At 45.9% G+C, this 144,179-nt stretch overlaps 1 protein-coding gene across 1 annotated transcript; it reads left to right on the top strand.

Moving 5' to 3' along the window:
* The first annotated feature begins 28,397 nt into the window (after positions 1 to 28,397).
* Positions 28,398 to 140,094, top strand: C8HXorf38 (chromosome 8 CXorf38 homolog). The gene is made up of 7 exons (XM_078658288.1): positions 28,398 to 28,837; positions 58,138 to 58,272; positions 70,154 to 70,276; positions 93,268 to 93,417; positions 113,623 to 113,787; positions 128,934 to 129,102; positions 139,617 to 140,094. Exons 1-7 carry the CDS (start codon positions 28,625 to 28,627, stop codon positions 139,676 to 139,678), a joined length of 1,017 nt encoding a protein of 338 aa, XP_078514414.1. The 5' UTR covers positions 28,398 to 28,624; the 3' UTR covers positions 139,679 to 140,094.
* Positions 140,095 to 144,179: the final 4,085 nt, after the last annotated feature.

Below are 144,179 nucleotides of genomic sequence, written 5' to 3'. Positions count from 1 at the left end.
TTTTCGATTTAATGTGCAATAAAATTCAGATACCTCCCCCTCTGCAGGTAATTAAATCTCCCAAATTAGTTTGCTATAAGACACTATTATGGTTCTTTAAAAAACGTTGACCCCGTGAATGCAACAACTTTGCTGGTATTGGGTATTACACAAGGGTCAGATTTAGCTGAGAATTGGGCCGGGGTAGGTTTTGTTAAAGTTATAGATTTTTTGAGAAATGGATTATGGAGAACCCCAATAGAAATGGTACATTTGACCCATAGGAATTTTATGTTGTCAGGGTCTTACTATATGGTTTATAAATTTTTGGTGCAATTGGTGCAACTGGACATTACACAGGTGAACCAAGCAAGTCAAGTTATTAATGATCTTCTCGTGAATAAGCTCGATAGAAAACCTGGGGACTGGAAGCGATGTTTAGCGCAGAGTAAGGAGATGGATTTAAGTCAAAAAGCCATCAAAAAATGGAAGGAGCAGGAAAATAATTTATTGTCTTTGAATACCTGTACAACTATCAATAAATTCAACTTTAGCACGCTTCGGGGTGCCAATTGGCATAGAATGTTATTTTTTGGTAAATGGCTGCTGTATCGGACACCCGCTGCCATTTCTAAAATGTACGCTAATTATCCAGCAAATTGTTTTAGGTGTTTACATCACTCTCCGGCTAATTGGTCTCACGTAATGGCTCATTGTGCACGAATTGGGGTATTCTGGGATGAAATATTTGCTTTTTTTAGGACTCATTATAATATTATGATTTCTGTGAACGTAAAATGGATGCTTTATGGTTTTGATCTCGACCTTAAGCTCTCCGAGCAGCTAGCTAAATTAGTTTATATTGCAATGGCAGTGGCCAGATCTCTGTTATTACAGCAATGGCGATCAGAACAGATCCCATCCATGCATGAATGGTTACTGAAAATGAGGAGAGTTAAGAAAAGTGAACAAACGTAAGCTCTGCGAGTAGGGGGGTTAAGAAGATTTAACAAAATTTGGGGTTCTTATTTTGATTGAAATTTGGGAGGGATACCGAGAAGGGTACTTATCTGTTATTAATTACTGTATTTGAATGTCTGATTACGTTTCTTCTTCTTTTGTATTTTTCTTGATGAATTCATTACGCGATGTCAATCAGAAATGTTACTAAAGGACTTCAATAAAAACTTATATAAAAAAAAAAAGAAGAAACCTGCATTGGATGTCCATGGAAAAGAGTGCTGGTGTTAAATGTTTTTGGACAGTGGACTAAGTATTTTAAAGTCTTGACCAACCTGAGCTCGCCACCTACTTAACCTCCTATGTTCAACAATGTCAATTTGCCAACGTGCCAGGGGTAGCAGAAGTAACAACACACACCCCTGAAAATCCGGCTAACAGAGCTGCAAGAGACATCATAGTATGTGATATCACATGGTCCTTTGACCTTGTTCGTATCATAGAAAGGGACATAACTCAGCTAGAAATCGAGACAATAAGGGTAAGATTAATAAAAAGGCAAACATGTTCCCAAAGCAGATAAAAGTAAATGTTAGCTGCCACTCATATTTATAATTTGGAAGCTGACATGGTATGCCATAGAGACAGCATCAAAAGGCCTGTGTACTGTAATCATATGCCTAATATAACCTCATATGCACAGTTGAATCCACAAATGCCAAGTTGCAGTCTTGAATGCCTAACAGAGCCACCATTTCTTCTTGAATAATTCCAAATGCCCAGCCCAGCCACGGCGTCCAAGCCCAACCATCATGTACCCAGGCATAGCCTTGAATGTTACATTGCAACTCCACATACCCAGGCACAAGCTGAAGTTTCCAAACCCAATTACTATGTACTCGGACAAAGCCACTTACCCCGAGAAATAGTCCCCACTACTCAGGCTCAAGCAGTGAATGTCCAGACACAGCCTCCAAACCCCGAGGCAATATGGGTATAACGCAGAGATCATATGCTCAGGCTTTATAGAACAGAAGTATCTCAGGTTACAGAAATCCTGCAGGTTGAACAGCCGAGCTATTCCTCAAGTTACACATATTTAACAGGCCCGGGGCCCGGACAGCAGAGCTTTCCTTAAACCTTAAGTAGATCGCACATACTTTGACTTCCGACAACCGAGCTATCTCTTAAGTGAAACTGATGTTACAAGTTGAGCTTTGGACAGCAAATCTAGTGCTCGTGTTTTGCAAACCTTATGGTCTTATATTTATCTCCAGGGTTAAACAGAACTCCGAGAGGCGACTGAGATTGGAGACAACAGAGCTGTCCCTGAGATTTTCCTGAGTTTACAAACTGGAGGCTCGGCCAGCAAAGCTAACTTTGCGTTGCATGGATCTTAGAGATTCAAGCTTCAGGCACTAAAGCTAGCCACCAGGTGCTAAGGCTTTGGACAGCAGACTGTTATAAAACAAGGGGTAACCCAATTGTAGTCAAAGGACCTGGGTATCAAGTATTATAGTCAACAGTTGGTCCTAGACATCAAATCAGCATATACAATATAATGATATAGTTCGATTAGTCACTTTTGTCATTACTAGATTAAATCCATTATGGTTCATATAGAACATAACATGACAGATACAGTAGTCCAAAATATTAGTTGATACTAGAAAAAATACACATAAAACCAAGCAAATACGTCTCACCAGAGTCAGAGAGACTTACTCATTTAATATATATATTTGAAAATAGCAAATATAAAATACAAATATTTACAAATGGGGTTCACTGTCAATAAGTGTGCACAGAAAAGAGTGAAAGTAAGTGCTCGTGTAAAGTGACCAAGATGGTCAGTGAAGAAAAAATAGAATTTTTTAAAATGACAAACGTAGGTGGGCCTGTCCTAAAATAATAGCTCGCAAAAAATGTGATTCTTTCTTGCTGGCATGTGGTTGGATAGTCCTCCGTATTCCTAGATTGGCACAGGAGACAACGGGAAAGGGAGGAAGGGGGAGGGGACAGGAAAACGTTGGTACAGGCTCCAAAGGAAGGGAATTGTCGACGTTTCGACCCAAAACAAAATACTGGGTGACTAGGTTCCTCAGGGGCGGGTCTTCATGAGAAAAAATATGTATTAAATGAGTAAGTCTCTCTGACGAGACATATTTGCTTGGTTTTATGTGTATTTTTTCTTGTATCAACTGATATTTTGGACTACTGTATCTGTCATGTTCTGTTCTATATGAACCATAATGGATTTAATCTAGTAATGACAAAAGTGACTAATCGAACTATATCATTATATTGTATATGCTGATTTGATGTCTAGGACCAACTGTTGGACAGCAGACAGCAGACTGTACTCATTTTACACAGCTATTAGGCGCTCATGTCCCAGAACTATCCATAAGGTTAATAGAGCTTTACTTCACTGCCCTTGCACAGCAGCGTTGTTGCTCGGGTTGCCCGTATCTTACAGAATAGGTACTCAGACAGTAAAGCAGTCCCCAAGTTTACGCAGATGTGAGATGATCATGCTCAAACAGCAGAGCTTTCCATAAGTTTGCACCGACCTTACAGGCCCAAGTTTTAGACAGTTGAGCTATCTCTAGTCACACAGAAGCAGGCTCAAGACAGCAGAATTATCCCTCAGGTAGTACATGGTTGTAGATGTGCATTCATTTATCAGACATGAGTAATACCCTCGTTAAAGGAAAGAACCAATATCGTTTAACGGTTTGTGAATACTACAATTCAGACACACACAACATGTGTAGTTATCAACCAGCCTCATATCATGTGTGACGCATTCAGCCAGTTCTTGTCTGTTATCCAGCACGATTTGCAATGTAGGACTTTTAATTACTTGCCTATACAAAATTAAATTACTACTCCCACAATGCAAAGTACAGTTAGCTAAAGGGCAAATCTATCTTAAATGTTTCACAACCTATAAGGGGTTGGTACAGGTCTGTATAATGGGGTTTGGGGGGGGGGGACGCAGGCAACAAAGGAGCCTTGTCCCCTGGGGTTTTTGGGCGAGTGAAGCAAGCCAAGGGATCCCTGGCCAGCTATTGGTAATTTTAAGGTGGGGGCGGAGTTTTAAGTAGGTTAAGAGGGTTGTCCATTAGGCAGGTGTCCCCTCTCTTGGTTAGGCACGCCGGCCACCAGGTATCTAGGCAGTTGAGCAGAAATTTATAGGTAGTAAGGATTAGATTTAGTGAGCATGAACTTCAGGGCAAATGGCGAATACAGAATTGTTGCAGGCGCTGCAAACTCTAAAAGAGGCATGTCGCACAGACCTACTCAAGCCGGGTATTCTGGAACAAACATGGGTCCCCAGGAACCACCAGCCCATGGCGACGGGGTGGTGGCCATGGGGCTCGCCCCCCAAAGCGAAGGTTAGGAGATCTGGTGGAGGAGGTTCCCAGAGTAAGGGTATGGTGGCATAGAGGATTGTTGAAAGAGGGAAACTGCAGGTGTGTTCAGGGAGCCCTGGGCTGGTGGTGGTACAGGACAGTCTGGTGTGGCTCAATAATCCTGGGGAGAAGTGAAGGCAGGGTCTAGTGTGGCCGGCACGAAAGCGACATGGACTTAATTGAAATTTCTCATGTAAGTTCAAGGGCGGCCTCAATGCTGCAAACAACTTGGACATCCCAGGATTGTTGGTTACAGGATGTGGGGGGTTGTGGTGAGATTCTGAGTACCAGCGGTGGGACAGTGGTATTGACACTATGGAGAACACAGGAAGGCAAGGATGCGCTGTTGGATTATGAAGGGAAACTGAGGATGTTGAAGTGAAGAGTGTCGTTATTTTGTTTTTAATTGAGCTTTTTGAACTTTTACAACCAACAACCCAGTTACATAGCAATCCAACATTACATTTTATAATTCAACAATCATATTCACAGTGACCTGGCAGAACATTTGCATTTTGTGAAGTGTGTGTCTTGCTTGCAACTCATGACGACAAAGCAGGGTAGATGGTTGCTATTGATGAAGAGGAGAGGGATGCGGAATGGAGGTGGTCGATGGAGGATGTGATGAAGCTGCAGAGGTCCCAGGGGACGTAATGAGTGAAAGGCAGTTGGTGTGTTGCTGGCCGGCTGGCAGGTCAGCAGAAAGAGAGAAGCACAGATGTCAGAGCACGGCCACGGCTGGACAGGCCGCTTCAGAGCAGGTCCCAATCCTACAGCCAGGGAAGACTGATGAAAAGGATGGAGTACACAGGACTAAACACTACATTGGTGTGGGTGATGACACGGACATGGAAGAAGGAGTTGCATATTTATGTATAGGGATGTGAGGACAAAGGCATTGGAACAGAGGGAGAGGTGACTACCAATGATGGTAAAAGTAAGAATGACAGAGACGGCAGAGAAAGCTGTAGAAGACAAAGACGACAAAGAAAGCAAGGAAATTAAGCATGAGAAATTGCTGTATATGGCCTTTACTAAGTCTTTGGGACCTATCTTATGATGGCAACAAAAGATAGCATTTGGAAAGGATAATATATTGAGATTTTAAAATTAATGTGTTGGGAGGTTAGAACGAATGAAGGGTCTAAAGAAGAAGTGTATCAGCTTGTGAGAAGTAGAGTGTCTTACACCATTGAAAATGGGACAGTGGCATTTCTCATTTATGCTAGTGTGTATTTCAAGAATTACCCTGAGAAGTGCCTCGCACTCTTCAAATACATAGAAGTGATTAGAAAAGCACAAATAACATTTGGAGGGCTTGCATGGGTTCTATATCATGAGGAGTTCAGCGCTAGACTGGAAGTGGACAGAGAAGGAAAATGAGCCAAACTGTATGACCTCTGGCTGCATAATACGCCCCAGGAGACAGACACCAATAATACACACAGCTACCAAGCTGCCTTTAATATACTGTAACTTTCATGGTCAATCCACATAGGTAGCAAGGGATACGACAGGAAGGAATGCAGGAGGAGGAAAGAGGGTATCGGCGATGTGCTGGGGATTTAATCGACGTTTTTGCAATAGGGAGTTCTGTTGCTTCCGACATGAATGCTCTAAATGTAGGAACTAGCACACCAATAGTGTGGGGTGCTGGCAGCACCAATTAAGAGGGGTCTGAGAGTATCTGAAAGAGACCATGAGTTATAGATTCCTTATCTTAGAATTACCCCCAGGCGTCAGACTGGATCTGGAGAATTTTTCTGTAGCGGTACCCCTGCGCGTCGGTAGGTGGCTTCGGTCTACTCTGTGTCCATCATCATGATTGCCGGAAAGACGTCGTAGTGTCTACTTAGATGCTGCCCCTGCACACTGATGTCAGTTCTTTCTTTTTCCGCACCAGCCAGTGCAGATCCGGAGAGAGCTTGCCCCTTAGAAATTTTTTGACTAAACTGTTTTCAACTTTTGTCAACATCTTTTTTTGAGTCTATCGACTCCTGGTAGCACGAGGTATGTCCCATCGTGGGACGGGATTCAAGCCTTGTGACTCTTGTCACAAGTTGATGTCCATTACGGCTCTGCATCTCGTGTACCTTTGGTGCCTGGAGCGTGACCACAACCCAAAATTGTGCTCCAACTGCCTGGCTATGAATCTGAAGTCTTTGCGGGAGGGGTCCCGAAAGCTTTTGGAGGTCCGGCAGTCCACTCCAGGTCATTCGAGGTACTGGTCGAGGGGAAGGTCTCAAGACCGGTCGTGGAGCCACCACCACTTGTCATCAAAGTCTCTGCACTCCCCGGGTAAGTCGAAGCACAAGAAGAAGGCGAAGAAGCATCGTGGCTCTTCGCCTTCTCCCCGTCTGTCGGCCGATACGATGCTGGACCAGGAGCGTTGTCGCTCTCCGGCTCCTTTTTCGGAGCCTACTTCTGGGACGGCTCCGCACTTCCCTCCCTTTCCCAGGCTCGAGCGTCGCCTGCCCAGCTTCAAGCTTTTTACAAAGCGCTTCACAGCACCTTTGAGCAGCCCGACTCCACCGGCGCGCCTTCAGGCCCTACGCACTTGGCTGGGGACCCTGGGCCTTCGATGCTGGCAGATTTGGCTCTGGTGTTGGAGGGCCCCCGAGGATCCAGGCCTGCATCCTGATCCGCATGGTCAACGTCACGGTACCTCTGGTGCCGATTCTAGTGACGACGCCCCCGACGCTGGTTGTGGCCCCAAACGCCGTCAACACCAGCCTCCCCTCGACTTGGACATCGAGCCGGACCAACGTCGGTACCATGCCGGAGGGTACTTTTGTACCTCTGTTCATCGCTGGCGTTCCCCATCACCCTGAGTGGCAGCCAGAGGAGGGTGAGGAGGCCTGGCAGGGATTTGGAGGCCCTTTAGCCGCCCAGCTTGAGGAGCCGGACTGGAGAGAGGAACTGGGTGATCGTAATAACCCAAAAATCTGGTGGTCTGAAAAACATGCACACTAATGGAAAAATAGAGAACAGAGGAACAAACGTGGTCCTATCAAGTGTGAACTGTATCTAAAGAGACTAAGAGCTCCTAATAGAGGGAAGATGAAACAAGGAATTCCATCAACTGCCCTTCGTGGCCAGTGTCATCATTTGGAAATTCCAGCTTCCCTGTCACATCACCCTTCTTGAACCAGGGATGGAACTGGGAGTGTGGACCAGATAGCTAGGAAACCATAAGAATCAATATACAATGACTACCAGCCTCATGTTAAAAGTACACAGACCTAGTCAAAAGTGCAGTGTAAAAACAAATATATTAGTGAGAATTTAAAAAGGACATGATAGCAGACCAAACAATTTTATTATTGCCTGCTGCCATGCCTATTAAAAGAAATGCAGGTGCGGCTAACAACAAATATGCCGCAGATCTTCGATCGACTAGTTTCTGCCAAATGAGCCAATGAACCCTGGCTTTCTTCAGGACCTTCTAAATCATAGCTACTGCAATAAACGGGATTCAACGACAAAAACAAAACATGCAAAACAATATGGCACAATTTGTCACCATTTACCAATACCTCTATACAGGATGGATGATTTTCATGCCTAAGGAAGAAAACAGGCACGTTTAAATATACATGTCTCTTAAATCATAAAATCACGCATCATCCCTCCCTCTCAATTAAAATCATTTGGAAGACTGAGGCACCGACGGAGAGGTAAGCGGCCGGCAATTTACCTCAAGGTACATATTTCTGGCGCACCAAGTGTGCGATAGATATATCTTTGGTATGGGAGATGTTGTCATTTTGTCAAGGCTGTGGTCTAATTTGGAACAAGATGGGCGTCTCATTCTGGACGGGACTTCCGACAGAAGTCCTTCAACTGGCAGCAGCCTCTTTGGAGCCTCTGCTGTCTTTTAATGAAGCCCTCACTGACGTCCTTTTGGGCACTTGGTCAAAGCCCAGTACAGGGGCTCCTGTGGAAAGGATGATTGCCCCACGCCACTGCCGGGCCCTAGGCGACCCACTTTTCCTCTCCCAATACCCTACCTTGAGAGCTTGGTGGGCCAAACCTCGTCTTCTAGGGGCACATTCCCTACTGCTCCCCCAGAGAGGTAATCCAAGAAGCTGGACCACCTTGGGAAGAAGATGTTTTCTTCCATCAGCTTAGCGCTGCGGTTGGTGAACCCCGCATGCCTCTTGTGCCGTTATACCCATACGGTGTGGGATACGGTTGCGCAAGTGCTGTCACAGTGCCCCGGAGGAGGCCCAGCTAAATTCACCAGTCGGTGTGGACTGGATACTGCCAAGACTCTGGTCAGAACGGTTTCCAGCTTTGAGGCGCTACGCCTGGTTAAGGACCTCTGGTTTCTCTTGGGATGTCCAATCCACCCTTTTGGACATGCCCTTTGATGGCCGTCGCTTGTTCAGTGACATGGCAGACTCCGCGCTCTACCGCTTCAAGGATTCTAGGGCTACGACCAGATCCTTGGGCATCGCGGCAGCCTCTTACCACACGCAGTCCGCCTTTAACCCCTTTCTTAGCTCCAGAAGGGGGTGCCCCACCACTTTCCACATAATCTGGATACAGGGCCGCACAAGCTACCCAGCCTCTGCGTGGCCTCGGTCTTGGGACCCAGCGACACAGGTCTGGGGGCCAACGGGTGTGCCAGTCCACCCATACCCCCCCTGCAGCAGCCTCCATACCCTCCTAGTTCGACCTTTCAGGACAACCAGAGGCCGGTGGGCAGCAGTATTCACCACCACCTCCTCCACTGGCAAACCATCACGTCGGACAGGTGGGTTTTGCAGATAGTCCAAAAGGGTTACTCCCTCCCCTTCGAGAGTGCTGAAACTTTTCAGACACTCCGCCCCAGTCACAGATCTGGGTTGAATCCATCATCGTTCTTTAGCTCACTTCACCACCCCAGTTCAGGCACAGCTATATGCAAATCAGTCTTGACCCTGTGACTCATGGGAACAGCCCAGCCCAAACTGCCAAGCCATGTCTTCCCTGGACCAGACAAAAGCATCCTGGGCCCGGTTTGGGGTAACACCCCTCATCAGCCGGGCTAGCTTGAATCCAGTGGCAAAGTGAGCAAGGCACCCAGGTCCGGGCATACCTGCCAACTTAGGGCGAACAAAGCAAACACAAAGAGATGATGGACGGAGTGCTGAAACTTTTCAGACACTCAGCCCCAGCCAATGATCTGGGTTGAATCCATCATCGTTCTTTAGCTCACTTTGCCACCCCAGTTCAGACCAGCCACATGCAAATCAGTCTTGACCGTGAGAATACATTTTTGTCAAAATTAAAGGCTTGGTATGTGAAGAGCTGAAGAAAAATCCTACAGTAGGGCTAAATTTCATATCCCGCCCACCCACAAATAAGCAGGGTTTGGAAGGGGCGTTTATTAAAGATGATGTGTATTTGTAACAGATGTGTGTTTTTTAACACATGAATTGCTCTTTGGGGGGGAAGAGTTATTTATGAGCAGGTGTAAGCAGGGATTAGGACATAGTGATTCTCCAAAGTCACCAACCAATGCTGACTTGTGAAATGGAATGAAACCGGTAAGGGAGGGGTACGCCATCGATAGTAGCTAAAACCCACAACCATGTTCCTACAGAGCAGTGCATTGAGCAGTGCCGTGGGGGCATAGTAACAAGGAGAGCCTGGGTAGTCCATTGCTTTTCCCATGTCTGTTGGCATCTCAGCAGATACAGAGATAGACTGGGCAGGGAGGCAGCCAAAGCAGCAGTGATGGCTGCTACTTAATGGAGCTGGCAGAGGGGGGGGCAGTAAATTGAAGGAAACAAATGTAAAGCACTTACCTGCAGGCCTCCTCTCTGTCTTCTTCGGTGGACTCCAGGAAGCACACAGACTCCCCTAGCCAATCATTACACTGTGATACAGCAGCGTTGTTATTGGTCTGAGCGTTATGGTTCGGCGCTCAGAGAATCACTGGAAGGCTGTGCATGTTCTCCACCCAGGCTGTGCAATACAGCCGGTGGAGTACAGACAAAGTGCGCATGACTGTTTGGCCTGCCAAACCATTATGCGCACTTAGAGTGTGCTCATCACTCCCCCCCCCCCGGTGATTGCTCTGGCCAGCCCACCATGTACCTAAGCAGGTACGGAAAAATAAAATGATAACATTGCTTTATTATCATTTTATTGTTCCTCTTTAAACTGCTCACAGAGCAGTGGGACGACACTCCTCCGCCTTAGTGGAGGAGCTTTTGCTGGTCAAATACACTGCTCATATGTGTTATGTACTTTAATACACTAAAATGTGTTTTTTCACCTGTGGAACCTCACTGCCAAGGATGCAGTCTAAGGTTAGGTCAGGACTGACAAATACCCTCCTCTGGGCAAGTTCCCACTCCCATTCTAGAGATACCAAGGTGACAGACCAGACAGAGTTTCTCTCATGGACATTATTTACCCTGCATACCTCTCCTGGCAAATACTGATCTGAGGAAACCAGCCTTTCCAGCATCATGGTCTGGCTCCACTTACCAACTAAAGGCTATTAAGGCATCCTCTCGAAAATTGTCCCTCAAAGCTATACTAGTCACTCCACTGGAGTGCCCACTAGGGCTAGCTTTTGGGCTGGGACAGGAGGCACCCCCTCTCAGTGCCCTGGCTGACAGTAGTCAAAGCGCTTGCCCTTTTCAAAGGGTTTCATTCCCCTGCGTTCCCACTTTCCCTGCTTGTTAGACATGGTATGGGACCCTGTTCCCTGACCAGAATTTTGGGGCCTTAAGGAGTTTTCTTTTGAGACTTGTTTCTCCCCTCCTTTACCTTGGGATCTTCCTCATGGCTTTTTTGGGCACATGTGTGCTCACCCACTCATCAGCTGTATTACCCATTTTTCTGGAGCTAGAAAACTCATAATCCACTAGATGCTGGTGTGACACCTTCAAAGAACAGTTACTTAAAATGTCCTCCTCGACAATCAAATGATTTAGCCCATCATAGGTCAGAACCACATTACCTTTTAGCCAGCCTTCTAAAAAGAAGGCTCCGTCAACCGTCCAATGGCATCTGTTTTGTGTTGGAAATCATACAAGTGTAGTCCCATAGTCTTATATGTTTTTTTTTAGTTTCTTATAGTTTTCGTTTGATTTTTCACACTTTCTAACTGTATATTGCAGAGAAGCACACCTAATAAACAGGGGTGCGCCAACAACCCAGATATAAAGTGCTCTTTATTTTTTCATTTTATAGAAATGCTTTTTTTTTGTTTTGTTTTTTAAACAAACTTCATATGCTATATCTGAAAGAGACACGTTAGTGATAGATTCCTTACCTTAGAATATCCCCAGGCGTCAGACTGGATGCGGAAACTTTTGCGTAGCAATACCCCTGCACGTCGGTAGGCGTCGTCCACGGCTCCGCGTCCGTCGTCGGCGTCGTTAGTGCCGGAACGACGTCGCCGGAGTACTTAGACGCCGCCCTCGTGCGCTGACGTCAGTTCTTCTTTTTTCCGCGCCAGCTAGCGCAGATCCGGAGAAGCTCTACCCCTTAGTCACTTTTTGACTAAACTTTTTTGATCTTTTGATCTGTTTTTCTCGAGTCGCTACGACTCCTACGGTGCCGCTTGGGATGCCCGGGTTCAAACCCTGCTCCAAGTGTGGCCGAATGATGTCGGTTACCGACCCCCATCGCCGGTGTCTTCAGTGTCTAGGCCTCGACCACCACGACTGAACCTGCTCCGACTGCCGGGCCCTGACGTCTAAGGCTAGGCGGGAGTGGTCCCACAAGCGGCTTGAGCTCCGGCAGTCGGCCCCGCGCCGTTCGAGGTCCCGGTCCCACAGGAGGTCGAGGGACCGATCGCGGGGTCGGAGCCCTTGTAGCTCCGAGAGTCGGCATCGGTCTTCAGGATCCAGGTCCTCGGTAAGAGGCATGAGTAGTCGGAAAGGCGTCATCGTTCTTCCGACGCTCACGCGACACCACCCACGTGGCTCAGATGGTGTCGCGGGCGTCGCAACCTGCCCCATACCTTCCGGTCCCTGGGCACGATGCGACGCCAGAGGAGATCGAGCGGTACCTCATGGCCATGAGGTCTCTCCCTCCTCCGCCGGGCTCCGTGGCGCCTCCGGGCCCAGCAGACCCGGCTGGAGTGCCTAGCGCGTCGGGTGCTTCGGCTCGGATGCCGTCCGGTGCTTCGGCCCCGGCGCCGGCGGCGACTTCGGTCCCGGCGCCGCAGGCCCTCACTGGATCCGGATCCGGGTCGTCGCCGGTCGACCTCAGGACCTCACCTGCGCCGGCCCCTAGGGTGTCGCTGCGGGCGACGCCGTCCCCGATCCTGCCCTTGATTCGGTTCTGGCGCCGCTCTCGACGTCGTATGGAGACTTTTACTTCCACGAATCGGCCCCATCCGTTGAACCTGAATTTGAGGTGATGGGTGACGAGGGAGATTGGGAGGGGTCTGTGGACCCTCTGGCACAGGAGTGCCAGTCTCAACAGGACCAGACATATGAGCTTGGGGATGCCAGTGGAGTGGACACTTCGCCAGACACTGGTTTTGACTCCCCTCCAACCGTGGCATCGGAGGAGGGGTCTGCCTACAGTGTAGTGTTGACGCGGGCAGCCAGGGCATTGGGCCTAGAGCTCCCCATTGCGGCCGTGAGGACTAACCTCCTCACTGAGGTCCTTAAACCGCACGCAAGCTCGGCTGAGCCTCTGCTGCCGTTTAATGAGGCCTTGTGTGACGTTCTTTTGGGCACTTGGTCCAAGCCCGCTACAGGTCAGCCTGTAGATAGGAGCGTGGCCAGACGCTAGCGCCCGGCTCCAGGCGACCCTTGCTTCTTGTCCACCCACCCCACTACCGAGAGCCTGGTCATCCAGGCCTCTACTTCCCAGACCGCATTCCCAACGGCTCCGCCTGATCGGGAATCCAAGAGGTACGAACAGTTCGGTAAGGAGGTGTTCTCGACCACGCCAGCAAACGGGTGCCTTTCGCTCCTTTCATGGCCAAGGAAGGGGCGCTCCCACACGTGCTGCCAGCCACGCACCGCAGGCTAATACACAGTGCAGTGGCGGCCGTGGAAACCGCCGTGGCGGCGGTCGGGGACAACGGCGAGGCCAGTCCACACCTTCCCCTGCAGCATTCACCTCAAAACCCTCCTAGTCCGTGCTTTCAGGCCCATGTGACGCCAGTGGGGGGCAGGGTTCGCCATCACTACTTCCACTGGTGCACTGTCACGTCGGACATTTGGGTGCTGCAAATCGTCCGAAGGGGCTACTCCCTCCCCTTCGAGGAGACCCCTCCAGCCATTGCACCGCAATACCACCGCGTGTCGGGGGATCACTTGCAACTTCTGCAAGAGGAAGTTACGGCCCTCTTGGCCAAGTGAGCCATCGAGCGCGTTCCTGGGCCAGAAGTAGGGTGTGGTTGTTACTCCTACTACTTTCTGGACGCCCTATCTTGGACCTACGGAACGTCAACGGCTTCCTCCGGAAGGAGAAGTTCAAGATGCTGACTTTGGCTTAGGTCCTAGCTGCCCTAGACCCAGGAGACTGGATGGTAGCGTTGGACTTGCAGGACGCCTATTTCCACATCCCTGTCCTACCGGCCCACCGGCGTCACCTGCGGTTCACGGTAGGCCACGAGCACTTTCAGTTTACCGTGCTCCCCTTCGGCCTTACCAGTGCCCCACGGGTGTTCACGAAAGTGATGGCGGTGGTCACAGCTCATCTGCGTAGGTTAGGGGTTTCAGTCTTCCCCTACCTCGACAACTGGTTGTTGAAGGCGGGCTCGCCCCAGACAGTCGTCAGCCACCTCCAGACTACAGCCGACCTCCTGCACCTGCTGGGGTTCTCCATCAATGTGCCGAAGTCTCACCTGTGACCCTCTCAGAAGCTCCTCTTCATCGGAGCGGTTCTAGACTCGGCGCAGTTTCGGGTTTATCCTCCCTAACAGCGGGTTCGGGATATTCAGGCTCTGATTCCGATCTTTCAGCCTTTATCCCGAGTCTCGTTCAGGTTGACGCTGCGGCTTCTGGGGCTGATGGCCTCCAGCATCCTTCTGGTGCATCACACCAGGTGGTGGATGCGGGCTCTGCAGTGTTACTTGAAGTTTCAGTGGGCCCAGCATCAGGGCAACTTGTCCGACCATGTCATGATCTCGGAGGGCGCTGCAAGACAGTTGCAGTGGTGGTTCACGGACCCCGATTGGGTCAGCGGCAGATCCCTCTCCCTACCCCAACTGGAGCACATAGTTGTGACAGACGCGTCCCTCCAGGGCTGGGGGGGCCACATGGGAGAGGCAGAGATCAGAGGCCTCTGGTCTCCGGGGGAGTCCCAACTCCACATCAACCTTCTGGAACTGCCGGCGATCCGACTTGCACTGAAGGCATTCCTCCCCTCTGTCCGGGGGAGTGTAGTGCAGGTGTTCACGGACAACACCACCGCCATGTGGTACTGCAACAAACAGGGCGGGGTGTGGTCATGGACCCTCTGCCAGGAGGCTCTGCGCCTCTGGCAGTGGCTGGAACACCAGGGCGTGACCCTGGTGGTTCAACACCTGGCAGGTTCTCTGAACGCCAGGGCGGACAAACTCAGCCATCGGTGCATGATGGATCACGAATTGCGTCTGAACTCGGATGTGGCGCAAGGCCTCTTTCAGCAGTGGGGAGAGCCTTGGTTAGATCTATTCGCCACAGAAGAGAACGCGCATCAGTTCTGCGTGTTGGAATTTCCAAGGCGGCACTCGCTCGGAGACGCTTTTCGTCGCGAGTGGAGTTGCGGTCTGTTGTATGCCTTTCCGCCTATATCACTTCTGCCCAGAGTGCTGAAGAAGATCAGGCGTGACCAGGCCCAGGTTATCCTTGTGGCTCCGGACTGGGCACGAAGATATTGGTATCCAGAGCTACTCAGCATGTCTGTCGATCCCCCGATTCGTCTGCCTCTTCAGGAGGACCTTCTGTCGCAGCAGCAGGGGACGGTCCTCCACCCGAACCTGTCCAGTCTCCACCTCCAAGCTTGGAGATTGAGGGGCGACAGTTGAGGCCATTTGACTTGCCTCCTGAAGTCTGTAATGTCATTCTGGCAGCCAGGCGTCCCTCCACAAAGTCGGTATACACCTGCAGGTGGTACAGATTTGTGGCATGGTGCACAGCAAAGGCTGTGGATCCACTCTCTGCCCCCCTTTCTGAGGTTCTCCTCTTCCTTCTTTCTCTGGCCCAGCAGGGCTCTGCTCTGGGCACTATCAAGGGCTACCTTTCTGCCCTTTCCGCCTTCTTAAGGCTACCTGATCAGCCATCTTTGTTCAAGTCCCCTATTGTAAATAGGTTTTTGAAGGGCATCACACACATGTTCCCTTCTGTTCCTTTCGTGATGCCTCAGTGGGACTTGAACCTTGTACTTACTTTTCTGATGTGGGCTCCCTTTGAGCCACTTCATAACTGTCCTCTTCGCCTTCTTACTCTGAAGACTGCATTCCTGGTTGCCATCACCTCTGCCAGGAGAGTGAGTGAGCTCCAGGCTCTTTCTTCCAAACCTCCTTTCCTTTCTGTCCATCCGGACAAGGTTGTGTTGCGGACAAGGCCCTCTTTACTGCCCAAGGTAGTCACAGCCTTTCACATCGGGCAGTCCATCACCTTGCCCACCTTCTTTCCGCCTCCGCATCCCTCGAAAGAAGAAGAGAGGCTCCACCGTCTGGACCCAAAACGTGCGCTCTCTTACTATCTGGATCGCACACGCCAGTTCCGGGTGGATGACCGACTCTTTGTTGGTTATGTGGGCGCTAAGAAAGGACGGGCGGTGCACAAGCGGACCATCTCTCGGGGGATCGTATTGTGCATTCAGGCGTGTTACTCTTTGGCTAAAAAGAAACCTCCTGTTAGGCTGAGGGCCCACTCCACTCGGGCCACGGCGATTACTACTGCCCTGGGCCGAGGAGTCCCCTTGCAGGACATTTGTCAGGCAGCTACGTGGGCCTCGCTGCACGCGTTTGCGAGACACTACTGCCTGGACAGCCAAGTCCGGAGGAATGGCTTCTTTGGCCGTCCCGTCCTCCAGGACTTTCTGGTGTGTTTATTGGTTCGCAGACCCTCCACCGGGGTTGATATTGCTGGGGTATCTATTCTAAGGTAAGGAATCTATCACTAACGTGTCTCTTTCAGATGCACAAGTTACTACTTGTGTAACGATATATCTGTAAGAGACATTAGTTAGTGATAGATTCCTTACCGACCCACCCATCCTCTCCGTTCTGCGAACCGATATCTAGGGTTAAGGTCATCCCCTTTCAGGGCCCTAGTTTCATGGCACCAGTGTTGGTTCTATCACGGCTCTGCGTATCTGGCGCGGAAAAGCTGTGTATCAGAACTGACGTCAGTGCGCGAGGGCGGCGTCTAAGTACTCCGGGGACGTCGTTCTGGCGCTAACGCGGACGACGGACGCGGAGCCGCGGACGACGCCTACTGACGCGCAGGGGTATTGCTACGCAAAAGTTTCCGGATCCAGTCTGACGCCTGGGGATATTCTAAGGTAAGGAATCTATCACTAACTAATGTCTCTTACAGATATATCGTTACACAAGTAGTAACTTGTGCATCACTGCCATAAAAGGACGCATGTAACTAGCGTCTACTGCAATAACCAAATGGTCTGTGTTCTCAGCTGGTGCCAGTGCATCATAAGAGACAACGGAGGCAATGTAACTACTTTGTGCACGAATACAACTTCTGTCCACTTAAATGCTATCCAGGAAACCAACATGTGAGCGAATCCAAAGCCCCACTTTCAGTGGTCCTTTTTTCTGGTGATCACGTAAGGTCCGCAGGCAGATGCACTGTCAAGCCATAACCTGAAAAGAACAAGCTTTGCAAAGCCAATAGGTTTCACCTATGTAAGAGCTATTGGTTTTTACTGTGCCCTTTTGTCATGTTGTACATCAGCGTGGCTGCTGTCCAGCATGGCTAAAAGTTAGTGGTATGGCATAGAGGAGAGTGGAGTTGAATGGTGTAGAGTGGATTGGCATTGAGTGGAGTGGAGTGGTGTAGAGTAGAGAGTCAAAGAGTGGCGTGGAGTGGACTGGAGTGCCGTAGAGTGGAGACACATAGAATGCCTTGAAGTGGTATAGAGTAGCATGGTGTAAAGTAGAATGGAGTGGCATAGAGTTGCATTGTGTGGAGTGGAGTGGCGTAGAATAGAGTGGCATAGAGTAAAATGGTTACCTTTAGAATAGAGTGGAGTAGTGTAGAGTAGTACAGTTGTGAGTGTAAGTAAGTAAAGCATCACGAAACACACCAGATAGGGTGAATGCAACATAAATAAAAAAGTGTATGCCTGTGTTAAATGTTAGAAAGCACATTTCATGTCCAGGAATAATACAGAAAGGATTATTAAATAAAGAAAATACTGCGTTGCCAAAAGACGAGGAAGAATATTTGTACTTGGTCCATGCGACAGAGAGGACCTAACACGAGAAAGAAATGGAAGTCTATGGGTGCGAAACAATAGAAAGATTGCAGATGAGAGTGACAATGAAAACAACTAATGGTGTGCTGTGGGTGGGTTGAAATCTCAAAGCACAGCACATGCGCTATGTGGGCCAGACCTAGAAAGGCTACGTAGGGGGCATGTGTTTGCAATTAACAATAGGTAACGATTTTAAAATAGCAGTGATTTGCAATCTTTGTCGGGGAGTGAAGTCACGCATAGGTGATTCTAGAGGTAATAGTTAGCAAGGTGACCAGGCAAGTTAATTGCCAGGCTACTTAAAGAAATAAACTGTGGTCACAGGACATGGCTGTAATTGGAGGCACGGAGGGATACAGGAGAAAAGCAAGATTACAGGATAACAAGGTTTTTTCAAAGTAAGAGATGCACTAGTCTATGGCTAGGGGCCTCCTGGTAGTTTATGGAAAGCCCTTCGGCTGATACTTGTAGATTGCTCTTAACAACAGTCATACAGCAAAGTCATAGTTTGGAACTGCTGTCATACAGACTCTCCTACTCGGGGCAAGGTGGACCGAGGACAACAACAGCGAGACAGGTAAGACTCCAAGGACCTAGGCACAACAACAGAAGTGTTCCCCTTCCCTTATTAGAATGGCAACTCCAAGCCAGAGGTCACACGTTAAATGCATTTGGGACTGCAACAGATAGTGGACCATGTAGGAAGGTGGATATCTGACTATGGTTACCTCCAAACTTTTTGCCTGGTGTTTAGCTGGTTTTTGACATAGTTGGCCTGGGATCCTGCTATTCAGGGCCCCAGGCTAATTGCTCTCTCCTTAAAATGGACTCCATGTACCTTAGGTACATACACAATTGGAACTGGTTCACCTTATTGGCCCCTGTAACAGTGTACCCAGGTACCCAGGGCATAGGTGCTTTCAAGGCCTACCAGGGGCTGCAGCATGTATTGTGCCACCCCTGGCCTGGCCTCCATATTTGACACAACTGGCTGATCACTCAGCTGGGGTAAGTCGGTGTAACCACCCCTTACTTAGGTGTAGTATGCCTATACCTAACCTAAAATGGACACATATGTTCCTATCAGTCACTCCTATGGAAGGCCTCATCAATCCTGGAGGCAGAGTGCTTGGAAATATGTGAGATGGTGCTCTGGCATGAGCTGAGCCTGTCTGCAGCTTTCGGAACCATGTACTTTAGCTGTTTCATGATATTGCCATACCATATACTCTTAAGTGCATTATGAACCTCGCGGTTAAATGCTATCTTGGGTTTGGCTTTATCAAAATATGTCGAGTAAGGTGTCATACGAATTGGAATACTACCCCCTCGCCAGTTCTGGCGACGGGGGTAGCATTCCACCCTTCTAGAGGGACACGACATGTACCTAGCCTGAACCCCGGTTAAAGTTAAACAGAGCCTCAGCATCACAAAATGGATGCTGCCACCACAGACACAAGTCTGACCTCCTGCTGCTGGGAGTCCTTCCAGCGAGGGCAGCTTGGACAAAGGGTTTCCTGCCTGGGGAGGTGCTAGCACCACCCCAGACAGGATTTTGTGTATTGGGTAGGACAGGGCTGAATAGAATCAGACATGCCTGGGGCACACAAGGTGTCCCTGTGCATAGGCCAGTTCAAACTGGTGCTGGGGCTTTCCAGCCCCAGTCCTGGCGCGAAACTGGACAAAGGAAAGGGGGTGTAACCACCCCCCTTCCTGGTTCCACCCAGAGGAGGGACCTAGTAGGTGATCCGGCCCCCCAGATTCGAATAAGAGTGGGAGCTGTGTCCTGAGACTTCAGATCATCCTGAATCAACTTGAAATACAGAAGAAGACTGGACTTCGACATTCTGCTGCTCAGAAGACGGAAGAGAATCTCCCTTGTGGCCAAGGAGTGACCACCCTGTGAATACAGGCACCAACCAGCAACTCGACGTCTGCTTTGCCGCCGCCTCCCGCCGGAGCCCGAGCCCAGAGCCTGACAAGACCCAGACTCCCAGACTTCTCACAGCCCGATCCACAGTCCCTGCAAAGAAGGGACCCGTGGAGGCACCGAGAGACGTGGGACTGGACCTCTTGGAAGACCCCCGAAACGCTGACTGCGCAGCATCAGAGGCACCCTCGACGCTGTGCTTTGGGGTTTGAGAAGCCCCAACCTCGAGCAGCCCTTGCACCGAAGATCAGCCCCCCAGCATCCCCACGATCTGCGTGGGGCCCTTTTGCACTGTGCCACTCGACGCGCCATCCCGTCCACTTGCCACGTGGCTAGCGGCCATCTTGGCGACGAAACCTTCAACTTACACTGCGGGTCTGGTTGCTCCAGACTTGCCCTTGCTCCTGTAAAAAGGAGCCCCTGCTCTGACCTTGCTGGTCCGAGTAACAAACCTTTTTTGATTCCTGCCTGGCTTGAATTAGCCAAGGCCTGTTTGCTCCAATCAAGTTGCCGACACCGCCAACAGCGAGAAGCCTGCGTGGGACAGCTCGTGACCGACTTCTGGACGTCTTCGACCCCTCGTGTCCACGTGGCTGCAGAGAGAAGCTACACCTTGACGCCTGTTTGCACCCGACATCGCCTGGTTCCAATCTGGTTCCACGGTAGTCACTGGCTAGTGACTTTGAACATTGTCCCCTCTGCTTTCAGGTCTTCACCTCTTCAGATCCACCCTTGGATCCACCGGAACTCTTCACATCGAGCCGCCTGCAGCATCTTCAGCTCCAAGCACCATCGACCTGCGTGACGAAACCCGACACTACTTCGACCCTGTGCACCCGCTCCCTGTGGGTGAGGTAACTCAGCAACGCCGGTGTTCCCACACTGGTATACACCTCTAGTATCTGTGTCTAAAGTTTCATCCTTCTAGGTCACTCGGAAGGTTCCTTAATAACTAACTTTGTAACGTTTACGCACCATTGACATTGTATTGGTAAAGCGTGCACTTTCCGCACTGCACCCGAGTCCCGCGGGCCTTTCCCGACTTCTTCACTGCTAGTGCCGAACAGCTCCAGCGATTCCCCAGGCCCTAGGCCTCTTCACTTTCCCCATAGTGGTTCTTATACCACTATTTTAGTATATGGTTTAGGTGGCCCCTAGGGCTCATCCATAATTGTGCAACTTTTGTGTATTTAAACTGTGTTTTGTTTTAACGCATTTGCTTCTGTGCTCATAAAGAGTATCAGGGATATTTGTAGATATAAATCTATATATATTTTCAATATATATCTGTGTGGTGTCCTTTCATTTGGTATTCAAGGGATTGTGTATGGTAAAACAGCTTGCTTCACATGCCTTTACAGAGTTTAGCCTAAGACTGCTTAGTCCATGCTACCCCTAGGATAGCTTGTCTATAAGGTTGACTTTACAACCTGCACCATAAGGGTTGCTTGGCATGGTACAAGGTGATCACTAGAACTAGTGAGCATCATATACCAGGCCAACTTTTCACAGACCAAATTTGGAATGGAGCAGAAAAACATAATGAAAATAATAACTAGAAAACAGCATAGACCAGGTTCAAGAGCAGGAAATGAGAAACTATAAACTAACAAGAGACTGAAACTAGAAACTACACTAGCACAGAGAATAATAGAGATGAAAAGGATTCAGAGAGAAAACCAACACAAGGAATTATGGGATCAAGCACCCCAAAAGCCATGCCTACTATGGTAAGCTGTGAGATTCCATGTAACAAATTGATGTCTACAGAACACAGTGAAAAAATCCACACTTAAAGCACTATTTGCTTTGACAAATGCTTCTCACAATAAATAGCCCAGGCCTACTGCCTTTTTGGTAGATTTGCATAATAAACGTATCTGACTTAACATACCCCAATAAACGAATCAGGCCTTTAGCCTTCATCATTGTCTTGTCACTCTTTAAAGAAATCAGTTTCTCAAGAAATCAGCCATCAGAAATATATAGATTTAATATTACAGTCACATATAATATTGCAATTAGAAAAAAATATACAACCTCTCCTAAACGGGCCTAACAAAACTATCACTGTGAAAATCAGCTATACCTGGGGATGTCGTAGCAGAAAAACAACACAAAATGTCTTGCTTTCTACAGTAATCTCTATTCCCTGTGACAAAATATCTACAGACTTTAAAATGTTTACTATCTATAACTCTTAAGGACCTATTGTCTTTTACACATGATTTTCACATATAATAAGATGGGCCTACATTCATGCCCTTTCATAATAAGCAAATAAGACATATTGCATGGAATATCTTTCCCATCCCAATAATCAAATGGCTTATAGCCATTGTCAATGGCTTGTCAAAATAACCATCCCCGGCCTACTCAATTGAGCACAAGATTTCCCACAAGGCAACAGTCATAAAATTACAAATATGTACAACATTTAATCCGGCAAAACAATGTACAAGTCCTTCTAATACAGTCTAACAGGGATTACCACAATCCACATATTCTACCTTCAGGATTTATCAGAGTAGGTAGCCAACATCAAAATCTTTGCCTACTACAATAAACTGTGATATCCTATCAAACAAAACACCTGGTTACAGGCTTTAACATAGTGTAATAACAATCCTACCTTTAAGGCCTATTGGCTTCAACATGTATTTTCCCCCTATAAATAGCCTTCCCTATAACCTTTGTCATAGCTTTTCATTAAAAAAAATACATATCAGGCCTATGGAATCTGATAAATGACATAATTGCCTTGTCGCAGTAAACATTTCAGGCCTAATGAACAGAACATAGGTTTTCAGGTTTTCCCACAAGGTAATAATTTGCATCATGTAGTCATTAAATCACAAATTTGTAGAAAAGTAAATTTTGCAACACAATATAAACCTTCTCCTAATAGGGCCAAACGAGGATTATCTATATACAGTGTCGGACTGTGAGAGAAAAATAGGTACCAAAATTAAAGTGGCTCCCAGTAGCGAAGCCGATAGCTAAAAAGTGTTAATACCATGAACATCAACAGTGAAAAACTGCCCAACTGTCATTAACCTGACCCACAACTGCTACAAAACCGTCCCACAAACTGATCTGTCAGACCAGCCCATGGCGCACTGCCCGATTGCCCTATAGGCCAGCCGGACCCTGCCTATATACTAGTATACATGTTTCACTACAGTTTAGTTACATTTAGGGCTCCCGGTTTTATGGTATTTTTTTTTACTTTTCCGTCTGTATTTATCCATTTTTTTTTTTTTGCAGAGTTTTATATAGCGCGAATTAGAACCGAATCAGTTATCAGAGCGCTTTACATAGCACCAGTTACATTACATGAGGACACACTTAATATTAATTAAATATTACACACTCCATATTAATCTTTTGCTAATTTTATCTGTATTTATCTCTATTTATTTTGGGTTTGTGAAAGAAAAGGAGCTTCATTAACTGATAAATGTGCACTCATGCTTAAATGCCTGAGAGGTTTAAATAGATTAAAACCCACAGATGATAAATAAATCCACTTATATGTAAACATACACATTTTAGTATCAAACTTGTGCATATCTACTGCGGTTTAAGCCTCTTAACTAAAATCCCTTTTTTTTTAACCCCCTTGCCTGTCAATCCACATAGCTATTTGCTTGTAGAATTAGGGCTGTTTTACTATCCTCCCATTATTAAAAGGGGACCAGTGAATGCTTGCTGTGCCAGTGTTGCTTTAGGCCTGGAGCAAAGCCCATTGGAGGGGAAAATTCAAGCAGATGAGATACCTTGGTTTGGGCATCAGAGAGATAGGAAAGAGAGGGATAGAGGAGACAGCATCCTTTGCAAGACAGTAGCTATCATTAGTAAAGCAGGTGCAGTGGCACTGGTGTGCAGGGGTCTAAGGAACCCATTCAATCAATTATTCATTTCTTAAGCATCCTACATACACACGAGGGTCTAAAGGCGCTGGGGGGGGGGAGGGGGGGGGGGGCGCTACTGATCGAACAGCCAGGTCTTTAGTGTCCTCCTGGAGGTCAGCAGGTCTTGGGTCTGTCGTAGGCTCAGTGGGAGGGTGTTCCATGTCTTGGCGGCAAGGTGGGAGAAGGATCTCCCGCCGGGGGTTGTTCTTCGGATACGCGGGACGGTGGCGGGTGAGAGGTCGGCGGAGCATAGCTGGCGGTTGGGGGTGTAGAAAGAGAGCCGTCTGTTGAGGTAGGCTGGGCCGGTCTTGTGGAGTGCCTTGTGTGTGTGGATGAGGAGATTGAAGGATATCCTCTTGTTGACCGGGAGCCAGTGCAGGTTTCTCAGGTGGGGGGTGATGTGGCCGTGTCGTGGTACATCGAGGATCAGTCGTGCCGAGGCGTTTTGGATGCGTTGTAGTTGATTGATGAGCTTCGTCGGGGCTCCCGCATAGAGGGCGTTTCCGTAGTCGAGTCTGCTGCTGACAAGGGCCTGGGTGACTGTCTTTCTCATATCTGTCAGGATCCATCTATAGATCTTGCGGAGCATGCGGAGGGTGTTGAAGCAGGAGGAGGAGACGGCGTTGACTTGCTTGATCATTGAGAGCGTTGAGTCGAGGATGATTCCCAGGTTGCGTGCATGGTCGGTGGGGGTCGGGGCTGCCCTCAGTGCCGTTGGCCACCAGGAGTCACCCCAGGCTGACGGGTTGGAGGCGAGGATGAGGACCTTCGTCTTGTCCGAGTTCAGCTTCAGACGGCTGATCTTCATCCAGTCAGCGATGGCCTTCATTCCTTCATGGAGGTTGGCTTTGGCGTGATGGGGTCCTTGATGAGGAAGAGGATCAGTTGAGTGTCGTCGGCGTAGGAGATTATGTTGAGGTCGTGCTGTCGGGCAACGTTGGCAAGCGGGGCCATGTAAATGTTGCACAGTGTCGGGCTGAGGGAGGATCCTTGGGGTACGCCGCAGATGATCTCGGAGGCTTCGGAACGGAATGGGGGGAGGCAGACGCTCTGGGTTCTGCCGGAGAGGAAGGAGGTGGCCCATTCCAGAGCCTTGTCTCGGATCCCTACGGCATGGAGGCGTGTGCAGTGGCTGATGGTGTCGAAGGCGGCGGAGAGGTCTAGGAGGATGAGTGCTGCAGTCTCCCCGTTGTCTAGCAGGGTCCTGATGTCGTCGGTGGCGGCGATGAGGGTGGTCTCGGTGCTGTGGTTGCTGCGGAACCCTGACTGGGAAGGGTCCAGGATTCTGTTCTCTTCGAGGTATCGGGTTAGCTGTCTGTTAACGATTTTCTCGATGACCTTGGCAGGGAAGGGGAGCAGAGATGGGTTGGACGTTCTTGATGTCTCTAGGGTCTGCCTTGGGTTTTTTGAGTAGGGCGTTGATCTCGGCGTGTTTCCAGCTCTCTGGGAAGGTCACGGTCTCAAGGGAGAGATTGATGACTTTGCGTAGGTGGGGTGCGATGGAGCTGCTTGCTTTGTTGAAGACGTGGTGCGGGAATGGGTCTGACGGAGAGCCGGAGTGGATTGTGCTCATGGTCTTGATAGTGTCATCGACGCTCAAGCTGGTCCAGCATAGCAAGGGGACGTGGTCGATGGTGTGTGGAGGGTCTGTTGTGTTGCTGTCTGGGTGTTGAAGCTGTCGTGGATGTCTGCTATCTTGCGGTGGAAGAAGGTGGCGAGGGAGTCGCACAGGACTTGCGACTGCGGGGGATGTCTTTGGTGTTGGAGCTGAGGTTGGAGAGTTCCTTCACGATGTTGAAGAGCTCCTTGCTGTAGTGTGCGTTGTTGTCGAGGGGGTCTTTGAAGGAAATCTTCTTGGCAGCCCTGATGAGGTGGTGGTGGTTGCGGATGGCGTCCTTGTGTGCTGCATGGCTGTCCGGAGTTTGTTCACTGTGCCATTTCTTCTCTAGTTTCCGGCAGGCTTGCTTGGAATCTAGGAGTTCTGCGGTGAACCAGCTGGCCCTCTTGCTGGTGTCTCTGTGGGGGGATTTCTTCAGCGGGCGAGGGTGTTGGTACAGTCCTCGATCCAGCGTCTGAGGTTGTGGCCAGCGATGTCAGTGTTGGAGGGTTCGGTGGGTGGGCTGAGAGCGAGGTTTGCATGTAGTTGGTCTTCGGTGATTTTGCTCCGGCGGGGGATCTGTTGGGTGCGGTGGTGTGTGGTGGGTTTCTGGAAGGTGAAGTGGATGCAGCGGTGGTCAGTCCAGAGGAGTTCGATGGTGTGGCTGACGGAGATGTGCGGGCTTGAGGAGAAGATGGGGTCGAGCGTGTGGCCAGCCGAGTGGGTGGGCATTGTGACGAGGTGTCTCAGTCCGAGGTTGGCGAGGTTATCAATCAGGGTTGTGGAGTTGTTGTCATTGTTGTTCTCAAGGTAAAAGTTCAGGTCTCTGAGGAGGATGTAGTTGGTGGAGGTCAGGGCATGCGTGCTGATGAAGTCGGGGTCCGGGGGTCGGTAGACGAGGGTGCCTCTGAGGGTGGAGTTGGGGTCTGTGTGGATCTGGAAATGCATGTGTTCGGCGGTGCTGAGCGTGTCGTCAGTGCTAGTTGATGCTGTTCTTGTGGACGATGGCGATTCTTCCTCCGACTCCATTGGTGCGGTCTCTGCGGGTGATCTTGTAGCCGTCTGGGATGGCTATGGCGATGTCGGGTGGGGAGGAGTTGTTCAACCAGGTCTCTGTCAGGAAGGCGACGTCCGGGGAGGTTGTGTTGAACAGGTCCCAGAGCTCGACGGCGTGTTTGCGTGCGGAGCGGGTGTTCAGTGGTATGCATCGGAGGTGATTGAGGTCTTTCTTGGCAGGTGGTTCGTCGGCTCTGTGGCTGGTGTAGCTGCAGTTCTGACAGGTGAAGGGACCGTGTGTGCGTTTTGGGGCGGCCTTGAAGCAGTTGTGGGTCCGTCCGGGGTTGAGAGCGTGCACAGTACTGGTGCCGTAGTGGCGGCGGTCGTCACAGCGGGTGCGTGGGCCAGGGGTTCTGGTGCGGTCCAGGAGCAGACGGGCACCAATGGGCTTGCCGCACGCCAGCGGCGCAAAAGGGCAGCTGCCGGCATGTATGGGGAGGTGGGAGTGAGGAGCAGCTGGGAGGCGGAAGGCAGGGGCAGCGAATGGGCAGTCAGGGGTGCGGAGCCGCAGGGGACACAGCGACGGGGGCGGTGAGGGGCGACGAAGGAACAGAAGGCAAAAGGGCACAACAATTGAGGGGGAAACGAGTGGCACAGAGGGCAAAAACGTCGCAAAAAGGGCAAAAAGGTCACAAGAGTACAGGGGGTAATGAGTGGCACAGAAGATAAAAGGTCACAAGAAGGGCAAAAAGATCACAGAAAAACGGGGGAAACGAGTGGCACAGAAGGCAGAAAGGTCACAGAAATGCAGGGGCAGCTAAGCAACAGAAGGCAAAAATGGGCAGAGAGACACGGGGCCGCAAGGGGAGCAGAAGGAAAAACTGGGCAGAGAGACACGGTGGCAGCGAGGGGAGCAGAAGTGAAACCGGGCAGAGAGACACGGGGGCAGCGAGAGGAACAGAGGGAGAGAATGGGCACAGACCACGTACAGGCAGCGGGGGAGACAGACAACAGCAGTCACAGACACAACAATGAAAATGCAGTCACTGCAACGGGAGCAATGAAAGAAAATACAGGCAATACAATGGAGGATGAGCAAACCTACGGTCTACCACTGGCCACCAGGGATGAGGCGCAGGTGGTAGTCTGCGGGTGGAGGAGGGCCTCAAACTTCCTCAGCAGCGGCAGCTGGGCAGGGAGGCACAGACGGTGCTGTGCGGAGTGGGAGCAACCTACCTGGAAGGGTCAAGGGTCGCTCATTCATAACTGCATCACAGTTATGAATTTCTTACTATTGTAATGAGACTTCAGGAAGCTGAGGTGTATATTATAAAAGATGATTTATTAGTCTCAGTCGCAGATAAGTATATTCATAGTAGGTTCTCATCCTAGTCCTTTAGGCAGCCCAACCATGAGCAGCCTCCCTGCTGCTTAGCCCATTCTCCAACTTACCCTCCCCACCTCGCAGGCACCCAAGAATTCCATTGCATCACCACACACTCCAGCATTCCACACAGCACATTCACAATGGCTGAACAACAAGGACCAGAGCACCAGGGAATATGCATAGTAAAGTATAAAAGATATAACACTTCCTTTACAAAGAGACATGGGGGCTCATTTTCCTTGCTAACATTATGGCAGAGGACACCTTTGCTGCAAAAGGGGGGGGGGCACGTGTGTGTGCTCATTTCTTCTCAGAAAGGGACACACACATACATGCGGATAGACCCGGTTCAGGTGGAAGACTCCTGATTTTTTAAGCCAAAATGGCTTTATTTTGGCTGTCCCCGCCTGAAATTGCCTTTGTTTCAATTGAATTCATTGTGGGAAATACATTCTCTTGATTGTTTGTTAATAATCTCCCACTTTCCTCTTCTAAAATATTGGCATGTATGTAGAAAGCCTGTTTCAAGATTGAAGTGATGGTCTGGCATGATGTGAAAGGTGTGAAAGAAGAACAGGAGATAGATTGCATCTCAGGGTCACATCTATCATTAATGCAGCAGCCGCAGTTACATGCGAGCCCAGGAGTGCAAGCATTCTAATTATGAGGAGTAGTGTTTTTGGTCAATTCTGTTTATTTTGTTTTTTACTGTTCGTAATACCTAATTGCATTTCATAGTCTTTACATTTCTGTAGCCTTTTTTGTCATTATGTAGGTTGGGTTTGTTTTGGGGTTCTTTTATTTTCGATTGGGCTTTTTCATAGGTGCCCAATTACAGTAAAGACAGGAAGTTATTGGGACGTTTCTGCTGTCTATAGGGCATTTGACAAGGAGTCGCTTCAGCTGGATTTTTATTGTTCAGACTCTATCCTCTCACTACGGCCAGTTATAGCTGCATTTTGTTCATTTAATTTTTCCACCTGCACCTGAGCTGCTGCTCTCTGCGCCTGGTTGTAATCGGTGCGCACCGGGAAGGCGCCGCGGGGGATGGTGCTGTCTGAGCTGGCCGTGCGGCTGAACAATGCCGACTACAAGAACTGGGTGAAGGCCGGCCACTGCCTGCTGCTGCTCAAGAGCTCCCTGGAGGGCTTCGTGGGCTCCCAGATGAAGAGCTTCCACCAGCGCCTCCTCACCGAGAGCCCCGTGCTGGGCCGAGGCAGGCAGCGCTGCACGGGGCACTGCCGGGCGCAGGGCAGGCAGGTGAGTGCAGCGCGAGGACTGAGTGTTCACGTCACACGCAGGTGCGGGAGCCACGCCATTCCTTTGGGATAATAGCGACAGATACAGCGCCTAGACGCACTAAGCTCTGGCATCTGGGACCCTTCTGTGTCGCCCTCTACGGGCAAATTACTTCTCAGAAATTTAGTGTTAATAACAGGGTGACCACCTGACACGGAGGCAAATTCTGGCCAGGACTGTTTCAATTCTAGAGAAAGAGTCAGAATTCAGGACAAATAGTCACTTTTAAAGACACAATAGAGGCAATGGACATTCCCTATCCTTTATCAGTGTATTTATTTATTATTTTGTATATTGTGTTATTTATTCACTCTCAGCTACATATATAAGTTCCTCTAGGCATGTTCCATTCATGTGGCCTGCATTATGTTGTTGTTCAATAGTAAATTGATGCCCTTGAGCACAATGTCAAGGGCATATATGCCGAATATTTTTGAAGAGGAAAGTGGGAGATTTAAAAAATAATGATAAAAAAGGAGAATGTATTTCTGCCATTCACGGCTGTTGAAGCAGAGGCAGTTTCATGCGAGAGACAGCCAAAATGAAGTCATTTTTGGCTTCAAAAGCCGGAAGTCTCCCTCCTGAATTGGGTCTATTGGCATGTGTGCAAGGGCACAGCCCCTATCAGAATTTACCCAAACTTGAAAAGAAAGTCCAAGTAACATTTTGATTACGTTTGTAAACATTTCAAACCCCATGGTGAACAGTTTTGGAAATATTAGGGGAAAGCGACTTTATCACCATTTGTTAGTTAAGATAAGTTGAATAAAAACATCTGGTTCACTTCACCTTCCATCAGACATCAAACCCAAAAAAAACAAGCATTGGCATAGCCAATAGGTCTCGCCTTTGGGACCTTATAAGTGTTTAGCCATGCAACGGTTGATATTGTTGCACCAAGGATATTGTGCTGCATAACTAAATACTTATTAGGTCCCAAAAGCGAGACCTATTGGCTATGCCAATGCTTGTTAATGTATAGTTAATGAATAAACAACTGTTGTTTTACGAATGTCTAAATTAGGAAGACAGTGCCACTATGTGGCCGACTGTCATAAGTGTGGGTGTTGATAATTAAGTGCTGGTGCCGAGCACCAGAAATGACCAACTCAAATTAAGCACTGGGCCCACAAAAATGGGTGCCAGTGCCCACACTTATAACCACTGGCAGAAATAAAACTTCAGACATGGTTACTGTCTTGCGGATCAAGCAAGGCTACTTTGAATCTGTTCCCCTCTACAAGTGACAACTACAAATCCGTCATGGCAGCTGAGCTTGCTCTTAGAGTCTTCCTACAAGAGCAACTGCATACCTTCTAGTTTTCAAGCTAGTTTAATGTTGGCTCTTTATAATGATGATCAGCAGTCGATAAGATGAAATGAATTTAGTTTATTTTAATTCATAAACCACAGACCCACCAGAGCAGCAGGGCAGACATCCCAACTCTCCAGAAACCAACCGCCTTCTCTCACAAGCACAGTACCAACATTCTAAGGTTGCATCACACAGTTCCACAGATGACATAAGCATATTCTAAAAGTGATCTAATAAAAACATACAATAACAAACACAAAAGACAGAATAAGACCTACTACCACATGTATCTTTTTACAAAAATAAATAAAAATAAAAACTAAACATCCAAAATATAATCGTCAAATTTCTTGGGAATTTTAGAAATTCTTTTATGAGGAACAAAATTAACCTGAGGAGAGGATTCCACTGACTCTTGTAGGTCAGAAGCAGAAGATTCGATTGACTCCTGTAGATTAGAAGCAGGAACATAAGAAGCTTCAGAACAACCCTCAAGATCATCATGACAATCAGAAGAAACAAAATTTTCAGCACTATCAACATGTGCAGAAACATCAGTAAGCACGTCAGAAGCAAGAAATTCCTTTTCTTGTACAAGATCATTCCAAATGCAACCACCATCCTCATCTTTAGCAAAGAAACGTTCTTGCCCAGGTTTTAGAAGAATAACTGAACCCTTGCTCCACCAACTCTTCTCAGCAAGAAAAACAGCAGAATCAGTTACTCTTTCGACCTGAAAAGGATTGGAAAGCTTGGAAGAACCTTTGCCAGAAAAGGTGGGCTTCAAAACACGTACCCAATCGCCAACCTTGATGAACTTATCTTTGGACTTCATGGAGGCGTCATGATAAATTTTGCCTGCAGTACGAGACTCCTGAATGTTCTGTTTAACTTCATCAATGATACCTTTCATGTTGACATCCTGCCTAACACTCTTAACAAAGTTAGGTCTTAAAACAGATCTTGCTTGTCTGCCCCTCATAAGTAAATACGGTGAAAAACCAGTAGAAGAATTCAGAGTAATGTGGTAACTCCACAATTTCTCCTTCAAAAATTGTAAAACATCCAACTTGCTATCTAAGGCAGCCTGAATGCCCTCCTTAATAAATCTATTGGCCCTCTCCACTTGGCCATTGGCCCTAGGACAATATAAAGGAGTGGTTTCAGACTTAACGCCAAATTTTTCCAAAAACCCTTTCATTTTCCTGGAAACAAATTGCACCCCGTTATCGGATAAAATGAGATTAGGAGCGCCTTCCAAACTGAACACAAAATCCAAAAAATCAATAACAGCATCAGTATTGGGATGTTCCACAAAGGTGTAATAGATCCACTTAGAAAAATTATCAATAACCACAGTGGAAAATCTCTTGTCCCTACCTAAGCACTCAAAGGGACCAGAAAAGTCAATAGAAATTCTATCCCAAGGACCAACAGCTCCTTCTCTGAGAGACAAAGGTTGAGACGAAACATTCCAGTGCTTATCAGCCCTGACGCAGACAGGACAATCATCAATCACTTTCTCAATACCTGCGTCCATGCCCGGCCACCAGTAATGGTCCTTAAGAATCCTTTTCGTACCAGAGATACCAGGATGACCAGCGTGAGCAAGCTTGATGAGTTTATTCCTTAAACCAACAGGAGGAATAAATAAATGTTGACGCAATAAAATATTCCCCTCAATGCTAAGCTCATCAGCAATCTGAGCAAAACTTCTCAAACAATCATTTAAATTCCTAATGGGAGGCCAACCCACACCAACAAAATTCTTGACTTTATTAAGCACCAAATCACTGTCCATAGCCTCAATCCACTCTTCCTCTGAAATGCTCAACTCAAAAGAACTCACAGCATCAACCAGAGCCACAACACATTCTTGTTCATCCAAAATATCATTATTATCTTCTTCACAGGGAGGTAGCCTAGATAAACAATCAGCAGTGAAGTTTTCCCCACCCGGAATATGTTGCGTCTCAAAATTGTATTCTTGTAGTCTGGCAACCTAACAAGTCTAGATGACGCCTTGCCACTCCTGACACCATCCATCATGAATACAAGCGGTTTATGATCAGTGACAAGAACAAAAGGCCTGCCCCACAAGAAACTTTTGAACTTTTCAACGGCCCAAACACAGGCTAAGGCCTCCTTCTCAATAGTACTGTAGTGCTTTTCAGCACCCCGAATTGCTCAAGAAATGAAAGATATAACTCTTTCCCTACCATCAAAAATTTGAGAAAAAACAGCACCAAGACCAATAGTACTTGCATCCACGGTGACAAAGGATTTACCCTGAGGATCGAAAGTCTTAAGACCAGGTGCTTTAGAAATAAGCTTTTTAACATTGACAAATGCTTCATCATGAATCTTGCTCCAAATAAACTGAACACCCTTCCTAAGTAACTGCCTGAGAGGTTCCACTACTAACGCATACCCTTTCACAAACCTTGAATAGTACTCTCCCAGACCTAAGAAAGAGCGCAAAGAATCTTTGTCCTTGGGTGTACAGATATTATCCAAAGTGTTGACCAAATCTTCTTTGGGAAAAATGCCATCAGCCGTAATTCTATGTCCTAAATAATTTAGCTCTTCAACCAAAAATTTGCACTTTTCCTTGCTGACAGTCATGCCTTTAGTACCAAGAATGCCCAGAACCTTATTGAGAAAAACATTGTGTTGTTCACTTGTTTCAGCAAAAATTAATATATCATCCTGGAATGACTGAACACCAGTAATACCGTGAAACAAGTTCTCTGAAACACACTGGCTGCTGAAGCAAGACCAAATGGCATTCTTAAAAATCTATACAATCCAAAAGGCGTAATAAAGGTGGTAAGATCCTTAGAAGAATCATCCAGAAGCACCTGATGATAGGCAGATTTGAGGTCTATAATAGAAAAATATTTGGCACCATTAACAGCTGACAACATATCCTGAATGCGGGGTAAAGGATGCGTGTCAACGACAATGTTTTTATTAAGGGACCTCAAATCTACACATAGCCTCAAATCTTGATTCTTTTTGAGTGCCAAAACAGTAGCTGACACCCATTCAGAACTATCAGTTGGCTCAATGATACCTTCTGAGCATAAAGTATCAAGATGGACCTTCAATTTCTCCCGCATACCAAGTGGAACCATGCGTACTTTATGTTGAATGGGAATTGCATTCTTCTTTAACTTAATTTTATGCAAATAGCCTTTGACTTGACCCACAACATTTTTAAACACATTTGAATGTTTCTTAAGAATCATTTCTAAACTATATTTTTCCATGTAAATATTGTTAACATCAAATTCTCTAAGTTGCAGAGGACGTTCAGAACCAGGACACAAGATTACACCCAGCCTACCTAAATCAAACCACCCAACTATATTCTTCCCATCAATGGCAACATAAATTTTAGTAAAAATCTTCCTAGACTCAAATTCTAACGAATCTTCAAAGTAACCTAACATGGTTATATCAAAGTTACCGAAAGCTTTTGGATTAATGTCGGATTTATGGAGAATAACATTTTTCAAATTTTCCTTGAAAAACACATCAGACAAAATAGTGATCGGTGAGCCAGAATCAGCCATGGCTTGAAAAGAAATATCACCAACCAACACAATGCCTAACGGTGCTTTAAAAGGCAAATTGATATTGTTCACAGAATAATCAAAAACATTGTCGTAGATGGTTAATAACATGTTCTACAAATCTTCTTCAACAACCTCAACATTATTAGTTTAGGACGCCCCCGCGCCGCACGGCCACCAGCTGCTGCGAGTGCCTCCCCGCCTGCCTCTCTGCTCGGCCAGCCGCCGCGCTCGCCTCGTGCTCGCCTCCTGCCTTGCCTCTGTTTGTTTTGGTGTTTTAACTGTTGGTGCATTTCTCTTTTGTATTCTGTATTTTTACTTGGTTCCCCTCTTTTTGCCTGTTTTTCCCCCGTCTCTTCCCTCCCCGCTTCCCGCCACCGCCGCTAAACCCCGCCCCTTTTTCATTCTGTACCCTCCCCGCTCCCGCCTCCCAGCTGCTCCGCCCTCCCTCGCACTTGGCCATATATGGCGACCGTGCGACGCAGGTGAGTGTGTCCTAGTTTAGGACGCCCCCGCGCCGCACGGCCACCAGCTGCTGCGAGTGCCTCCCCGCCTGCCTCTCTGCTCGGCCAGCCGCCGCGCTCGCCTCGTGCTCGCCTCCTGCCTTGCCTCTGTTTGTTTTGGTGTTTTAACTGTTGGTGCATTTCTCTTTTGTATTCTGTATTTTTACTTGGTTCCCCTCTTTTTGCCTGTTTTTCCCCCGTCTCTTCTCTTCCCGCTCCCCGCTTCCCGCCACCGCCGCTAAACCCCGCCCCTTTTTCATTCTGTACCCTCCCCGCTCCCGCCTCCCAGCTGCTCCGCCCTCCCTCGCACTTGGCCATATATGGCGACCGTGCGACGCAGGTGAGTGTGTCCTAGTTTAGGACGCCCCCGCGCCGCACGGCCACCAGCTGCTGCGAGTGCCTCCCCGCCTGCCTCTCTGCTCGGCCAGCCGCCGCGCTCGCCTCGTGCTCGCCTCCTGCCTTGCCTCTGTTTGTTTTGGTGTTTTAACTGTTGGTGCATTTCTCTTTTGTATTCTGTATTTTTACTTGGTTCCCCTCTTTTTGCCTGGTTTTCCCCGTCTCTTCCCTCCCCGCTCCCCGCTTCCCGCCACCGCCGCTAAACCCCGCCCCTTTTTCATTCTGTACCCTCCCCGCTCCCGCCTCCCAGCTGCTCCGCCCTCCCTCGCACTTGGCCATATATGGCGACCGTGCGACGCAGGTGAGTGTGTCCTAGTTTAGGACGCCCCCGCGCCGCACGGCCACCAGCTGCTGCGAGTGCCTCCCCGCCTGCCTCTCTGCTCGGCCAGCCGCCGCGCTCGCCTCGTGCTCGCCTCCTGCCTTGCCTCTGTTTGTTTTGGTGTTTTAACTGTTGGTGCATTTCTCTTTTGTATTCTGTATTTTTACTTGGTTCCCCTCTTTTTGCCTGTTTTTCCCCCTGTCTCTTCCCTCCCCGCTCCCCGCTTCCCGCCACAGCCGCTAAACCCCGCCCCTTTTTCATTCTGTACCCTCCCCTCTCCCGCCTCCCAGCTGCTCCGCCCTCCCTCGCACTTCGCCATATATGGCGACCGTGCGAACGCGCAGCGGTGACGCGCAGCGGGCGCGCCGATTGTGCGCCGAAGGCGCGCCAAAGGTAAGCCCGTCTGCGCCCGTCCGCGCCTGGACCGCGCCCAGTGCCAGGACCCCTGGCCCCCACCGACCCCAGCCCACCCGCCGGACGTACGACGCCACCACCCTCAACGCACTCAACGCCGGCCGAACCCCTGTATGCTACCAAGCCACCCCGAGACGCACCCACGGACCCTTCAGCTGCTGCTCCTGCAAGTTCACCTGCATCCGGACCTGCACCACACCCGCACCCACCAAGACCAAGACGAGCAACAACAGCAGCCACCTGAAGTGCATCCTGCTCAACACCCGCTCCATCCACAGACACGCCGTCGAGCTCTGGAACCTGCTCGACACCACAGACCCAGACGTCGCCTTCCTCACGGAAACCTGGATGAACGCCTCCTCAGCGCCCGACATCGCCATCGCCATCCCCGACGGCTACAAGATCATCCGGAGAGACCGCGTCAACCAGACAGGAGGAGGCATCGCCATCATCCACAGGAACACCATCCGCATCACGACCAACACCGACGACACCATCGCACCCGCCGAACACCTGCACTTCCAGATCCACGTCAACCCCAAGACCACCCTCAGAGGCACCCTCATCTACAGACCCCCGGGACCACGCACACAATTCAGCGAGGACATCGGCGACTTCATCAGCCCGCTCGCCCTCCCCTCAGCCGACTACATCCTCCTCGGGGACCTCAACTTCCACCTGGAGAACATCGACGACCGCAACACCACCACCCTGCTGGAAAACCTCGCAAACCTGGGACTCAAGCAGCTGGTGACCACCCCCACCCACCTCGCCGGACACACACTCGACGCCGTCTTCTCATCCAGCAAAGACATCGCCTTCAGCCACGCCACTGGACTCCACTGGACGGACCACAGCTGCGTCCACTTCACCTTCAGAAGAACGACGACCCACCACCACCAGCAACAGGTTGCCCGAAGAAGCTGGAACAAGATCACAGCCGACCAGCTCGCCGCTTCCCTGGGTCAGCACCCTCCCGCCAGCTCAGCGAACCCCAGCCAGGCCGCCGACAACCTCACGAAGTGGATCAGCAACTGCGCGGACGAACTCGCCCCGCTGAGGACCCCGCCCAGCAGACCCGGCAGCAAGAAAACCCCATGGTTCACAGACGAACTCAAGACCTCCAAGAAGGACTGCCGAGCCCTCGAGAAAGTCTGGAGAAGGGAACCAACACCGGACAACATGACCACCCTCAAGCTTGCCACCCGGAAGCACCACCAACTGATCCGCGCCACCAAGAAAACTGCATTCCAGGACCGGCTGGACAACAACACACACAACTGCAAGGAACTCTTCAACATCGTGAAAGAGCTCTCCAACCCCAGCGCCGGAAACAACGACATCACCCCATCGCAAGACCTCTGCAACTCCCTCGCCTCCTACTTCCACAACAAGATCACGGACATTCACAACAGCTTCAGCATTCAACCATCGCACACAACGACCGCAGCACCGCCGCCCACCACCACCCTCCGCGCCTGGACTCCGATCAGCACCGATGACACCGTCCGCATGATGAACTCCATCCACTCCGGATCTCCGAACGACCCCTGCCCTCACCACGTCTTCAACAAGGCCGACGCTGTCATCGCACCCCACCTGCGGGACATCATCAACACCTCCTTCGACACCGCCACCTTCCCGGAGGGCTGGAAGCACGCCGAGCTCAGCGCTCTACTTAAGAAACCCACTACGGACCCCACCGAACTCAAGAATTACCGCCCTATCTCGCTCCTCCCGTTCCCAGCCAAAGTCATCGAGAAGACCGTCAACAAACAGCTGGCCGCCTTCCTCGAGACTAATGGATCCCTCGACCCCTCACAGTCCGGCTTCCGTGCCAACCACAGCACCGAGACCGCCCTCATCGCTGCCACCGATGACATCCGAGCCCTGATGGACAACGGAGAAACAGCGGCCCTCATCCTCCTAGACCTCTCCGCGGCTTTCGACACTGTCTGCCACCGCACCCTAGTGCAGCGCCTCAGCAACATCGGAATTCAGGGGAAGGCACTGGAATGGATCGTCTCCTTCCTCGACGGAAGAACACAGAGAGTCCGTCTACCACCGTACAAGTCAGAGGCCACCGGAGTCATCTGCGGCGTCCCTCAAGGATCCTCCCTGAGCCCCACCCTCTTCAACGTCCACATGAGCCCCCTCGCGACCATCGCACGCCAACACAACCTGAACATCATCTCCTACGCCGATGACACCCAGCTGATCCTCTCCCTGACCAACGACCCCGCCGCCGCCAGAGCCAACCTTCACGAAGGGATGAAAGATGTAGCCGAGTGGATGACGACCAGCCGCCTGAAACTGACCTCAGACAAGACGGAAGTCCTCATCCTGGGTTCCTCGCCCTCCGCCTGGGACGACTCCTGGTGGCCCCCCGCCTTGGGCACCGCACCCAAACCGACAGACCACGCACGCAACCTGGGCTTCATCCTGGACTCCTCCCTCTCCATGACCAGACAAGTCAACGCCGTCTCCTCGTCATGCTTCAACATCCTGCGCATGCTACGGAAGATCTTCCGGTGGATCCCCACCGAAACCAGGAAGACGGTCACCCAGGCCCTCGTCACCAGCCGACTGGACTACGGCAACGCCCTCTACGCCGGAACCACCGCCAAGCTCCAGAAGAGACTCCAGCGGATCCAGAACGCCTCAGCCAGACTCATCCTCGACATCCCCCGACGCAGCCACATCTCCGGACATCTGAGAGACCTGCACTGGCTCCCCGTCAACAAGAGAATCACCTTCCGTCTCCTCACCCACGCACACAAAGCCCTGCACGACCAAGGCCCGAGCTACCTCAACAACCGCATCAACTTCTACACTCCTAAACGCCACCTCCGATCAGCCAGTCACGCCCTCGCCGCCGTCCCCCGCATCCGAAGAACGACAACAGGAGGAAGGTCCTTCTCCTACCTGGCCGCCAAGACCTGGAACTCCCTCCCGACCGACCTGCGCCTGACCCAAGACCACCTCTCCTTCAGGAAGAAGCTCAAGACCTGGCTGTTCGAGCAGTAGCAGCACCCCCCCCTCCCAAGCGCCTTGAGACCCTCCGGGTGAGTAGTGCGCTCTACAGATGTCACTGATTGATTGATTGATTGATTGATTAACACTCGAATTAGAAGAACTAGAATTTTTTTTAGGTGCATGGCAAACAGAAGAAAAATGGCCAACTTTACCACAATTAACACATTTTCTCTTAATGGCAGGACAGTTGACATTATTTGCTAAATGTGTTTTAGAACCACATCTATAACAGGATGACTTGTTATTAGGAACTTGTTTAAAACCAGACCTTCCTTTGTTAGAAAATTGTACTGCACAGACAGATGAAGTAGAAGATGAGTTGAAAGATTTAGAACTTTCAGCAGAAATGACTCTAGAAGATAAAATGGATCTCTCAATCCCTTTGGCCAAATCAACCGCCTCACTTAAAGTGGGATTGCGACAAGCTAAGAGCCTTTCCTGAACTTTTTTAGATTCACATTCAAAAATTAGTTGATCCCTAATGCAATAATCAACAGTTGCTCCATAGTCACAATTAGCAGCTAACACCCTTAAGGCAGCAACATATTCTTCAATGGTCTCATCAGGAAACTGCTTCCTTTTATGGAATGCATGCCTTTCAATAAGAACATTAGGCTCATCTTGAAATTGTTTCTCAAGCCTGGCTACCGCTTCCTTATAGCAGTTCCATCCATCACCACCACCACTAGGTGGTGGAATAGGAATTACGTTTTTGAAAATTTCAATAGCAGCAGAACCCAAAAAGCTGAATAAGATGGCCTTTAATCTTTCAGGAGAAAATTTGGATCCGTCAATAGCCACAATGTAATTCTCAAAACTTTCAAACCACTTTTTCCATTCCAACTTTGGCTTACCTGGAACTTGTAGAAAAATTGTGGGTTGATTGCAAATTTGCGCATTAGCCATGTCCAGATTCTGAATAAATTAGAGCAAAGAAGAAAAGTGAAAACAAAATAATCAAAAGTCTTCCAAGAAAAAGCAACTGAAATATATTTCTCCTTTGTGAATGAATTACCAATAAAGATTGCTTCCAAACTAAAGATCAAAGTAACAATAAGTGTGCGCACCACTGTAGATGCGCTTGCAACAGAACACTTCTAATGAAAAATGCCTTATGAAACAGAATGCTTCCAAAGAACTAAAATTGAATTAAAGTGTGCGCACCACTGGGTTTTGTGCACATATAGTAAAGTCACAAATGAAATAAATTGAAGTAATGTGTGTGCATCACAGAAATTGCGCTAGTGACATAAGGCCTTTGATGAATTAAAATTGAAGTAAATTGTGCGCACCACTGAAAATGCGCTAAAAACAGAATGTCTTCAATTAAATAATAAATATGATAGTGTGCGCATCACTGATGTTGCTCTGGCAATATTTTAAATTCGAAGTAAAGTGTGCGCACCACTGAAAATGTGCTAAAAACGGAATGCCTTCAATTAAATAATCAATAAGATAGCGTGCGCATTACTGATGTTGCTCAGGTGATATTTACTGCTTTCTTCCCAAAGATACACACAAGTGGTTGCTAGGCGTTATGAACCTACGCCAAAGATTGAACTTAAAATGTCCGCTCTCACTTGGATGCGTAGTGACGTCACTGGAACGCAGTGCAGAAACAAATGATAGACTTGAAATGGCCGCCTAAACGTAGCTCCGTTCTGATGTCACTGAAACGCAACGTGAGCAAGCAAAGAAGCGCACAGCAGGAAAAGCAGGTGACGCGAAGTAGACACAGCAGGGCTCTTTCACGCGTTGGAACTCTGACGCTCATTCAAACATAACGGATCCATCCAAGGTTTAAGAAAGCTTGAATAAGGTAAAATCGAAGTAAAATAGAGCTTACAGTACCTTGAGTTTCGTGAAATTAATCGAAGACAGGAAAAACATTTTTTTTTTAATTTTCAGAAAGAATTAGTACTGTCTTTGGTTATTTATGAGAGTGAAACGTCTCAAAATGTTAAATTTGCTGAAAGGTCCAGTGGGTCTTCTTGAAGTTTCCCTCGTCGCCAATATAATGATGATCAGCAGTCGATAAGATGAAATGAATTTAGTTTATTTTAATTCATAAACCACAGACCCACCAGAGCAGCAGGGCAGACATCCCAACTCTCCAAAAACCAACCGCCTTCTCTCACAAGCACAGTACCAACATTCTAAGGTTGCATCACACAGTTCCACAGATGACATAAGCATATTCTAAAAGTGATCTAATAAAAACATACAATAACAAACGCAAAAGACAGAATAAGACCTACTACCACACTCTTGTATTTTGTTGTGATGCCATCTTTCTTTTTTACGCCGTGTTATCTTGGGCAGCTAGACTGTGCAGAGATGGAAATGCTGGTAATACCTGTTCAGGTTCCTGCCTCTACTCAGGCCGCAGCACTGTAAGAGGCATTGCTCTCTGCTGACGTTATACACGGAGCTACGCTGTAGAAGGATAAGGAGGCTGTCCACCTGCCATGCAATCACTCCAAAGAAACCGCACTTGGCCATGGTGCCAGGTCATGCCTGTCTCATGTTAGCGCATGTGTTGTAGGATGGCCGCTTATAAGCAAAAGGAGATTCCGCCTCCCCACCTGTCAAACGTGAGTGTGGGCAAGAATGCGCCTAGGCAAGACATGTACTCCATACAACCAGCTTTGAAGTGTTATTGTATTGTGTCCTTATGTAGCGCTTCGTACCCCTGTATTGTTTTACTGGGCGCCATTTCAGCTTGCATGGCTGGAACGGTGCCAGGCTTAGTTTGGTCACATTTTAACACAACTTGTGTGACTAACTAGGACGATAAGACATGTTTCATTGATCGATGTGTTAGAGTGAGTGTCCAACGAGCATATATGAGTGAGTGACAGTTGGGTGGGTGAATGAATGATGAGTGAGAGCCTAATGTGTGGTGTGAGTACTTAAAAGTGATTATTGAGTTGTGACTGTGAGGAACAAGCATGTGTGTAAAACTGTGAACAAGTGATTGATGAGGGAGTGCACACACGTAAGACAGAGTGGCGTGTGAATGGCAAGGTATATTGACTGAGGGAGGGGTGAATGGGTGTTATAATCTGTGAGTGAATGCCAGGTTACTGGGCAAAAGGACGAGTGAGTGAGTAAACGTAAGGATGAGCACGAGTGTGCAACAGCGAATGACGAGCAAGTGTGCAAGAGTGGACGAGTACGCGTGTATGCAAGTGAGAGTGACCAGAAGATAATGAGTGTGAAAAAGTTTATGGTGATCGCATTGGAAGAAGGAGGGAGTGTGAATCGGGGTTGTCGCGCTACTGATGGCTCCTGTTGGTATGGCACGGAGGACTCACCTGATCGTTTGAGTTTTTCGTGGTGAGCTGAGGACGTCCCTGTTCATGGTTTCCATGGCGACGGAATTTACGGCGGCTGTGACCCTGTGGTCTCTAGGGGCACCGGCTGAGGACAGGAGGGCAGGGAATGCGTGGGGGGAAGAGGAGCAACACGGTGGGTGGAGGGAAGGGAAGCAAACTAACAGGGAGAGAGGAAGCTGGGGACTGCGCGTGTGCACGCGCACATGACTGCAAGCGCTAGCCCAACAGAAGCCTGGGGTAGCACTTTTAAAAGCTCACTACAAAATGTCTCGCAGAGACCTAAGCAAATGAGGGCTAGAAAGGACTCTGTAGTGAGGAGGTCCACACAGGGAGGTTGTAATCAGAGATGATTTATTCAAGCAGGTAACACTCTGAATATTTAAGAACAACAAGGAGTTAAGTTGTGAAGGAGAGCTCCACCAGGAGCAGCCTGTCTGCTGCTCAGCCCATGTCCAACTGTCACTTCACCTCTCAGTGTCCCAACATTCCGAGGCTCATCAAGACTCCGACATTCTATTGAGTACAGAGCACACACACTGGCTGAGCAGGAGGGGTAAAAAAACATAACATTACAAATACAGGATACTACAAACTCCTATTCACCAATTTGAAAAATCCCTTGAGTATTTCATGTGCACTGTGCCAGGCATATGCTAAAGAATGCACCACCATGTACTGCACAGTCTTCAGTTCATTAGGGTCATGCAAACAACAGCGACTCTCTTGTTCGCTCCAGTGATTAAACAAGGTACTTTTAATAATTGTTAACATGCTGCATGTGATACGCCCCTCTGCTTTAGCACCACATCAGCCATACTTGCCCTCCCATCTCCCTCTGATCTCCCACCACACACAAACAACCCATCTCCTTGAACAAGCAATTTTGCATCAGCATGACCGGGCAAAGCTGGGTGATTCAGGTGAGTTGGGGGGCAGGGGAGTACAAGTGTTTGTGTTCGGAGGCTAGTCACTGCTGTATTTAGCCGGGGACTGAGCAGTAAACAAAAATGGACCCACCCTGCTCCATCATTTTATTCAGCAGCAGGTAGAGTGCCACATATCTTTCCACCCAGGGACCGGCTCTGGTAGAAGACCTCCATAGTGCATCACCATCCGCAGAACAGTGTATCATCACCACTGTGTTGTGTTTGTAAGTGCTCTGATGGAGACAATTAGGGTTGGAATAGGCCAAGGTTAATGTTACAGAAGAGGGCATCCCTCCAGAATCTAGCCTCACTCTCCACACACACATTAACCTGTGATGGAGAGCAGGATCCTGTAGCTGGCTGACCCAGAAGATATTGTCAGAAAATGGCAATAATTTAAAGGTTTAAATGTGCCAAAAAGATTGCTCTGAACGGCCTCCTTCAGAGCAAAGAAAAGTACGCTCACTCCCATTGTCAACTGTGTAAATACAGCAAATATAACAAGCATTGGCATAGCCAATAGGTCGCGACTTTGGGACCTTATAAGTGTTTAGCTATGCACCTACCCTCGCAAAGTTCTTAAAAGGAACCAGGCGCCCACTCTGCCGACACCACCGTCCTGGTAGAGGGGCCGCCTGCGAGGCGGAAAAATTGTTCTACGAGAGACATTGATACTGGGCAGGGGCTGCACAAGCAACACAGGCAGGATGTAAAGCGTCAGTGACTGGTGATCACACCTGCATAGTCAGTCACACACTGGCCAGTGTGATGGTGCAGTGGGCCGAGCACCTGCGGCTGAGATCTGTGCGTAACTCGCAGACTAGTGCATTAGATTTCCACAGGGCCAACTCAGCCTTTCAATCTCCCAAGGTCGATAAAAACTATGACCTCTTTTAGCAATAGCTATGACTTAAAGTGCCAATTCATGATAAAAGTGTTGGAGTCTGTGCTTTAAGAACGGTAAGCATCGCAGCCACTGGCCAATGGGGTAGGTGTTTCTGCAAGATAGATCTATAATGGCTTCTGGAAATGTCAGGCCCCCATCCTACAGTGAGCTGTAATTTCGACAGAAATGCAAGTTACTCAAAAGCATGAGGACGGAAACATCCCGAATGAGCCAAGAGGCCCGTGCACGGCCAATAGGAAGCAAGGGAATGTCTGGACACTTCCAAGGCGGATGAGATGGTTTCGGTCCCGGATGAATGTTGGAAGGCGGGGAAGGAGGTCCTTCTAGGGACGTCAGGAGCCAGCAATCAAAGGTGGAGCATCATGGGAAAATATCTGCCATGGAAAAATGTGTCACGCCATTAAAGCCTTGCTTCGAGACCCTGTCATGGCAGGAGACCCCCTTACACCGGCAGTGTGGCCAATAATGTAGAGAATATGGAAGGAGTCCAAAAGTACAGTATAAAAGCATCCATTAAATATAATTAAATATAACTGTAAAAAAAAATCACTGTGCACTGAACTGTAAGTAGGACGAGATGTGGAAAATAAGATGGCGCTTGTTAGTGAAGAGACCATATCCATAGGACACTCGTTGTTCCAAGAGGTTAATGTTCTGATGAAAAGATGAAAAAAATGAAGTAAACAAGGGAGAAACGAGACGGGCGGGTGAGGCCAGGTAGGGGGTGGAACTAATGGGCCAGGAGTTTAGCGAGGTGAGGGGGGACGAAGAGCACAGAAAACATGTAGTGCAACACAAGAATGAAAGTTAAGCAAAGCGTGATGAAAGGCGCAGCCGCCATAATTGCAGACAAGAATAAAAGTTAAGCAAAGCGTGATGGAAGGCGCAGCCGCCATAATTACAGATAAAGCGCTGCTTGACACATCAGCGTGTGTGCGCCACAAGGAATTTAAAGAATGCAGATGGCACACTGCGGGCCGCTGCTCGCTCCAGAGACCCCTAGGCCATGGGAATGAAAGTTTTGAGGAAAGGCGGGACATGCACCCATCTTTGGCCATTTGCGCGCTTTCATTATTGAAAGCCAAATGCAAAGGCCAATGGGATGTGTGGGAGAAGGCAGACCCACACGGAGAAGTCTCTTGGAAATCTGAAGTGATTCCAAGAGGCCCTCCCCTAGGGCAGTGTATGTGTGCTGCGCTAGGCGAGACGTAAAAAAGTAGTGAGCAGCAAAGAAATGAAATTTAAAACATGTCCTTCTATTCAGGTTGGTAGACTGAGTTGTGTGCGGTAGAGAAAGGCCTCTGTAGGTCTTTGTAACAGGTATAAAACTAGACAGACTGCAAGCTTCTATCCATGGCGGTGGTATCGGGTGTCAGAACCTTTTCAGGGGGCCAAGGGAGAGACTAGAGATTTGCACCTGTTTGTCAGCCTCAGTAATACTTGCATCCAAAGGTTGCACATTACTAAACATGAAGTGGCAGCACAGTGTCATTTGTAATCAGCAGATTTTACATTGAAATGGCCGCAAAGATTCCCACTGACATGCAGCTTCACTGATAAAACTTTATAGTGTACAAACAATAATGTTTGGAAATACAGTTTCTGCAAATATGTGTGATTTGCGCATCACCAAATAAAGTGTTCTGGTTTGTCTTGCTCCTATTTAACTCTTTGTTTGCAGCACACTTCTTAAATACAAAAACATGTGCTTTTGTAATTCCTGATATATTTTGAAATATTTGTAATATTAATTTACATGCTATTTATTTAAATGTTATGTGTTAGAGGGTTTAGTCAAGTGAGCTGTCTGAAGATGCCAGTTATTTTTCTCTAACTGTAGTAAGAGAGAGAAAAATAAACCAAATTTTCCAAGGAGCAAATACTTGAAAGACAAAGTGACATTTTACCTCTTTCCTTGAACAGACAGCAAATGTGTCAAGATAAAAACAAGATTTAATTTAATCTTTATTGCTCTTAATGTCAGCTCTCTGCTAACATGATGAGCTCTGCTTGGTAATTGTCCCAGGCTTCTACTACTGGTTATGACTCTGCATCCTCGGGCCCCTCAGCAACAGGAATATTCCCTTGGGCTTGGTATCTTTTGACTAACCGAATATACTACCACTCTACCACACGCCTCCCGGGTTTGCTGATAGAACCAGACACGATAACATCGCGGAATGGCTCTGGTAATTTAAAAGGCAGGGTGCAGGCACCACCAGCGACAGACTATGATGAGGAAATTTCCCTGCCACATTAGGGACGGGGTGTAGTACCTTCATGACTACCCCCTCTCCCTGAATCGGGCAAACACTTAACATGGACGGCAACTCCCTACCTATGCGCATCTCTAGACTGCACTTCCGCCCCAGTTACTTAGGCACCACTCCGCTGCTTGTACTTCCTTTCCATAAATAAAAAATAATGTACAATGGCTGTTATCCAACTGGAAACTGCTAAGTTAGAGATATGTTCAACACATGTACCTCTCTCCATGTTAACGCTATAACCCCACGCAGTCTTCCACACATTTTTTCAGTTCCTTAAACTAACATAGTACCTGTTAGTTTTAGCCCATGATACCCGATTTGTACCTAGACCTTGAATGCTTTTTCCCTTTTCCCAATGAAGGTGTCCCTCAAATTGACTGGGACCCTTCATCCTTCCCAAGGAGCATCTTTCTGCCTCTCTCAAGTTAAGTCACGTCCATGTCAAAACGTAGATACTACCTCTACACATGTGTAAGCCCTTTTTTCTGCTTGATCACATGCATGGATTAGATGTATGTAATTATACCACCATCCAGATGTATGTAATTATACCACCATCCACATGCTACTCTACGTGTTGCTACCTAGATATATTTTTAGTGTATGTTTATTGAACTTCGATCAGTGAGCGTTGTTCACCTCACTGTATGGCTGATCAGAACCACGTCACCTATTTTAGATACATGAATGAATTCACCAATGTACCAATTGGGTAACTGAGAACTCATTTTTGAATTACCTGTCGCATGTATCTTTCCATCTTATGTCTCGCTTTCTTTTAGGTGGATCAATAGGCCTGCATACATTAAGGGGTAAGCTGGTTAACCTTGTGAGGTCATCCCTTATTAGAAGGGAGACCTGAAGCCCCAAACAGGGTCTTACTAGACTACCTTTGGTCCTGATGAAGTGCCGCCCGAACTTTGGACCCTAGAGGCACGATGTTCACCAAACCACACTAGAAGCTATCCTGGTACTTCAAGACCACATGATAGCACCACTGTTTTTATTTAGAAATGGCATCTGTTCTCTATACAAATGTGTCTATTGGATACCAGAGCCTATTTTAGCCACCACTCACTTACTCCACTAGTTACACAGTTAGTTAGCCCCCTCACTTGCACTCATCTATATGGCGCCCTCAGATCAAAAGATCTCCAACAAAGAGCCCCCAGGCCTGTCAGTCATTGCAGCGCCGGTCTGCCGAGGACCGCTCAATGATGAAGTATGACACGCTAACGGGTGTGGAGGGGACCAAGATCTGACCTTCAGGTCTTCTTGCGACAGGACTACCAGCCACTTGGGTCAAACCTTGGTGACCATTTAGGCAAAGGAGGAACTAACCCTATCTTGATATCATTATTTCTCATTGACTTTCTGAATGAACAGAACACCTGTTCCTTTCCAGCCTAAGTTTACTGCCAGGTGGGACTAGTAGGTGCTAAAAATAGCTTGACCTGATAACATTTTGTTTTTAGATTTTTTTGAGGCCAGCATAAAGGCTGCTGGTCCTGTGACCAAGGCAGGTACAATCATATCTTTGGCCAAGAGACAACATGTACCTTGCTTCTCCCATACCCCAACATTGACAATGCCCTACAATGAGCTCAGTCTGAACCCTTTCAAGCGGGTACTCCATGCCCTATCCATTGGATACTAAACATGTATCCTTGGTATCCTACATTAATTCCTGCACAAACTCCATCTTGTTAAGGTGAATGTGCTTCAGAGCATCTTGGTCCCTCTCCCAGATGTCCATAGCCACTAGTTTGAGTGCAACTGTGCCCTCCTGGGGCCCCTTGCCCATGTAAAGCATATTTGCAATCATGTTTGGTACAGGATCTTTCAACTGACAGTCTCTTTTAAGATGTCCCACCAGGTGGCACTTGTAGCAAATGGACTTGGAAGAAGTTCCCTGACCTCTCTTCTCATGATATTCCTTACTAGACACACCATTGGCAATTCCATTTTTCCTGGTCCAATAGGAAAGAGCTTTTCTCCCACTCGGGCTTATAATTGTGCTGTGCCAGCACCTGGCGCACCTGGCGCACCTTGTTAGCTAGCCACTTGTCAGCCAATGCTGCAAGCTTCCCTGGATTCTTCTCAGTCTGATCTGACAGGTAATGCCTAAGTGGGCCGAGCACTCCTCCTTGAGTCACTTTGTCACCATCAGTTGGTTAAGGGACTGAAAGTCCTTGGCCTCCATCCCTCTCACCCACTCATTCCAATCATGCAATACTCCATGAATCCATGTCTCAAAATAGACCATTTGCTTTGCCACTAGCATCCTTCCAATGATGGCTGTCCCTTCCAATAGCAAGTACCCCTTTAAGGCAGCTGCAATAGATACCTCATTCAAAGCCTGCGCCTTACAAGTGACCTCAAAGCTCATAAACCATTCTAAGATGTCTTGACCCTCCCCATACACATGCATAGGATCTCTTAGAATCTTGACCACAGCCTGGACTGATTTAGTGTTAAAGTCACTTATACCAAATGCAGCTGTCCTTGCTGCCATCCTAAGCTTCTCTCTCTCAAGGACTATCTGTTCTCATTCTTTTTCCTTCTGTTTCTTCTCTCATTCTCCCTGTTTCTCCTTAATTTCTCTCTTTTTCTCCTTTCTCTTTCCCAACTTCTCTTGGGAACATTCCTCCATCTCTCTTGCCTCTGCTCCTCTTGTTTGTGGTAAGCTTGTATCAGCTTCTCCCTCTCAAGCTCCCTGGCTTTCTACTCTTACTCCGGTTTGGCCTCTGGAGAGGCAAGTGCAAGTTCAGGGTCTCTGCTAGACGCAACCCACCCAAGGGATTTACACCTGGAATTGGTGATAGTGGTACTCAAGCTGGTGTAGACACCTGGGGGATTCTACAAACAAAAGAGGGTGAGAGTATCTGGGGGAAACTCCAGTAAGTGCATTATGGGACAAACTTGGTGTGTGTCTGTGATAGATTTGGGCAAATGGGACCTGAGAGCCTGACTCAAGAGCCCTCTTCTCATGGTTCCCTCCAGAGTCTACTGCAGCCTTTTCCCTTTCACCCAGTGGCTTAACCTGGTCCATTATGAAATCAGCCAGGACCTCACTGTCCTTACTCCTGGGAGTCTTCCACCCCCTGTCTATACATAGACAACAGACAAGGTGCTGAGTTATATTCCAAACCTTGTGTTTTCTAGTATTCAGGTGTGCCGAATGCATACGTATAACTAGACCTATTTTGTTACATGTGTAAAATAAAAATGGCCAATGCCAACATCCTGCTCTCCTAATCGTTGGCATCCTGCCGCCAGTTGTCAGAACCCCTTTCAGAGAGCCAAGGAAGTGACTAGGGGTTTGCACTTGGATGTCAGCCTCAGTGATATGTGTAAGGTTACCGAAGGGCAGGAGGCCTCCTCTTTGAGATTGTATTATCAGACCCATCTCCTTCCTCAAATGTGCCCAGGTCCCTTTGACCAGTGACCTCCTTTCAGAATCAAAGGCTATTCATGTGCACTGAAGAACCTGGCTTCTCCTTCCTCCACTCTATTTCCCACCCAGCTCTCAGGAATGCAGCTATACACAAATCGGTTTGGGGCAAACCTCTACCGCTACCTCTACCTCTACCTCTTCCTGTTCCTCCAGCAAGCCCTGTGTCTCCCAAAATAGAACATAGTGTATTCCATGTGTTGTGTCCATTGTGAGCATCCACACACACACCTCTGAGCACACACATGCAAATGCGCACACCCGCCTATGTACTGTACCCTCACATGGGCATCCACACATCCCGGCGCATCACAGAACACTGAGCTAGCTGCTACATGCGGTGTCAGCTTACAGGCCCACATATATCCCTGCGGGTGCACTTAATCACATGAGCTATGTCTTGATGCACTATACCTTCTCTGGGGCACACATGTATCCCAATGCGTTCACATAAGCTATGTCCTGTTGCACTGTACCTTCTCTCAGGCACACATGTATCCCAATGCGTTCACATAAGCTATGTCCTGTTGCACTGTACCTTCTCTCAGGCACACATGTATCCCAATGCGTTCACATAAGCTATGTCCTGTTGCACTGTACCTTCTCTCAGGCACACATGTATCCCAATGCGTTCACATAAGCTATGCCCTGTTGCACTGTACCTTCTCTCAGGCACACATGTATCCCAATGCGTTCACATAAGCTATGTCCTGTTGCACTGTACCTTCTCTCAGGCACACATGTATCCCAATGCGTTCACATAAGCTATGTCCTGTTGCACTGTACCTTCTCTCAGGCACACATGTATCCCAATGCGTTCACATAAGCTATGTCCTGTTGCACTGTACCTTCTCTCAGGCACACATGTATCCCAATGCGTTCACATAAGCTATGTCCTGTTGCACTGTACCTTCTCTCAGGCACACATGTATCCCAATGCGTTCACATAAGCTATGCCCTGTTGCACTGTACCTTCTCTCAGGCACACATGTATCCCAATGCGTTCACATAAGCTATGCCCTGTTGCACTGTACCTTCTCTCAGGCACACATGTATCCCAATGCGTTCACATAAGCTATGTCCTGTTGCACTGTACCTTCTCTCAGGCACACATGTATCACAGCGCACATACACAACCAGAAGCGCTATTGCCTGATGCACTGTACCTTTCCAGAGACACCCATGTATTCCAGCGCGCACACGCAACTATACACACTATTTCATGATGCACTGTACCCTCCCACAGGCTCACATAAATCCCAGCGCTGCACAAAATCCAATGCAATCCAACGGTGAATTAAGCACACAGCAGCAGAACTTCACCAGAGTGGGCCAAAAGGCGCCACTCTCATGAAACAGGTAAAAAGGAACTGTTCATTCACTCTACTGATCACTAAAACTTAAGACGCTGTACGCTGTCACTGCTGCTCATGTGCTACTTCACTCCTGATAACGTTTTTAGATTTTACACTGCCTCGTGGTAGCGCTTTGGGTGCCCTTCCCGATTTACGGAGACCCCAGTCCATGAGAGAGGCCTAGGTTATAGCGCATATGCATGATCCAGGTTTGCTCATGACCAAACATTGTTACCAAAGATTACCAAAGATCCAAAAATCACCACAGTTGAGGCACTTAGGGCAGCAGTACACGTGCATTACTATACCAGGGACTTTTCGTGCCAACATCAGGCAACGAACAAAACGTTGGAAATGTACTTCCATACTATTCCACTGTGGACATTGATGTTCTGGAGGTGTGATGTTGCTATGTGACACACTGGGGATGGCGATGTTGGGTGACCAGTGACTTGCTATGGGGATTTAGCTCTCGTATAGAATAAAATATTTCACTCAGAGCTTTGGTCTCATTTTCAGCAAGATAGCTCAGTAGATTTTCCCCAAGACGCATAGGTCTCTTTGTACCGTGCAGGTCAATGAAGCAAATCATGGCAGGATCAGCTTAGCCGTTTATTCTCTCCATAATGATAAAATCTGTGTAGCTGAGTTTTTTAAACAATTAGTTGTTTGTGTGCGCCAGATAAAAGGGCAGGATGATAGGGAATGCATTGTTTCCACTCTGATATTTTGGTGACAATAAACACAATTTATTTGGGGCGCATGTGCTCCTTGCATACTATACAGGAGTGTTCCCTTGCCCTGAGTGCCCTACTGTGTGTATCTGGTATCCTGCCTGTTTTACGTTTGCCCTGGCATCAAGCTGATTTAAACATGTGCGCAGAGGCCTAGGTCTGGCACTGCCCACGAGCGTTTAAGACTCAGCGCATTTGAACTGTAGGTACGAAGTCACTGCACTTGAACCTGATTCAACTTTATTGTGTCTGCTGGTTGATTGCTGAGTGACGATTCCTGAGGAGCCTGTGACTGATTGCCCTCACAACCAAGAGGGTCAAGTGCAGAAGGTATTCTAGAGTATAGTAGAATGGGCCCTGGGGCATCAATGACTGAAGATCTCAACCCCGAAAAGCAGAGTCCTAGTATTTCTTGCTTGCCATGTGGCCCTCTGAAAGGGGTCTGGAAACAGGGTTGTCAGGCAAGCTGTGTGATAATCTTGCTGTGGCAGCTTTTACCACTGTGTATTTCATAGCTGGGGCAGAAGACACCCAACAAGTGCCAATCACCTATGAAGCAGTATATATGGACATCCATATGTGTGCCACTTGCTCTAGTCAAGATAATGCAGAGAATGCATCCACGAGGAGCTTTGAGAAAGCACAGAAGCCTTAAAGGGACATATTTATCATGCCAGCCCATGATACTAGACTGTACAATAACTGCATGTGCAGAAACAAGGCCGAGCAAACGCTGTGGGGGACGGGCTCACGCCTCTTATCAGGATGTGAGGTACCCACAGCTATCCTCCCGTCTACCAGCTCTAAGAAGGCCTGACTGTTGTAAAAGAGTGTGTTTATATATCAAAGGGGGGGGGGGGTAGAAGCGTTCTGAGGACCTCAATCAGCTTCCGAATATACAGCACTAAATCAAAAAGGAGTGGAGCCAAGGGGCCTTGAAGGATCTGGCACAAATATGTAAAAGACCCTCAACAGCAACTTTCTGCCTTTGGTGTATTTTTGGCCATTGGCGTAATATTGGTTGATAGCATCATCATTGGGCCTTTTGTTGGCTTCCACCAGGAGGTGACTCCTCAAAGAATATTTAGCATCTAGTTTGTGCAAAGTTGAAAGTTTAAAATTACCTCTTTACCATTAAGTGCAATTTAGTCTAAACAATGATAAGAGTAAGATTAAAAACGGTGGATGTGAAATATGGGACATACAATGTGTCCTTCACATCACTTTGTCAACATGTTTCAGCATGCATGCTCCCTTACCGGGTTTCTATGGAGACAGAGATGCACTGGATGCTGCCAAAGTTGAGGACATTCAAGATGCCTCCCCAACCACCTTGGTGACTGAGGTGAGAAGTCTCCTGGGGATGGTTAACTATTATGGCCGTTTCATTATGTAAACTTATCAAACCATCTGCCATGTGGGAGTCTGGAGTATCATTTTAATGGGCCACACTTCGCAGGTTGTTACAGAGTGGCCAAGATTCAAACTGCAGCTCACTGAAGGGAAGAAAATAACTCACAAAGATCATTGCCTAAACAACCGATGGTGTTTATGTTGAAATCGAACCTACCATCGCAGGCTATGCAATTTGACATAAAGTAGATGGTACAACAATAAATCAGAGAAACCAAATCAGCTGTTCCTTACTGGTAATATTAATACACTAAGACAAGTATGACGCTTTCTTCTGTTGGATTTAAAAAAACTGCATAGTTTTATCTTTTGAATATATTCATCCAATTTACCCTATAGCTTGTCTGCAGTATATCTAATCCTTGATAGTAGTTTAAGGGTAAGGTTATCACATCTTCTAACATGCTTGACCCATGCACACCAGATGATGAGAAGGTGTACTGACGATGTTTTCCCTTTTTACAGCAGCACATAACTGACTTGGATGCCATTACAATTAAAAGATCCAGCGTTGATGACCTGATTCTTACTCTTACGAACCCTCGGGTCTCCTTCCCAGCGGTGCAGAAAGCCCTTTCCCTGTTTGAGCAGGCGTCCGGCCTTAAAATCAACCACACCAAGTCTTGGGCGCTTAATCTCACCATCCCCGACGAGGAGATCTCTTTTCTGCAGGGGGTCACGCCCTATCGCTGGGCGGACAGCCATATTCAATACCTGGGCCTGGACCTCACGCCCCATCTTGACTCGTGGTCCTCGAGGAATTGGGCCTCTTGCCGCAAGGAAGTTCTGGCTGACCTGCGAAAATGGAAACCCTTGATGATTTCCTGGCTGGGGCGGCTCAACGCGGTCAAGATGTCCATCCTCCCCCGCATTCTGTATGTTTTCCAGTGCCTCCCCACCCCGATCCCGATTCACTGCATCAGAAACCTCCAACGCGACCTCACGTCCTTCATATGGGGGGGCAAAAGACCCCGGTTCTCGCAGAAAGTCCTGATGGAACCGAGAGACAGAGGCGGCCTTGCCTGCCCGAATCTCCTCCACTACTATTGGGCGGCACACCTCCGGTTCGTGATCGAATGGGGTGCACGCGAAAGCGACAAACACTGGTTCCACATGGACCGATCGGTCACGGGGCGCACCATATGGGACCTGCCTTGGTTACCGCGGGTGGCACGTTCCAGAAGTGCATATCTTGCGGTCCCCACGAGGACGGTTCTTGAAGTATGGGACAGGGTGGCAGTGGCCAAGGGCCTCACCACGTTTCCCTCTCCACACACTCCCATTGCAGGTAACCCGCACTTCCCCCCAGCTGCCCGGACCCGAGCTTTTGAGAGCTGGACGCAAGGCGACTGCAGAGTTGCAGGAGACCTTTTTCTTGGCGGGTCGCCTAAAACATGGCTAGACTGCAAGGAGGAATTCAGGCTCCCTCTCACCGCTCACTTACAATACGCGCAGCTGCGCCACTGGACCTCGGGAGACGACATGTACCAGGCTGCTACTAGGGCATATACCCCCTTTGAGAAATTGGCACGATCCCTCGGGGGACTGAAACGGCTCATCTCCCAGATCTACAACATCTTGCAGCACCCCACCGCCCCACCTGTGCACCCCTATCAGAAGCAGTGGCAGTCGGCGACAGGTACTGACATCACACCCTCTCAATGGACTCGGCTCTGGAACAACATCCCCAAAACCTACCGCAGCATCCCGCAAAGAGAAAATGCGTACAAGATGCTGACGCAATGGTACTACACCCCCCTGCGACTCAGCAAAATGTTCCCCACTTCCTCGCCGCTGTGCTGGAGGTGTGGCACTGCGACTGGTGATTTCGTACACATCTGGTGGTCCTGCCCTACCCTAGCTGTCTTTTGGAAGGAGGTCCTCAGTCACATTAAGAAGGTGTTGGGTTTCCCCCTCCCTGAAGAGGTTTGCACACTCCTACTGGGCGTTCGACCCCCCACACTTAGAGCCCTCACGCGCAGCGACTAGATCCTCACCCTTCACATGTTAGGTGCTGCCAAACAGCTCATTGCCCTGTACTGGAAGCGAGCAGAGGCGCCGCCGATAGCATCCTGGTTCGTGCGCCTCTGGCAGGTCCTGACTATGGAACTACTCACGGCGCGGATACAATCCAGGGGGGTGCGCTTCAAGGCAGTGTGGGAACCCCTAGTGCGTCACCTGTGCTCCATCAGCTATGCCCGCCACATGCCTCCCAGGCTTCGTGCTTTACAATTGTTCGAGGACGCCCTCATTCCTGCTGACCCAAGTAGACTATGCTCTTAACCGCTTCCCCCAGTGCCGCTTTGTGTTTCACATTTCCTGTTTGTGGCCACGGGCACACCCCCCTGACTCCTCTTCACCTTGACACTGCTAGCTCCTTTTCCGACTTTTCTTCCTTCCTACTTGCCACTCTGGCTTCCACCCCTCTTTGGGGCAGTTAGGTCCCTGTTGGGCCTTTTGAAAATGTGACGCCATTGCTTTTCCTTACATACGCGCCTACCCCACACAACGACGCATTGCCAGTTTATGGCCACCTCTTGCTCTGCTCTCCCCTAAGCCACGCGGCCGGCCCCCCCTCCGGGGTTTGTAGGCAGGGCGCTGTGTTAATGACTCCACCTCCCCTATCTAGTTTTACCTACTGGCTTTTCTATGCGCGGCCGGCTCCAGTAAGGGGTTGTAGGCTTATCGCTGTGTTCACAATAAAAACAGATTTGAACAAAAAAGATCCAGCGTGCTTAGCAACAAGGGAGATTTGCCTGCACAGATTGCTAGATATTCACAAACAGTTTTTTTTCAGTTCCTGTGTCAAACCTATTCGTTATTTCAGAATCCTTTACATTGAGTTACTTCTTTATTGCTGTCCCTGCACATATTTTAATGTCTGAAACCCAATTTGACATTTCATGGGGAGTGCAGGGGGCATTATAATAAGAAATTATGAAATATGTACTCCTAATGAATATGGACAAGGCCCTCTATAAAAACATTTATGAATGTATGCCCAATGTGCACTCCTGTATCAGATGATTTTCTTTTAGTAGAGAAGCTCACCTTTTTCTGGGGTGTTTTCCAATGTGGTTTTATGGCTAAGCAGTATCTTATAAAATTTTTATTTAAGCTGCTATTTGGATAACAACGAAAACATCTGGGTACTTCGATAAGAGCCTCAGTTTGATCAATAAGCCTTTTAGTCTTTGGAACGGGGAATGTCTAAATTTATTAGGCCATCTTGTGCGTAAATCATTGAAAATAGCATAGAATCCATTTAATTAATTGGATCCTTAGCTAGTATAGGATCCTTCGTATCCCTGTCACCCTTTGAACTTGGGTTTTGTCTGGTTTGACTAGTTCACTCTTCCATAAAGGAAGAAAAACAGTATCCTGTATTTTCACCATAGATTTGCTTTTGATCGATCTAAGCTTATGCAGAGATTGGTTACAGCTGGGGATTGTCCCGAAACTAATATAGACAGGAAGGATCCAGACTTTAATAAGTACTTCTCAACCATGAGCCTTGGTTTATCGATGTTTGGGTTAGCTCACAACTGCCTGGAGGGGATTTAAAAGGCGGTTATATATTTGTTGAAATCAGCAAATCCTATACCATGCACATTTTTTTTTTTAAAGTTTGGATTATGGTATGTGTGGCCTTTGTTGGGCCAAATACCCTACAAGATAAACTCTTCAATATCCTTGAAAAATTATGGTGGAAATCCTAGCCGTAACATTTTTCTTGCATAAATAACGATGGGGTGAAGTATATTTTTGTTGTTCCTATCCATCTCCAATAACTTAAATAAGTAGCCAATCATTTATTTATGTTACTCTACCTTTCTGCATTATCAGTTTACCATTCAGTCTCGTGATTTCTTCCATAGTAAGACGTCAAACCCATGTATTTGGCTCCCCGTTCCATTTCAACTCTAATTGCTCAATGTTGCTCGATAATTGATTTGGAGCATAAACAATTTAGCAGCACACAATCAGATTTTGTCTTATTTGAGGAGGATCCCTGTTCAAGCTGGGAATGGTTAGGCAAAGAAATAACTATAAACATACCTATAAGGGACACTGCACTGACTCCGGCTCCCATCGTCAGTGCGAAGCAGGCAGGGCACTTGGACACCAGTGGAACAAATTTCCACTAATGTCAAGTCTAAATGTATTTAAATTAATTATTTATACAGATGTTATGTTACTCAAAGCTGTAGGACTGATTAGAAAATCATATGTTCAAGATCTCCATGGTTTGCCATGCTGTCCTGGCATGGTGGGCCAGGTGACATTGATTGCTTTTGCTTAAGCTGCTCCTACTTGTAGTCGAAAAATTACTGTCACACCAACAGCAAGCTTAGAGTATGACTGCACGGCAAAGCTTAAATGAGTCCCATAGTGTTTGAAGAATTTAAGTTGGGGCCATTTCTTTCTGTAACATTAAAAAGAGAAATTACAGTGGCTTCAATGAAGTTGTCCTTCCCAGTGGGCTTGTGTCTGATGTCTTAATTTTAGCTGTTAAGTCTTATCCTGGTGGCTTTCCTCACCTGAAACAATATTCATATTACGGTCTTTATGTGCTGACTGGGCCAAGACCCACATAGTCTGCAACAAAACGAGAAACTGTTAAGAAGCTCGATGCTCTGTGGTGGTCCAGTGGGGGCGCCTCTAGAAGAGGGCCAAACCAAGCCAACTTAAGTCTATATCATGGCATCTTGAAAACACTCTAAGCGTGTAGCCATCATGTGTTCACCAGTCTTCATCAGACATCTGTACTATATCTTTTTACCTTTAGAGTTCACATAGTTTAGAAATTATGTTTTCTTTTCTTTTATGTGTTATGTTTGCTTTTCAGGATGTTAATAAAGCGCCGGGACACTCTTTTGAGTAGCCGTGCGCTATATAAGCCACAATATAACATAACAATATAACAAGAATTATGAGATCTATTACGAGAACTAAATCAAGAAAGCAAATGTATGTAGTGACATTTATGTCTGAAAGTATTAGGACATTATTAAAGGTAGCCAGAGGGGAGGGGGAAGTTGTGGGTGGAGAGATAATTTATGTATGTTGGGGTTGTTTTCTATTCCTGAGTATTTTTTGATCTTTACAAAAATATGAAAAGTATTTGCCTTAGCTCTAAGGGGCAGCTGACAAATACGGTAATGTGCAGAACTCTTGTAAGCAATGTGATGGAAATGTCAATAAAGATTTCTTAAATAAAAAAGAAATAATTGGTAATACAACTTTTTTATTATTATTTGCATATCTGTTTATTCCATCTCTATCTTACTGCCCTGTATTAGTTTCAGCCTCGATGTTCAGTGTGCGCCGAGTGGAAAAAACAGATTTTAAATCATCACACGAACAGGAATGGAGAGGTACACTGGGGGAACTGCAAACCTTTTAATTTTTCCACCAACTACTGGGAACTAGCAAAGGTAACATAATTTTTTTATATATAGATATATATATTTATATATGTATATATATTTGTAGTATGTAACTCTACACGTGTAACCCAAATTAATTTCTTAGGAAGGTTTTGCATTAAACATTCCATAATTTTAATTGTGTACCTTGTATCTGTCTGCTCTTATTTAAATGTTTAGCATTCAATCATAACTTGTTAACAGACCTGAAGAATACGATAAAGATTCCTGAAGAATGCAGACACATCTGGATAGATCAAAGTGTGATGCACCAAGGTCTAGTGATTGAGATCAGTATGCATGCTCTCCAGTTACAAGGCGGTCTTGGAGCAGTGAATATGCAGGTGCGTTGAGGCAGAGAGTACTTGCCCTATTTAGTGAAAAACTGAGAGAAGAGCACCATAGGAGTGAGCATCAGCTGGCCCACTTGAGTACAAAGTGGTTCCGTCGGGTAGCGAGAAATTGCTTTAAGGCGTAGTTAATTCAGTTCAATCTATACATAAAGTAAACCCTCTCAGAACAATGTAATCCAAAAATATATTGTCTTTATATAAACAAAAATTCACGATATACAGGAATTACTTCATTCCGCAATAACACAAATTTCAATAAATGATAAAAACAATGCAAATTACATGTGGTGCATGTGACTATCAGTGAGCAAAGTGATCAGTGCATTTAATCCAGTGACACATTTATACAATATATACAGTGAAATTGGAAGGGGGAAAAGGCCAGTATATTCAATTCGTCCTCCAAGGAGACAGGGGTTAATTGTACAAGCTCCTGGAGTTATCTTGACCGGTGATGAGCGTCGACGTTTCGACCCTAAAGCGCCCCAGTCGGTGGTCGCGGCGGGTCTTTATCAAGACAGGGACCGTCTGAAAAAAGGGGAAAGGGTACGGAGGGTTTACAAAGGATATTTACAAGGGCGTCTTAGTAGCCAAATGTGAGAGCCCGATACTCACATATAGGGCAGATCCAGAAATCGCTGCCTGGTGGGTGGCCAAAAGGTCCGACCTAGAAAAGTAAATTAGGGGCACTATAAATGCTTGAAAAACGCACAAGCATAGGCGCTTATGTAGTAGTCACTAATGGCTGAGTGAATGCCCTCTGGCGTGTATCATATGTTACATGCACGAGTGAGCTATCGCTTGGTCATGCACCCGTCTAGTGTTAAAACGCGATGATAACAAACCATGTGCTGACATAGCAAGCGTTGTGAAACCAAGCAATTATGCTGGCATAAGAGACGCTACTATAACCCAGTTAATGAGCATCGAATCTGAGCCAAGAACAGCGCGGAGTGTGGAGTCTGGAAGTGCAACACCCGCTAAAGAATCACATGCGGTATGCCAGTGACCAGAGTTAGATTTTAAAACGGAACTTGTCGGTTACCAATCTACCAAAGTATTACAGCATGTCAAGGCACATAAGTCAGAGCAACCATGCATTATAGCCTCACCGCTTGAAACCAGTACAATGTGCAAGTGCTCAAGACGGAGCCAAACCCCCCCATCTGGGCGAGTAGTGACTTACCCCTGGGAAAAGCAAAACGCGGGGAAAGTCCGTTCGTCTGCGTGCGAGTCCTGCCAGCAATGAACGCGGCGGAACACAAAGAGCGTTATTAGAAACCCTTGTGTACGTCCATGCCGTACGTTACTAGAGGAACCTCCTAGCCTACGTGAAACGTGCAATGGCAGCGGCAAGCCAGCCGGTTGCCAGGCAACGGATGTACTCATCCTAAATACACGCATAAAGCGTGGGATAGACAGTGTCTCTGCTCGGTACATTTAGACAGGGAAACCTCGAGTTGAAAAACAATAACTAATAGGCTAGGCACATTTCAAAATTTTTTTCAAAAAACCCCCGGATTGGACATTCTCAAACGTTCCGGTTAGGCATATACATAGAACATGATACAGGTGAATTCAAATAAATAACACATTTGACAATAGATCATGGGCGATTGAATAGTTCAGACTAGGCAGTATTACCTGTCAAAAGAGCTAAACATACAAATTACAGATGTTCAATTAGCAGTTGATGTGTGTGGACAATTAGATTACTCGGCAATGAAGCCATCAAGTAACGAGACAGTTATGCATAATAGAACAGTGTCATTGAATAGTTCAGACTAGAAAACATTCACTGTCAAGAGAGCTAAACAAACACATTGTCACACAGAGGTTCATTAGCAATTGATGTGTATGGACAATTAGAATACTCGACAGGGAAAAAGACAGTCATGCATAAAAGGATAATATGTCATAAGGATTGCTAGGATTGGCCAAAAGAATTACAGTAAGCCCATTTGTTTAGAGATTTCCTCATGTTCGTTCAATCCCTGCACTACAGAGTTCAAAATATGTATCCATTTACACTCCTTTCTGTTGAGTGCTGAAGTCATAGATCCTCCTCTAGGATTGATATTGATCTTTTCAAGTATACGCCACCTAAGACTGTCTGGGTCATGATTGTAACTTACAAAATGGTCCACCATAGGGGCACCCTGAACCTTGCAACGGATTTTACTCATGTGCTGTAGTATTCGTGCTTTGGCCTTCTGCGTTGTTTGACCCACATATGGCTTATCACAAGGACAAAGAACGATGTATATTACGTTGGAAGTATTGCAGTTCGTCAATTCTGGTAATGCATATGTTCTGTTGTTATGGGACAGGGATGGTCCCTCAATACACAGAGGGCATACCTTGCAATTGCTGCATTTGAAGTGTCCTATTACAGGTGGCAAGCCTAGATGATCCCTCAACGTTAGTTGTTTAGGAGGCTCAAGGTAAGCTTTGACCACATTGTCCTTTACGTTGCGTCCTCTCTTAAATGCAAACAATGGGCTTTCATCCATCTTCAACTCAGAAGAAACCAAATTCCAATATTTATTCACAGTTTTTTTCATTATGTTGCTCCTGGAGTGAAAGGTTGTTACACATACCAGATTGTCTGTTGCTGGTTTCTTATCCTTCGGGTTGAGCAAATCTTCTCGCGGACAGTACCAAGCTCTCTTTCTAGCACGTTTGAGTAGCCCAAGAGGATAGCCACGATCACGCAGGCGTTTAGTTAGTATCTCGCTTTCCTTAAAAAAGTCAGCTTTTTTTGTGCAATTACGCCTCATTCGTAAATATTGCCCAAATGGTAGGTTATCGCGTAAGTTACGCGGATGGTGGTAATCATACTTAAGCAAAGTGTTCCTTTCAGAAGGCTTTCTATATAAATCACAGAATATCAGTCCATCTTCAGCCTGGAACAAAAGATCCAAGAAAGCGGATCTATTGCCCAAATGGTAGGTTATCGCGTAAGTTACGCGGATGGTGGGAATCATACTTAAGCAAAGTGTTCCTTTCAGAAGGCTTTCTATATAAATCACAGAATATCAGTCCATCTTCAGCCTGGAACAAAAGATCCAAGAAAGCGATCTTTTTTCTATCATAGTTCATAGTGAACTGGATATCATTACACCTGTTGTTTAACCATACGAAGATGCCTAGCTAATCTTTACATGGACCATTATGAGGAACAACATCTATACACGGATGAAAACCCGCACATCAATTCGATATCGATATGGAAACGATATATCGACGACGTGATCATGATCTGGTCAGGAACCGAGGCTGATTTGAAAGACTTCTTCGTATGGTTAAACAACAGGTGTAATGATATCCAGTTCACTATGAACTATGATAGAAAAAAGATCGCTTTCTTGGATCTTTTGTTCCAGGCTGAAGATGGACTGATATTCTGTGATTTATATAGAAAGCCTTCTGAAAGGAACACTTTGCTTAAGTATGATTCCCACCATCCGCGTAACTTACGCGATAACCTACCATTTGGGCAATATTTACGAATGAGGCGTAATTGCTCAAAAAAAGCTGACTTTTTTAAGGAAAGCGAGATACTAACTAAACGCCTGCGTGATCGTGGCTATCCTCTTGGGCTACTCAAACGTGCTAGAAAGAGAGCTTGGTACTGTCCGCGAGAAGATTTGCTCAACCCGAAGGATAAGAAACCAGCAACAGACAATCTGGTATGTGTAACAACCTTTCACTCTAGGAGCAACATAATGAAAAAAACTGTGAATAAATATTGGAATTTGGTTTCTTCTGAGTTGAAGATGGATGAAAGCCCATTGTTTGCATTTAAGAGAGGACGCAACGTAAAGGACAATGTGGTCAAAGCTTACCTTGAGCCTCCTAAACAACTAACGTTGAGGGATCATCTAGGCTTGCCACCTGTAATAGGACACTTCAAATGCAGCAATTGCAAGGTATGCCCTCTGTGTATTGAGGGACCATCCCTGTCCCATAACAACAGAGCATATGCATTACCAGAATTGACGAACTGCAATACTTCCAACGTAATATACATCGTTCTTTGTCCTTGTGATAAGCCATATGTGGGTCAAACAACGCAGAAGGCCAAAGCACGAATACTACAGCACATGAGTAAAATCCGTTGCAAGGTTCAGGGTGCCCCTATGGTGGACCATTTTGTAAGTTACAATCATGACCCAGACAGTCTTAGGTGGGGTATACTTGAAAAGATCAATATCAATCCTAGAGGAGGATCTATGACTTCAGCACTCAACAGAAAGGAGTGTAAATGGATACATATTTTGAACTCTGTAGTGCAGGGATTGAACGAACATGAGGAAATCTCTAAACAAATGGGCTTACTGTAATTCTTTTGGCCAATCCTAGCAATCCTTATGACATATTATCCTTTTATGCATGACTGTCTTTTTCCCTGTCGAGTATTCTAATTGTCCATACACATAAATTGCTAATGAACCTCTGTGTGACAATGTGTTTGTTTAGCTCTCTTGACAGTGAATGTTTTCTAGTCTGAACTATTCAATGACACTGTTCTATTATGCATAACTGTCTCGTTACTTGATGGCTTCATTGCCGAGTAATCTAATTGTCCACACACATCAACTGCTAATTGAACATCTGTAATTTGTATGTTTAGCTCTTTTGACAGGTAATACTGCCTAGTCTGAACTATTCAATCGCCCATGATCTATTGTCAAATGTGTTATTTATTTGAATTCACCTGTATCATGTTCTATGTATATGCCTAACCGGAACGTTTGAGAATGTCCAATCCGGGGGTTTTTTGAAAATTTTTTTGAAATGTGCCTAGCCTATTAGTTATTGTTTTTCAACTCGAGGTTTCCCTGTCTAAATGTACCGAGCAGAGACACTGTCTATCCCACGCTTTATGCGTGTATTTAGGATGAGTACATCCGTTGCCTGGCAACCGGCTGGCTTGCCGCTGCCATTGCACGTTTCACGTAGGCTAGGAGGTTCCTCTAGTAACGTACGGCATGGACGTACACAAGGGTTTCTAATAACGCTCTTTGTGTTCCGCCGCGTTCATTGCTGGCAGGACTCGCACGCAGACGAACGGACTTTCCCCGCGTTTTGCTTTTCCCAGGGGTAAGTCACTACTCGCCCAGATGGGGGGGTTTGGCTCCGTCTTGAGCACTTGCACATTGTACTGGTTTCAAGCGGTGAGGCTATAATGCATGGTTGCTCTGACTTATGTGCCTTAACACGCTGTAATACTTTGGTAGATTGGTAACCGACAAGTTCCGTTTTAAAATCTAACTCTGGTCACTGGCATACCGCATGTGATTCTTTAGCGGGTGTTGCACTTCCAGACTCCACACTCCGCGCTGTTCTTGGCTCAGATTCGATGCTCATTAACTGGGTTATAGTAGCGTCTCTTATGCCAGCATAATTGCTTGGTTTCACAACGCTTGCTATGTCAGCACATGGTTTGTTATCATCGCGTTTTAACACTAGACGGGTGCATGACCAAGCGATAGCTCACTCGTGCATGTAACATATGATACACGCCAGAGGGCATTCACTCAGCCATTAGTGACTACTACATAAGCGCCTATGCTTGTGCGTTTTTCAAGCATTTATAGTGCCCCTAATTTACTTTTCTAGGTCGGACCTTTTGGCCACCCACCAGGCAGCGATTTCTGGATCTGCCCTATATGTGAGTATCGGGCTCTCACATTTGGCTACTAAGACGCCCTTGTAAATATCCTTTGTAAACCCTCCGTACCCTTTCCCCTTTTTTCAGACGGTCCCTGTCTTGATAAAGACCCGCCGCGACCACCGACTGGGGCGCTTTAGGGTCGAAACGTCGACGCTCATCACCGGTCAAGATAACTCCAGGAGCTTGTACAATTAACCCCTGTCTCCTTGGAGGACGAATTGAATATACTGGCCTTTTCCCCCTTCCAATTTCACTGTATATATTGTATAAATGTGTCACTGGATTAAATGCACTGATCACTTTGCTCACTGATAGTCACATGCACCACATGTAATTTGCATTGTTTTTATCATTTATTGAAATTTGTGTTATTGCGGAATGAAGTAATTCCTGTATATCGTGAATTTTTGTTTATATAAAGACAATATATTTTTGGATTACATTGTTCTGAGAGGGTTTACTTTATGTATAGATTGAACTGAATTAACTACGCCTTAAAGCAATTTCTCGCTACCCGACGGAACCACTTTGTACTCAATCACGCTTACCCAGGTTCTGAGGGACACAGGGTCACCCCTTTTATGTAAATCAGCTGGCCCACGCTAACAGCTTTATCTATGAATCAATCATTCATACATTTTGTCCAGGTGTCTTTATTCTGGCACCTGTGTGCATTTCCCTTCTGAGCTTGGAGGCCTTTCCAAGATTGAAATGTTTTCTAAGAACAAACTGCCAGACAATATCACAAAATATTAATCCTGAATGATACCTAGCACATTCTGAGATCCTTGCATTGGCACTGTAGCTTTGTGAACTGGTGCTGGGGGGGTCGTTCTTCTCTTTCTAGTTGCGATTACTACTGCTATAGTAAAATGGGTGTATAGGCCCCATGTTAGCACCAGCTGTATTGTGTCAGAAGTGGACACGTCCCAGAATTCTCTCCTTTTCTTTGACACTCTTTGGAACAGTAGGAGTAGAACACAATATGGGATCTTTCTCTCTCAGTAATGGACAGAGACTAAATTGGCCAGAATTCTTTAGAAATTCCAAAGATGTTTGCTCATTTGTGCCTATATATGTATTGAGATCTGAAACATGACGATCCTCACAATCCTATTAATTTAGTGCCTGCACTGTGCCACACCTGTGTGTTAATGGGCAGATTCAAAGACATCATTACAGGAACATAAAGCGCACATTATGTACTACACTGGTGGGGGGAGCACATTACAAATTTAATCATTGCAGCATGATCTTACTTTTAATGTAAGAAATACACTTTTATTTCTAACAAACACATTTAAAAATAACTTATAAAGTGAAGTTTTTATCTCTATTTCGATTATGAAAGATCCACTACACATCCTTTTCTTCAAGGACACTCCTCCAAAGTCCTTCAAGACTCAGTTTATTGTAAATAATAATGTTTTCTGCCCACAATACGTTTTGCAGGATAATCCCTTCCAGATTAAGGTCTTTAATCCTAACTGAGGCATATAGAAAAAGGAAATGAATCAGTCTTGCGATCAATGCTTTGGTGTGGGCAAGCAAGCACCAAACAATCGCACCCCAATCGAAGAAGGGGAGAATCCTATAGTCGATATTATGTTTAATTCACAGGAGATCCACACCGGTGATCCACATTGAAGAAGGAGCCAACACAGGTTTTGCTGCATTTTAAGCATCATATTTGTGAGGATATGAGAACACCCTTATCTTCCATACTTCATGAGATGATTCTTAGCGTGGATGTTATGTGCAATAAAAATCTTGCCTTCATAGCCTTCATCGATCAGACACCGATTATTATTTTATTTTCTGATGCTGTATCTATGTTTGCGTTCAATTAGTAATTAAGTAGTTGGGCACCCTATTCAGCCTTCACAGGGCTTACATATTGTCTGTGCCTGAGTTGCTGCCAGCTTTGTACAGAAATGGGTCCCTTGGAGTTTAAATGTCTATTACTGCTGAGTTTGTAAACTGAAGTGGCTCTCCCATGGGGCCTCTATTACTTATTTTTTGCTTGGGGTTTGCTTGGAGTGCTTCTTCAAGGGTCTGCTGGCCTTTTTCATTCTCTGAGGGTAGCCTCTTGTATGAGACTTTCTTTGAAGGCCAGTGAGGCTGGGCATATGCGTATTCCCTGTATTGGGTTCAGCACCTGGAGCTTCTTGACGCGTACACTTAAGAATTACCTACGAGACATTGATCACCTTTGACATGGGTTGACTCCCTTGAGTTGTCTACCACTGGGCTCTGCTTGCTGGGTTTATCTTTCTTTAAAGAGTGTCATAGATGGTAACCTGGCCTTCTCTTTGAGTTTGACCCCTTTATGCCCCGTTGTACTTTATATTGGGTCGACCCTGAGTTACCTATTGACCCTACGCTTTGAAACAGCTTATGACCTGATGGCACTGCATCACGGGGTTACGGCCTGGAATGTCCCATTCTGGGGCTTTATAGCTTACATGAAGCCCCACTGAGATTGCCGGTCTCTATCAGCTGGTCAGACCTGAGACCTGTGCTCCGCAGTATTAGAAACAATGACCTACTAACGGCTTCCTTTCCCAGATATCGTTGTAGGGGATTTGCATTCCCAGCACATACGTGCATGCTCTTCTCATGTGTGACCTTGGGGTTGGATAGACACATTTTCAGTCAGAAGTGATGGGTGAAATGAATGCTTGCACAACGTCTCAGCCACTAGCACTCGTTCAAGCCACATTCCCTACCTTTGCGTTTTTTTGTTCTACAGTGCCACGCCAGAGACCTACCTTGTGCAAGGTCCTACTCCAGTAGGAACAGTCCACCTGAAACTGCCAGGTCCCCGCAAGCAATCCCAAACCAGTTTCAGCCTTTTTCATCTCATTAGTGTGGTGCAGCCTGATTGCTGTGGCACAGTGAGCATACCAGTCACAGTTAGAGCATCACACATTTGCTTGATGACTTTAGAGCCAACAATTACACACCTGAGTTGGTTTTAGCTAAAAAATGGACTCTAGCAATAATCAAGTTTCCAACACCCTCTCTTTGGTAAGCCATTAACACCAATTGCAATATCCTGCAGGGCTTCGGAGAAAGATATTTTGATATTGCAAGGAAAAGTTCCACCAGGAAGTAGGCGATTTAAGCTCAAACACGGCACATATACGTGGATAGCTCTAAAGTTCTTCATGTGATGTGTCTTCTTTGTAGCCTCAATCTTTGTTCGTAAGTGAGGATATCGCGCCCCAGCATCTTTACCCACCATAACTTCAACTCTTTCTACACCCCCAGTGCATGTCTGTACTCGTATGCAGACTTTTGAAGGGTAATTCTCATCAGCTATGCTTATGGTGTGGTTGTGGCACCTCACTTTATAATCAACTTAAAGCCCTGTCTCGGGCCCAGGCTGTGGATCCAAGCAGACAGTCTTTAACAAAGGAACTAGTGCAAAGTATTTAGAAGTACCAACACAATTGAATAAGAAAGAAAGTTAACACTAAGGAATTCCGGCTCCAATTTATGAAAATAGGTTTTATTTTTATGACTTTTTAGACACCAAAATGAACAAAATCCACTACAATGTTACTGGAGAAATGAATTTTAAATGTAAATCGTAAATAACTGCTTTTCACTCAAAAGATAAACAAGCATTGGCAACTACCGTGATAGTTTTGTAAAGTAGTGTTTGGGTATTCCTTCCTGCTTTGGGCAACCAACACCAGCAGGGAGCATGTCACAGGTGCCAGTACGGCTTAACAGCTCAGGTACCTTGCAGTCAAAGCAGTTTCCAGTCCAGTTCCAGGCTCTTTGGATGAATCACCATAGGCATTATGGGGTTTTCCTGACCTAAGGGATTCAAGATGCTGAGGAGTCTGATCTGATCGACTGGGGTTTTCCTGGGACCACTCCTCAGTCCATGCACATAGTGGAGTGACATCTGCCGTAGAGTTCGAGGTCCCTTAAAGTCCAGGTGAATGCCAGACAAAAACAAGCTGCCACTGGTCTCTGGTTACAGCGAAATCAGCAGTTCAGTGATTTCGCGACCAAACAGCCCTTTGACAACTCTCCCGGGTCCAGCAGACTGGCAGTCAGTGGTGATCAAACAATTGTGGCTACTAACATAGCCAATGTGTCTTCTTCTGCTTTTATGGCCTTAGAGCTGTCACAGGAAGTCAGCCAACTGACTCTTGAAGCTCACTTCTTCTGTCTGGTGCTCGAGGACGACTCTGGGACGGGGATAACTTTTCCTAGAGCAGGGCACCACAGGCACAATCATCCCTTTGCTAGCCCAGGAGCAGCAGGTGCAGTCCAGTCTTTAGTGCAGCATCTCCTTGCCAGATCCAGGGAACAGCAAGACAGCCGTTCTTCAGTTTTCTCTTCAGTGCAGATATGATCGGAGGTCTGGGTGCCAGAGGTGCCACTTTTATGCCCACAACGTGCCCTCTGAAGATTCGGTGACTATTAGTCAAAAGGCTACCAGGGCCCCTCCCGCCTGATGATTACTTCCTGCAAAATGTGGCATCTAACTATCCCAGAATGCAACATTCTACCCACTCCCATGATGGCAGGACCCCCCTCCCAATGTGTGGAGCTTGGGTAGAGCTTGATAGAGGTGTGGCTACCTGAGGGCTACACTCCCATGGGAAAACCGGTTTGGAAACAGTTTTTTCCTCTCTGACAATGATGCTAAACATTCTACCAGAGCAATAGTGCGGCCCATCTTGTGTGCGTCCACCATTTGCCCTTCAGAGGCAGCTTTCCCCTTTGAAACTCGTCCTTTGGGCTCACGCCCATGTGGCTTCCTACCAGGCAGAGTTAACACCTCTTCAAATGGGAGGCCTCTTTTGTGTCCTCTGCTTGGAGTCGTTCACACGTCTCCCTAGGAGGGCAGAAAGCTGTCTTGTGGCCAGCATCTGCGAACTGTCTCTGAAAAACTTGGGCAACAGGGTGGCAACTTTCTAAAGTTTCCTTTTACATAAAAGTTACATTAAATTCGACATGGGCAACAAGTCAGGTACCTTGGAAAAATTATTTAGATACCTTGAAGTACCAGTTTTAGTAGTCCCATTCAGAAGTTAGCACAGCTGCGTTGCCAGTGTGTAACCATGCACTCGCCAGCGGAGCTACTAGCCTTTCTAAATTACTAATGACAATTTTGGGGTTTTATAGTTAGGAAGTATAAAAACACATGTCCTACCTTTTCATATACAGCACACTGCCTTCGGGCTCAATAAGTCTACCTTAGCAGTGGTGTATGTGTATATTTATTTTAAATGGCAAAGTCGAGTTAGCAGTTACAAACTGCTCTACCAGTCTGCAGTGTTAGTCTGGGAGTCATGTTTTGCTTTGATGCACTCATGGTGGCTCAACAAGTGGTGCATTTTATGAGGTACATTTCAGATTATAGGCTCTGTATGCTCTGGGTACCATATACTAAGGACTCATAAGTAAGTTAACTTATGACAAATGGGTATGAGCTAATTAAATACTCCCTTTTAATGGTCACAGCAGAGTACTTGGCGCTCTTGCACAGTCGAAAAAACAGTACCTAATAGTCAAAAAGTGGGGTTGAACCTACAAAAAGCCATTTCCCCACATTTATGTCATGTCAGGTAGCAATGAGCACTGCCTCACTACAGCGATTAGACCTAAACCTATTTATTAGTTATTGAGGTGATAGTAGTAGGCTGATATAATGTCAGTATAAAGTGTCATTCCATATCCTTGAGCGAAACTTTCATATGTATTTCATGTTGTAAATAGCTATGCTTTGTTAGTGAAATCCTAAAGCAGAGAGTATGATTATACGCTAGTTATATGCATTTGGTTCCGGGTGTATAACATGCTTGACTAATATGTATTTTATTTCCGGCAGGCCTATATGCCTCGTGGCCAGACAGAGAAACAAGGACCTGACAAGTGTGATGCCGCTGCTCTCCTCAACCTCATTCAGTTCTGCTCTCAGTTTAAATATGTTGATCGAAAGAAAGTTCAAGAGGTATGGTCAAACAGTAAAAAATATCACAAGAGATTTTTAAAAATAGTGCATATGGCTGTCAAATAATGTACATCACCTTCTATCATCAGCTTTATGGTGCCACCACTTGAGTCTTTCCCACAGTGTCAGCTGGGGCGATGTAAAAGAACTGTATACATACGCCTGGCTGCTTTCCCCTATTAAAATTGGGAGTATTTCTGCCTCTTAGTGACAAATCCAGAAACTAGTTGTGTATCTAATAATACAGAGTTTTTCACTCCAATATTATGCCTACATGTGTTCATCACTGTTGTCCACAAAATGGTATATGGATCAGAGCCTTCTTCTCTGAACTAAGCCAATTCCATATATCAACCCAGTTCTGATACCATTACATCTTTTTGGGATTTTTAAATCCTTGTTTTTGTCCTCTGTTCTGTATTCCTTCACCCTGACTAGGTATACTGCAATTCTATTTTTAAGTTATGAAAATGGCATTTGAAATCGTGCTGATCCGATGCAAAAGTTGAGGGTTAGCTGGGAGAAAGACCTGGGGGACATAGACGATGATGACTGGCGGGATGCGCTGGCCTCCCCATGTGAAGTGGCCATCCCAATGCGTATACGACTCCTGCAGCTGAAGTTTCTTTACAGGGTCTACTTCGTCGCCAAACTCCTGTTTAGGATAGGTAGACGTCCCGACCCGCTCTGTCTCCGACATTGCAATCAAGTAGGCACCTTCTTCCACATAATATGGGACTGCCCACGCATACAGGACTACTGGGTGAGGATATACCCGTCAACTGGCGAGAGTCTGCGGCAAACCCCTGCCGCCATCTCCCCACCTGTGCCTACTTAATATCTGGGGTGCGACTGATCTCTCTCAGGCTTAGCAGACTTGGGCCTCGATGGGATTCGCCATCGTGAAAAGAAACATCGCACAAAAATGGGGGTGAAGGCGGTCCCTTTCCAGGGTGCATGGGCACAGGATATGGACATAGCAATGATTGCCGAAAAATCAGTCTTTAAGGGCAGTGGTTGCCCCAAGAAATGGGACCACAAATGGGGCAAGTGGAATAAATACAGGGGGGACCTCTGTATCTCCCCAACGGTGGAGCTGTGTAGGGAACAAACCGAACAGATGGCCCGGCTTATGGCGGAGGTGGAGGCTTCTCATCTGCATAATTAGTATTGTAATGGACCTCCGCTGTATTGTGTCATGTTTATTGCTTATTGGGCCTTGACATTTCTCCTGGGATGCATAAAAGCTGTTGGGGTATTTTCAATGTGGGTGTCGAGCAGAACTGTTGAATGGGGTGGGGAACTATTTAATGCTATCTCTACATGTCATGTGCTGATACCATATTGTTTGTTAGAAAACAATAAAAAGTAAAAAAAATAAAAAAAAATAAATGGCATTTGAGAGAGAGAGAGAGAGTACCATCCTCTGGAAGTAGAGAGCTGTGGTGCAAAATGAAGTGGGTGAGGCAGGACTTTCCCAAGGTTGGGGTATAATATAAGTCCTCTCGAAATACAAGAGGCAATCAAAGAAGCATACGCACAGAGAGGAAAGGGTTGCCACCAATGTACCATATTTGGAAACTCAGCCACTCTGTTCCTGCTGAGAGGTTGCCTCAATACCAGTGCTGCATCGCTCCCAGGAGTATGTGACCCCGCCACCTTCTCTTCTAGTAAGCTTCCAAGGTGAGCAAGGATTGGCACTGAATTCCCACAAGGATTGTGGACTCCATGGTTGACCAAACAGCTTCATTTGATCTTTTTCACCAGGAGCAGCGGGATCAAGAGTTACTGAACCCCTTCCAACTCTACTCAAATATGGCTGCATGTTTGCCTCAGTGCTTCCCTTTATACTCATTTCAAACTCCTTGCTGGATGTCCTGAAAGCAGATAACCCCCACCGCCAAGTCCCGTGTAGCTCCCTCCAACTCTGATTCATCCCTGTTGCAGCTTCTGCCAACTTCTGTGCAGCTCACTATACAGAAGACTAGTCCAAGGCAAAAGTTCTTCTGTCACAATCAGCACTGTCGGACACGATCCAGCGACCACTCACATCCATGCTTTCGACCATTCCAGCAGCGGCATCAGTGACTGATGACTCCTTTGTGGAGCTATGTCCATGACCACCTCTTCTCAAGAGGGCTTTGTCAAAACAAGACACTGAACAAAAGACCGCAAGGATATACATTCAACCAGGCACTAACATGCTGTCATGGGCAGACCTTTGTAAGCTTTATCCATTGAGGCTCCCATATTCCTGCCAAAGACGGTGGTATTTTATGTCTTTCTCCTTCTTTTGCTAAACCTTTTATTGAGTTTTAACCTTATAACACACCTCAGTTTGGTACAAAGCCAGCAGTAAAGTAAAACAAAATGTCCACAATTCACTTTGCAGTGCCTCAGAGTATTTTATGTCTTGATGGCTACAATAACTACCTCATCATAGATTTAGAGGAAGTCTTTCTCAGAGCTTCCAATATCAACGTCAATGTCCATAAATTACTACTACCAGGCTGTGGTGATGATTGACGCTTCTCTGAAGGGTACACAAAGCGATACCAAAGGGGATGCCCAGACGTGGGTCCCTTGCTCACATTGCCACTGGATTCAAGCTAGCCTGACTGATGACGGCTGATTAGCCAGAAACCGGTCCCAGGATGCTTGTTTCCGGTCCAGGGAAGACATGGCTTGGCAGTTCGGGCTGGACTGTTCCCATGAGGCAATGGGTCAGACTGATTTGCATATGGCCATGTCTGAACTGGGGTGGCGGAGTGAGCTAAAGAATGATGATGGATTAAACCCAGATCAGTTGACTGGGGGTGAGTGCTTGCATTGTTCAACACTCCGTCCATCATCCCCTTTGGTTTTGCTCTCTGAAGGGTAAAGCAATATTCTCTCTGATTTCTTTAGTCAAATTAGTGGCACCTCCATGGGTTTTGGGGGGCTCCAGCGTACGCTAATATCTTCATGGCAAACACATTTTTTCCAGGAAAGAATGGTGCGAACATCTGGTTCTTTATTGCAGATACATTGATGATATTTTCTTGATTTGGAGGAACACAGAGGACATTCTCCCTGAGAATATAGCTGAATTAAACACCAGAAATAATAGGATTAAATTCACTCATACCATCAGTAAGACCAGTCTTGCATTTTTGGATGTATGGATTGAAAAAAGTGGGACGTAAGTGAACACCAGCGTGTATACGAAACCAACTGATAAAAACAACGCTTTTCATTTCCAAAGCTTTCATCCTCCACAATTATTTGAAAATTTGCCATACTCGCAGATGATGAGAGTCAAAATAATATCCTTTAACATAGAAATGGGTGATTCGGCCATCGCCAAGATCAGACATAGATACGTACATTGAGGATATCCCATGACAACTGTGATTAAAGCAGAACGCATCAGGTTGAAAGAACATGAAGAATTACTAAGCAAACAATTTAAACCTGAGAAGAATCAAATGATGTTCGTCTTTAAATGTTCTACGAAATCTAAATGCATCAAAAAAGCTGTTTTAAAACGCTGAGAACTGTTACAAACAGCGCCAGAATTCAAGGAAATATTCAATCATCGACCAGTATTTGCATACAACAGAACCAAAAATATTAACAAATTGCTGTCCCAAGCAATAGAACAGTGAACTTGAGCCTGGAGGGCATGAGGGAATGCTAGAATTGTGTGCATTGTAATAATAGGGAATAACATCAAGCATCCCAGAACAGGTGAAAGAGTCATCCTCAAACATTCAGCTGATTGTAACACCATGAACGCCATTTCTTGTATCAAGAGTCCTTGCAGCCTGCTCTATATTGGGAAAACGGAAAGGAAAGTGAAGATTAGGATAACCCTACATAAAAACATGATTCACCACAAGAACACAAACTCTAACTTAGCGGCACACTGGTTAGAACTATGTTACAACATTGCTCAACTACGGTTTCTGGTACTGGAAACTGTGATGCCTAAAGTGTGGACAGACCCTAATAAGATTGTTCTACATAGAGAGATTTTCTGGATTTTAGAATTTAATACCATAACTCCCTCGAGTCTCGATAATAAGTTGGACGCGAGTTGTGATTTGATAAAACTGAGCTAGCCTTTCACCGAAATTAGCATAAGCACAGGAACACACTGATGTGCTTGGGTACTTCATACACAGACCATAGTGCACTCTAATCATATATGTTCCCATTTCACATGCTATAAGTGATGATTTTGTACACATGCATAGAAAAGTATTGATCCACATGTACCAATTTACCACTTACAATGTTTGCTATATATGTTGCGGTTATTGCTGATCTGATCTAGACATTCCTTTTCAGGGAATGTTTACATTACTTAAGATTTTTTACTGTTGTGGGTCCTGCACTAATGTCCTGTGATCATATGAGGTGGAGTGTGTGAGTTTTTAAGAATCCAATAAGCAGTTGCGATTGATTTGCATTGTGAGAATAGTTATAGATTGGCTTTGAGAGAGGAGGTTCACCGTTTTGTAAAATACCACTATAAGATGTCCGCCACACATTCACCTCGACACGTGGAAAACGCAGTTGGCACGAGGGTCAAATTTACAAGCCCCCTGTGCCACCAGTACGTCACTTTTCGTGACGTACTGGTGGCGCAGGGGGCTCCTCCATATTTACAAGGACAGGAAAAACCAGCCTACGTGACTTTTCCTCTCCTTGTAAATACGGTCCCTTCACACGCAGCACTTTGCATTGAAGGGGAGTTCCATGGTTGTTGCTATGGGTGTTCCCACGCAACACCCATGGAACAAGACATATCTCCAGATTTATGAGAAATCGTAAATCTGGAGATGCGTCTGAATGTGCTACGCCACCGTAGAAGTGGCATATCATTCGATAGGGGAGGATAAAGGTTTTAATTTCTCCTCATTTTTTCCTCTTTCAATGCGTGCTGTATTCTACAGCACTCATTGAAAGAGGAAAATGCATGTAGTGATTGTTTTTATGCAGGGAGGTACCCCTTCCTGCACAAAAACAATCTCCCCACGACGCAGGCATCCTTGCACCATGGTGCAAAGAGTGGCTGTGCCAGCGCATGGCTGCAGTTTGTGCCCTAGCGTAGGGGGATGCACAGAGATTCGACATTTTCTTGTAAATATGTTGCATCCCTGTGCTTCGGAAGTGCCGCAGCGTGGCGCAGCCAAAGGGCTTGCGGTGCCACGCTGCGGCACTTCCATTTAGATCTGCCCCAAGGTATTTAGTCATAACCAGATCGGGAGCTCATTTGTAGTCGGCACAGTCGGGCGGTTTCAACGGTGATGAGACGTTGTACATAGCAGGCATTCATGTATGCGGTGGCAGTGGGTATGAAGATTCTTGCTCATATTAATATATTGGGCATAGGTTGCTGAGGATAATTTGGTTTTCTAAACTGTGGTGCTTGGGTTGAGTCGAATAACTTTGACTTTAAAGACGCTCATGTTGAATTTCTCAGACTTGATCACCCAAGGTATGTTAATAATTTTTTAACATCCTTTACACGTGATCACTGAGTTGACATTCTGTTAGTCCTTTGAATAACAATATGGTGTTGTCATTGCAGGACACAGCAGTTTATGATTCCAAATTTTGTGCGAGTACATTTGGGCATTGTGATGCACTTTAAGAAAGTTGAGAGGTGCGGTGGTAGTGTGTAACGTCCACAGGAACTCCTCGGAATTCGGGCGATGCTCAAAGGGGTCCACCTCTTGATATCCCCAACTCTACCATAAAAGGTACCGAGTTTTGAGGCGATTAAGCGAGGGAAAAGGAATTAGGGTAGGAACAGCGGGGAAAAGGATACCTGGAAACAGAGAACACATAGGTTAATACATTACTACTTTTCCTTGCTACTCTCATACAATCTCACTAATGGGACTATTACCTATGACACAGGCTCCACCTGCCGCGATGCTCCTTCTTTAAATTCACTACCCAATAATGATACTGTTCACAACTAGAGGAGGTTACCTAAAATACAAAGTACACACATTCATCCTTCCATCGCTTCTACTAGCCGTCTCCCTTATTCATACATATCCTAGATGTCGATCTCCCAGAAAAAAAAGCATGGACAAAAAGAAAGGCCAAAAAGGAATGTCACTACCCTATTATACTGTCGTAGGTAAGAGGCAAAATCCAACTCCAAGGCCAACAAGCATTTACAATGCAACCGTCTCGCTTTCGGAAAAGTTAGAGATATTGGCATTGTAAATGACAAACTTTTTATTTATGTGTTGGTTTTGAAAACAGATAAATAAATGGCATTGTCATTTACAATCCCAATAGCCTAATCTCTCGCAAATATTAGACCTATTGCATTTGCACCCACACACAGAGAGCCACACACACACACAGAGCCACACACACACACACAGAGCCACACACACAGAGCCACACACACACACACACAGAGTCACACACAGCCACACACACACACACACTCAGAGCCACACACACACAGAGTCACACACAGAGCCATCCCTTACTACATACACCTCACCTCAAATAGAAACGAGTAAAGTCCGACAGTCATGGGCAGACTCACGACGCTGTACGAGTCAGCTTGTTGTGCCTGTTTACTTTCCCTGCGAGCTCTGCAGCAAGTGCTCGGGAGACGAAGCCATGGGGTGTGTACGGGTATCGGCCATTTTGAAAGGGTGTCAAAGGTCTATAGAAACGGTGAGGCGCACTCAAACGCATCTCCCTACCCGTCCCACGAGTGCAGAATAATGCTCTAAAGACTGGCATATTCAACCCTGTATGACTTCCCCACTGGGAGTCAAGGCTTGAAAACGTCCCGAGCACTCTAGGGATCCCAGCTGCACGGAAGACGCTTGTGTGATCTCCGGCGCACACAGCCTTTAACAAGCCATCAGCAGAGCGCTTTGCTAAGCTCCCACCATTAGCTTTGGAGACCCCGAACAGCGTCCAACTCCTGCACCGAAATGCTGCGATGTAGTTGCGGGTAAAATGGGGAATGAAGGCCAACATTACATTTCTTCTGGGCCAAAGGTGAACGTCATTAAGCCGGCGTCCATCCACTCTACACGTTTGTTTTTATTGGCCCGTGTACCCGACAGCCTTGGGATAGAGGAGAGGAAAAATGTGCTGGCTGTTTTTTCACGAAGGAAAAAAATATGCTGAGGGGATGTGAAAGAACAAGCGCTCGCCATGTCTGTAAGCCCCGTCCTTTTCAGACCGGGGCGTGTTTGTCTTTCTCCCCTCTTCTCCATTGGCTGGAATGTAAACAACGGGTGTGTTTTTGACTTGTTGTTTACCATTCCAGCCAATGAAGAAGAGGGTAGAACAAACCTAAAAAACACACCCCCCAATTTGCAAAAGACGGGGCTTAGAGCGAGAGAATGACGACACTGAGACCTCTTCTCCAATGGCTGTTCGCTGTTTAGGAGGCCAGCCAATGGAGAAGAGGGGCGGGGTTAACCCTTGCTACTCAGAGTCATTAAATTTTGTGAGCGAGACTGCGCATGTGCGCAGCCTAAGCCACGCGAGACCTAAAAAGGAATGTCACTACCCTATTTTACTGTCATAGGTAGGTAAGAGGCAAAATCCAACTCCTCGTTCCCAAGAGTACCAAATGGTTAATGCTGCCACAATTTCCACTACAGATATCAATATAACAAATAGTACAGGCAGGCGTCTTGACCACCACTCTCCATGAATTCCAACACAAAGACAACTGTCTTGAATAACAGAGCGCCTTTAAACAGTACCTTCATGGGCAACTTCTAGCTGGCCACTCGAGCCCGAGCAGCCAAATGGTTCCAACCGTCGTTGCAACCTGATCTAAGCCGGAGATGAAGCTCCCCCACTTGCCAAAGCACCAATCCAGCAGAAAGCCACTCCCCGCGATTCCTTGAGGGGGACCTGCAGACTCCGGTCTTATTTCCAAACCGCGATTCTGCAGACAATAAACGAACGGATCGTCCTGCCAGCCCGCAGGAACCGAGGGGAACAGCAACCGCAACTCCCTTCTTCTCCGAACGAGAAGACTCAAACGCCTGCAGCCGCGAGGATCGCCGTCCACAAACAGAATTACGCATGTAGGCTATCGTGCGATTTCGCCTGAAAAACGTATGGCAGGCGCACAAAGTCGATTCCTGACATAGTGTACTTACGGTGGCTATTTCAACCTTTTCTATGTTGGTACAGCAGGTAGCTCTCACACAGTGAGCACATCATTCGATTACTATGCGTGATGCACACAGGATGTTATAGGGAAGTTCACATGTTGGACTTGGCATAAGCACATCATTAAGCAGTAGCGTGTTGAATTTAATAGTGGCACTGGGTGTGGTGTTGTGTTTTTGTCCCCATGGGGACGAAGTTAGTTGAAGGATTGTTTTGAATAATTTGTCTTTTTGTTTGTTTTGGATTCATGTTAATGTAGTGGTAAATAACAATGTGGAATTTACAGATGAAGAAAAATCAGAAACCAAATATAATGTGATGATGTAAAGTTGTTTATTTGAAAAATTGATGTCACTAATGTGAATATGATTTTTTTTAGTTTGGTTTATGTGATGCAAATATGCAAATTTGTAATATACGAAATATATAATCTTTTCTTTGAAAACATTGTGAAAAAGTTGTAATTTCCGGGTACATAGAGATATTGTGGCATGTTAAATATATTCAGCAGTGCATGCAGGTTTTTCAGATAATTCTTGACTTGAAACATTTACTTGCTTATCACATATAAGGGAGACAGGCAGTTCTCTAATCCTGCGCAGCACGCAATAATTGGACTAAATTTAACAAAAACTCTGGTAAAGAGTTGAAAAAACAAGGTGTGCGCTATTCACATTATTTGTTAGATTAGGTTGCTGCTATGCTCCACATTGCTGGGATCAACATCTGGCCAGGGTTCTCTCCTTGTCTCACTACTGGTCGATTTCTCCAGGAAGCTGTTGACCCCTAACTTCTACTCTGTTTCATCTTTCTCTGAAATTATTTTCCAATACCTTTGTATATTTTTGGACACTGCAGCTTCACCCAACTCATATTAAACAGTGTAGGAGACAAATTGATAATAGACAAAAAGGATGGAAAAATATCTTGGCAAAGATGCACAACATGGTGCAAAACTCTGTGGGGAAAGAACAGATGTGTAAATTGTTCCTTATATGATACAGTGTGATAGTAGGGAATGAGAGGTTCCCAAACTGGGGAATGTTGTGTCGGGCTCATCCCTCAGCCCGACGCTGTTCAACATCTACATGGCCCCCCTCGCACAAGTGGCCCGCCAGCACGACCTCAACATCATCTCCTACGCCAACGACACCCAGCTCATCCTCTCCCTCACCAATGACCCACACACCGCCAAAATCAACCTCCACGAGGGAATGAAGGCCGTCGCCGACTGGATGAGGAGCAACTGTCTGAAGCTGAACTCGGACAAGACGGAGGTATTCATCCTCTGACCCACCCCCTCAGCCTGGGACGAATCCTGGTGGCCGACCACACTGGGAACAGCACCAACACCCACCGACCATGCACGCAACCTAGGATTCATCCTCGACTCCTCCCTCTCCATGGCTAAGCAGGTCAATGCAGTCTCCTCCTCCTGCTACAACACCCTCCGCATTCTCCGCAGGATCTACAAGTGGATCCCGACCGAAACAAGAAGAACGGTGACACAGGCCCTCGTCAGCAGCAGACTGGACTACGGCAACGCACTCTACGCAGGAATCCCAGCCAAACACCTACGACGACTACAACGCATCCAAAACGCCTCCGCCCGACTGATCGTCAACGTCCCCCGCCACAGCCACATCACCCCCCCACCTGAGATACCTACACTGGCTCCCCGTCGACAAGAGGATCACCTTCAAGCTCCTCAACCACGCACACAAAGCACTCCACAACGCCAGACCAGCTTACCTTAACAGCAGACTCAACTTTTACATCCCCACCCGCCAGGTCCGCTCCGCCAGCCTCGCCCTCGCCGCTGCCCCCCGCATCCAACGAACGACTTCTGGCGGCAGATTCTTCTCCTACCTCGCCGCCAAGACCTGGAACACCCTCCCTACCCACATAGGGCAGACCCAAGACCTACTCGCCTTCAGAAGACTCCTCAAGACCTGGCTCTTTGAGCAGTAGCAGCACCCTCTCCCCCCAGCGCCTTGAGACCCTCAGGGGTAAGTAGCACGCTCTACAAGTACTCTGATTGATTGATTGATAGTACCCTAATACAGCTAAGGGAATTTTGGAATATGATGACAACCTCAAAAAAAGTCAAACTACTTGGATTGCATACTTTTGTATTAGCGAACCTGTCTGTTGAAGGACAGTATTTTTCCATTCACACAGAAGTAGAAAGAGATAGTCCAGTTGCTGTTAGCCTGACGAGCGGGTAGTCACTCGGCTATGGTGTAACAGTACACTATGAATATTTACAGCTTGACTACAATGAGTGTAGCACCTTTGAGGCGTAGAAAAAAGAGGTGCCTATAGTGAAAGGAGATGGGCGGGGGCTTGATGCACATTAGACAGCCCGTTTAAAATTTGCTGTCTAGAGGTTAGGGAGCTAATATCAACTGTTGAAATCTAAATATACAGAAGCCTTCGTGTCACAATGTGACTGTGATTTGAGCCCATCCCATTAACTCGGCACAAGGCTCCCTTGGGGTACACTAGTGCGCTTTCATGAATAAATGTCGTTTTGGAACCTTTACGTTAACATCTTAGATTCAAATAGTTTTAGGAGATTATAGCTAACTGTTAATAAGGCATTTGTAACTTTATTGAGATTTTTAGTCTTGTTGTGCCACTGGATGAGTTGTTACTTCTTAATTGGGGGGAGATGGACGTAGGTATTTCTCTCCCTACGCCAGGGTATGAGACATTACACTAACACAAGCTGAAGACACCTCTGCTATTTTGCAACTATAGTCTCTGAGCTGTTTGATGTAAACTGAGTAGTAGAAATAAGAAGTTAAAGTGTTCATAGGCTTAAGAGTGGCTGAAGCAATTTTGAGAACAAAGGATGAGTGAAATAACAAGATTTCCACATTACACACTGCTTCAAAAGATGGGCTGGAGCCCAGCAAGGAAGCTCTTTTTTTACATAGTGTATGGGCTTGAAATGTTGACAAATATTTCCTTTTGAATGCTTAGTTGTGCCACTTTACCTCTGACCATCTTTGAGGTGCATACCTCACTGTCACACTGAATAGCTGTCTCACTTGGCTAAATTTCTTCTGGATTTAAAAATAGCTTCCCAAACTGCTTTGCAAGTCTCAGGATGAATGCATAGGACCATCTCGCTGTGACACCAATGCCCCTAAGCCGCAGACAAGGAGAGCCTTGTAGATACGGTGAATTGTCTTTAAGCGGTAAGGGAACTGAGGACTCATCACCTCAGTCTAGATGTTATCCTGGAGATACCTGCAAAATAGCCACGTGAGGCGGAGGGATTTTATCTTGAAGTGCTTTGACCAGAACACTGAAGAAACTGGATGCTGTATTGTTTTTGTGCCAGGTGTAAGATTGAGTGAACTTTGATTCGCTGGCAGAGTGTCAGTTAATTGGAAGTCATAAAAGCTCTGATATGTGTACTATGAACTGTTTAATCCAAAGTCCTCAAAAACATGGGAGATTGATTTATGGATCTAAGAAGTCTTACTAGTCCCAGCCTTTTGCAGCACCTTATCCCTCTGTTTAAGGAGTCTTCTCTGTGAGATCCCACCTAGCTGATTCAATGCTGTGACAGTATGCTGGACTCTTTTGTTTTGGGCATCTTATGGTCTTAAGTATATCTACAGAATAACTCTCTAACCTTCTTGGCAATGTTTGTTTAGAACCACTCTTATTTACATAGATTTACAGTTTTGATTGTAGATGTAAATGAGGTATTCTTTCATGGCCCCATGTGTTTTTTGTACAGAAGTGATCAAATTTGCTAGGTGTCTAATTGTTTATAGAACTTCTATCAAAGTGTCATGATTAACGGAGTGTGGCTGAGCCGACAACCAAGATGGCGAACAGATAGCTGCAACCGCCCAGTGATCCACCATCCCCCTTTCTCAGGGCGACGATCACAAGCGGCCGGGATGCCGCATTGATGGGGGCACGGATTGAGCTGCAAGCAGGCTTGATCGGCCTCAGAGAGTGGCACTGCCACGACTCGCTCTGCCCGAGGCCTGATGCGGCCCTCAGAGGCCCGAGACGATAGGGGTCTCATGTGAGCTTGAGGGCGGGGCCTCGGGTGGGCAGAGCTGCGGCGGCACAGGCCTCCCACTCTTTGGTGACTGCGAGCCGCTGAGCCTGAGTGCGGTTGTTCCACCACCGTTGTGGCCACCTACTACAAAGAAGACCCAGAATGTGCTCAGTGATTGGCCGTGGCGGTGAAGGCCAGTGAGTATGGAAGGGTAATGATATTGCTGGCATAAAAATCGCTGGGAGGCGGGGCATCGCACTAAACCCATGCCAATCCCTGGGAGCAGGCTGAAAGGTGGCACTCCTGTGTCCCCGTCAGTTTGTGTGGGGTGGTGTGTGAGACAGAGGGGAACACCTAACACACATATCCTGAGGGTGGAGTGACGGGGGCTGCTGGTCTGTCCCGCCCCTCAGGCGCGAAGCAAGACCAGGCAAACGTGCCCACATAGTCTAACATTGGCGGGCTCTACTGTAAAAACACGCGCCAAACCAGCTGATTAGACCTAATCAGCCCCCCAGTGCATGCAATTGCATTCCTGACCTTGGCTTTGCTGAGGGCGCTGTGACGCAGTGGGATACTCCTGTGCTTGATACTGCTACACGCTGATTTTTTCAGCGATAGGCAGCACGGATTCAAAACAGTGCCAGCTATCGTTTGATGGCACGAATACCCCCAGGCATGAGGCGACGATGTACCTCCGGTAGCTAAGGCCCGTCCGTTACATGGCACAGCTGCTATCATGGGGGAGCTGCGGGCTGGATTTAAGTCTATTGATGCGAGGTTGGACACGCTTTCATTCTGGCTGAAAGACATGCATGGCCGAATCGAGCAGCAGGGGACCTGTATATACAAAGCAGAACAGCACGTGTCAGACCTAGAGGATTTGCAGCCTACTACTAGCAAAAGATTGGGAGAGAGATGAACGACTTCTTAAAATGGTGGCCTCCTAGGCTATAGACTTGGAGGCACCATCACGCCGTACCAACATACGCATAGCTGGGGTGGCTGCATCCACTGGCCATATGGCCAGCTTTTTCGAGAAGGTCCTGGTTGACTTGTTTGGCAGAGAAGTCTTTTCCACAGTATTTGCTGTGGAGAGAGCGCACAGATCACTTGGGCCGCGCTCGTCACCGGGGACACCTCCAAGGTTAATTATGTAGAAACTCCTCAATTACCATGATCTGGATGTGGCGCTCTGGCTTGCTCAAGAGCATGAAACAGTTACATATGAGGGCTGGAAGCTGGCATTCTTCCCGGACTTTACACCGATGGTGCAAGAGGCATGCTGCAAATTCGGGGTCATCAAGTGTATATTACAGAAGTCAAATGTGCGCTATGCCATGCTCTACTTGGCATGGCTACGAATTCAGGTCAACAGCAAGTGCAGATTTTGGAATCACCAGAGGAAGCCCCCAAATTCTGGAAACAACACCAAGGGCCAGATGTACGACCCTTTTTTTGTACCTGCATAGGGAGATCCCTCCCGTTTGCAGCTGAAAAAAGGGTAATAGCATGTACAAATGCTATTTTGCGAGTCATTGACTCGCAAAATAGCATTTGTGACTCTTGCTATTAGGAAGGGGCATCCCTTCCTAATAGCGAGTCCACATGCTATGTACTAATGTTTTGCTTTTGCATTTGCGGCCGCAAAACACTCACAGTTTACCATCTACTTCGAGTAGGTGGTAAACCACTCGCAAAGAGGAAGGGGTCCCCAGGGGACCCCTTCCCCTTTGTGAGTATGTGCGAAAATATTTTTTAAGAGCAGGCTGTGGTCCCAGGGACCACTGCCAGTCCTTAAAAAAATTAAACTGAAAAGTTTCATTTTTCTTTTTTAAGTGCATCCCTATTTCCTTTAAGGAAAACGTGCTGCATTTAAAAAAAACCAACACTGCTTTATTAAAAATGCAGTCACAGACATGGTGGTCTGCTGACGTCAGCAGGCCACCATCCCTGTGAATGCTAGCCATTCATAAAGGGGTTGCAAATTGCTTCTGCCTCCTTAATATTAATGAGGCATGCAATTTGCAACATCCAAAACAACAAAATTAGGGAGTATAGAGGTAATGGATAGAATCCACCTCCAGTACAAAGTTTATAAACACAGAGATTCTATCCGTACGTTATATCTATATCTCTTATGATAGGTCACATGGAGTGCCTAAGTGTGGGGATGTTGATCCGGGAGATGTCCCGGAGGAACACTATGTGTTTTTCAAATACCCCTCACACACTATGAATCCCATAGTGTCATGCGACACCCAGCTGGTGGTCTCCCTTAACCAACTTGACACAAACTTGGACAATTTGAAGACCTGCTTGGAAGAAGTCTCAAACTGGATGACACAATCATACCTGAAATTGAACGGTGACAAAACTGAGTTAATGTTTTTAGGCAATCCTTCCCCACTGGCTCTCAGATCATTCTGGCCCCCTTAATTAGGGGTGCCCCCCTACCTAGGGAAAAAATTAAGAGTCTGGGCATATGGCTCGATAAAACCCTGAGCTTTAATGCCCAAGCCACCATACTCTCGGCGACCTGCTTTGCCTTCTTAGGCTAATCCGGAAGATCCTTCCCTTGCTTCCTTTTGAAGCAAGGAAAATGATGGTTCAGGGTTTAATCCTATCCAGATTGGATTTTGGGAATGCCCTGTACCTAGGTGCCCCCCAACTTACCCTTAACATTCTCCAGGTGGCGCAGAATGCTGCAGCCCGGACTCTCCTTCAAATTCCCCGGCGTCTCTCAATAAAGGCCGGTTTGCGTACTTTACACTAGCTGCCAATTAGGTGCAGAATTGAGTTCAAGGCCCTCTGCATCTCCCACCAAGCCTACTGGAAAACTTGTCCCCTCATAAACCATCCTCTGATCACCCCTTACAAACCAGCAAGACACCTCAGGTCATCTTCCTCCTCATTGGCCACAGTCCCTAGGATTAAAAAATCCAGAAGTGGAGGCCGCTCTTTTTCTTATAATGCCCCTAAACTTTGGAATTCCCTTCCTCTTAATTTACGTTCAGAAACTAATTTACTCAGTTTCCGCAAACAGTTGAAAACTGTACTATTCTCCTACCCTGACTAAACTTCCCTGTATCCAGCTTGCATAGTCTGTAGCGCTGGGACGCCTCAGGGTAACCACCGCGCTTTATACATTTTCTTTTCATTCATTCTTTTCTTTTCATCATGGGGGTCTTCCCGTCCCTCTACGTGGCGGGCGTTTGGGATAGGCTATGTGTGGTGTAGGGAAATGGGAGTGGTAGGGAATGTGCTGATTAGGAGAATTTTTTTTTTAAAGTTTCCTGGCTAGTAGAAAAATACATTTTATTAGCTTCTCCAGCTGAAAACGTTAAAATGGGATTAGGTAGGGTGTCTTTAATATGCCCTCCCTGGTCGACATGTTTCGTAAGCAGACCCCCCTGCTTTACTCATCAGGACCATATGTGATCCCTACTACACTCAAACCAATCTAAATATGTGTTATAAGCCTATTGTCCTAAAAGAGATTGCAAACATAAGCAAATCTGTTTTTCAAAAAAAGGGGTTGGTTGCCCCTTCCCAAAAATTGGCCAATGGCCATATAGGTTCTTATTTACACTTGCCCATGATCTCTCCACGTAGGGGAGGGTGTCTCCAAGGTAAACAATGACCTGGAATGCGTCCTCTCCTCGCCACTGACCTCCGTGCTGCTCCGGTGGTTGACAATTTGCAACCCCATTAGGAATTGCAAACAGTGTCTCAGACACTGTTGTGCATTCCAGTTAGCGTGTCGCAAATTGCGAGTCGCAAAAGAGACGCAATTTGCGACTCGCTAATTGGCGGGTCATACATCTGGCCCCAAGTAAAGCTGTATTCTCGAGTAGGTGGTGAAAAGGCGACGGGATCCCAATGGGAACTGGTTGGTACATAGATATTCCCTGGGCTACTGGCCTGTGCCCGATCTAGCTGGTGCTCCCGGCCCTACTGGAAATTATGAGATACCCAGAGTCTGATGGTTCTATAACAGTGTGTGATGGAGGTGGCCATACCTTGTTAATATTACATTTGTAAGGCTGTACTGAACACTTGCAGACTCACTGTTCTAATTGGTGGGCTCCCAAGAGTGTTGCCTACCCCCTAGGAATTTTCCTACATTGTTGAATTTAAGTTTCTGTTAGGGGAAAATGAAGGGATTAATTGGGTACCTGTTTATTTGTTTCCGTTGTGGGTGGGGGGGTAAAGGGTTTTTGATTGTTTAGAAATTGCATGTTTATGAATTTTATGGCACAGGACAGATCTAGCATGGTTTTACAGACATGAACATATCGCACACCCATTCAAATATCCAGGGATCACATTATCACATAAATGTCCCCACCTGACATGAAACTAGAGGGACTACTACTCAAGTGCCTGACGTGGAACGTCGAGGGCTCTCCGACCCCCAAAAAGGGCGCCAGGTTCTGGCGGCGCATTTAGCCAGGCATGCCATACAGGTGGCTTTTCTGCAAAAGATTCACTATGCCCCACTTCCCATTCATCGCGTTGCAGTGACATGGGGGGACAATCGTTTTTCCCCCAACTATAGTACCTATTCCTGGGGAGTGTGCATTTTGGTCCATAAGGTACTTCCTTTCTGAGAGCGGCAAGGGGTGGCTGATGAAGAGGGGGTTACCTCCTGGTGGCGGGTACGATGAAAGACGATGTGCTCCTTTTGATTTAAGTATATGCCCCAAATGTAGATGCTGTTGAATTCTAATGGGCATGTCTGAACTGGGGTGGTGGAGTGAGCTAAATAATAATGATGATGATTAAACCCAGATCGGTTGACTGGGGGTGAGTGTTTGATTTGCTCAAGCGCTCCGTCCATCATCCCCTTTGGTATCGCTTTGAATTCCCTAGCATAGCCGCACACATCACACTATTAGACATTGACAATATACTAATGGCGGGGGACTTCAGTCTCACCCTGGACCCCCTATGGACATAACAAGCACAGGACAGACCACTAAACCCCACGCGGTGCAGACGCTCACCTTTCTATTGCAGTCGTTTTTGTCTTAAAGACCCCTGGAGAGTGAACAACCCTGTGGCGCGGGATTACTCATTTTATTCTGCCCCACACGGCTCGTGGTCCTGAATAGACCATTGGTATCTCTCTCCCCACCTTCTGCTAGTTGTTACCACAGTTTATCAGCCACGTACGCTATCAGATCATTTACCTGTACTACTGACATTAACCGTACACAATGTTACACAGCGCGGGTGTTATGGGCTGCAAACAAGTGCCCCTGCAGAGTTCCAAAACAGGGAGACTGCAATTTTGGCGACGAGTGCTCAACACCTGTACCCACGCGTGAGCCTGCAGCGAAAATACTTAAACTATAGGCGGCACTCATTCAAGAAAAAGAAGAAGAAAATAGAGGCAGACGTATCGCGAAACAATCAGAAACTCAGGAAACTCTCGGTGAAGGAGGGGGTCCCAATTTTTTGCTCCTCCAGCGGCCCAGCCTGGACTCACTCTTATCCGAGGGACTCTGGTCTTGGACGCTGGCTGCCACGACGCACCGTCGATGGACCGGAACAGAAGAGGTAAGGACCCAGTGCCTGCAGTTCCCTGCTGCTTCCTCTGAGTCCCCGCCCGGAGCCTACTAACAGACACGGAGCGTAGGTAAGGAGACATCTGCATTTTTAACGTGCTACATTTCCTATGCTGCAGTAGGCGCACAGCGCTTTTGAATTTTAAAAATTTACAGTTTTTTGTATCTTTGTTAAAATCATTTTCCTAGCCCCTGCTTTTAATATTGTCGCCGCGCCCACAGACTTGCACCATAATTGTGCCCCCCACCGCTTGTAGAGCGGAGTTCTTCGGGCCGGTAGTATTTACTCGAGGAGACTGGCCGCCATATTGGGGGTGCTGTCTTTCCAGCGCGCCACCTGACCCAGCGCTCTAGTGCTCCGTTTGGAGACCAGGGGAGGCTGTACTTAAGGCGAGCATTCTGAGCAGCTCGACCTTCGGTAAGGAGACATCTGCATTTTTAACGTGCTACATTTCCTATGCTGCAGTAGGCGCGCAGCGCTTTTGAATTTTAAAAATTTACCGTTTTTTGTATCTTTGTTAAAATCATTTTCTTAGCCCCTGCTTTTAATATTGTCGCCGCGCCCACAGACTTGCACCATAATTGTGCCCCCCACCGCTTGTAGAGCGGAGTTCTTCGGGCCGGTAGTATTTACTCGAGGAGACTGGCCGCCATATTGGGGGTGCTGTCTTTCCAGCGCGCCACCTGACCCAGCGCTCTAGTGCTCCGTTTGGAGACCAGGGGAGGCTGTACTTAAGGCGAGCATTCTGAGCAGCTCGACCTTCGGTAAGGAGACATCTGCATTTTTAACGTGCTACATTTTCTATGCTGCAGTAGGCGCGCAGCGCTTTTGAATTTTAAAAATTTACCGTTTTTTGTATCTTTGTTAAAATCATTTTCTTAGCCCCTGCTTTTAATATTGTCGCCGCGCCCACAGACTTGCACCATAATTGTGCCCCCCACCGCTTGTAGAGCGGAGTTCTTCGGGCCGGTAGTATTTACTCGAGGAGACTGGCCGCCATATTGGGGGTGCTGTCTTTCCAGCGCGCCACCTGACCCAGCGCTCTAGTGCTCCGTTTGGAGACCAGGGGAGGCTGTACTTAAAGCTCACATCTGTTCGCGCAGCGGAGACGCGCAGCGGTGACGCCTGACTCGCGCCTGAGTCAAGCCAGAGTCCTGCCCGTCAGCGTCCCGGAGGCTCTCGGGGTGGCGGGTGGGGCTCTGGTACCAGGCATGTGTATATCTGGGCTACCCATGCTGCGATATACGTCTGAGGAGCTTCGCTCTCTCCACAATCTTGATAGCGGCTGCTGCACTGTCATTCCCGGCCGCCACAGAGGTAAGTCATGCTGCCCTTGCTGTGGTTGGCGCCCCAACCGCGCTTCATTATCATCTCCCAACAGTAACATCATTTGTGCTGGGTACCCCTGCATGCTGTTAAATACCAGATCTGCGTGCAGACATGCACAAGACATTTTTGAGCTTCTCGATACGGAGAAGCCACTCTGTCTCATGCTCACTGAGACGTGGTGGGGAGAATCTTCTAATCCGGACGTCACTATGGCAATTCCGCCTGATTATAATATCTTCAGGAAGGATAGAGCTAAGGGAAGGGGCGGCGGAGTGGCACTGGTGGTGAAGAAAGGCACGGCATGTGCTATCCTGCCAGTGGATGATATCCGCGGCTCCGAGACCCTCGCTTTTTCGATCACTCTGGCTCCTCACCAATCAGTGAAAGGATTATTAGTATACCGACCACCTGGCCCATCTGGAACGTTTTTTGAAGACCTCGATTTGGTTTTGCTGGGACTGGCCCTGAAAGCAGAACACTGTATAGTAGCCGGAGATTTCAACTTCCGGATGGATGATCCGTCGGACCCGGCCGCTGCTAAGTTATTAGAGGCCATGGCCCCGCTGGGCCTTATCCCTTACCTTCAGGGGCCCACGCATGATAAGGGGCATACTCTTGACCAGGTCTTCTCGACATCCCCTCTTGAGGTGAAAGAGATTCTCCCGGTGTTATGGTCAGACCATCGGCTTGCTAAATTCTCGATTAGAGGCACAGCTAAATTGTCTATTTCTGTGCCACAGCAGCAGGGCCGAGTATCTAGGGCTTACCATCGAGTGACCCCTGCGATGCTGGCCCAGGCCGCCCTGGATCACCCCTGCCCCCTCTCAGGCGACCTGGAGAAGGACTTGGAGTCCTTGCAAGCATGGCTTTTAGATAGGCTAAACGATCTTGCCCCGGTGTTGGCCCCCCGCTTGACATCGAAACGGGTGTCGGCTCCCTGGTTTACCGCAACACTGTCGGCTATGCGGCAGCAGTGTAAGGTAGCCGAAAGAGCATGGCGGGCACAATACGATGCTGTGGATAGGCTGACCTATAAGACGGTGGTTAAGGCCTATCACCGGGACATTCGCCTTGGAAAAAAAGCCTACCTTGCAGGGAGGATAGAAGCCGCCTCCAACTCCTGTAAGGAGATTTTCACCATAGTGAGAGAATTCATGGCCCCACGGTCCGTTACATCTGAAGAGACGCCCTCTGAATCCTGGGCTTCAGATCTTGCTAATTTTTTTACTAGCAAGATCAAACTTATACAGGACTCTTTTCCACCGAGAGCACCTGCGGGGCCGATTAACCCTGAGGCTGATATGTTCCCTCTGGCCGCGCTAGGCGCGACGTTGGCTGTGTTTCCACCTATTTCAGCCCCTGCTTCCTTAGCGCTTATGGGCAATCTCAAATCTGGGTCGCCTTTGGACCCGTGCCCGGCCAAATTTTTGGCAAAAATCGCGGAAGTGATTAATCCGCTGGCGAACCCTCTCCTGAATCTTTCGCTGAGCCAGGGAGTGGTTCCGCTGGCCTGGAAGCAGGCAATGGTCATCCCTCTGCTTAAGAAGCCTGGTCTTGATCCGAAGGCCCCAGTCAATTATAGGCCTATTTCTCTGTTGCCGGCTCTCACGAAAATTTTGGAGAAGCACGTTCAGACGGTGCTCTCCAATTTTTTAGAGACACACGAGATTCTGCACGCCACTCAGTCTGGCTTTCGTCCAAATCTCAGCACAGAGACCACGCCCCTAGAGGTTTCAGAAACCATTAAAGGGGTTCTGGATACTGGGGGCAAAGCCACGCTGGTGATGTTGGACTTGTCGGCGGCTTTCGACACCGTCCCCCATGATGGCCTTCTCGCAAGACTCTATGAGATCGGCCTACGGGGGACGGTGCTCAGCTGGTTTTCTTCCTTTCTAGCTGGCCGCCGGCAAACGGTCTGGGCCTCCCCAGATTCCGCCGTGATGCCGCCTTTGGGAGTCGGGGTTCCACAGGGCTCTATATTGAGCCCGACCCTTTTCAACATCTTTATGACCCCTTTGGCGGCATTTGGGGCCCAGATCGTATCCTACGCAGACGACACCCAGCTCCTCTTCTCTTGTAAGAGAGGAGAGGACTTTGATGGGGAGAGTATCCGGGATTGCCTTGGGGCTGTTTTTAAATGGTTCCAACTGAACAGCCTCAAGTGCAATTCCGATAAGTCCGAGGTACTCTCCTTTGGGTGCGATACGGAGCCAGACTGGCAGGCCTGGTGGCCCATTAATATGTTCCCTCCGTCTTGTTCTTCCCAAACTGCTAAGAACTTGGGGGTCAAGATGGACAAGGGGCTAACGCTGAAAGCCCAGATCCTTGGTGTGACGGGTACGTGCTTCGGCCTCCTAAAGATGCTGCGGAGGTTTTTGCCCCTTTTGTCTGAGGAGCATAGGAAGCTGACTGTGCAGGCTTTGATCGGCTCTAGGCTAGATTATTCGAACGTTCTTTACCTGGGCCTACCAGAGTATCTGCTACAGCGGCTCCAAGTCGTGCAGAACGCTGCCGCGAGGGCCATTTTTGGTCTGAACAGACGAGCCAGTGCGTCGGGTTTGTTGCAGACGTTGCACTGGCTTCCCATCCGCAAACGGATTGCCTTTAAGGCATTGACTTTGGCCTATAAGGCTCTCCATGCGGTGGGAGCGAAGTACCTCCAAAAGAGACTTGCCTTTTACCACCCGGCTCGTTCTCTGAGGTCAGAATCTCTATTCCTGGCGGCTGTCCCGCGAGTGAAGAGAGCCCGCCTGGGAGGCCGCTCCTTCGGATTGCTGGCACCACAGATGTGGAACTCATTGCCGCTCACACTCCGGGGAGCCACCAGTCTACTTATTTTTAGGAAAGGCCTCAAGACCTGGCTGTTCACCCAGTAGGCCGTCCAGTTGTTTGCTCTTTCTGTGTTCTTTTCTTCTCCTTTTTGTTACTGTGTTATGTTATTGTGTTGTAGTTCTCCTTACTTAAAGCGCCGGGACACTCTTTTTGAGTAGCCGTGCGCTATATAAAAATAAATATAACATAACATAACATAACACGTCCCTGTGTGTCCTGGCGATTTCTAGAGCAGGTCTTTCGTAGTGTGGTCAGGGAAGCCATAATTGAGTATTTCCAATTCAACACAGGAACGGTGGAGCGACAATCCACTCTCTTGAACAATCCACTCATCATGGGAGTGTATATTGCTAAACAGGCAGGAGTGCTGCAGTCCATATGTAGTGAGCTTGAGACAGTAGAGGGAAACTCTGGAATATAGTCAGCCATGCTAGGACAGCAGATCCCCCCCCCCCCCTCCGGACGTTACATGACTGAGCGGCACTTCTGATGGAATTTCAGGAACTAGCGGTGTGGGAGGTAAACTACTTGGTCAAGTGTCATGTTTAACATGTTTAAAATGTGGCATGTTTAAGTGTTTAAGAACAGTTCCATGTACTAAGGATTAATTCATTACAATGTTGACCAATATTTGCCTAATGACTGCAGGACAATATGTTAAAACATGTCACTAGGCCACAGCACTTAATGTTCTAGATATTTTACCAGCTACAAAAGCTTTGACAATGTGCTTGATGGCAAAGGAGTGTTTCTTTTTAGTTCTTAGGATTAACATGTTTTAATGTTCTGCAAGTCAGTGGCCCTCCTGTTATTGGCCCTATTGGGATTTAGACCGGTTACCTCTGGTTCACATGCTAGTAGTGTCTGAAGCAGCATTGATAACATGCTCTGTTGTTTCACCATCCACCAGTGTGCACTTCATGCTATTCACGATTATGAGCTTTTTCAGTCCATTTGGTTAGACTAAACTGAAAAGACTACAGCACCTTTAAGCAAGATACTCAATAATTCAATATTACTTTATACACAGCAAGTCCATATTGTATTTTTGTCTTTTTAGGTGATAAAGGGCCGGAATGAGTTGATGCACTCTTCAGAAATGAAGGTTTCCTCTGAGTGGTTGGAAGATTTTGGGAAGCAAATACAAAATGTCATCAGTGAACTCCGTGATGTTCCAGATATCAAGGCAATAGGTACAAGAATAGATAAGGTACACCTTGGAAATTACTGTGCACAAAACTGGTTTTAAACGTGTTGATGTGTGAATGGTGACAGCTTAGGCCAAACACAGAGGAAACTGTTGTCTTCTGACATTTAGGTCCTTTACCAAGAGGATCCTAGCAGTGCACATTACATTTCTTTTGCCGTCTTCAATATGGTCAAATGTAATCAAAATATTCTCGTACTCCGCTTTATTGGGATATGTGATGAAATCTAGCACATTTCCCATTGCTCTATTGACTAAACCCTCCTTGAACTTTAGATTTCGCCACAAAATTATTCTGCAGTTTTTACAGAGGTTTAGAGTCTTTTCTAAACCAACAGTATGTGGAGCTGTTTTTTCAAGTGATTCTAGTTTCTTTACTATTGTTTGATGTAGTGGTACGTTCAAACTTTGATGTTCAATATTATCTATACTACTAAGATTAAGAGTCTCCTGTTTTTCCAATTGAAGAATTTCTGGGTTAAACTATGCTCACTCATTCAATGTTGGCATGAGGCACACAATCTGATGGCAACGTTTCAGAAGATGTGTCATTACACAAGAAGGAGGCTCGTTGTGTGAGAAGAGAGTGCTTACCAGGCTACTAGAGAGAGCTGTCTTTACTTCTTTTCTGATTATTTCTATTCTCATGTTTTTTTGTATTTTTCACAACAAAGTGTTTTGTTGACAGACACAAAAGGCCCAGGTGACACTGTATACGTATCATGGCAATGGTAAAGATGCCAACTTTTACAATATACAACTGTCGAAACAAGGAATATGCGTAAGACTAAATTAAACGCATATAAACATTATTAACTAGAAACATCCATGTCACAAAGTCCATACGTGTATTATCATACAAAGTCACCAATCGTAACATGTGAGTTAAATAACAGTTTTCTCAATATGAATACCAAACATTTGATCTTTATGGCAGATCTTCATTGCGTAGCGCAGGGGGGATAGGTTCAAGATACAGATCCTGATAATCAGCCCACAGCTTCCATATCTTCGGTGGTTTCTGGGGACGTCCCCGTGCTTTACAAATGGGTATTTCTAACCACATGGAATAATCAAGGCCCCGTTTCCAGGCCCCTACAGATGGCGATGAAGTCGCCTTCCAAGCCTTAGCAATGTCACGCTTGGCGAGAGTAAGCCCCAGGAATAGCAAATGTCTTTTGTATTTGTTACCTCAAATGCCCTCTGTAATGTGAAGCATAGTTAGACGCGGTAACTGTGGAACGTCCCTATTGTCATGTCTTTTAATGTCTTGCCATACTCCATGTCTGCAGCCTATCTCTTTTTTTGGTTAACTGCCTACTGGAAATCTAACCATACATTTACATTGCTAATACTTCCAAAGGATTTTTTTTCCTCATAAAGCAGTTCATTAAAAACTGGTTGACTTTTCACAGGTGTCAACTGTAGAAGGTCACCAAAACGATTATGTGTTTACCACCAAAGAGAACACCATAGTAAATGCTAAGAACCTCTTGCATCCTTAGATGAATGAACGCCTCTTTAAGTTTGACACCAAGCTGCCCTCATCAATATTTAGGACCTTCTTTTTTTCAGAACCTTTGAGACTTCATGACAAGCATACCCAGATAACTTCATGTACTCCAGGTTGTTGTCATGTTCCACAGGCAACATTAATAGAAAAAGCAATGTGATTCCTTTAATATTGCGAGCAGCTAATCCAGTAGGCGCTGTAACAACACATGAAAGGTTACAATTTGTCTTTCTGTGAACAAACGCAGTTAGCTCTTTAATCAAAAAACTTTTGCCAGTGTCTCGCTGACCACAAACATACAGAAGTGTAGGCTTCAATGTAGTACATGAACATTTAGACTTATCATGTAAAAGTGCATCCTCCATTGATTTGGTTATTTGCTCAAACCTACTAGCTGTTCTTCATTAAGCTAAGCTACTAAATTTTTCTGAATCAATGCCCTTGGTTCTCACTTGGCCCATAACGTTTTTCACCTCGTTCATTGCTATGGCTGCCTCATTTTCAATGATAGGCTGGCCAAGCGGATCTTGACTATCCGTGACTGAGCTCTGGCTCCCTTGTGAACTGTCCTTTGCAACCTCTGCTGCAATTGTTTCCTCTTTAGCTGCTTTGAAAGCATGTTGTTTGCAATCATGTTCACCTAATGATTAAATCTCGGAATGCCACGACTTGAAAAGTTGCAAATGAGACAAGTAAAAAGATTTTTTTTTCCAACTGTTTAGCAGCTCAGTTTATTGTGATTAATGAGTCTTGATTTTGAGTGTCTCACTAAACATCCATTACATCCAGACACTACAAATGTTCCTTCTTCAGTGTTTTGATCTATGTTATTCCTTTATGTATAGTGCTGCAGTTCTTCATAAGAACAAAGATTTTCTACTGAATACTCCGATTGGGATAATAGGAGCCCATCATGTTGGTTTTAACTATCCCAGTCCTCTCTAGATCAGATTGTGTAAGGTACTCAGGAAATTATGTAAATACCCATTTTTGTGTTGATGCAATGGGTAAATTTACCACAATTATGGATATGGACCTGCCATATAAACTAGCAACACTCAACTTATCACAGGCCTCATGAATCCAATTCCCCTGGGGGAAAGCATCTTAAACTAAAACTGTAAAGACTTTTAGTTAAAGACTTCTCTGTTGCTATCTCTTCCCATATGCCATTATGTCATTCATTTCTGTCTTTTCAGACTTTTTTTTCAAAGAGACGTATCAAGCAACAGCGATAGAGTTGTCTTCTACAAACTGAATATCCATGTTGGCATTCCACATAGACAATCCTACAAGATTGTATTCATTGATAAGTTTTAATACTTCACTTCTCTTTAGGTTGGATGTGGTTTTAGGTGATTTACCAGCAACAGTGTGTCTTACTGCCGACATGAAACTGTTCACTCTTCCTTTTTTAGATAATAGGCTTAGAGACTACAAAACAACACTTAGGGCTTAATTCCGAGTCTGACGGGTCAGTACTGCCAGGCCTGTGGGGGCGTGGTGCTCACCCGACCGCCCGATTTACTATTAGGGCGGTCGGACTGCCATAGCCCCGCCGCAGTGTTGGGCGGTCAGGAGGCATCAATATGCTTGACTGGATGCAGCGGTCCCACCAAGCATATTAGAAGTTTCCTCTCCACCATCGTTTTCATGGCTGTTCCTCCTCCATGAAAACACTGGCGGAGAGGAAACAGAGGGGGTCCTAGAGGGTCCCCTTGTGTCTCTGCACCCTGGGGTGCATGCAGGGGGTCACATGTACCACCCTGAATGCATGCACCCCAGTTCCTGCACAGCATTATAGCCCATGCCGTGCAAGAACTTTTTGGCGTTCCCATTGCAGTGCCCATTTTTAGTGTAGTATTTCCCTTTTGTCCTGTACCTCTGTCTGTAATATTTCCCACATTTGTAGGACTTGAATTGTAACACTTGTTGTCTAAGTGTTCTGTTCCGAGTTTTTTCTGGAGTCTCACTTGTTGCATACTGCTCAATAAATTGTAACACTAATTCATCACTATCTCGTCCAAACCTTGGTGCATCTTTCACCCACATTAACATATAAATATGTGTTGCACATCTAACTTGATATTCTTTTCTTCCTCTAGAAAAAGTAAATACCTTCACCAAGTGGTGTTTTTTATATTTATTCTTGTAAATAAACTGAAGTATTGCTTCAGTTCTATGCTTAAAGTAGCTATAAACGTTTGCCAGATCCACACAACACAACTGTCCATTAGTTTTAAAATGAATGGCAGCAATGTTTTCATTGGCTTGCCTGAAGAATTCGTGTAGATCAACAGAAGCATGTTCTACACAGCTCAAACTGCAAACCATGTGTGTGCATCTAGATTACACAACATGCAATTTAGCTCACCATGGTGACAGAACCAGTACTCATTTCTATCATGTTGGCAAGACATAATGTTCACGCGTTTACTCTCTAAAACCTTATCTTTTCCATGGACTTTTTCAACAAACTTTCTGGCAGTCCTATCACTGTGTCCGTATTTCCACAGCATAGGCTACAGCATAAGATAGCACTGAGAGATCACTTTCAAATAGGAAATGGAAAATGTATGAAATATATTTGCCTAAATCAGGGATCTTCAGAATATAATATAGTTGATCTATGTTCTGATGCTGGAATCTGTATTAAATGTTCATCATAACAACCATCTTCTCTAGTTGGGAATAAAATAGGTAAACATTGTAATGCTTCTAAGCTCTTTTCCCACAAACGTATTGGTTATCCTTTTGCTTTCTTCAATTTGGTACACTTATAAAGCATCACCCTTAATGCCTCTTGAGTGTAGAGGATGAATGCTGTAATGTTCATATTTTTCCTCAGCTTTATCTAACTCAGCTTTTCCAAACTAATGTGTCTGTAATGACTGTAGTTAAATATCCCTCAGCATCCACATATTTGTAAAACACATTTTCGAATGTAAGGTATTCCAAAGCTTTCTTAATCATATTAATACTTACAAGTTCCTACTATTTTTTGTTATCTTTAGTAGGCACTCCATTCTCTATAACCCTATTGGTTCTTCTTCACGAACTACACTTATAGTCTGAAGTTTCTCTTTCATATTTAAAGGCAAATATACTGCTTCACCTTTTAGACCATTCAATAATTCTGATGGTGGTCATTTCTTAATTTTTGTGTTAATTCTAATAGTTGCTGGAAACAGGTGCACTCTCTGGATGAGAATACTCTCATAGACATTGAGGTGTTGAAGCGCAGGAGGGATTTTAGCCATTTCTACATTATTATGAACACCTTTTCTAGGCATTCTGTTATTATCCGTTCGGGGCTGGTGCTGAACCTTTGAGGGAGCCTTTGGAGGGTTTTTATTTTCTGTCTCTGCTGCAACCGGACTTCTAGGGGCGGAGGGAGACCCACGAACTCTGCCAATTTCTCCCGCCCTAGCGCTTTGATGGTAGGCGCTTTGAAAACTACACTTACCAGGATTCCCTGTGCCCCCGCTCACCTGGCTGATTGACACGCCCAGAGGCTAGGCGCACAAAGACTGCTCGCCGCACCCGCTGCCGCGGGTGCCGCAGCGCCGTTCGGGGCTGGTGCTGCACCTTCGAGGGAGCCTTTGGAGGGTTTTTATTTTCTGTCTCTGCTGCAACCGGACTTCTAGGGGCGGAGGGAGACCCACGAACTCTGCCAATTTCTCCCGCCCTAGCGCTTTGATGGTAGGCGCTTTGAAAACGACACTTACCAGGATTCCCTGTGCCCCCGCTCACCTGGCTGATTGACACGCCCACAGGCTAGGCGCACAAAGGCTGCTCGCCGCACCCGCTGCCGCGGGTGCCGCAGCGCGGTTCGGGGCTGGTGCTGAACCTTCGAGGGAGCCTTTGGAGGGTTTTTATTTTCTGTCTCTGCTGCAACCGGACTTCTAGGGGTGGAGGGAGACCCACGAACTCTGCCAATTTCTCCCGCCCTAGCGCTTTGATGGTAGGCGCTTTGAAAACTACACTTACCAGGATTCCCTGTGCCCCCGCTCACCTGGCTGATTGACACGCCCACAGGCTAGGCGCACAAAGACTGCTCGCCGCACCTGCTGCCGCGGGTGCCGCAGCGCCGTTCGGGGCTGGTGCTGAACCTTCGAGGGAGCCTTTGGAGGGTTTTTATTTTCTGTCTCTGCTGCAACCGGACTTCTAGGGGCGGAGGGAGACCCACGAACTCTGCCAATTTCTCCCGCCCTAGCGCTTTGATGGTAGGCGCTTTGAAAACTACACTTACCAGGATTCCCTGTGCCCCCGCTCACCTGGCTGATTGACACGCCCATAGCCTAGGCGTGTTTTAACCCGCCCATCATCCCCGCAGCGCGGGAGCGCGCGGGAGTGCGCCGGGCTAAGCCCGGGCAAAGTGCGGGCCCTCTGTGGCCCTCCGAGGCACGAGGAGGACGGGACGGGCCACCACCCCTGGCACCATCATAGGAGAAGCTACAGTCAGGTACTATCCTTTCAACCCCTATCGTTTTGAACTGTCTACTCTTGTCTCTGGGATCCTGTCTGCCAACCATTATGTCCATCTGGGAAGAGCTGAACGCCCTGTGTGGCACAAACTATATCCCGGATGCATCAACCCCCCCCATAGTGGCCAGAGTCACAGATCAAGAAATTTGCACTCCTCAGGCATCCCCCGATACACCCCTCTCTCTATCTAATAACTGCTGCCCCTCCTCACCTGGCCCCAACCCAGCCTCATTATCGTTGGATAAGGCTGAGACTCGACCAAATGTCTCTGCATCCCCCCTACAATCGAACCTTCTGACCCAAATCGAGCGACTGCTAAATACTGCTCTATCCCCACTGGTAGCAAAAATTAATGATTTGGGGGCCAGACTGTCCAGGATCGAAAAAATTGTAATACGGTCATATCCACTAACTGGAAACACTGTTATACCAACACGCTCTACTAACACCCAGGAAAGGGCTATGAACAGTGCTCAAACTTGTGACTCCCCTGTTACATCACCCATTCAAAGTGGTCGCAATGATACTCTTAATCCCGAACATCTACCATATAGAGCTCCTATGATCTCACTAGAAAGAAGGCATCGTATTGATTTACCCCCCGAAGCCGCCCCATACGTCACCGTTCTCTCTGGGGTCCCTGTACTCAGCCCGGCCAAACGTGAACCACACCAGGACCTACTGAACAAAGCCATCTTTTGGCTTAAAAACAATAGGCCATTACCATCCACGCTAGACGGCGGGATACTGAGCGTCAGAAGGGTGGTGTGGCTTGGTCATCTGCCCAAAAATTTTCCGGGGGATTTGATTTTAATTAAATTTAAACACAGGAACATTGCCCCCTATCTGCGATCTACCCAGCCCAAACTTGGAGATGGCTCCATCTGTATTTGGGACCTGCATGACTTTTATCCTGGTCCACGAGCACCGAATCACCATAACACCGGATGAAAAAGGGGGATTCTGTGCATCTTGGGTTATTATTCTAAACTATTTTAGTTGGGTTTAAATCTATTTTTCTTTTTAATTATGTAATCTTTCGGAGGCCAGGTCTAGCATGAATCACCACTTAGACTTATGCCCAGAGCCTCTAAAGATGATCTTAGCTGGGGCGTGTACTTCTATCCAAGAAAGATATATATAGAGAAAAAGAAGTTTTCTTAAAACTGCTGCTTAAACTTAGAAAATTGCTTTAATGATCTAGCCGACAACGAAGTTTTTATCTGTTTTTCTTTTTTTTTTTTTTTGTGATTGTGTGAAAAATTTCTTTTATTATTTTTAAAAAAAATCACTGACATTTCTTGGTTTTTATAATTATTGTAATGTATGCTTATATGATACTTCTTTTGGAATATCGAATAAAGCTTATTTTGAACCTTTGTATACAATATTTACCTTATGTTCACATCAAAACGATCTTCTGCTACTATGTAAAGAGCTAGTTTAAACCACTGTACTAGATCAGCTTCTTCTGGTTTCTCGCAAATATCATTTATTTTAGTTTGTGCATTGTAGTGAGTCCACCTACAACAAACACAAACTTGATCAGTAATTTCTGCAGTTGATGCAGCAAATGCAACAATTTCCACTCTAAACATTTCTAAAACATTGTTACTCTTAGTAATAGCAGTGTTAATCTCCACAATCAACTCATTTACTTGGCTAGGCATTTCAGAGCCAAACTATGTCATCTGAATATCCTCTATAATAGAGGTCCGATCAGAATGACTACCTCTTAACAACATGTATTTTAGTTTTTGTAAATGAAGCCCTGGAATTTTAGCAAAATACAACCTTCTTACTAAGTTAAGTATTTTAGTGTGGTGCACAGACCGCATCCTTGTATGATGGAAAGTGCTGTCAAATCTGTTGTGATAAGCAAGCCAATGAATGCCCTAATAGATTTGAACATTTTACAACTTACCAAGGATCAATATAATGTATAAGTTTTATTTTATGTTTCACAGTTCCTCTGCTGTACTTGCTTAAGAATATTATATATTTCACAATAGACTGCTGTCTTATGTTGCAGGTTTTCCTGCAATTCCACTCAAAAACTGGTGCTCGAGGATGTTGTCCTAAGACTTCATGAGCTAAATCTTCTTCAATGTTAAATATTTTTTCTTTCTCTATTGGTCTCCCTTCACATATTTCATACGCACCTGCATCTGCACCAATTGCAAACAGTAAAGTATTTTGCTGAAAATAAGTCTCTTCATTAAAAATGCCTCATTATAGGAAGTATGTTTGCACTCTATAGAAAACAGTGCAAATGTGTGTTTAATTAACTTATAACTTTTGACAATACTACCTTTTAAGTGAATTAACCTGTGTATATAAACATCTCATTCTGTTTAAAATCAGAATAAATCACTTTCTCTTCAATAAAAATGCTGGGTCTACTAGGCACTCAAAAAACTCTTTCTGTTGATGTATTGCTTTTCTCCTTTTCACTGTTTTCATGCTACTCATAATGTTTGTGACTACTCTAGTACCGAAGAAATTTTCGCAAAGTACTTTGAATTGCTTTTTCTTTAATACAGGTTGCTGCTCAGTTTCCTTTGTAGTATTTTTTTTAAGAATGTGATGTTATCTTAGATATCAGTACATCTTCATTAGAAGTGACACCTGCATGGGAAATGTTGCAAGAGGTTATTATTTTTTAAATAAAACATTGAATTCTAATACTAGTTTCAATGTTTTTTTACCATCTTTACTTTGTTTTCCTGTTGTGAAACTCTGCACGCCTGTCTGTAGTAGGTTTGCCTCTTCTTCTGTTATTTAATTGGCATCTTAAATCAATTTGACAGCCTACATCAGAAACCAAAAACACATTCCTTTAATGTCTTCTTCTGACAACAGTTATCACAAAAAAAATTCACAATATCGCCCATTATTTTGTATATAATAATATTCACTGCTGCACCAGTATATGAAAATAGTTGACCAACAGCAAGAACTTTATACAGGGCATATTTGTATATGCAGGGAATAAGTTAAACACTAAACCCTCACCAAGCACCTTCCAACAACGTGGTGGTTCCAGATACTAGAGTTTAAACACAAATTGTCTTTTCCTCTTTGATCTCTAAACAGAGTTACAGTGTCTGTCAAAGTTTTTACTAAAAGTGTCTGCTTTTTATAAGACCGTAACCTGTCTGCATAGAGTCTTCTACAAAGAAAATCTGACTTCTTTTTATACTCCTTTATATAGGGTGAATGCTTGAGTTTTATGACAACGTACCCTCTCTGCCCAGACCTCTCTACAGGGTGAAGGCAGAGTGTAAAAGGCTTTAGTGAGGAACTCACTCCCCTGCAAACACATTTTCTCTATGTGAACAGTGTGTATGATTGCGTATGCTAAGAAATGCCTCTCTAGTCACACTTGTGTTTATAGTAAAGGCTCTGTGTAGAAGGTATAAGAGAAACACTAAGCCTCATGTTACCACATTTTAACATGGTGCAGGTTCTATATGGTACACTCTGATTCAAGACTGGCTTCTTTTCGTAGAACTTAATGTAGGGTGAATGCTTGGGTTTTATGACAATATACCCTCTCTGCTCTGAGCTCTCTAGGAGGTGAAGGATCGGTGTGAAAGGCTTTAGTGAGGAACTCACCCCTCTGCAAGGACCTTTTCTCTGGAAGAACAGGGTGTATGATTGGGTTTCCTAACCGGGGCGCCTCTAGTATTGCCTCAGTACAGAGTAAAGGCTCTGCATAGAAGGTGTTAGAGAACAGTAGGCCCTGTGTTATCACTTTTTAAGAGGGTGCAGATTCTTAATGGTACACTTTGATGCAAGACTGGATCCTTTTCGTAGCACTCTATACAGTGTGAATGCTTTAGTTTTATGACAGTATGTCTTCCCTGTTGAGACCTCTCTACAGGGTGAAGCCTGGGTATGAAAGGCTTTAGTGAGGAACTAACCCAGGGTGACGGGCATGCACAGTAGAGTATACTGAGGACTGACCTTTCAGCTGTGACCTCCCTCTTAGACAAAGGGTATGCATAGTAGGGCGTGGGGATGACTTATCCATTGATTGACTCCTTTCCTTTGTGATGGATGTGTGTAGTAGGGTGTGGGGAGGAACTGGTCTCTCCTCTGAGACACCTCTTCATGGCGACGGGTGTGCCTAGTACAGTGTGAGAAGGCACTGGCTTCTCTGCAGAGACTTCTTCCTAGGGTGACAAGTGTGCATGGTAGGGTGTGGGGAGGGACTGACCTTTCAATTGTGACCCCTCCCTGGCATGACAATCATATGTAGTAGAGTTTGGGGAGGCACTCTACTGACACCTCTCCCCTAAGCAGCAGGTGTGTGAAGTAGGATGTAGGGATGGCCTGGCCTGGACTCTCCGCCGAGACTCCTCCCCAGGGTGACAGGCATGCATAGTAGGTTGTGGGGAGGATCTGAGCTCTCCACTGACACCTCTCCCCTAAGTGATGGGTGTGCTTAATAGGATGTGTGGGAGGGAATTGCTTCTCACTGAAACTCCTCCCAAGGGTGTCAGTTGTTCATAGATGGGTGTAGGGAGGGACTGGCCTCTTCACTGAGACCAATCCCCAGGGTGATGGGTATACGTCCTACAGAAAGCTAATTCTATCTATAACTGGGTAGTTATAGTTAGGTCAGTGTTATTATAGGAATTGACTTTTTCTGTTTGCTAATGACTTTGGTGCCGTTTGACAAATCCTCACAAAGCGTTCCCAAAAAAGTTGTCTTTTTTACCTAGTTTGGGCATGGAAAAGTTATGCATCATGCAGGGGCCAACAAAATGGAGGGGTTCCACTACATAAAATCTCGTGCATTTCGCATAGACTTTTTTTTAACAGTGCGACAGCAGAAATTCCGGACGGAATGACACCAGATTTGGTCATTTCTCCATCCACTGGCTATACCCTTACATATTACCTTAGTTACACGTGAAATCATTGCGGTAATTGACACTTCGAAATCTGAAATTATATTATTTGACAGAACACAGAGCATGATACAGTGGCGAGTTATAGTTACTGTAGTCTGGCAAGTAAGGTGACAACTGTGTACTGAGGCGCGAAAGTAGTTTAATTTATAGGTGGTGTGTAAGTATAAATGTGAGCTATAAGTAAGACTTATAGTAATGTGAAAGTAGAGCATAGATAATAAATTCAACAGATAAGTACACATTTTGTAATTTGTGTGGTTGTGTAGTTTAAGGTGTGTTTGGCGCAAATAAGATAGAAATAAGTGCAAAAGTGGTGCCGAAATCAGAAAAATAAGAGATAACTATAACTTTAGAATTACTAATGTTTGTGGGGTTTAATTTGAGTTTTATACCAAACAAAATAGAACTTCTTAAAGTATTGTTTCGAGTTTAAAGATCAAATAACTCTATTCTTTGAGCTTCTACCGCACTCGTATGTGTATTTTAAGTCACTAACTGAGCGAAATTCTGGACAACAGTGCCATCATGTGGAACTTTTGGGTATGTTGATGTGACATATTTTCCAAAATGGACAATATTCTATGATAAGATTAAAAAACAAGCATTAGAAATGCAATCGGGCTCGGATTTATTTGAGTTTGAGCTAATGGCATTGTAAATGCCAATGTATTGTTGCTATGTGTTATGGAGTGTGTTCATGTGGTGTGTACTGCCAGTGATCTCCTTGTGAGTGTGAGAATATTGCACCGTTACTGCCTGTGATGTCCTTCTTGTGAGTGTGAGAAGCTTGCACCTCTGCTGCCTGTGGTCTCCTTGTGAGTGTAAGAAGCTTGCACTGCTGCTGCCTGTGATGTCGTTCTTGTGAGTGGGAGAAGATTGCACCTCAGCTGCCTGTGGTCTCCTTGTGAGTGTAAGAAGCTTGCACAGCTGCTGCCTGTGATGTCCTACTCACTACTCTACTCTACTCACTACTCTACTCACTACTCTGCACTCACTACTCTACTCACTACTCTACTCACTACTCTGCACTCACTACTCTGCACTCACTACTCACTACTCTACTCACTACTCTACTCACTACTCTGCACTCACTACTCACTACTCTACTCACTACTCACTACTCTACTCACTACTCTGCACTCACTACTCACTACTCTACTCACTACTCTGCACTCACTACTCTACTCACTACTCTACTCACTACTCTACTCACTACTCTACTCACTACTCACTACTCTACTCACTACTCTGCACTCACTACTCACTACTCTACTCACTACTCTACTCACTACTCTGCACTCACTACTCACTACTCTACTCACTGCTCTGCACTCACTACTCTACTCACTACTCTACTCACTACTCACTACTCTGCACTCACTACTCACTACTCTACTCACTACTCTACTCACTACTCTACTCACTACTCTACTCTGCACCCACTACTCACTACTCTGCTCACTACTGACTACTCTACTCACTACTCTACTCACTACTCTGCTCACTACTCACTACTCTGCTCACTACTCTCCACTCTACTCACTACTCACTACTCTACTCACTACTCTACTCACTACTCACTACTCACTACTCACTTCTCTACTCACTACTCTGCACTCACTACTTTACTCACTACTCTACTCACCTCACTACTCTACTCACCTCACTACTCTATTCACTACTCGACTCACTACTCACTACTCTACTCACTACTCACTACTCTACTCACTACTCACTACTCTGCACTCACTACTCACTACTCTACTCACTACTCTACTCACTACTCACTACTCACTTCTCTACTCACTACTCTGCACTCACTACTCACCTCACTACTCTACTCACCTCACTACTCTACTCACTACTCTACTCACTACTCACTACTCTACTCACTACTCACTACTCTACTCACTACTCACTACTCTACTCACTACTCACTACTCTGCACTCACTACTCACTACTCTACTCACTACTCTACTCACTACTCACTACTCACTTCTCTACTCACTACTCTGCACTCACTACTTTACTCACTACTCTACTCACCTCACTACTCTACTCACTACTCTACTCACCTCACTACTCCACTCACTACTCACTACTCTGCACTCACTACTCACTACTCTACTCACTGCTCTGCACTCACTACTCTACTCACTACTCTACTCACTACTCACTACTCTGCACTCACTACTCACTACTCTACTCACTACTCTACTCACTACTCTACTCACTACTCTACTCTGCACCCACTACTCACTACTCTGCTCACTACTGACTACTCTACTCACTACTCTACTCACTACTCTGCTCACTACTCACTACTCTGCTCACTACTCTCCACTCTACTCACTACTCACTACTCTACTCACTACTCTACTCACTACTCACTACTCACTACTCACTTCTCTACTCACTACTCTGCACTCACTACTTTACTCACTACTCTACTCACCTCACTACTCTACTCACCTCACTACTCTATTCACTACTCGACTCACTACTCACTACTCTACTCACTACTCACTACTCTACTCACTACTCACTACTCTGCACTCACTACTCACTACTCTACTCACTACTCTACTCACTACTCACTACTCACTTCTCTACTCACTACTCTGCACTCACTACTCACCTCACTACTCTACTCACCTCACTACTCTACTCACTACTCTACTCACTACTCACTACTCTACTCACTACTCACTACTCTACTCACTACTCACTACTCTACTCACTACTCACTACTCTGCACTCACTACTCACTACTCTACTCACTACTCTACTCACTACTCACTACTCACTTCTCTACTCACTACTCTGCACTCACTACTTTACTCACTACTCTACTCACCTCACTACTCTACTCACTACTCTACTCACCTCACTACTCCACTCACTACTCACTACTCTGCACTCACTACTCACTACTCTACTCACTACTCTCCACTCACTACTCTACTCACTACTCTGTACTAACTACTCTACTCACTACTCTACTCACTACTCACTACTCTGCACTCACTACTCACTACTCTGCACTCACTACTCACTACTCTGCACTCACTACTCACTACTCTGCACTCACTACTCACTACTCACTACTCACTACTCTGCACTCACTACTCACTACTCTACACACTACTCTACTCACTACTCTACTCACTACTCACTACTCTACTCACTACTCACTACTCTGCCCTCACTACTCTGCCCTCACTACTCTGCCCTCACTACTCTGCCCTCACTACTCTGCCCTCACTACTCTGCCCTCACTACTCTGCACTCACACGGACAAACAGTTGTACGGCAACACTCTCCGTAGAAACCTTCTTTTAAACATAAATATATTTTATTTCATGTTAAGAAGTATATATAAATAAAACAAAAAATTGTTATTACAAAATATGTGAATAACTTTTAGTCAATGTAAGTATTTCTTTAAAAAACATTACATTATTTCAAATAAATTCTATACGTAAACTTTAAGATGCATGCAGAGGGGTGGGGGCAAACCTGAATTTGTCAATATTTGTGAAGCACAGCTTCGGCGTTTCCTCTGCACTGGGAGGGGTCAGAATTAAGGGTATGGAAAAAGTTTAGGTTTTTTTTTTACACAGGCTACTTTTGCCAAGTGTCTGGATTCCGACATTCAAGTTGGAGAAGTTCCTCAGTTTAATTGCATCTTTGCCCGTGTAAATATGAGCCACAGGTGTCTTTGCCCTTTAAACGAAAGCCTCTCTCCGTTCTGGGGCTTTGGAACTCTCCCCGGCCTTCGGCGTGCCTGGCAGCGCCTCTCCTGCCTCTTCGCGGTGAAACTGACCCGGCCCTACCAACGCTCACGCATCGGGCGTGAGCACGCCTGTGCCGGCCCCGGCTCTTCCTCTCGGCTCGAGGACAGAGTTAAAGGCGGGCCGGCCCAGCGGTGCAGGAGGGCTCCGGGAGCAGTGCGGGCGGCAGGGGGAGGCTCGGAGTCCCTGACGGGGAGTGCAGACGAAGCCTTCAGCTTTCACTCACCCGTGGGGGCTCTGGGCACTCGGCGACTTCCAAGGATTCCAGCGGGAGGGGCTGGAGCGCGCTCACGGCTGCAGGCAGGCACACAGAGCAGAGCGGTGCGAGTCTATTAACAGTACCTTGGCACTTGCAGGCAGGAGCGGCAACCAAGGGGAAGACAAACGTTGCGGGCCCCTAGCCCGAGCATGTATGAGTCATCTTCTGTGAGCCTCGCCTGCTGCCTCTCGTCATTTAACATTGAACGCGCTCACCGCTGTGAACGCGTTCGCATCATCTGGCTTGCATTACACGGGCACTCTGACAGCTCGTAATTAAGATTAATCACTCTGCCATGCTCGTTCTCAAACACAAAATGCCACATCGGGCACGCGTACATTACTTACAGCCTATCACTTCAAGGCTACTACATACACAGCACAGGGAAGACGAATCACTGACCAGATGCCAGAAAACGCAAAGGAATGTGTGGAATTCCTCTCACCAAGGCCCTTCTTCTTCTTCTTTTTTTTCTTATAACATTAGGATCTCTTAACTCCTCCCCCAGGGGGAGGAGTCCGAGCCCTAAAAACATACAAAACGTGATGGAAACTTAATCAGGAAGCTTCTTGGGAACAGTATCACACTCTGGAGAGAGGGTCTCATCCTATGCCAGTGTTTAACAGAGAATAATTTGCAGGCAAGTGTGGAAGTCAAAACGAAAAAACAAATTTAAAGTTATGAAAGAGATCCCACTGTGCAAAGGTACAGAGTGATTGTGTATCTCTGGAGAGGAAGTGCAACTGAAGAATTTGAAGTGGCAAATGGTATTTCAATATCGATCTTGATAAAAATATTGCAAATAAAAGGTGCACCTAATTAAAAAAAAAAATAGGACTCAAACCCAAAATCACACTCAAAAGGACTGAGGAAGTGAGTCCACGTACCGGGAGAGGACTAAGAATGTCCCAGGACCGGAAGGGGGCAAAGGTCCCAGAATCTAACCGGGAGAGGACAAAGGACGTCCCAGGACCGGAAGGGGAAAATGGTTCCAGATTTAGAACCGGGAGAGGACAAAGGACGTCCCCGGACCGGAGGAGGTCAAAAGTACCACAATCAGTACCGGGAGTGGACAAAAGGAGTCCCAGGACCGGCAGAGTTCACGACTAAGACTCGTGAAAGACAAGAGTTCCAGTACCACGACGGAAAAAACAGTTGTGACATGGTGGTTCCCCGAACCGGGATAAATGTTCCGCGATTTGAACCAGGCTTATAGCCCACAGTACTGAGACAGCTTGTCCAAAAAAGTAATGAAATTTATAAGGGAACTTAGTGGTCCGAACTACAACTAGAGACCCACAACCCGAGGAGAAAACCCAGAACCTAGACACCTGGTTCAGAACTAGATTTTGGACTGTAAGAATTCTGGATCCAAATTTTTCTTCGGGAACATCTTTCCAGAACTGTTGAACATTGGAGGCACTTGTTGAACTGTTTTATCTTCAACAATGAGTGAGAAGCAGCGATGACAAACACTGATTGGAGAAAGTGAACTCTCTATTTCTGTTTTTGATGGCCACAATGATGGATTGTAGAGAGTGGACTGGCTCTTCATGTTTTGTCAATCGAAGGGGAGAAGGTGGTCATCATGATCTTGATCTTCTTCATCATTCTCATCTTGATCTTGATGCTCTTCTTTCGTGTTCTGGAAGTCCATGAGGTCGCTGACCTACTACGTGTTATATGTTTTCTTCTTCGTGTTTCTCCATGCTTTAACTTTTACTATGTGTATGAGTCTTTCATTCGTGTTTTGTCTGTAAGGGGAGAAGATGTGTTGTATATTTATACTTACTTCAATATGACTACTTGGTGTCTGTAGTCCTTTCTTAGTGTTTCTACCTTCTCTATCTCCCATAGTACCTAAGTGTGTTCTATCTGGTGTGTTGAGATTCCAGCTTTGGCAGTTGGTCTGGTCAGCTGTGGGGTTTTACTGCTCTGCTGTCTTATCTTGTGTAACTTAATAAACCTATCTTAATATCCTGAAGACGTGTCCTGCTGCCTACCTAATCTATTTACAACAGTGTTCTAACCTTGAAATCACTAACATCACCAAGAAAGTGAAGGACAGGCATGAAAGGTCAGCTCATCACTACTTAAACTCAAACTGATGAACACCAAGCAAGTGTGCATGCCACTGAAAAGGCTTTATTGCAAGGACATGCTTGGAAGGTGAGCGTGTCGCCACTTACCACAAAAGCTACAATAATTTGCCAGCCTGGTAAGCACTCGCCCAAATAGTGAAGCGCTTATGTAGTGAGCGTATAACTGTAAAGTGAGTGTGTCACTGTTGGGCATTTAGCTGCACAACTTCCCTCACCTGAGCCTAGTGAGCGTATAGTGCGCTAAACCCTGGTAAGCGTGAACGGCAAACCGTAGAGATCCTTTCCTATATGGCGACATGTAATTGGCCCAGTGTGCCAGGCGTCAGCCTGCCGAGAGCTTGTGCCCACAGTGATTTTTCCAAGATGAAGGCATGCCTTTACCTCTGTGCGTCCCTCGTCATACTGCATAAACCTTACTTCTAAGCTGGTGGCATGCGTCACAACAAACGTGCACTCTGCAGCGCTCAGGCACATCCCACAATGTGTTTCAGTTATGCTACCGAGCAGAATGAAATGCTTGCAACTGTTCAAATACAAAGGTCCCTAACTTCCCCTCCAAGAAACATTGCAAGTATATAATTAGTCAATTAGCGCTTGGCTATGGTTTTATGTAGTTCATCTCCATCCTGCATCTTCGCTTATAGTTATTTGCAGAAATACATCGCCATGCACACACCACTTGTGGCAAACTGCCGAATACAAAGGCGCAAACAACTCTTTCCTCCTGTGCTACACACACAGCACACAGCTTGTAGAGAGTACGTTTCTCTTTCACAGCACAATTAATACTACGCGAACCATGTGCAGACGACTCCCAACAAAAACACTTTTTAAAGTCAACTTGATGTCACCTAGGTTCTCCAACAATTTTAAGGGTAAAATGAATCTGTTTCTTCACACAGGATGAATGTGTTGAGATCTTCTTTCCTTTCATTTCCGTCCCGTCTCCAGTGTGGTAATTGAAGAATCACTCGTATAACCAGCTTCAAGTTAACAGCAAATTCGGTTCTTTATTAGTAGGTAGCAGGTCCCATCCAACTTCCTCCTGGCATAGTCTCCCAGCTTCTAACACTCCATTTCATATATGCACATTCTGTATGACATGCTAACATTCCACTTAGGATATCCGCTACCACAGGTCCCCAGGGTATAATTAGGCTTGGGGGCCATGCTGCCCTTTCCCCTTGTTATTAAAAAGAAAAAAAAGGACCTGGGGGGTGTGGTCCCCATGGCCTAAGAAAGCTTGGGGAGACGGCATGCGGATCCCTACCCTTTAAAAAACATAAGGCCATGTGGCCAACCCCTTGATGCGCACGGCCAAAAGCCAAGCGCAGCAGGGAGTTGTCTATGTATGGTAATAAAATGTTACTTTACTTTAAAATAACCCTAGAATTTCAGTCAAAAAAACGAAAGGCTAAAGTAACATTATAGCTAAATGTGATAAAAAAATGATCTGTTCTGGTCTGGTGTACTCTGCAGTAGATGGAGCGTGCCTGAGATTTTGTAGAACCTATTTTTTTTTTTAGCTGACCCTGGTAGGTGAGGTTCGAATTGAACCATTTATGAAGAGTGCCTGAAAAATCCCATGCGTATTTTCAGGGCATTTCAGCTACTATTTTATTAAGGTTCAAGAGGTGGGGGAACTACCAATGACAGCCCCCCCCCCCCTCAAAATGGGTTGAGTGACCCTTACAGTTTCACTGGTGCAAGCTTTCTTAAAGATTCACTAAGACCTTGGGTTTAGGGGTAGTTGGCCTGAACATAGGAGTCCCGCCTTCACCACAGGGTTGCCCCCTTGAACGTATTCTCCAGAATACATTTATGACTTTATGACTCAAGTAGTTGGAAATGGAGAGCTTACACATACTTGATAACTTTTTGTTCAAGTATTCAAAACGTTATACCTCCTTTTCCAGAGGTGAGCATTGTTTACTTATTGCAATTGTAGCTAAAGTTTGTCCAGAAGCGACTGGTGAACTTTGTAAGTGGTGGAGTGTAAATACCCACCCTAAATCACACATAGCAGTGAGTGAGCAAGCTTGACATGCTCGATGAGGGCTCAGGAGGTAGGATTCCCTCGGGAAAAACATGAACAAATGGGGCCAAATGGTGAATTTTGCAACCCAAGTTTCACATAAATTGACTTAAACATGGATACTGATGGGTAACCCATGAAAAATTCGACGCACACAATCTGTCAAGTTTCTCAAGAAATCTTTCAGAGATTTTCAGAAAAGTAATGCATTTTTAGAGCAACATGCGTAAAAGTTGGGTAAAATATTTTTTCATCTTATAGGCACTTCACTTAATCGGGATAAGCAAATTGATGTAGCCTGTCGCTTTCCCATGTTTGCTTGTGATCTTTCTTCACTTTCAGCTGGTATTACGTTGTTGTAGTGAGTTTTGTATAGCTTTCATATTCCATGAGGTCTTTTTGAGCTACGAGGGAGTCGCAATCAAAGGACCTTCCACATCCTTTGATTTTTTTTTTTTTTTACCATTTAACCCTTCTTACGTTTTTTTGTGACACAGCAGCCCTTGAACAACAGCAACTTCAGACTGCTTATTTTAAGTTTGATTTTTAAGTCGGAAGGAACCACTGTGTTCTCTGTCTTTAGTATCCACCATCCTCCTTATAGGCACTCCTGGTAACCCTGAGGGCCTGGTTTGTTCTGTACCAAAAATAAAAATAAAACAACAGTCCTGATCCTGATACGTGCATTTGTTTGGTATAAGTGATGACCCTTCTTCTGTAGTGTGTCTGTCTAATTCTTATAAAACATCTGTAATTTCTTACCGATTGTGTCCATAAAGCATTTTTAGATGTATGCAAATACATTAAGTGCACACAACTAAGTCAAGACATTGAAAAATAAATATGGAACTGGCTCGAAATGTAGTGGGAGGGTTAGCAGGCTATGTTAAGGTTGGGCAACCAGTTAGACGTATAAATAGAATGATTTGGTAGGTATACATTGTTCATTGCTTTGTCTCGTTACTTACCTGTGAAATTTTGGATATCTTTCTACATTTTCCTTTGAATAGCCCATTGACTTGCAGCATAATTTGTCTTGCTTCTATTTATAATTGATTGTTGTGAGTGTTCCTTGTTATCAAACTTTCAAACAGGTTTTGTCTTCAGACTGGGCTGTACAGATCCCCGGGGGCGATGATGTGGATGGGCTGCATGCCATCTGTGGAATCTCCATGGAAGAAGTAGAAATGGAATTATTAAGGGAGAAACTTCAGGAAATGTATGATCTAGCCGAGGAACAGGACATGATTTCAGACAAGGTACCTTGGGAAAGTGATTTATAATACTTACACACTTTATAGTTTTCATTATACAATGTGCAAATGTTCTATGAAAACCTGCAACTCTGTGCGACTGGCATAGCATTCAGATTAAAATGTTACATATTCAGTTTTCATTTCCTTTGTGGCAAGTAGTAAGATTCCATGTTTTCCTTTTGTATGTTATGGCCTTAGTAAAAGACTACTTTGCATTTGGTTGCTTGGTGACAGATGTCAAGCTCCTTTCCTGGTCCTTATAAGAACAAACCAGACTGTGGGAGAAACTTTGGCTGCAGCAAATAGCGTGTTTGTGTTTTGCATGTGTACCTTTGTGCCATTCTTCTCAGCACCGCTGTACAAGGCTAGGTAGATGGAATCCTGGGGTGTGGGGACCCGCAGAGGTAACCAAACATACAAAATTATAGATGTCTAGTTGTGCCTTCCACCGAGGGGTTCCATATTATCAACATTGAAAGAAAAGCTTGAGGTGTCTGTGATATTAGTTGGAACCGAGAGGTAGAAACATCCCCATTATTGACACATACCCATTCTATGATTTTATATTGTGTATGACACCTCATGAAAACCCTAAGTTAATTAAGTTAATACCATGGATCAGCTGTGCAGGGGGAATTGTGTCACTAGAGTATAAAACAACATGCCTTTTGCCTCCTTCCCCTCCAACCACAGGCACCCGTTCCCTTTTTTTTGGTTGTAACATTATATTAAAGAAGACTTGCAATATTGACATGGGCAGCATGACTCGTTCATATGATAAGTTTCCATAACGTTTAACATTAGCATAGGTACATCTTACATCAGACATACTTTGTTTATTTACAGTGAATAAATAGTATTTTTATTCTTCCTCATCATCTGAGCTCTGACCCATTGTCGGAGGGGTACAGATACCTCTTCTAAAGGTGTACCATTTAGCCCACATTCTCTCCAATTTTTTAGGATACCTTCTGTGGATATACGTGGTTTTTGCCGCTGCCATAGTCACATCCATATCTTTACCGCAGTCTTCGAGAATTGGAGCGATAGTCGCCCCCCCCAATGTTTGGTCACATTTCATTTTGCTATCATCATCCCTAGTGTAGCCCAAGCGCGTGCTGTGTGATTCAGGTCTGTTGGCTCCCAAATGTTCAGAAGGCATCGTTTAGGCTCGGGTGGAACGGAAATGGCGCAAACCTCAGTAATGGTGTTCATCACTGCAGTCCAATACAGTTTGATTGCAGGGCATTCCCAAAGTGTGTGGTAGAAAGTGCCCACTCCCCCACATTGTCGAAGGCAGGACTGATCAGTGGTGTTTCCTATCTTGCATAATGTCACTCTAGTGAAATAAGTCCTGTGGAGTACTTTAAGTTCTATTAGGCTTAATCTAGAGGACACCGCCACCACCCTAGGGGATTCTATCTCCTCCTGCCAGTCTGTGTCGTCTAATTTGCCTATTCCAGCCTGAAATTTGACCCGTAGCTTTTGCATAGGGTCCAGCTGATTATTGACATTCTTCTGGTATGTGAGGGAGATCCCTTTTTTGTCCATGTAATCTGTTAGGAGTCGACCTTCTAATGGGGAGGCCTCAGGAAGGATCGTGTTCAGTGGTATGGCCGCTTCCAGCGCGTGTTTGATCTGAATGTAGCGAAACAACTTAGTGGGTGCCATTTCATATTGTTCCTGCAAGTGGGCAAAGGTGATGACTTCCCCCCACCCATTACCTTTTTTAATTGTAGCTTTGTATTGAGTTTTCTAATAACGCAAAATTAGCAAGTAACAAGCAAAACTATATATACATATAAAGTGAACGCTCTTCAGACCCCAGAGTAGATAACGGTCAAATATCTCCTCTCCTCTGTTTTCCCTTTCCTATTTGTTCAAGTTTTGACCTTTGACAGATACTGTTCAAGGAAATATAAAGATTTTCTTCAAATAGTATTAAAAAGTCAAGCTTGTTTCTTACTGTAAAATATATCATTTCCATATTGGCTACTTTAGTTTACTCCTTTGCCTAAATTCTGAAGTTTACACTGTAGTCTGTATTTGTGCAGGATTAGTTTATTTCCTAGTGTGAAGTTTAGGACTATCTTTGAAAGTAATTCGTTTTATACCTATGGTTATTGGTTCACTAAGTATTAATAATAGTTTGCTATTGACTTTATTCTAAAAGAGTTCAGTTTTGGGGCATCTAAGAAACGTGTAAAAAAAATGTCATTGTCTTTATAACACTTCCAACATATGTCTGTTATGTATGGGTTTTGTTTTTATTTTTTAGGGTGTCCATTAAGTCTCCACCTTATTTCTGTTGCTTCAGTCTATTGGGCATATCTATCAGAGGATTTGGGATAGATCATATGTATGTGCCCCATTATTAAGTTGTAACTTCAGGATCATGGACTTTAGCTTAATCACTTCTGCGCTTTGAGAATATATGAATGCTGTTTTGACCAATTTCATTATATGAATTTGAAATAGAACCCAAATAGGTATTTCCTTTCAAAACTCCTTTGAGAATTAGGACGTAGATGTGTATGCGTCAATTATTCATGTTTTTAATTAATTCACAATGCATTACTTTAATGTTTTAATGGGTTTGGGAGTAATAATTTAGCAACATAAACCAGGAAGAGAAACACCCAGGAATCTAATCCCTCATGCTAGTGAAGTCTGTTTGATGTGGAAAAGAAATATTCAGAAACTGAAAAAGAAAGTTAAGTAGTGGTTTAAGCATGTGAACTTTATCATACTTTTGGATATGGGAAACCATTTGTAATAGTCACTCATCAGTAAGCATTAAAAAAATGTGGTAACCTTAAAGCAAAGATACCATCACATATAGAAAGATGCAAAATGAGGTTGATCGATTATGATTTTAAAACTGTTCATAAACTTGGAAAGAAATTTAATCCATTGGATTGTTTTCTAGACATCCTGTCATCAAAGAGCAAAATCAAAAACAAATTCAAAGGCCCACTCCTGAGGTATTCGCATTCTTTTTGTTTAAGACTGCAATTACGGAGAGAGTTTCAGAGAAGGATCTAATAGAGACATTGATGGTCTATTGCACAATTTTACAATTGAAAAAGATAATTACTATGAACAGGTAGAGATATGTAAATGATAAAATACTTTTCACGCTCTGTTCCAGAATGAAAGGCATTCTTATTTTCAAAAGTATACATGAAGAACTGTTGCATCATCTGGTATCATATTAAGAAGAACGAAGTTAGTAATTCAATGCACTTGACAAAGACGAGTGATTGACGTTGTACATGAGAGCCATTGAGGAGAGACTGCAACAAATAACTTTTTATGTGATAGGGTGGGTGCATATAAAACAAGATAAGCAAGCTGAACAAAATGTACAAGCTTGGCATTAATGTCTATGTACAGCAAGAAAGTGAATTCCAGGGAAACCAGCAATGTATGCACAATTTCCATTACTAAAACAAGTATCCTCTGCATCTGGTATACTTCCTCTTCTGGCAAGACCAATATATCTTTCCTTTGGGACCTATTGGTTTTGCCAATGGTTTTAGCCATGCTGCACAGCATAGCTAATAAATAGGATACAAAAAACCTGTGTTGCGGACAGTGTCATTTTGAAGGCACAAGCACCAAACATGCCTGTATCTACAAAATGACTAAAGCTTTTTTCTTTTTTGTTTACTTATCAAGGTTCAATCGGTAAAAAAACAAGCATTTGCAATGCAATAGGTCTCGCATTTACGCGAGTTAGAGCTATTGGCATTGTAAATGACCATGCCTTTTATTTTTGTTTTGCTTTTTAAAACCTAAATATAAAGGCATTGTCATTTACAATGCCAATAGCTTAAACTCGCGTAAATGCGTGACCTATTGCGTTGCAAATGCTTGTTTATGAAGCCCTACTCCACTCCTAATGTTCATTGTCGTCCAACAACCAGCCACTCTGCCCTTCGGACTCCTGAGTAGCTTTGGAGAATGTAGACGCGCATAAGGTAATGAAACACACTTTTCAGAAGATGCCTTCAGTACCATTCCAAATACCCCCTGGGCCGATCTCCCCACCGTCTGTAACTTGTGCATCTCGCTGGAGCACGATAAGAGCTGGTGCTATTCTTGCTCTGCTTTCAGAAGCTAGCAAACTCTGCATCGGAGACTAGACAGACTGGGGTCCCACTGCAGAATGTACAAATCCTCTTCGGAAATATCTGATATTTTCTGTAAGGTGGGCACGCTTGGTGCCAAGAGAGAATCTGGTGATTCACCTGGTCGTCGGGCCCACTAACCCAGACCAGAGATCATCAGCTCTGACATTTCAGAGCCAGGAGAAAGAACAAGGACTTCTCATTCATCTCTGTCTAGCACGGACCTCGTCTGAAAACCACAACACTTTTTCAGCCGCTCCGTCCATGTCCAGGTTGCACGAAAATGCACCTCCCGGGAATGGATTTGTGCATTTCCATAGCGCCCCGCGATAGCCGCCTTCTGTGCCTGCTTTGGGAGTGCCTATCAAGCCAATGGTCACACGCGGAGGGTTACTTAGAACATCTAGTGTTGGTAGAGGCGAGCACCCATCACGCTCTGCTGTGGTGAAACAGCAACAATCTGAAGCAGGGCAGGCCTTTTGCAGGCCTAGTTCCACAGGTGACAATCACCACAGATGTATCTCTAGCCAGCCATGTAGTACATCTCAACAACATGGCAGTCCAAGGTCTGTGGCAACCTCAACATCGAGGTCTCCAAATCAACCACTTGGAACTGTTAGCCATTCATCTAGCCTTTAACCCCTTTCTTCAACAGATTAGAGGCAAAGTAGTTCTTGTGCACCCAGACAACATGACTGCCATCTTGTACCTACAAAAGCAACAGCCGTCTGTCCTTGCATAGAGAATATGGGGCTGGGACATCCACCTCCAGTACATCTCCAACCAAAGAGTCTTTTGGGAGTGGACACCGACTTTGCAGACCTGCTCAGCAGTACGCAGCAACAAGCCCACAAGTAGGAACTCCACCCACAAGTCCTACACCCTTACTTTCAGAGATTTGACACTCTAAGCATAGAACTTTTCACCACAAACAAAAATACAAAATCCCCAACCTTCACCGCCTGGTTTCCACACCCCCAGTCCATGGGCAGTGCTCTGTGTATGATTTGGCCAGGGATATTTGTGTGCAATGTGTTCCTCCTCTCCCAGTAATACCTTACGTGATCAGGAAGCTGAGGCAAACATCCCCCACACACATCCTGGTGGCTCCAATGTGGGACAGACAACCATGGTTCTCAACCCTTCAGGAGATGTCCATTGCCTCTCACGAGAAGCTTCCCAACAGGCTGGATCTTCACACAAAAAACCACAGCAAAGCCCGACATCCAGATCCCAAGCAGCTCAACTGGTGATTTGGCTCCTGTGGTCCTAGAGTTTAGTTCTCTTGATGTATCTTAAGTATGCATAGACAAACTTAGAGAAGTTCATCGGCCCGCTATGCACACCTGCTATCCTGCAAATTGGCAGTGTTTTGTCCACCGTTGTACTCCAAACCACATAAACCCTCTTATGCCTACTGTTCAAGACAATATCTTTTACCTTGTACATTTACAAAAATTAGGGTGGGCCTTCACATCAATTCGGCTACACCTAGCCACTATTGTTACATATGCATTATGGTTTCTATGGAAGGCTTTCAATGTGCCAGTCCACCAATGGTACCTCCAGCCCCAGTCAGGGGTCTCAATATTGTCCTTACCAGGCCTATGGGGCCCCCTTTTGAGCCCCTACATTGGCATTCTCTGTCATTTCTTTCTGGAAAAGTTGTATCCATGTAGCCACAACGTCTCTTAGACTTATCAGCTCCAATGCTGCTGGAACCTTTTTTCAAGGTGCACAATAAGAATGGTTCTTAAAACCAATCCTAAAGCCTTACCTAAGGCTGTTTCCTCATTCCACCTTAACCAAACAGTTGAGCTCCCAGTCTTTTTTCAGCGACCTGACTCAGTAGCTGAGCGAGTACTCCACACACTTGGCATCAAGCGTGCTCTCAAGTATTCTATAGATAGGATCAAGGCCTTTCGCAAGCCTTTGCCTTCTCACAGTCTCCTAAAGGTCATCTCATTTCTGTGGCAGAGATTGGCTGGTGGATTGTTAAATGCATCCAAACCTGTTATGCTAAAGTAAAAAAAAAATCTTCTCATCCTAAGCCACACTCCACCTGCAATCAGGGCACTTACCATAACAGACATTTGTAAAGCTGCAACATGGACTATGTAAACAAGAGTTTGGGACGTCTGTTGACCAACGGACTAGATAACTGTCACTTTTAGCCTTTGAAACTCAGCAACGCATTTTTGTAACTCTAGTTTCTGAAGCTTCTGAAAGGACGAACACTAAGTAAATGCACTCGCAGAGTAAAGTTGTAATTTTTATGCCAAGTTTGTTGCAAGTGCGTTCAGCATTTTGTTTTGTAGCAGAGAGCATAGATGCCTATGAGAGTAGCTAAGCATGGTAATTGTCTGGCTTATGTTTACGGATCTGCACAACATTTGGCATTTATTAGCAAATTTTCCTCCAAAGGAAATGCTGTCTCCTGCTGATGAGACCGTATTAACCGCTCCAGTTATAAGAGACGAATTGTCAGGGAAGGAAATGATAATGAAGCGGACATAAGAGTTCTGTGCATATCTCTGCCTGCTACTAATAACCTTGCATGTTTCTTATTAACAACTTGTTGGACGGCTACCACCCTGTCTGACTGTTTTTAGCAAGAAGGGGGAAGGTGACCAGGACCAAGCTGTGCTTTAAACTTTATTATGTAATTCTGCGGCCTAGACATTTTCTGAATAATCGTGAATTGCCACATGACCACCCCCCATGTGCCGCATAGTATGCAGATTTTATCCAAAATATGTTTTGTTTCTAGCTTAAACAGGTGCAAAGCTAATAAAAACGCAACAGCATGTATTGACTCCCAGTGGAATGCCCTTTGCGTAGTTTGACAGATCACCGTTCAATTGCGGATTACTGTAACTGGGTGTTAAACTGAATGAAAAACTAATTTTAAAAAATGTAGTTAAGCACGAACGTATGCCTGGAAGCGTCTTGGTGCTGTACGACGGGACAAGGAGTGTAGTACTGGGTTCCCAAACTGGTACTACTGAGATGAACCCTCTGCCCAGACAGTGTTACATGTCTACAAATGGCAATGATACTTTCAATGTGCCGCACTATGCAGCACATTTTTCCTTTTCTTGCTGTATAATGTAGCCAACCCTTCTGCATAATTTGGTTTTCCCCTGGTGCATAGATCCAGCAGGCCTGATTATAATGCCTTATTCATCTGGCTTGAAAGTACAGGTTGAAATCCATTCTGCTAGACAGAATCCAGTAAAAAAAAAAATGTAAAAACCAACAAAGTTTTCAGGGAGGCTAAGAACAGGGGACTGCTTCCTGTAGTTGAAAAATGTCTGAAAAGTAAAATCATGTCTTAGAATATTTTTTTGTGATCCTGCATATGGAATATCTGGCCCCACTACAGTCGGTTTCATTTGTATGCCTGTTATTGGCTGTAGGTTGACTCTTCCTCTTACTTGTCTAACAGAGGGACCAGGGTAGGTGTCCCAGACAATTGGATTTTGCCTGTATTTTCACCTGCGAGTGTTTTTTTTTGTGAATAGAAAGAAAATCATGCAAACAAGTTGCTTTTTTATGTATCCCAATAATCTTTTGTATATGACGTAAACCATTACCAAAGGTAATTGAGGCCCTTGGATTCTTTACAGCATTAGCAAAACTCCAGTTCGCTGCTCAGCTCCAAATCATACATAGGGCAGCCTCCAATCCATGTCAGATACTAAAGGCTTCCCTTTGTGAGGGCTCCGAATTCCTGATGGGATTTGTATCCCTAAGCTCACCCCTAGCCCCTCTGTCTCCTTAGACACCAGTTTTCTTTTCAATTAAAACCCTCCTGCGTAGACGTTTTGGACATTTAATTTGCTGTCAAGTTGAGATGCTTGGGATTTCCTACGCCGGGATCTCTCGTAAAATCGCAAGCGGACCTCGACGTCTGTGTTTCTCAATGAAGAGTATTCAGGCTTCGGCCACAAAGTCTCAGGTTCTCTGGACACCATTGCTTCAACACTGTTTGTTGGACTGTAATCTCTGGCAAGATGGTATAGGAGTCATTGTTAACTTTAATGAAATAGCTCTTTAACTTGGAGGAAGGGGGTCCTTCTATTGTCGCTGGCCCAAGCTACCTTCCATCTTTTTACCCTTTCACCCTGGTCATCCTCATCTTCCTTACTGATCACCATTATCTGATTGATTTGCCACGCTTTATAAATCCGGATTGATTGTGTGAAGGATGCTTTGGTTTCAGAGCACACTTTTGATGGGAGAACTGGAGCCCATCGAGGGAAAGGCCCTAGTTTGTCTGAAAGTTGTGGCATGACTTGAGAAAAACAGTGCATGTGTAGGGAAGGCAGATCCAGCCTCCAGGCCCAGCAGGCCGAGTCTATTGACTGTCTGTTACAGCATTGTAGTCTCTCCTCAAAGTCGCTCGTGCCTGTCCCAGGCCTCCTTAGCCTCTCCCTCCCCTTTGAGGGTGGCCGTGTCCTGGATGACTCCCCTGATCTCGATCTGTAGTGACTGTATTGGCGCCTCTCACCTGGACTGTGGTGGGATCACGACGGGTCGCCATGCCTAAGAGTGCACGTTTCCTCGTGTGTGCTGAGAAGGCGAGGTGGGCCACATGCTATCCACCGGTTCTGTCCCATTTGCCTCCTGAGCAGCGGCCTGCGGTAGGCTGAGACCCCCTCAGACGTCTCTGCACACGCGGGTGGGAGAGAGCCTGCCACCAGCCAGAGAGTTCACCCGCCTGTCCTCCGAGGGATGCAAGGGAGGGGCCCTGGCCGCAGGCGGGCCGCAGAGGTCAGTGTCCAGGGATCGGGTAGGGACAGGAAGCCGGACATGCCTGGCGCGCGGGCAGGACGTGTCTGAGGCTGATGTGCCGCGTCATGAAGGATTACAAATGGAACCATCATTAGCGGAGCACCGCAACTGCCCGTTGTAAATTGATTGAGCTTTCGCCCCTGGGGTGCCGTACACCGTCCCTCGTAATTCATGCTTCGCGTTGGTTCGATAGCTCAGTGAGTCAAGTCCGTGTGACTGAGAGCTGTTGGCATTCCCTAGGTCGGCGATTTAAGTATAGGAAAGACCAGATTAGGTTTTAAGAAATCCTTCTTTCTTCGAGAGGGTTAGGTGGGCGGTGACCCGGTTGTTCGCACGTTTAGGCGCGGGGGCCAGCTGCGCCGCCCGCCGCCCCCCGCCGCGGGGGCCAGCTGCTCTCCAGGGGTGGCGGCTGGATATCTTCCTTGGAGAACAGAGATGCAAGGTGACGGAAAAGGGTCATTAACACCATCCGCAGAACACACGACTTGGTAACACGGGACGTCCAGCGTGCGCCTGGGTAAAGTCAGCCTGTTTGAAAGCTCTCCTTACAGCGAGATAGAGAGACCTCTCTGGCAGGGCACAAGTCCTAAACAAGCAAACAAATCCCGCCGCCCGCCGCCCCCCGCCGCGGGGGCCAGCTGCTCTCCAGGGGTGGCGGCTGGATATCTTCCTTGGAGAACAGAGATGCAAGGTGACGGAAAAGGGTCATTAACACCATCCGCAGAACACACGACGTGGTAACACGGGACGTCCAGCGTGCGCCTGGGTAAAGTCAGGGTACGGATGGCTGCGGGGTCAGCCTGTTTGAAAGCTCTCCTTGCAGCGAGATAGAGAGACCTCTCTGGCAGGGCACAAGTCCTAAACAAGCAAACAAATCCCGCCGCCCGCCGCCCCCCGCCCTCACTTACCTACCTCCGGCCGCTGTGACGCACACCGCAAGTCGGCCTGGAGCGCGCCTCGGCAGAGACGCGGGAGGACAGGAGCGTGACGCGCGTGAACGTGCACGTTGACGTTCCCGCGCGTTCACGGACCTGAGTCGGCTCGTGCCCAGCTCTGTGTCGGGCTCGTTCACAGCTGCTAGTCCCTTGACAGGGATCAAGGCGGCTATAGAACTCGCTGGCGGGAGCGCTTCGCGCTCCAACACCAGCGAGCCCTAAAAAGTAAGTCAGGAGGGTGGAATCAACACAGACGGCGGAATCATGGATATCAGGGAAACTTCTGGGGGAGCAACACAGAGGTCAGGTGGAAAAAAGACAGGGCTGCCTGGGGTGTAGCAGCATGGATGACATGGGTGGGGATCAGCAAAGCAGAGGGCTCAGTGAGAGAATCAAACGGAGATAGAGCAACAAGGGGAGTGGTGGAAGCAAATGAACAAGATAGAGCACAACGGCCCCTCGCGGCGGGATGCCTGGCTTTCACCTTGCGGATACCCTGCCGGGGTTATCTCACAGGGGAATACCAGGACGGGTTCCCTAAGCAAGCGCTTAGAAACCGCTTGGTGATTTGCGCTATATAAATTCCTGTACATTTACATTTACATGAAGTGGAAGCACACAGGAGAGCGGCTGTAAGAGCGGCTCAACAACAAAGTTGTGAAAATTACATTTATTATAATGTTATGAAAAGAAATGTGGTGGGAGAAGTAGGACGGGGTAAACACTCCCACTCTCATTGACTACTTTTAGAAAGTGACAATAAAAGTTCCTGAAAAGCAGATACTCATGGAAGAATTAAAGCAGTCAGTCAGAGAGATGGTAAGCAGGCTGTCCTCAACGGGAGGGGCAAAGACTAGATGGATGGGCTAAACTTTAATAGAAAGCAAGAAAATAAGAGTGACAAAACAAAAAGCCAATGGAATTCAACAGGCAGAGTTGCTTTCCAGGTCCGCTATCCACATATTCCCAATAAGCGTTTTGCAACCAGACAGCCATGTTGTGTGTCAGACTATTGGTAATCAACAGGAGAGTGAAACAACATAGAAACACCTCAAGAATTCATGTGAGGGACTAACTGGGAAAGAGGGGTGAGGAAGAAGCACACGGTGTAATTTTAAGAACCCTCACTCACCAACCTAGTGGTGACATGCTTCATCATCGGGTTCCGCCTGGAAGGACCTAGCGTCCCTCCAGTGTGCTACAACGCCTGATTACAGCGGAGTTGGTTCTTGTGTGTGTTGAAGTGATAGAAATACCCAATTGTGCTAAGTGAGTGCAAAAAAAGGGGGCGGTGGGGGTTTAAAAAAGCGTAGTTGTGACTGTCAACTATTTTATTAATAGTCCAACCAACACTAGTTAAAAACAGGTGATGAGTGGACTCATAGGTATAATCTCATTTATTAGAGACCCCTAGTCCTCAATTTAATCAGATTAGGTCAACATGTTTCTGCTTCTAGAGCCCGAGTCGCTCAGCATTCTTCAGGACCAGTAGTGTAATCCTCCGGCGGTATGCACGCGCTAAGGTGCACCCAACCGTGAGGATATTAGTGTGAAAAATGAATAAAAAGCGAGAAGTAAAATGTATTACTTATACTCACGGCAAACGCCGTTTAGGCTTACTCAGCTATTTGCTGAGGCCAAATACAGGAGGCGCCTGTTAACGCTCAGCATGGGCAGACACGGCAGGGGGTTATCTTCACGCCACGTTATTAGTACACTGACGACTCCCCTCAAGCTACCTAGCCTGTCACCACCATCCGGGCCGCGGTGGTGACAGGCTAGGTAGCTTGAGGGGAGTAGTCAGCGTACTAATAACACGGCGTGAAGATAACCCCCTGCCGTGTCCGCCCATGCTGAGCGTTAACAGGCGCCTCCTGTATTTGGCCTCAGCAAATAGCTGAGTAAGCCTAAACGGCGTTTGCCGTGAGTATAGGTAATACATTTTACTTCTCACTTTTTATTCATTTTTCACGCTAATATCCTCACGGTTGGGTGCACCTTAGTGCGTGCATACTGCCGGAGGATTACACTACTGGTCCTGAAGAATGCTGAGCGACTCGGGCTCTAGAAGCAGAAACATGTTGACCTAATCTGATTAAATTGAGGACTAGGGGTCTCTAATAAATGAGATTATACCTATGAGTCCACTCATCACATGTTTTTAACTAGTGTTGGTTGGACTATTAATAAAATAGTTGACAGTCACAACTACGCTTTTTTAACCCCCCCCCCCCTTTTTTTGCACTCACTTAGCACAATTGGGTATTTCTATCACTTCAACACACACAAGAACCAGCTCCGCTGTAATCAGGCGTTGTAGCACACTGGAGGGACGCTAGGTCCTTCCAGTGGGAAACCCGATGATGAAGCATGTCACCACTAGGTTGGTGAGTGAGGGTTCTTAAAATTACACCGTGTGCTTCTTCCTCACCCCTCTTTCCCAGTTAGTCCCCCACATGAATTCTTGAGGTGTTTCTATGTTGTTTCACTCTCCTGTTGATTACCAATACTAATACTAGGAGTAAGAGAGTGAATACTTATACCCTTACTCTCCTGTTGTTTGATTGTGTGTCAGACTATGACCTAAATAGACCATGGCTAACCTTGTAATGGATATGAGTTTTAAAAGTTTCTAAATTGCATGGGATTAATTCACGGGAAAAGAACATGGATGTGGCCACAAACAAATGGAATGGTAGAAAAGCTGATGGCTACTCCCAAAAGGACAATGCAAAGCGTGAAGTTGGCTCAAGTAACTGTGAATGATGTTCTGTGTCAAGTAATATGGTAGTATAAGAGTACGGGATTATAGGAATACTCAATATGAGTCGACAGAGAAGTGTCCTTTAAGTAGCTGTAAAAGCCCCAGAAAGTCATGAAGAAATTGTAAAGAGAGGTAAGTTAATGAAGTATAAAATGAAATATTATGCAGACAAGCAGAGGAATGTGTGCATACAAAGATAACAAGTGGAACATTTGGTGTTGGCCAAACATGTAAAGAAATCGTAAAGCACATTTCATCCTATGCCTTTAACAGTGGAAAGTCTGAAGGATTCAATGAAGAAAGATCAATAGCTATCATGCTACCCTCCCTTACCTGACCCTCACGTTCCAAAATTCATACTCTGCTGTTTGTGAGAGAGTAGAGAAGAGGCCTTTTTGCTGGCAGTGGCTTTGCCAACGCTAAGCAAGCAGAGAATCGTGCTATCTACTCTGAGTCACAGGCCACCTAGGAGACTGTGGATGGCGGTGCTACAGTATCTCCCTCTGTTACCTGCGGGCTGCCGTGACTGAGGTAGGCGGAGACCATCTGCCACTCACTCATCTCCTTTAGGGTAAATTACTTTCCTTGGAAGCAATGCACAGCAGAATAACCCCAGGTGGCATTCCATCTTGGTATAATGTGCTCATCTGTAATATCGCTATTGACCTTTTGTAGAAAGTTGCTCTGTTCAACTTAATGAGCATTACCAATTTCTATATGTTGTTTACCGTTTGATGGTAATAGTCAGGAGCTCATTGTGTAAAGTTATAATACACTAGTGTTGATCATCCAGGTCTTAACAGAATGATACCAAGGAACAAGTCTTTTCACTGTCATCAAGTGAAAAACCTATTCCTTTTGTCTCCTGCTTTCATTTAATTGTAGATAGATAACATCTACCAGATTAAAACCATAATAAGCAGGGTAGTAGACAGCTCCTTTCCTAGTTTGGGGATTGCACTAAACTATGTGTTTATATGCCCTTTTCAGGATTTATTATATCTCAGAGTTAATCAGGTCAAAATTCCCCATCTTGTCAACCCTTACAAGAGCATTTCATAGGGAGCAATTCACAAACATCATTTTAAAAGGTGTAAATCTACGATCATAAATGTAAGCTTAGGATTTGTGCAAATTTTCAATTAGCAGGGATTCAATGAAATTCTTGTGAGTACTCTCCAGCTGGCCTACACTTACACTTTAGGATTATCCTGAAGCAGAAATGTTTATCATCACAACAAACCTTTTTTACTTTATCAGGAACATATTTTCTTTGTGGAGGAATCCTTTTCATTGTATCCCTGAAACATGGTGGCATTTGCGGGGCTTTTTAACTCCATTTGCACACTTACACCTGTATTTTGTGGGACAAAATGTATGTGTGCCAACAAGATAGAAAAACCTTTAGGAAGGTAGTGAATGTTCACAAAATTATGACTTTATAAATGTTCACATCCTTCCCGTCCTCTAGTAACACCCATGTTCCCACTCCCAACCATCAACGCACATCTGTGGAAAATTCACCATAGCTAATGCTTTTCCCCCAGTCATACATTTCATCTTCGGGCATAAGTATCTACATATCTTGACTTTATTAATCGAGATCTAGAAATTATGTCTGAAGGTTGTGCTCCTAACATAAACTTGGGTACTCAGTAAAGTTTGTGACTAGGGCCCATTGTTTGTAATCTGCATTTTTGTTCTTGCATTTCTGAATGAATTTAAGAGAACTTTCAGATTTGCCTTTCCCTTAAATATGCAGGGTCACAGGATGATTAAGGAAGGAATGAAGAGGAGCTATATTATGTTCTAAGAGCCTCCAACAATGCCATGGGCCCATGTCAAGTGATATTATTTGTAAGATGCACAGTATACACTGAATTGCCTCTAGGCGCAATTCATTTGCCAAGGGATGGAGTGTTTGGAGTAAGGGTGAGTGGGTGATGGGTGAAGATGAAGGTCTTTAGAATCTTCTGTAGGAAATTAGTATAGACTGGACTCTGATATGTCGTTCTAAGTCTAGGACTTGATCGCAGGAATTTCACTGAGACGTGTACTAACTGTTGGTAGCCCTCCATCGGCTTGTTGCTTGCATTCCCGACCTTTTCTCTCCCTCCATTCTGGTTCCTTCTTTCCAGTTGTCTGAAGGTTGGCTGTTCCGACAGGCACCTTGTTGACCCAACTGTTGACAAGCAACAAGGACTATTCAGGCGTATTCTGCACTCACGCCGGGACAGCCTAAAAAGGCATATACACACTTTACAAAACTCCCTAACATAACAAAATATAACATCTCATTCTTCTCATGATTAAACGTTTTATGTTTGTTCATAGTAACTCTCCAGTAAAAGAATATGATGTAAATGTACACTAGTAAATTGTGTGCACTGGACATTAAAACACGATATTTCAGATATGCAATTATTCCTTTTCATTTGAGAAAGAAAAAATAATAAACCAATCCCAGAGTCTGTCGGTCCCAGTGGTAATTGTAGTTTTTATTATGTGGTTTCCCTCTAGGATCTCATCAACATAGAGAAGGTGAAGACCTTTATAAAAGACAACAAGGACCTCAAAGAAAGTCTAGCTGAAGACCTGCAAAGACTGGAGAGTCTGGAAGAAGAGATGCACAGTCCGGTCTCCAGCGTGAAAGATGGACAGAGAGAGGAGGCTGACCCGGAAGAAGAAGGCAGGTTCTATGGGTTGATTTATTTTCAATAATAGTGCGCTTGCATTTATCCAAAATGCCAAATATCCGAGAACGATTATTGTGAACTTTGGGGATTTTCGAGTTAAGGAAAAGATTCTAGGATGTGCAATCCTTGCCAAAGGTTACCAGACAAGTGATAACTTTTCTTTAAAAAAAAATTCAGACATGTCTGCCCTGTCATGCTGAATTGTTTTCAACAAGTAGGGGCCTCAGCTGGGGTAGTCCAACAATCTAAATTGAAGGTCCTTCATAAGGGGAGAGCTCATATTTTTCAGGCAGTTGGAGCGGCGCAAGAGTTCCTTCACTCCCTACAACACCCGGCGGGTGGGTGGGATAAATGAATCATAGATTGAAAACGAACTGCTGATTGCGATGAGAATAGTTTATCTTTTTTTCTCTTCTTTCTTTCGTTTTTTCTCTCTTTTTGCTGGCTTGCCACTTTGGGTGCCATGTCACAGCACCCCAAAGTAGGAGGGGGTTGGGAAGGGGTCACATAGGGTAGGAGGGAGGGCGGTAGGGTCACCCGGAGTAGAGGGGAGATCACCCAGGGAGTCCCAGACAGGGAAGGCTCCGACATTAAGGGGGTCCATGGGAGGGGGGTTATAAGGGTTCATGGAGGGTAGGTGGGAGTAAGGGCGGATGGCTTCACAGGGACTGGGGGGGTGAAAAAATAACAGGTAGCGGGACTTTGGCAGTAATGCAATAGATCGAAATAATTTATTTAATCTTTATTTTGTATTTAAATGTCAGCTAGGTCACTAAAGCTTATTTCCTGTAATGTAAATGGCTTCAATAATAGACTGAAGCGGCGTTCAATGCTGGCTTGGTTTAAGACTTTACAAGCCGATATAATTTTCCTAGGTGGCTCTGGATGCAAATGAGGATATTTAATCAACTATTTAATTTTGTGTGTTTGAATGGCCCTATTGAAGACTCACTTGAGACGGTACAGTCTTTATATGATTTTGCTTCAGCCCAAACAGGGTCTATGGTGAGCGAGGGAGATTTTAATTTGTTATTGATCGAACTTTTGATTCCTCACGAAAATGCAGACAAAACCTAAAATCAGGGTCTGTCAGGATTTAATACAGGACTTTAGGCTAGTGGATTCCTGGAGACTAATTTCCTTGTGAGAATTTGTTTACATGTGACGCAAGAGATATCATTCTTCATCGCTTATTGATTTGTTTCTTATTTCCCATGCTCTTTTAAATACAGAATCCGTGATCATCGAAAATCCCTTCTCTAACCATGCACTAATTTCAGTGCAATTTCAAACTCGAGCGAAAACCGAGGTTGAATGGTCATTCGCAGTCAATGAGCAATGAGTGGCCTATATGCACTTGGCATTAGAAGAGTTTTTGAAACGTAATGTGTATACAGCTTTCCTGTTTGCAGTATGGGGGGCTCTTAAGGCATTTTTTCGAGGGGAAGTAATAACTTATAAATCGTACAAGAGGGAAAAAAGTATGAAGAAAGATCTCAATTAGAAAAACAACTCTCGATATCCACGGCTAACTACTTAGCAGTACCCTCTTTGGAAAGTAAAAATAAGCTCCATCAGGCAAAGTACAATTTACAAGACTTTTATACCTCTAAGCAGATTCTAGCACACAATGCTGTACTGCAAAAAAGATATGAAGAAAATGATCATATTGCTTGCTTGATCAGTAAAACGCAGTGCTAATAAGAATAGTATTAAAAAAATAAAAGACCCAGTTACTGTGAGAACTACATCTCATCCCCAGGAAATTCCAGCGTTTTTCCTCTAACATTACAGGGAGCTGTATTCTGACCCCCACAATACCTCAACAGAGGAAGCTGCTAGTTGGCTTAATGGGATTAACTGCCCTTCACTTTCCCTGGAGCAAAGACATTTTTTGCTAATGTATATCACATTAGAGGAAATTAATCGCGCAGTGATGCTATCACCATCTGCAAAAGCCAGGAGGCTTGATGGGATCCCAGTTGAGGTTTATAAGTTATTTTGACCTCAGCTTAGCACTTTTTGAAGATTATTATTTAATGGAATTTTTAAAGGTGAAAAGGCCCCGCAACTTTCAATCAAGCTGTAGTAGTCGGCTGTGTCAAAAAAGGAAAATCAGAGGAGGTCAAATCTCATTCTCCGATAAGTTTACTTAACAATGACTATAAGATCTTTTCGAAGAACCTTGCTAGTCGATTAGCTCAGGCAACCCTGTCTCTTATACATAGGGACCAGAATGGATTAATCCCAGGCAGACTTCGAGCCACTAATACTCACTACTATGTCAATCAATTGACTATTTTAATACTAATAAAATAGCAGTAGTCTTAATGTTAGACGCTGAAAAAGCTTTTGACAGAGTTCAGTGGAATGTATTATTAGCTATTTTGAATACATTCGCAGTTCCAGCTTAAATCTGTCAAGCAGTGAGAAATGTATACTCAGTCGTCTATCATTATAAATGGGAATAAGGCGTGTAACATCTCTATTAGTTGGAGGACGTGTCAGGGCTGCCCCCTCTCTCCAACACTCTTCTCTTTATTTCTTGAACCACTAGCCTGTGCAATAAGGCAGGATTTTACTATCCTACCCCTGTTCCCTGGTTCTGCTAAACTTAAGCTGTTTGCAGATGACATGGCTTTGTACTTAGCAGCCAAGGAAGATAACATCTTGCGCACCCTTACTAAAATAAGAGAATTTACTGCTATTGGGGGGATATAAAATGAACCACGCAAAGTCAGATGCCCTGCTTTTTAATTGCTCCTCTGATATATTACCTCTTTCAGTGCGAGGACATCAATGTCTAATGACCCAGCCTATAAGGTATGTAGGGATATTTGTCACCTCCAACCTGGAAAACTTGTTCTCGCTCAATTTTATTCCTACACTTAATAAAATGCGTGATCTGCTTGTACAATGGAAGGACCTCCCCTTAACAATCATGGGAGAAGTGGCGCTTATTAAAATTAATATGTTATGTTATGTTATATTAGTTTTATATAGCGCACGGCTACTCAAAGAGTGTCCCAGGGCTTTTCAATACACACCTGTATCATAACACAACTGAAAAGAAGGGCAGAAACAGAATAAAAGAGGGATTCAGACTCACCTAAAAAACCACAACCTACGAAGCAAAAAGCCAGGTTTTAAGGCCCTTCCTGAACGTCAGTAAGTTAGAGGTACTGCGCAAAGTCAGTGGTAAAGTGTTCCACAGCTGGGGCGCCAATAGTCTGAAAGAATGCCCACCTATACGAGCCCTCTTAATACGAGGGACCGCCGCAAGAAACAGGGACCCAGACCTCAAAGGTCTAGTCGGGTGATAGAAAACTACCCTTTTGTGGAGGTATTTGGCTCCAGACACATAAAGAGCTTTATGAGCCAGGGTCAGGGCCTTAAAAATTATCCGCTTCCGGATGGGAAGCCAATGAAGTGCCTGCAGGAGACCAGACGTCGAGCATGGCCCGATAGACCGAAAATGGCCCGAGCTGCCGAATTCTGGACCACCTGCAGTCGTTGTAACAGATACTCCGGTAGGCCGAGATACAGAATGTTGGAATAATCTAATCTCGAACCGATTATCGCCTGTACCGTTATCTTCCTGTGGTCTTCCGATAATATGGGAAGAAACTTGCGGAGCATCCGGAGCAAACCGAAGCAGGTACCGGTAAGACCGATTATCTGCGAACGCAGTGACAGGTCCTTATCGATCTTAATACCCAGGTTCTTGGCCACCTGGGATGAACCTGAAGGTGGATACATATTCTCCGGCCACCATTCCTGCCACTCTGGATCCAGGCTGCAACCGAAGAAGAGTACCTCCGATTTATCCGAGTTGCACTTGAGGCCGTTAAGATGGAACCAGTTAAAAACGGCCCCAAGGCAACCCTGGATACTCTCTCCGTCAAACTCTACACCCCTGGCGCACGTAAAGAGGAGCTGGGTGTCATCGGCGTAGGAAACGATCTGAGCCCCGAAAGACTCCGCTAGTGCCGCCAGAGGGGTCATAAAGATGTTAAAAAGAGTCGGGCTCAATACCGAGCCCTGAGGGACTCCGACACCCAATGGCGGCATCTCAGCGGAACTAGAGGAGGCCCAGACCGTTTGTCGGCGACCGGCCAAGAAAGATCGAAACCAACTGAACACCGTCCCCCTCAGACCGATCTCATAAAGTCTGGCTAAGAGACCCTCGTGAGGGACGGTGTCGAAGGCCGCAGACAGATCGAGCATCACCAACATCGCCTTGCCACCTGAATCCAGCACCTCCTTAATAGCCTCCGAAACTTCCAAGAGCGCTGTCTCAGTGCTTAGGTTCGTACGGAAGCCGGATTGAGTAGGGTGGAGTAAATCATGCGATTCCAGGTACTCAGAGAGCACCTTGTGCACATGCTTCTCAAGGATCTTGGTAAAGGCGGGCAGGAGCGAAATAGGCCTGTAATTGGCCAATACCTCCGCGTCCAGACCAGGCTTTTTGAGCAGAGGTATAATCATTGCCTGCTTCCAAAGCTGGGGGACTACACCCTCACTGTGGGAGCGGTTCAGAAGAGGGTTGACAATAGGATTAATGACTCCAGCCATTTTGGCCAAAAATTTGGCCGGGCATGCGTCACGCGGAGAACCAGATTTAAGGCGAGCCATCAGGTCCAATGATGCAGAGGCAAGGAGTGGTGGAAAATCCGACAGCATCGGAACTACGCTAAGAGAGGAGACTGGGGCATCCTCAGAGAGAAAAGAAACCTCAGGCCCCGGCAAGGAAAAAGAGTCCTGAATCCGCCTGATCTTGGCAGCAAAGAAGTCGGCAAGGGCATTCACCCAAGCCGTCGTAGGGGATGCCAGGGTCAGGGGGACACATGGGGCCATAAATTCCCTCACGATGGCAAAGAGCTCCTTACAGGAATTAGAAGCGCTCTCAATTTTTCTAGCAAAATAGCCTCTCTTCTCAGAGCGAATATCTTGGTGATATGCTTTGACCGATGCTCTATAGACGAGTTTGGCCTCCGGGTCATACTGCACACGCCACGCTCTTTCTGCCACCTTACACTGCCGTCGTGAAGCCGCCAGTGCTTCGGTGAACCAGGGGGCGGATGCCCGTTTTACGGTATTGCGAGGAGGCCTCACTGGGGCAAGATCGTCCATCCTCTCCAACAACCACCGTTGCACCAGCTCTGAATCCCTTTCTAAGTCTCCTGTCAGGATGCACGGATGAGCCAGACACGCCTGCGTCAGCAGCTCTGGAGTGACCCGCTGAAATGCCCTAGATCCCTGGGAAAGCTGTCGTGAGACACTAGGTTGTTTGCTTGTCTCTGATACATAGTACTTGACCAGCCTGTGATCCGACCAAAGCACCTGAATAGGTGCCAGAATCTCAATGGAGGTTGTCGAAAAGATCATATCCAGGATATGGCCCTTTTCATGCGTCGGTCCACTATGATAGGGCGCAAGGCCTAGAGGAGCCGTAATGTCCAACATTTTGATCGTGTCTGCATCCCTTTCATCATCCATATGAATATTAAAATCGCCCGCCACTATACACTGTTCCGATCTGAGCGCCAATGTTGAAATTATTGACTGGAACTCTTCAAAAAAAGTGCCCGTCGGCCCTGGGGGCCTATAGACAAGAAGTCCCTTAAAGGAATGGTGCGGCGATAAAACAATGGAGAAGGCAAGGGATTCGCAGCCCGTAATCGACTCCATGGGAATGGAGGTACAGGTAACACGATTGTTTACAACCAGTGCCACACCACCCCCCCGCCCTTTCAATCTATCTTGCCTAAAGATGTTATAATCAGGGGGGATGGCGGCGGCAATATCGGGGTTCGAGGCCTCCCCCAGCCATGTCTCCGTCAGCATCAGGCACAGAGGTTTTTCTGTTACCAACAGATCATAAATATCCAAAGCATGGCGACTGAGAGATCTGGTGTTTAAAAGCATACAGAGATGCCTAACACTATCTGGCTCCTTCCTTAATACAGAAAGCAGAGTTTTCTGCGGCAGCCAGCCACAGTCGGGGCACCGGCTCTTACCTCTATGGCGGGCAGGAAATACCGTGCGACAAGAATCCCTCCGCTTTTGTAGGGCCCAGAGCTCTAGCGCCGAGTATTGCAGCATGACTGCGGGATGGAAGTAAAAATCTGCCAGAGACCGGTCCTACCCCGCGACCCCAGCGCCTCCTTGGCGCGGACGGGCGCAGACGGGCAGGACTCTGGCACGACTCAGGCGCAGTGAAGGCGCGACCGCTGCGCGTCACCGCTGCGCGCTCGAGGGAAGGGTTAAGAAGGGCGGGCGTAGGAGGTCCAGAGAGCTAGAACGCTCGGTCCGGCGCCTCAGAAGCGGCGCATCCACACCCAAAATGGCGGTAGAATGCACAAACAGCAGGCTGAAAACCCCCAGACCCGTACCCGCTAAGCAGCAGTGATCTAAATCATTTATGGTGCAGGTGGGGGCCAGAAACCCTGTTAAAAGCAGGTAAACGAAACTCAAATAAACAAAAATAGAAAAGTGAGCGTTTTTAAAAAGCGTGAAGCGCTAGCTAGTAGATCAGCGTGCAGGTCGCCAGCGTGTGGCAGTTCAAGATGTTAAATCAGACTGACCCGCTCAAGGCCAGCCTTAAGAAGGGCGGGCGTAGGAGGTCCAGAGAGCTAGAACGCTCGGTCCGGCCCCTCAGAAGCGGCGCATCCACACCCAAAATGGCGGTAGAATGCACAAACAGCAGGCTGAAAACCCCCAGACCCGGACCCGCTAAGCAGCGGTGATCTAAATCATTTATGGTGCAGGTGGGGGCCAGAAACCCTGTTAAAAGCAGGTAAACGAAAATCAAATAAACAAAAATAGAAAAGTGAGCGTTTTTAAAAAGCGCGAAGCGCTAGCTAGTAGATCAGCGTGCAGGTCGCCAGCGTGTGGCAGTTCAAGATGTTAAATCAGACTGACCCGCTCAAGGCCAGCCTTAAGAAGGGCGGGCGTAGGAGGTCCAGAGAGCTACCTCTTTTTAAAAAAAAATATTTTCTAATTTGATGGTCAAGGTCCCTCAGTCCTTTTTTTCACCAGATCAACTCTGAAATAAGGTGCTTCATATGGCATGGTAAAAAACCTAGACTGAAACTAGAAAAATTACAACTAGATGTGGAAGATTGAGGCCTTGCGTTGCCTTATCAACTGGCTAAATTATAATGATTCAGAAGAGATGTCTCCCACTAATTTTTTCTTGACTTTAATGCGGAGGGAAACCGACATTGCCTTTGCTCCCTTTTTGCGAATTCCCAAACTCCTGGTATAAAATTCCTAGGATTATATCCTCTCAGTTCCAAAAGGTCTGGGAGGCCTTCAGAATCCCTTGGCTACACCCTCAACTGAGATTGCTAGAATGCCTCCCCCTGGGACTTCGCATGTCTGTTCAGACCTGTGAACTTTGGGCAAAATTCGGGTTTCTTAAGCTTCAAGATTTTTTTAAAAACTAAAGCTTGCTAACCTGGCAGGAAATTAGAGAGCGCAAAAGTAGTATAAAGAGGTCTCTTTTGTTTAGTTATTTTCAGATAAAGAAATTCTCAGGGTTAATAAACTCAGACAGCTGTGAAGGCTCTCTATTGAGCAAAGCTCATTTTATACTTAGAATCAGGGAAACTGGGAACTGGTATAAATTGCTCAAGTCTACTCAGAATGAACAAATGGTGTTAAACCACCTAGAAAGAATTTTTGAGTCAATTGGCTGTTGCCTCAATTTCCAACACTGGCAAGGCTTTAACAAAATGTGCTGTAAGGCGGTAAGAGCTGCTAATTCAAGGAGGATGGCATTTTTTAGCAAATGGATGACTTATTATCCACTGCCGAACTCCATAAAATGTATCCAGCAGTTGATCCTCAGTGTTTTAGATGTCAACAGGCAATAGGAGATTGGCTACATGTAGTATTTACATGTACCCATGTAATGAATTAAAAAAAAAATGTTTCCTCAGAAATCGAAAGATGGCTGGCCGTTGATCTTCCTCCCGAGGCCTGTGAAGCCCTTTTAGGCCGAGTAGAAGCTCCTGATGAACTCACTTTGGGTCAACGCCAATTTATTTTTATTTCTACTTTGGTTGCAATATCATTCATTCTTGCCAACTGGAAATCAGTAACAATACACAGGGGCATATTATCAAGACAGGCGATAAAATTCTCGCCGCTTTAGCGGCTGAAAACTGCAGCTAAAACTGCAATAATGAGCTTGATAATATGCTCTATGGTATTCCAATTGAAGCTCAGGTTAGATGTCCTTCTTTCTTGTAGCGCTGTTAAGATGATGGCAGGTTTCGGTACTGTATTGGGACCAAAATAATAAAAAGTGTTGATTCTTTCGTAAAAAAGCACTGTGCATAAAATTTCATGTCACAAAACTATTTCATATCTTCAGTTTTGTATGTGTTTCAAATAATTTTTAGCTGTAACCTTAACCTCATTTTCGCCCTTGCAATGTCTGTTCTTGCCATCATTCCTGTACGTCAAGATTTTTTTAAAATTTCTTGCTGCAACTCATTACTCGGCTTTATTCTTGAGTGCTTCATTGATATGTGTGCTCATCTCTTTGGGCTATATTATATACTGTCATATTATATGAGTATTTTTGTGGCATGGAATTTCTCAAGATTCTGATCGAGTGGCCAAGCATATTCAATACGGTAAAAATTGCCCATCTTTTAATAGCATGTTATTTAGTGTCTTTGAGGCATATGAGATCTTATGTGTTATTTTAAAGGACATTTATTTCGTGCTTGTGTCTATTTCAGGCAGTTTAAGTGCTAGTTTTCCTGATATACCATCCTCAGTAGAGTTTACATAATTATTTTATTTTTGTTAAAACCAACATAAATTAAGCCCTTTAGTATCGGCTGTAGGAATGATGTCTGCAGCACAAATTTTCATTTTCTGTTTTTATATTATTTTTATTTCCTTTCTATGTCTCATCTACAGACATCTTCAGCTTTCTGTTGGCAAACAGGCTAATTGTATTCGTTTAGAAATGGAGTGCTCCTTGCTCATGATTCACTTGCTTTCTTGTCAGTCTCAGTACTCTGCTCATCAGTCTCAGTACTCTGCTCATCAGTCAATGCCTTTTCTCCCTCTTCTTCTTTGTCCCACTGTAGGAGCATTTCAGTCTCTCCATGTATTGATTGGATGAGTTGTACTCTTCTGCTGCTGAAATACCCTTGCATTGCATTGCCCATGGGATTATTTCCCCTCCCCCTTTGTATCTCTCTTGCTCCTCCCTTCTTCTTTCGACCACTCCACCATGGCTCACCTTATAGATTATTAGCTCCCCAGTGCCTCCTTTCCCTCCACAGATCGCGCGCACTCTCGCTGACATGCGCTGCTTTATTGGCCAGGGGCTCCTTTAAATAGATTGCAATCCATTCCAGGATGGCTGTTTGTGTGTGCGTGTGCATTCTTTTTTTTTTTAAAAACGTTCAGTACCATAGGCAAGGAGTACAGTCTAAAATCGTTTAGGGGCGGGTTGGGTCTGTTGTAGTCTGTAAAGTGTGAGAGATTTTTTAAGCTGTCCTAATGCAGTTTTTTTTAAGATGCGAGTCTACAGTTATTTCCTGAATTAGATGAGGGTTTGAGCAGTTCTAGTGGTTATTGAGATTTTTACAGGGATATCATAAGCAAATCAGACTCCGTTAACGCTTTGAGTCTATGCTACACAAATGGCGCTCACAACACACATAGCAATAATTGTTTGCACATGTGCACCTAAAATGGCTTCAGGTATTATTTCCAGAGAATGTTCCAAACTTGGATCATTAATCCTTTCATTCGCATGAGGCTCATTTATTTTTATATTTATTTATTTATTTAAACATTTGTATAGCGCGGCTGACACCTTGCAGGTTTCCTGGCGCTTAGCAAATACTCAAAACTAAGGGGGGGCTGGCGGAGGGGAGCAACTAAGGGTTAGGGATTTTAAGGGAATAGCCAGGTTTTGATATGTTTCCGAAAGGGGAGGAGTTGTGGGATTTGACGGATTTCGAGAGGCATAGTGTTCCACAGCTTAGCCGCTGCGACTCGGAAAGATCTGCCCCCCATCCTGACCTTGTTGTATCTGGGAACAGTTACCAGGCAGGCAGAGGCAGAGCGTAGGGTTCTGGTGGGGACATACCAAGTAAACATGGCCTGCAGAGGTTTGGGTCCAACTCCGTGTAGCGCTTTAAAAACGAGGCAGAGAGTCTTGAACGCCACTCGTTGCCTGAGTGGAAGCCAGTGTAGCTCGGCTAAGGCCGCTGTGGCTGAGGATCTTCTGGTCCAACCAAGAACTAACTTGGCTGCGGCCGACTGAACTCTTTGGAGTCGGTCCAGTAGAGCAACTGGGGACTCAAGTAGCAGCGAGTTGCAGTAGTCCAGGCTCATTGGCAGCTAATGCTTCATTCACATTTTCCTTACAGCCCCCTGCTAGGATGTTCTGACCTTTAGGAAGGTTAGAGCCAAAATCACCAAAAACTCGGAGCTTGAGTTAATACGTATTTCTTTTATTTCCCTTTAGAGTGCTTACCGTGTAAGCGGAAGTGTGATGACCATGGCATACAACACGAGAAGCATGTATGAAGAATTCCCACATGTTAAGCATTGAAAGCACTATTTTATCGTTTTGATCACTGCATGCCAGCATGTATGTCTTTAAAGACAACTGGAAGAGGCAACCAAATCCAAGGAGTCCGCAATGATGTTTTTGTTTGCACTATTTACTTTCAAATTTCTTTGTCAAGACATTTCTTGTGCACAGGGCTGATGTGAATACTCCAAACTACCGAGATGAAGTGCACTGAAGATATTTAAATGGGAACTGATTGTTCTATTATGATCAGTACGATACTCTTAAACCAGCGCTCCATGTACAACTTCCTCGATTTGTTCATTGCAACGTCATTAACTGATGCAGTTTTTATGATGCCATAGAATATTTTTTAAATAAGTAAAATGTCTTTCATGGTATTAAAACTATTGTTGTGTGCAATGATAAAGAGTAGTATACTTCTTATAACCATGATGAATATAATTGACAATGTAGTCATCTAGAATAATCCCTTAAGGAGCAGCAGGTGTTTCAGAATAATAAGGGTTCTGAATTCAGACAGAAACATTGATGTAAAATATATAAATTTCTCTATGTATCCTTCCTCCTTTTTCCGTTAGGGTTCCTCATGATATCAGTAGGGATATTACCTAGAATTGAAAGAGTCCCCTACTCCCTCTGCTCTGCAGGATGGATCACCTGAGTACTTAGAGAAAGTAATGTAAAATATTTGCATGCTAATCTTACGGGGCATTTTAGCGCTGAATATCATATGTTTGTTGTTAGCCCTGTTATTCTTACATCTGGATTATTAGAACTCACCAAAAACAGTGGTGTGTCGGCTTGGCCTCGCATTAATGGAGTATATGGCAACATGCCTTTTGTTCTTGCAGGTGCTCATGGAGAGGAGTCGTCTTGTGTGCCGCTCAGTGTTGGTGGTTCTGTGGCCATAGACTCCCAGAAGGTTGTTCTTTCTGGGATGCTGAAAACTAGTCGGAGAAGGTAGTGGGCGAAGAGTGAGAGTATGGAAGGATGAAAACATGTCAACGGGGGTTCTTCCCATGCCATTATCCGGACAAAGGCGTGGCTAGCCTTCAATCTATTGCTAGCAGAAATGTTTGCCTTTCCAGTGTATGTTATCTGAAGTTTACAATCCAAAATGCTGCTAACCTATTTTCATTTAATCTAATTTACCTTCTAGATAATGTATATGCAAGCCTTCCTCTGAGTCGAAGGTTTTCTTAGTGTGCTTGTTCAACTGTTTTGTTTTATCACATTCATTACCCACTATAATGCCTTTTGGTCTCTGATTTTTAATCAATTTTTCTGCAACTGTGTTCCAGTTTGTATTCCCTAGTTAGGGACAATCTTGTGTGTGACTCTTTCTCAACCCTGACTCAGGGCGGCGCGGGTGCCTTGGTCTTCAGCTCCAATATCTTCCACTGTTTACAATCGAGCTACTATTATTGCCAGTGAAGTTTTTCGTCTTGTGGCTTTTTCCTCCAATTTGGGACACTTTTAAGGAGACAGTAGAAATTCTATACATGCACAGTAGTGAGAGGATTCATCCTTTCTTCAGGAAATAAGAAGGGAACTTGAGAGACCTTTGCAGCTTACAGCCCTTGGCAGATTGCAACACCAATGACTCCAAAGTTCTGTTCGTGCCTCGGACCCCTCTCTAGACCTGACACAAGAACTACTACAACTTTGTCTAGCAAGTTCAGCCTTAAAGTAAACCTCTATATTAAGGTTTTCTGATAGCCTAGTAGTCCCTTTGGGTATCCCGCATTTGCTCTGGGGGTTCACTGAAGTTAATGGAATCTTTGCATTCCCTAACAGTGCATTCTACTACCACGCTGCACAGGTTCCTCAAGATTGCTCTATCCTGACTATATTGATGCCTGGGTGGGAAGACTACGGCTCCCATTTTGCTCTTGCTCTCTGAGTAGAAAGAACAATCCTCTACTTCTACTATTGTTAGTTTTGACAGCTTGCTGTGAAGGCAGTTTATAAGGAACTAGCCCAGCTGAGAAATGATTACTAGCTTCATCATGTTTGTGGCTTTCCCCCCCCAATGTTGGGCCCTTTTAAGGAGACACATCTTTCACATGTATTCTAAGTGCAGAGTGGTACCATGGCTAGGGGGAGAAGTCATCCCAAGAAGGAAAAGTGAGAGACCTTCCTAGAGTCCACCCTCCCAAACGTATCTATCCTGTTGCGCAACACGCAACTAGGCAAAGCTTGGGTCAAATTTGGGCTCAAACACGACCCATCTTTATCTTTCTACAAAGGGCATAATGACATCATGGGACCAACCACTGGGGATAAGGAAGGGCCCTCTCTATCTACTATTGATAATTTTTCAGAGCACACGGTGTGGGTAATAAATAGAAAAATAGCCCAGGGTGAGAAACGACTAACTGCTTCATCATGTTTGATCACAGGGAAGAACTTCGGCCCATTTACATTCTGACATTACATCTCCCAAAAGGGGGTCAAAACACTTGTGTAAATGAAACTTCAACTATTTGAAGCAGAAATTCATGACATTAACCATGCCTCTTCTGACTCGTATATAAGTCCTGCTCAAACTCCACCTGCCCCTTATATATATTCACCTAAACAACTGTCAGATCTGCGGGCTGACTCTCATACAGATTGTACTTTGTTGTACCCTGTTTCTATGGATAGTGTGTCCGGGAAATTGCAAGAAATGTGGTTTCACATTGCTTCTTCCAACCACTAAAGGTCAGTCCAATTCTAACAGCCCTTTTCATACCAACAGATGTGAGACTAATTGTACTGTAAAGAACACTTTCCCTAAGGATGGAGAATTTACGTTTTTTTTAGTGTGAACTGCCGCTCACTCCCAAAACATAAAGCGGATATATTTGACTTCTTAAATAATTAACATCCTGACGCCATCTTTTTAACTGAAACATGTCTCCATGAAAGCTCAGGCCCTGATGTAGCGGCTGCACTTCCAGCTGGCTATTCTATAGTTAGAAAAGACCGTGAAGGTAAAATAGGTGGTGGGTTGGCTATAATTTTTTTTAATGTGTATAAGTGCAAATTTGAAAAACTTGATTGGAAATATAGTGAGGCTATGTTATTTAAACTTGCCCTTAGCCCTCAGTTTACCTTCTCAGGAATATTACTTTATTGTCCACCCGGCCCTGCTTGCTTGTGGGCCTCCACTCTCCCTAACCTGGTCACTCCCCATTTACTTAGTGCAGCTAATTTCACTATTTTAGGTGACCTAAACATTCATTTTGATGATCGGTCTTGTCCCTCTAGCATATCTTTAACTTCTGATCTAGGGGCCATGAATTGTGTGCTGATTAACTCAGGACCAACTCATGTAGCAGGTCATCTATTAGTTCCATTTTTGTCCAATCTACTTAGCTTGCGCTGTGTTTCGGCCCTCCCTGTCATCTGGTCTGATCATTTTATGGTCTCCTTTCGGCTCATTGTAGAGCAGACTAATCAATTTTTACCCAATTTGGGAAATAAATTTGAGTCTAGAAATTGGAGTAAACTTGATATGGATCGTTTTAACCATTATTTAATGGAAACCATGCCCTCAATCAATCAAACCTTGATGACCGACTTAGGGACTATTATGAACTGGATCTCTAATTCATTGGATCTCTATCTCCATCTGTCTTCTCAGAAGGTGAAAAATCACCGTCCCCCGGCCCCCTGGTACTCACCTACTTTACAAAAAGTGAAAAGTAAGTGCAAAGCATTAGAGAGACACTGGAGGAAAGATTACGCCTCAGAATCTAAAGTAAGATATAAACAATCAATCAGAGAGTATCATTCTCTCTGTAATATTGCCCGGGCCGAGTACGGAAGTAGCACTATTTCTAACGCTCAAAACTGCCCTAGGGGGAGGAGCCTAGCTCGCGACCGAGATGGCCGCGTTTTAGCTCGGCTCCGTTCAACCGCCTGTTTTCTTCGTTTATCCTGTATTTCTCCTGCCCCGGGAAGCCCTCGTTGCTGTGTTTCGGTATTGCAGACACTTTGCGGACACTTACCCGTTGCTCCGGTGATCCTGGGTGCTGTCGATCCTGTGCGGTGGTCCCGCTTGGAGCCTCCGGGGCGGACTGGCCTGGACTTCCCTGCTGCTCCGGGACGTGACGGAGCGCGATGGTCGACCCTTGCTGGCGCTGTGGATCTGGTTGCGGAGGCTGATGTGCGAATAGGCCGGCTGTGCCCGTTGGCGGACCCGACTGGCCTGGGCCTTGGGGTGCGGACGCTGCCTCCTGCGGGGGAGCCTCCTCTTTATCCGGCTTGGTCCCCCCTTTGTTCCCCGGCCCGGCCATTTTGGATTTTCCGCCCGGACTCGGAGAACGGGGCCGGCGGCACGAGGGGGCCGACGAACATCCTTCTTCTGGTGGGTCTCCTTCCTGCCTTGGGGCGCCCTGCCGCAGTTCGGCTGACCTCCTTCTGCTTTGGTGTTGCCCCGGCCGGGGCCCCCGACGACCGAGGGCTTGCTGGGCTTCTAAGATGGCGGCCGACCCTGGGAGT

Source organism: Lissotriton helveticus, chromosome 8 (assembly GCF_964261635.1).
Source record: "Lissotriton helveticus chromosome 8, aLisHel1.1, whole genome shotgun sequence".
Lineage (NCBI taxonomy): Eukaryota > Metazoa > Chordata > Amphibia > Caudata > Salamandridae > Lissotriton > Lissotriton helveticus.
Note: the sequence above shows the minus strand (reverse complement) of the source record. Positions and strands in the feature narration are given on the sequence as shown.

Coding starts and splice junctions, on each gene's coding strand:
- C8HXorf38 (XM_078658288.1), top strand. CDS start 28,625: ATGGTGCTGTCTGAGCTGGCCGTGCGGCTGAACAATGCCGACTACAAG. Junction 28,838..58,137: donor GCCGGGCGCAGGGCAGGCAG/GTGAGTGCAGCG, acceptor GCCCTGTATTAG/TTTCAGCCTCGATGTTCAGT. Junction 70,277..93,267: donor ATCGAAAGAAAGTTCAAGAG/GTATGGTCAAAC, acceptor TTGTCTTTTTAG/GTGATAAAGGGCCGGAATGA.